The following is a 111,559-nucleotide window of genomic DNA, read 5'->3' on the forward strand; positions in this document are numbered from 1 at the left end:
GTCCAGCACTCTAACCACTACACCACGCTGGCTCTCAGGCCACAGGCCATAGGCTGCAGCTTAGTGGGAGAGCATCAGCTCTGCATGCATCAGGCTCTAGGTTCAATCTTTTGCCTCTCCCAGTAGGGCTGGTAAAGACTCCTGCCTGAAACCCTGGAGAAACTGCTGCCAGTCACTGCAGACAATACTGAGCTAGATCGACCAGTGGTCTGACTCAGTGTAAGGTAACTTCCTATGTTCCTAAATAAACTTTTATAAAAAGTTCATTCCAGGATGGCCAGCATTTCACAGCAGCCGTCGTGGATGTATTCAGACATTCTTGCTCAGATAACAACTATGTACCAGTGTCTTTACACTCAGACAGAAACTCTCTCTTTCTCTTCTCAGAAAGAGATTTAAAATAGTGTGTCCATATTCCAGTCTCATAAAATAAACCACCAGTGTCCTGGGTGGTACCTTTGAGAAGACATTGTCGGACATGTTCTGCTTCATAGCGCAGACCAGTACTGTTGTGGAAGTGCCTTTGCTGAGAGGGGGGTTGGCAAGGGAAACTCTTCAGTCTGTCCATTGACAACCAGCTCCATTGGGCACCAGAAGTGAGATGAAATCTGAAGAGAAAGAAAACCAGTGTGCAAGGGAGGATAGGACCAGGGGGTTCTCCAGTTGGTTATTTCAATTTAAGTACAAATGCCAACAGGAGATGTAATCGGTTGTATAGACAGCACCATCGACTTTTTCATGGATCATCAGCAGATGGTGCTAAGGACTTACATGATGCGCTTTGAACGTCATCTAGACCACCTGTTGCATCTCTCTTTGGAATTTGCACTGAAGTTGGAAAATAACCACTTTGAAAAGAGTGCTCCCAGAACAGGTGCTGGGAACTAAGCCTGAAGAACAGATATATTAATACCTTTTATGACTTTTATTATAGTTGCAATTTTCTTTGTTGTCTTTGAACTAAAAGCAGAATTTAATTGTAAAAAAAATACAACCCATCAACTAGCTGCACCATTTATTAAAACAGCTAATAAAGATTTAAATTATTTCATATTATAAAATTAGGGAGGGGGAGGAGAGAGATGAATGGAAATCAAACAGAAACTACATGTTCCCTTAAAACTCTACATTAAAAAAACAAAACACCAAAGTACACACCAAGCAGTGTCCCTGTAAAAGGGATTCCCAGATGTTGTTGACTACAACTCCCATATTCCCCAGTCAAAGGCCACTGGAACTGGGAATGCTGGGAGTTGTAGTCAACAATATCTGAGAATCCCTCTTACAGGGAACTGACACCAGGTTTTCTCTCGTGTATGTATTTCATATGTAATATTGTAGACCACCACAAGTTGACTTTATGTAGAGTTAGTCAACAGTAATCTTTATAGGCCAAAATGTCCCTTTTCACACAGCATGATTTTATACCATGACATCATATCTCCCACTGAGGGCTCTATTTAAGTTTCTTGCCTAGGTCTGTTCCCCTTCCTGGGTTCTAATCAGTGTTCTCTCTAGTTTTTTTTTCATCCGTGTGTGGAATGAGTTTTGTTTTGGGCTGCAATGCGCGCACACATACATTCAGAGTGGGGCCTTCCTGATTCAACCTGGGCATGGTCAAAAATTAACTGAGCGGACATCAGGAAATGTGTGAGTGCGCACACATGCACACACCTTCGAGGAAACAGTGGTTCTAATGCGTGTGTGTTCATTTCTATGCTATGGATAGAAACCCCTGCTAACTGAGCAAAGAGGCACCTTTCAAAGTGGTGATTCTTTTATATTTAGCAGGGAGAGAGCAACTGACCCTATCCAACCCAGTGCAGCATCCCTCCAGTGGCTGTTTTTGGTGGGTACCTTATGTTTCTACCAGAAACATAACAGAAGTTACCTCAAGCAACAGAATTCAACAGAAGTTACCTCAATCATCCCCTTGGTGCCGTTAATACTTGCTCGGTTGGGCATGCTGGTGGTCATCGTACAGGTGAGGATGGCCTGGCGTTGACTTGAGTAGTTGAGGATGACAGAAACTGTTTTGTCCACTCCTTGTGAGAAAATACACACACACATCCCATCAGCAACGTTACAGACCTGTTCTGCAGCATGTCTCCTCCCACTTTGATATGTTTTGGCAGTCTTCAGAGTTCTGCCCCTCACAGCAGCCTGTGTCCTCTTGGTACACAGGCTGCTACAGGCTTCTATGATATTTCCTAGCATTATCTTAACCTCTATACATATGCCAAGCAAGGACCTCTGGCGATTTTCACAGTGCCACCTGCTGGCCAGTTCTTTCATTCCAAAAATAATAATCAGGTGCGGAGCTGTCGTTGTGGGGGGTGGGTTTCATCAAACTCAGACTGCCTAGTTTGCCCCTCCCTATTTCCTTCATGCTTTCCTTTGCAGGAAATGAAGCACACACCCATCACACACCCAGCCGGCAACAAAGTCCGCTGGGAAATGAACGCAGGGGGGCTGTGCTGGCCACGCCCCCTGTGTGACATCACACGCAGGGGGCATGGCTGGCATGTGTGAGGGCACACATGAGCCCCCTTTCCCCCTAGTTACGTGCTTGTGTTGAACCCCATGTCTGAATAGGGCTTATGTGTCATTGTTGCAAATGAAGAGACAAAAGTCCCACAGTGCTGTAAACCTATCTTTTTTAGCCCAATGCATTTCGGCCGAAGCCTTCTTCAAGGGCAAAATCTTATCCAATGTAATCCTGTTAAAAAAACCTTTCTTCAAAAACAGGAAACAATATCTTGGACTACCAACGTTGATGGAGCACATTTGCTGCTCTCTCTCTTACTCATGTGAGCTTTGCAACTGTATTTGGTTCTTCTCGTTTTTCTTCACCTACTTATGTGTCGTTGGCCACAAAAATGAAGGTTAGCACTGGGTAGCAAAAAGCAAACCAGAAATGCATGGGTGTGCAGCCAGCACAACAGGGCGCAGGTTCCTTTTCTGCCCCACACTTTGGCCCGCAAGGCTCTCAGAAGGAGCAGCTGACATAACACTGAGAAGAAGAACATTTTGTTTAGAAACACTTTTGTGTCCCAGTAACGCCAAAGAAAACCACATGACTCTGTGGTCCCGGTGACCACAGAGCCATGTGGTTTTCTTTGGTAGAATACAGGAGGGGTTTACCATTGCCATCTTCCGTGAAGTGTGAGATGATGCCTTTCAGTATCTTCCTATATCGCTGCTGCCCGATATAGGTGTTTCTCATAGTTTGGGAAACATACCCGCGGGGATTCGAACCGGCAACCTCTTGCTCGCTAGGCAAGTTATTTCCCCGCTGCGCCGTAATGAGACGTATGTGGTGAGAGCCTGCTTTAATTTTGCACACAGTACTGTTGTCATGCTCCCTGCTAACTGAATTCCTTGCAAGGATTTGTGCCAGCCTGTCACATGCACCACTTCAGTACTGCATTGCACTTATGGCAACAAATATCTCGGGCTGTTGGCAGACTCCACTGTAACCTGGAATAACCTCCACACAAGCAGGAGGGAAATGCTTCCTTCCTGCGTCACACTGCCCTGTCAGTTGCTGATAGCACACATTTTGCCTGCTTTAAAGTAGCCAAAAATAATAATTGCTAAGTGCACAGATAACAAATCCCTTCTTTTTAAGAAGAGAGTTTGGGAACATGAGAATTTAAGTGTGTGCCATGGAAGATCAATAGATCCTTTGTTGCTTTTAAAAAAAGAACAAGCGAGAGAGCAAAGTTTCCAGCTTCAGAAATGCGTAAGCAGTGACTAAATGGGTACTATCAGTTCCCCACAGGAATGCGACTGTTGCGTCACCTCACGCTCTGCCATTTGTAGGTATGGCAGCAGGCTGACACCCTGAATGGGCTCTTGTGCCTGGCAGAGATGCTGAGGGCCCAGGATGGTCCCATCGATGACTAGAGCCCCCATAGCTGACCATGGCCACAGGTGCCACTCATGTCAGACAGACAGGCTCTGCAGTCGGAACACTGGAAGCTGCCTTCTACTGAGTCTGACCATTGGTCCCTCTAGTTCAGTATTGTCAACACAGACTGGCAGCGGCTCTCCAAGGTTTCGGGCAGGAGTCTCTCCCAGCCCCACCTGGAGATGCTGCCAGGGATTAAACTGGGGACCTTCTGCACACAAGCCAAATGCTCTTCCACTGAGCTATGGCCCCATCCCCTGAGGGGAATATCTCACAGCAGGCAGGGCTGATATGTGATTCCCCCATCCAAATGCAAACCAGGGCAGGCCCTGCTTAGCAAAGGGGACAATTCATGCTCGCTCCCACAAGACCAGCTCAGGGGCAGTGGTGCTGCAAGTGGGGGTGGCTGGGTAGGCCTCCTGCTGCCAGCCTGGCCTCCTGCTGCCCTTCAGAAGGCCAGGGATGGGAAGAACATGAACATGACTTCCATTGTTGAATGGAACCCCTGAGCAAGTTCATATGGGGGAAAGGCAATTGTCAAGAACCTGGGGAGAAGAGCAACTCAGACTGGTGCAACCATTCTCCTTCCTGGTTCGTTCTTGCTCTTTCTTTCTTATAATTTTATAGTGCATAACAACATTTTTTTTTTTTTAATGAGGACAAGTCATCTGTGTCCCAACCTTCCCTCTGAGACTGTGAAAGAGTGTGCCTTCTTCTAGAGGAGGGGTTCCCAATCCTGGGTCTCCAGATGTTGCAGGACTACAACTACCATCATCCCCAGCCACAGTTGCAGCAGGAGATGATGGGAGTTGTAGCCTAAAAACATCTGGGGACCTAAGGTTGGGGACCTCTCCTCTAGAAGAAGGCACACTCTTTCACAGTCTCAGAGGGAAGGTTGGGACACAGATCCGTATTCCTCTATTATTTTAAGAAGAGCTCAGATTCTTAGGGCAGGGTGCTCACCAACATCTGGATCCTCAGCCAGTTCTGCATAGGAGCCATAGGCCATGGGGATGCCATGGGTCTTGGCATATGCCTGAGCTCTGCTGAGGTCACGAGAAGCAATGGCCACCACCTGGGGGAAAGAGAGGTAGAGGGCAAGAGAGCTTACTCAGGGAGCCATGACTTAGAGTCGTGGAGGACAGGTCTATCCATGGCTACTAGTCTGGTGGCTATAGGCCACCTCCAGCCTCAGAGGCAAGACGCCTTTAAATACCCATTGCAGGGGAGCAGCAGCAGGAGAGAGGACGTGCCCTCACCTCTTGCCTGTGGGCTTCTCAGAGGCATCTGGTGGGCCACTGTGTGAGACAGGATGCTGAACCGGATGGGCCTAGAACCGAAGGGCTGTTCTTATGTTCTTAAGTCTGGTCTGCAGATGCAACCAGTGAGGGGGTCGATGGAATTCTGGGGGTACCACTTCAGGCCAGGAGAGGGATTCCGTTGATGAGTGGTTCCCAATGCAAAGACGCTCCCTGAACATTTACAAAAATATATATTAGCTCATCATTGATGAGGAGCATCACACAGAAGAAGAGCAGACTTGTTCTCTATTGGTCCTGAGGCAGGACTAGGGATGTGCACGGATGGTTCTTCTTCTCCCAAGAAAATCCCCAGGCTTTTAAAAAACTGTTCTAGAAGGAGACTCTTCATAAAAGCAGCTTCTTCTGCTGTGGTGCTTCAAGGGGAGGAGTGGGTGGAATGGGTTCTGCAAAAATCCTCCCTTCTCCATTATTTGCCAAGGACTCGGGGCACGGTTGTGCCAGTGCCCCAACTGCTTTTCATCAGCTTGACCAGAGACCTGGCTCAGAATTCCTCTAGAAATTGTTTGGGCTTTCAGTGGAGCCCAAGGAGAGCTGTTCTTGTGGTAGCAAGCATGAATTGTCCCTTTTGCTAAGCAGGGTCCACCCTGGTTTATGTTTGAATGGGAGAATACATATGTAAGATTTCCCCCTTAGGGGATGGGTCTGCTCTGGGAAGAGCATCTGCATGCTTGTCTCCAGAAGGTTCCAAGTTCCCTCCCTGGCAGAATCTCCAAGATAGGGCTGAGAGAGATTCCTGCCTGCAACCTCGGAGAAGCCACTGCCAGTCTGTGTAGAATGTAGATAATACTGAGCTAGATGGACCAAGGGTCTGACTCGGTAGAGCAGCATCTTATGTTCCTAAGGGAAACTAGAGATGCCACCTATTCTTCTGGCATGGCTCCTATGTCTTAACAACAACTTTATTTGCTGGCCATACAAATTGTTCTCTGCCCAACTCACAAAGTAAAACAATAAAACAATTGAATAACGCATACAATTAAAAGCACATCAATAATAATAATAATAATCCTACAATAAAAGCATTTAAACATCTGCTTCACAGTCTAATTCAGCAGGCTTCCTTGGCATAGTGTTTCTTTGATGCGGAACGCTTCAGCTATTAAATTTCTGCCTGCCTTGCAGACATTAAAATCACAGGAGCCCTGTTGCAAAAAAGCTGGCAACCTTAGGGAAGACTTGTGCTTTGAGAACATGGCACTTAGATCAAATCCCCTTCTTCAGACTTCCAGAGGCCTGACTCTCCTGCTCCAAGCCCACCACGCCCCACTCTATCCTCAGAAGACCAAGAGATACTGCTCCACAGCAGGCTCCTTTCTCATAACTTCCCTTTAAATGAGCCCTCTGCTGTTCTAATTCAATTATCTTTACCAGCTTTTTTCCAGGCAAGACTCCTGTGCCACAAATAGTTGCGTAACAAGAGAGATTTTCCCCGTCGTTGCACCTGATGGATCACTCCTGGTTTTACAAAGCACAGCACCTCCATCTAGAAGACAGATGGCAGTCTAATAATTGGTTTGTTTGTTTGTTTCTTTGTTTAGATTTTTATACCGCCCTTCCAAAATAGCTCAGGACAGTATAATGGACGTGCAAGTCCCTTCTCTAACTAACAGTTTTTCAATGGGAAAGGGGTGGGGGAAACAAGGCACAGTAACATGGGGCAATCGTGAGGGTATATACACCTGGGTATTTGGTCACATTTAAGGTAGTTTAATGGTTATATTTAGAACTGTAAAAAAACAACAACCACCAATGCAAGAAAATGATACTTTATTTCCAAGATTCCTGGCACAGAGGGAAGTTTCCTTATCTGGCAACACCACAACCAAGTGATCACAGGCTGATCAGTTGATTCAAATAAATCAAGGCTTCAGATTCTTCATGCATGTGAAATTTAAGTATTCTCCCTGAGATCTTATTTCTTATGAGAAATCAAATAACTCAGGACAAAGAGGAGTAGATAAAGACAGGGCCCCATCCACAGAGACAGAGTTCTCCCAAAGAGCAGCAACTCAGAATGGGTTGCAACAGCTCCCTCCCTCCCTTCCCCTATCAGACTTTTCCTGCTACCTTGTGATCCTCAGGAGGCAAAGTCTTCAGGGCTACTAGGAAATCATGGGCAATCTTCCCTGCAGAGCAGATTCCCCAGCGGGTGGCCACCATGATGGCAGAGCGGACAAGAGACAGCAGAACCAAGAAGCACAGCTAACGTTTGCTTGACGTGGAAGAAATGAAACTATAGCCAGTTAAGAGTGTTTACCACTTTTGAACTCTGAGGACTCCACCTGGCCAGTTTTGGTGGAAGTGAACCAGCAGAGGGCAGCAAAGGCTCAGAATTCAAAGAGAGGTTCTAGGATTCGCATCTGATAGATGAAATCAGAACATGCCTTGGAACTCTGGAGCATTTCCAGATGGGTCTTTTAGCTCACTTCTCCTCCAGAATGGTGGGTGTGCTTTCACATATCAGCCAGATTAACTCCGAAGTCCCTGCAGGCTATCAGGGAGCACTCTAGACATGATTCAGGTTTTTCATTGTATTAGAATGTAGCCTAATTTATGTCCAGGGTTTTTAAAAATCCACTTTTTGCGCCAGTTTTTTTGGGCAAATTCAGACTTGCATTAAACCCTCTCAGTAAACTCGCGGTAAATCCTGCTGTCTGGAAATGCCCCCGATCTCATTGTTCCCCTCTTGTTTTCAAGCTTTAAAGTCTGCACGACCAAAGTTCATCTGGAGCTTTCCCACACATAGCTTCCAGCTCTTAGGGCAAATGTTGAGCAAAGCCCCTTCAATTTACACTCATGGCCTGAGGGAAGCAGCCCCTCTCCTCTGCTCTCGGGTTTTGTTTTTGTGCAGGTTCACATTGCATATCTCCATGTTTTCCTTCGAGCCAATGGAGAGAGTGAGTGTGAATGTGTGTGTGTGTGTGTGTGTTTTAACCAGCCAAAACCTTAAGCAAGCAGACTAATATTGTTCAAAAAAGTCAACTTGAGCATACACAGAGGTTTTGTAACTAGAACGTTCAAAGAGTTTGGGTCCTGAAAACTGGTTTTTCCACTCTTCACATCTAGGCAAGGCAGTTCTATTTGCATTCCTAAAGAGTGCTTTCCTCTTGTCAGTGCCTCTCCCTGAGGTTTTTCACACATGACTCTATGCCTTGGGGTATCTGAAGAGCGAATCTGCTTTGCAGCAGATTCGACTGGAGGGATTAGATGGACCATCAGCACCTCCTTCGCATCGCCATCAACACCTCCATCAACACCTTGGAGAAAGCAGATGCCCTGGAGGTTTTTTCAAAAGTTGCTGGAAATAGAGGATTTTCTTTACCCTGGAGGCTAAGCGGCAGCCTTCCTTGTTGAAAAACAAAGCCTTGTCTGTCCTGGTCCCTGATAGCCCGCAGGGAGGTCGGGTTAAATCCAGTGAATATGTGGTCTGGCACACTCCAATCAGGAGTGGATTCAGGGGAAAAACCCGTCTGTAAAACCTCCCTGGCATTTGTGGCAGTGTTTTAAGAAATACCTGCTTAAAACCAGGATGTTAAAAACCCAGAAATACATCGAGACAAGCTAGCATTTGGAAAACAAAGCCCGATTTGTGTGTGGGGTGCTTCCAAAGATCTTGATCGATACCTGGGTATAGGTCCCTCAAATGTATTGTACAGATAAGAAGCATATACTGTTGTCCAGGTATTCCACATCACCTCGGAAATGTACATGCTTACACTGTACATGGATTCTACAGGCATTGAACATAACGTGCGCATAGGGCTATTGCGTTGTGGCTGAATGACTGTTATTCAAGAGGTCATTGGTTCAGAGCTAATCTCTACTACAAACTAACCCACTCTTCTGCCATTCCATTTGAGACTAATGCCTACCTTATGGGGGTGTTCAGACCACACAATAATGCATGTAAATCATGGAAAACCAAGTGCATCGCTAGGTACTTAAAAGATCTGGGCCCAAAGACCCCCCCCTTTGGCAATTAAGTCTCAATAATACTCTCCCAAGGAGAATGACGTTTTTAAAAGTCTCTAAAATATTATAATACAGCGCCTATAAAGGCGGAAGCAGCAGTGAGCTGGGTGAGGCTAGGAGGAGCTCTTTCCCCATGCTCTGTGCAGGTGCCTCCACGGCTGCAAAAGTCAGAGGGCACGGAGGAGGGAGGTAGCTGGTGAGATTTGGGGCCCTCTAAGCCACTCATTGGGGGCCCAGGCCCCATGGCCACCCCCTAATGACTCTCCTGCTTTGTGCACTTGAACATGCACAACATGCAATTAAAAGGGAAGGGGAAGGGGGTGAATTCAGAGCAAACCGGAAACCAGGACCATGTAGAAGCTCTTCTGGGAAAGGGAACTGGCTCTCCTGGGATCAGGAGCACATTGGGAGCAGAGGTTGCTGTTCCTGGATCCTCGGCAGAGAAGCCCATGGCTTTAGATCTACGAGACAGAAGTGTAGGGGGGGGATTCCTGGGCGGGGTGGGGGGAACCACAGCCTGCTTTCCAAGTGTGAGAACGAGTGAAATCTGAGCACGGGTCACCTTGTTCCGTCCTGTCTGCACCAAGGGCTGATCTATCGGATGGGAGACTGCAGTGCTGAGCAAAGGGAAATCGGATCTACGTGTGCATCGCTGGGATTAAAAAAAAGGAGGCGATGCAACCGGTATTAGCCCTTAAAAAAAAAAAAAAGCTGCTTGCAGTCTCAGGCCATAGACACAGCTGCAGGACGCGGCTGTCATTTCCTGCAGTGATGATTTACTTTGCCAGTTGTAATGGTGGAGCCCTGGTCACTCACCACCTAATTTTCCTGGGAGGAAATTTCAGCTACAGGCTGGTGTTTCAGCCTCATAAACCAGAGTTCTCAAACTCGCGTCCCCAGATGTCGCTGGACTACTACTCCCATCATCCTCTGCCACAAAGGGGATGATGGGAGTTGTAGTCCGGCAACATCTGGGGGCCCAAGCTTGTGAACCCCTGCATAGACCTTAAATTTGACCTACGAGCAAAGGTCTGTGGCCACAGATGACACTTCCCCACAGTGCCTTGCCTCTAAGTTAGCAGGGAGGATGAAGTGTACCTCCCGGGGACCTCAAGTTGCTAACCCTGAAAGAAGTATGGTTGCCACTCCCCCCCCCCGCCCCCAGCTCTGCTCCTGGGCTTCTCAACAGCAGCCTGGCACACTCAGGCAAAACTTGGCCTCTGCCTATTCCAGTATAAGCTTTCCCTGCTAAAATCCTGCAAGCTGCAGCTGAAGAGACATTAGCAAGGTCAGGAAAAAAGACAGTGCTGTTGGAGGGAAGCCAGGAAGTAGTGGCACAACTGTATATTTTTAGAGTTGGAAGGGACCTTAGAGGTCGTCTAGTCCAGCCCTCTGTTCAGTGCAGGGAACTGCTGCTGCAGGCTGCAGCCTCCCTGATGGATGGCTATCCAGGCTCTGATTGAAAACCTCTAGCGGAGGACAGCCCACCACTGCATGTGGCAGACTGTTCCACTGTCCAACAGCTTTCACAGTCAGGGAATTCTTCCTAATGTCTAGCCTAAATCTGCATCTTTGCAATGTCAGCTCCTGGGTTCTAGTCCTGCCCACAGGCTCTAGTCCTGCCAACAGGTTTGCTCATTCCTCTGTATCTCAGCCTTTCAGATATTTGAAGACAGCTATCATCTCTTCCTTTAGTCTTCTCTTCTCCAGGCTAAACATACCCAGCTCTTTCCACTATTCCTCACAGGGCTTGGTTTCCAGACCTCTCGCCATCTTTTCTGCCCTCCTCTGCTCCTATTCCAATTCATCAACATCTTTATTAAAATGTGGGGCCCATAACTGGACACAATATTCCAAGTAAGGTCTGACCTGCATAGAATGGAATGGAATGATTACTTGTCATGATGTGGACTCTATGCGTCCGTTGATGAAGCCTAAGATTGCATTTGCTTTTTTAACCGCTGCGTCACACTGTGGGGTCATGTTCAACTTCCTGTCCACTAAGACATCTAGGTCCCTTTCACAAGGATCTGACGCCAAGCCAGATCTTCTCCGCTCTGTACTACATGATCTGTGTGTACAGAATATGGATCAACAGTCTATGCATTGTACAGATTGAATTGTACATGTGTGCCATGTAATATGTGAATAGTCCCAAAAGCCCCTTTAACAGAGACCTGCTGGGTAGAGATCAGCAGGTGAAGTTTTCAGGGCAAGGAGCTGAACGTGATTGCCTGCTAACTGCTTTAGATCACATTGCTCTTAAAGGGACATCTGCAGGGGCTTCCTTCAAACTTGTAAATTCTAGGTGCAAGCAGTCACCCCACAAATAGGAAAAGAACTGTGCTTTGTGTCATGTCTTCCTATGGCTGTGGGCCCCTTGGATGTACAGTCGTCCCTCATTAACCGTGAGAGTTCAGTTCCTGGAAACCCTTGCAGTTGGAGACTAGCCCGGGGTGTAGCAAGGTTGGAGTGGGCCCAGAGACAAGATTTTAAAATGCCCCCACACTGAAGCCTCGGGGGGGGGGCAAGGCAGTGGGCCCCCAGACAACTGTCTCCCCTTGCCCTATTATAGTTACAATCCTGAGACTAGCCATTGGTTTCAATGGCAAATAGGTGGTTCGGGGAATCACAGTCGCAAAGCGACTGAAAACAAGATAAAAAATTGAAAGAATCCTCCCGTGACCCCCGGAAATGACTCCCTGACCCCTGGAAATGTCCCCCTGATCCCCAGAAATGACCCCCGAGCCCCCCAAAATCACCCAGACCCCTGAAAATCACCCCAAATTCCCCCAAATCACCCTTGACCCCCTGAGATGACCTTTTGCCCTGGAAATAACTCCTCGACCTCCCAACTCCCCCCAAATTTAAAAAAAACCCACCAAACCGCATATACTCAGGTTGCAGTTGGCGAGGGCAGTCACAAACTTAAATCCACGATTGGCAAAATGACTGTACTTACGAGGGACGACTGTACTTACTTTGTGGATCATCTTATTAGTCTCACTCCACTATAAGTAGAAGTGGCTAAGACACTGGATTGCTGCAACAGACTTCTTTATTTAGCAAGAACAAGCCAGGGTAACTTTGTCCATTTGCAAGAAAAAAGTCCTTTTCAGACATTATGCTGTACCTGCATTCAGGTGTCTGTTCACACGTACATGTTGTGTGAATGACTGTACCTGCCTTCATTTTAAAAGTTGACCCCAGGTATTTGAACCCTTCAAATGCATGGTACAGATGGGAAGTGTGTTGCTGTACCTATGTTCAACATAATGTGAATTTCTGTACCTGTGCACAGATATGTACCTGTTTACACTATACACTAGGCCTATTCACACATTATGTTCAACTAGACATTAAGCCCGTTACATTAACGGGCGCTAGAAGAGTTGTGTAGAACTGTTTGCAGGTTTAACGGGTTACTATGCGGACCTATGACGCAGAGACGGTAACTACGCGCGCACGCAGTTGTGTGCGTAGTTTCCGTTGCTGCGTCCCCGCGCGCCACGCATGCGCAGAACACCTGCCAGAGACACGGACGCAGGTACCTTAGGGTTTTATTATAGATAGGATAGGATAGGATAGGATAGGATAGGATAGGATAGGATAGGATAGGATAGGATAGCCATATAATCTGTGTACAGTATTCACAGGTATACATCTGTACATAGGTAATGTTGTTTACCCATTATTTTGAACATATATTTCCACAAGTAAAAGTGTTAGGGGTTTACTTTTAAAAACAATTAAAAAGGCTGAGGCTCACGTTTGGACTTCTCAAAGTTTGAGATTTCCTAGATTAGATTCTTCAGCATTGGCAGTGGAGTCCTGTGCATGTTTACTCAGAAATAAGTTTCACTGTGTTCAGTGAGCCTTACTACCCAATAAGTACGTTGTTGTTTTGTTTTGGCCATTGGCCATAAATAAAGTATCTATCTATGTTTAGGATTGCAGCCTACAAGGAAATTGTTATAAAATGTTTTCCCACTGGTTTTTAACACCCCACAAACTTGCTAAGATATTTAACAATAGTTCAGAATAATGTTGGAAACGTACTTGGAAAAAAGGAGGTTTCAACCATTGTTGGTGGTTATGTAATGAAGCTTAATGCTTTTGGAAATAGATGGTATATGCTAAGTAAGTTATTAAAAATCAATGTATCATTAAATTCCCCAAGCTGTGCATATTATTGGCTTCTTTAAAACGTAAAGCTTATTGACAAAGAAACTCTCGTAGTTCACATGATTTTGGCAGCTAGATTGTTGCATAATACATATTGGAAAATAAGTAATATTCCATAGTTTTTTTTTTAAATGGCTTATTAAGCTCTGGGACTTTGCTGTACTAAACAAAATTACATGATACATTTGAGCTGAGCCAGGGAAATGTTCCAGAAGGGTAGCTGTGTCGATCAATTGTAACAACAAAGACAATACTCTTGTTAAGAATTTAAGGTGCCACAAACCTCTAGATTCTGTGAAGAATTGAATCATTTGATTTTGGGGGGATGCTAACCAATGTGTTCTGAAGCAGGGGCTCTTAACTTTGGACCCCCAGATGTTGTTGATCATCCCCAGCCACAAAGGCCATTATGGTTGGGATGATGGGATTTGTAGTCCAATATCACCTTTGGATCCAAGTTTGAGAAACCCTGTAAATAAAGGGTTCTGGCATTTCCTTTGTTGTGACTGGATAGCTGGCTTCTGTGGTCTGTGTGACTTTTGTCCGCTGATCTGTTATCTGTGATCAGTAATTCATAATTGATGAATGTTTGACACGTTTTTAATCACTTTTTTTTTTATTAAAAAAAGTAAAACATAGAAGAAAACAGTATCATTTAATTTCCTGAACCACTTTGCCAAATGGGTGGATTAGGGCCTTTCCCAGACAGCAGGCTTTACCACAGGATTAAGAGGGGTGAAATATTCTCAGTTACTGGGCATATCGGATATTTTGAATTGGCCCAAAAACTCGACGCAAAGAGTGGAATGTTTGACCACCAATAATCTGCTGCCTGCGAGGACAGCCTCACCTTGCCTCATGGAAGGGACCTCCTTGCTGGCAGTTCTCCTTTGTGTACTCTAGCTTCCCAGGAGTATACCGTGCAGAACCTTGCTGCTATGAACATCTGTGCAAATGCACACACAAGCAGAAATCTCAGTGACCCTGAAACCGTGGGTGGGGAAAAGATGACAGCCCTGCGCCTGAGCTGCGTCTAAGGAGCTGGGATGAAGGGACACGCCACAGACAGGTTTATCCTGGGCACTTCCTTTTGCTTCTCCGATCTGCCCGCCCTGAACCTCTCCCTCTGCCCTCCCCACCCTAATCCTTGAGCCAACGGTCTATTCCTGGCTTAATCCTGTGGCAGCCGGCCTGCCACGTGCAAACCCAGTGCCCCCACCCAGGCTGGCTGCCTGCAGAGAAGGTTGCCAACTGCTTGGTATGTGGCGGGCGAAACCGTCTGGGCTGGTCCTGTCCTTTAAACAAGAGCCTTGCTGCAGATCAAGCTGCTGGTAGGTAAAGGGACAGTGGCAGCCTTAAAAGCTGGTCGGTGTAGCTACGGATGGCTGAATATGGACCAGCTGTGGCCCATCTTCCTTTGACTTTTGTGTCTTCTTAGCCTTAGGTCTCTCCAGGGAGTTCTCCACACAGCAGGCTTTACCGCAAGTTTACCCTGGATATAAATCAGGCTGCACTCTAACACGCAGTGGAAAACCCGAATTGTGTGTGAACTGCTCCCCTACAGCTCGCAGGGACTTTGGGGTAAATCTGGCCGATGTGTGAATGCACACCCTCTTCCATTCTGGAGGAGATGCACGCTAAAGGGCTTTAAAAGCCCTGTGTGTGAAAAAATATCTGGGGATAATATTCCACCCACTGTCATATTTCCTGATGCCAAATAAACTGAACAAGAAATAATAATTATAATAGGAATATGAAACTCTAAGAACAGCCCTGCTTCATCAGTTCAAAGGTGGGTCCATCTAGCCCACCTTCCTGTTTCCCACAGTGGCCAATCAGAAGCCCAGAAGCAAGGCAAGAAGGCAATAGCCCTCCCTGTCGTTGCTCCCCGGCAACTGGTGTTTAGAGGCAGACTGCTGATGTACATGGAGGTTCTGCATAGTTCTGACTAGTACAATTGATACATTTCTCCTTCATGAATGTGTGCAATTCTCCTTTTAAAGACATCTCAGCTAGTGGCTATCCCCACATCTTCTGGCAGTAAACTCCATAACTGAATGATGCACTAAATGAAAAAGAACTTTATTTTGTCTGTCCTCAATCTGTTCGGAATCCATTTTTCTTTAGCCTTTTAAGGGTCTTTATTTTGGTTTTGTTATTACTCTTTTGAGGACATAACCCATCAATAAGTAATAAAGTTAGTAGTAGTATTTGCAGTATGAGCAAAAGATTGTCAACTTTAGAAATGCCTCCTGTAGTTGTCACTCTATGCTAGCTGTGACAAATTAGCATACAGTATCACAACCATCCCTGTTTTCAGGCGCATGTCCCAGACAAAACACTGTCTCTGGAATTAGGGATGGTTGGAGTGTGTGCACTATATGAAAAAGATGGACAAAATAGTCCATCCTGAATCTATTCTAATCTCTTCTTCTTTTGGAAGATGATGGGAATAGTTATTTAAAATATTGTGCAAGTATTGAGATCTTCTCCCATACTTCTAGATGTTTAATAGCTGTTTGGTGTAAGTCTGTGAGTGGATACATCTTGACTCTAGTGCACATTAATATTAATGCACATGCACATGGGCACAAAACTCCAGTGCAAAATGTTTTGGATTGCTCAAAGAGGGAGAAAAGGGAGAGCACATTAAAATGACCTATGAATGAATGAATTATTGTATGGCCGGATGGGAACATAGGAAAAAAAAATCACTGAGAGGATGAGGGAAATTGTTACTCAAAGTAGTCTATTGAAATTAAAAGGACAAGTTAGCATTGCCTAGCTTGTCTTTTAAATTTCAACAGGACTACTCTGAGTAATTTGCCTCATCATGTCAGCCAGTAGCCCACGCAGGCCTGCTCAACTCAGCCCCCCCACCCCAGCCAGCTGTTTTTGAACTACAACTACCAAAATCCCTGGCCATGGTGGCCAATAGCCAGAGATTATGGGAGTTGTAGGCCAACATCTGCAGGAGGGCCAAAGTTGAGAAGCCCTGGCCTAAAGAGAATGAATGTGTTATGCATGGAGGGAGAGTTCCTGCAAACCTCTTCTTGTTGAGCTTGTACACATGTAGCCTCTGAGTTGGAAGAAAGCACAGAAGTCGTAGTGGGTTTTGTGGGCATGACCCTGATCCCCTGACCTCCTCATCGTTTTCTGTTTACATTGTCATCTGCATGGAGGATGGATGGACGGATGGCGTAGGAAGGGTGGAGGAATCGATTAACTAGTATTCCGGCTTGCAACTGCGGGTTAATTTGATATGGTATTTAAGGATAAGGACCATACCAGATTAAGATAACAGAGAAAAATTGAATTTTATTATGTGTATATCTCACTGGATGGCACCATAACTGTGGTTCCATTAACTTTCTGGAACCGTGATCATAGAGACGGCGTTGCAGACCCGCCTGGGACTGTGCCTGCTCCATGCCTGCGGTGCTTCTTGCTGGCTGCCTCTCCGAGCACTTGCCCCACCCCACCCCCATCGCCGATCCAACAAAGCAGGTGCCTGGCAACAGGGATGCCGCCACATCCCATTCCAAACTTGTCAGCCTGTCAAACAGCAAAATCACATAGGGGCACGCTCTCTTCACACCCTGTCCCTTGCTTTCCCCCCTCCTAGCAATCAAGCTAGATAGGGGACAAGATGGCAAGACAAGCACTACATGCTTTGCTCTGAGAAAATGAAGCGACAAAGATGTATGTTGACAAGCACATGCACTCACAGGAACACAGGAAGCTGCCATATACTGAGTCAGACCCTTGGTCTATCTAGCTCAATATTGTCTACACAGACTGGCAGCGGTTGTTTCTCCAAGGTTGCAAGCAGGAATCTCTCTCAGCCCTATTTTGGAGAAGCCAGGGAGGGAACTTGAAACCTTCTGCTCTTCCCAGAGCGGCCCCATTATCCCCTGAGGGGAATATCTCACAGTGCTCACACATCAAGTCTCCCATTCATATGCAACCAGGGTGGACCCTGCTTAGCTAAGGGGACAAGTCATGCTTGCTACCACAAGACCAGCTCTCGAGTGGCAACATAAGTAGGGAAACCCGATTTGAGCGCTGGGATAGCAACAAATAACAGGGCAGCGATACCTGGTGTTGGGTTTATAAGGCAGCCCTAACTGGGAATTCTTGAATGGCTGAGGTCTATTTTTTCTTGTACAATGTTGGGGAAGGAGGGTCCAGTTTCTTTCCTTTGAAGGAACATGTATGGTCCCTAGCCTTACTCATGAGAAGGGCCGGGCAGCAAGATCAGCATTGCCAACACTGACAGGGGAGATTCCTGCTCTGTGATGATGATGGATGGTGTTACTGAGCGGACTGCTCACTCATGAGCAGTGGCGTATCGGGGGGAAACGGTGCCCAGGGCTGGCCGGCCCTGAAATGGCACCCCCTGCCGCCCCCTCGGCCCCCACATACCTGGCGGTGGCGGCGATTCGGCGGCGTGCGTGCGGCGGCATTGGCGAACGATGTCCTGTAGTGGGCCGAGCGGCGGTGTGGCGGGTCGTCCGCGGCGTTGGTATGGGCTGGCCAGCCTGTAGCGGGCCGAGCGGCGGCGCAGCGGGCGGGCCAAGCGGCGGTGCGGCGGATCACCCACCGAGGACTACTGCAGAGCGGCGCCGAGCCTGCCTGCTGGCCCGGTGCCGCTTCCCAACTCAACTGCGCAGGCCGCCGAGGACTACTGCAGAGCAGCACTGAGCCTGCCTGCTGGCCCGGCGCCGCTTCCCAACTCAACTGTGCAGGCGTTGAGTTGGGAAGCGGCACCGGGCCAGCAGGCAGGCTCGGCGCTGCTCTGCAGTAGTCCTCGGCGGGCGATCCGCCGCGCCGCCGCTCGGCCCGCTACAGGCTGGCCAGCCCATGCCAATGCTGCCGGCGACCCGCCGTGCTGCTGCCTGGCCCGCCATCGCCAAATCGCCGCTGTACGCCCGCTGCCACACTCGGCGGGCGATCCAGGGGGGTGCCAGGGGGAAGCCACTTTTTGGCATCCCCCACGTGACCTGCCGGGGTGGCGCCCAGGGCATGTGCCCCCCCTGCCCCCCTATAGTTACGCCACTGCTCATGAGAGTGTCAGGCCATGGAAGTACCCCTTCACAACTCATGGGAAGAACCGTCTGTGGGGACAGGGGTGTCAAGCCAAATCGCTCATCATGTGCAATGACAGCCCCTTCTCCAATGGACCACTCTCTCACGAGAGTGTCAGGCCATGACAGTCAGACAACAGATGCCATCCAGCCAGGTTGCTCTATACAAGCAAGCCGCAGCAACGGGTACCCTGGCAACAGCCCTCCCTGTCTTAGTGACTGTTGCGAAGAAGCTGTCAAGTCATGCCCTCTGCCAGCCCATTCGCCCATTTGAACATGTCCAACTTTGTTGTTGCCCAGAACGGTGACCCAGTGCTCCTGGGGTTGTTGGAAATCAGGGCTCACCTTTCTTGCAATTCCCAGCGGTGGCAAATCTACTGGCCCGAACCCAGGAAATTTGAACAAGAGTAAAGATCTGTCCCCGGCCACGGTGTTTCCCCCGTCTGCCCACCCAGCTTCGCCCGGAGACATGCAGGGCCAAAATCTCCTTTGGGTGCATGAGAGGCTTCCCTGGGTTGGGTGGGAGGACACTGTGCAAAAGTCCTATCATTAACCAGAGAGAATGGTGTCCCCATGCAATTTGGGCCTCCTTTTTTGGGTTAGCTCAACAAGAGTGCACTGTTTGATGGAAGACTGAAGGTCTTTGCAAGCCTAAGGTCCTCCCCAGCAGACTGGCCCTTTCATGAGAGAGCTAGTCCTCTGGCAGCAAGCCGCCATGGGGGCAGGAGTGTGCTTTGGTCCCCATGAACTACTTTGCAGGGGTGATGAGCACTCGCAAGAGCATCCTTGGTCATAGTGGGCCAGACCACAGGATCCTTTGCCCTCCCTCATATACACGTCCCCTCCTAGGAAGTCATTTCCCCTTCCCTTTCCTGAGTAACAGGAAAATAGTGCCGTGCCACAAGATCCCCCCCCCATCAGAAATTGTGCTTGTGCAAGGCATGGCATTTAAAGGGAATTAAATGCCCTTTTCCCGCCAAAGGTGGGTGGATCATCCTGAAAAGGCATAATTGTCCCTTGGCACACCCCCTTGATACTGTAGCTAATGGCTGCCACCCTGGAGACATGCTGACGCCCTGCCCACAGTCTGCCAATGCCACGGCTATGGGGCTTGCTGGGATGTGGCCTTAGCAGATCAGGAAGAGGAAAGGGCTGCCCTGCCCTGAAAACGGAGTTTGCTGGACTGCAGTTGGACAAACATCTGTGATGCGATTCATGGTCTGAAAAATTAACCACGGGTTTGGCAACCTCCGGTTTCACGTTACATGCGAATGCAGCCATGAACGGATTAGACAGGTGGATCATATACTGAGAGGGGAATTCGGGAAATGGAAAATAGAAAAAATGGGATTGATGGAGATGAGTAACGAAAAGGACACCATTGCTCAATCCTCAGCTCCACACACAAACAAATTTCTTTCCAATTCCCGCAGCCATGTTTGGTTTAATATATAATATTTATATTTATATATTTACACAAGAACAGGGTCTTTATTCCAACTGTTGGGGTTATCCAAGGAGGGAGGTTACACGTACAGAGCAAATGCCAGACAGACCAACCAACCCACAGAGGGAACTATGGGGTGAGGGCAGAGGGGGAGCGCTGAGGAGTTAGAGGGAAGGTGGACTCCCCCCATAGCATGAGAGCTGGACACCACCAGTCTGTTGCTATTGTCAGAGTATGCCTCCCTGGGATTGGGGGGACTGTAACATGGGGCTGCTGGGATAAAGGGGTGCTCTGGAACATTCCAAACAGCTCATATACCCTGATTTTATCAGGCAAGTTGACTTCTTACATAAAACCCATGTGTGTGCATGTGTGTGATGCAGGATGGGAGAATCAGAAACAACCAGTTCTGTTGATTCAAGCATGGCTATGATCCCTATGAATCATCCACAGAACTGTGCAGCAGAATGCCTTACAATCCTATTTCATTCATCCTCACAACAGCCTTGTGAGGTAGGCCACAATTCTCTTTTTGCAAGTGAGAGAACTGAATACATTGAGAGCAATTTACACAAAGGCTCCCAGGTCTCTCATATCCTGGAACAGGACTGCACAACTTCAGCCCCACCCCCAGCTATTGTTGGGCTACAACTCTCATCATCCCCAGCCACAGTGGCCAAGAGTCAGGGGTGATGGGAGCTGTAGTCCAGCATTTGCAGGAGGGCCAACATTTTGCAGCCCTGTCCTAGAACAACATTCTAGGGTCCACTGGTAACACTGGCTCATGTTATGTTGCAGTACTCTAAGCTGTGTTCACACGAGGGCAGTTAAAGCACTTGAAATACATTGTGAAACTTAAAACATCCGTAACTAATTCACATTCATGGCATGTCAATACAACATACTTAAACGGGCTTCCATTCTGTTTAGCTGTCCTGGATCCTAAGCAAAGCTCTCTGGGAATTATAGACTTAACACGGGATCAGCTCCCTCACAAGACTACAGTTCCCAAGCTGCTTTGGAAGAAGCCAGGGCAGTTCGAAATGGTTTCAAACAGCTTTATGTTTGCAGCACAGAGGTGGCCACAGTTTAAAAATGTTTCACAGTCATTCAAAACTGCATTTTAAGCACTCTAGTTTATAGTGTTATAAGCATAGTATGGATATTTAAAATCTTTTAAATAGGAAGTGAGGGCACACATTCCAGGCGCTCTTTGGGCCAATAGGAATGATGCATCCCAGCACATGTGATAGGTAAGGGTCATCCCCTGCAAATCAGGCAAAGAGGGAGCTTTCAAAATGGCGATTCTCTTCTATTTAGCAAGGGGAGAGCAACTGTCCCTATCCAAACCCAGCAGTAGGCCAACACAGCATCTCTCCAGTAGCTGTTGCTGGTGTCTAACTTGTGTTTCTTTCTAGACTGGTAGCCCTTTGGGGGACAGGGAAGCATCGTTTTGTTATTTTTCCCCCTATGTAAACTGCTATGTGAACTTTTTTCACTGAAAAGCAGCATATAAATAATAGTCGTAAGCAAGTAAGTCATGCAGAGAGCGTACCCATCATTACATCAGCGGGGGATGTCCAAGCATGTTCCTGGTGCCGTGCATGCCTTTATCATGGTGGGGGGGGGTTGTTAATCTGAACGGTCCCTCTACACATGCTGCAAATACTATAGGTATTTGGAGTGCATCAGGGGCCATTCAAATGAACAGCTCCCCACACAATAAAGGGACACACCAGGAGTGTATCAGGACGTTCTCCACCGGCATCAGGACAGGCAGAGAACACCAGGATGGCATCACCTGAACCAGCCATATATAGACAAGGATTTCCCCACAACAATGGGGAATTGCCTATATTGTGCAACTATCCATAGCTGCCCCCAAAGTCTCATGTGGAGAAGTCTGCATTCTTAGTTTTGTTTGAAGTAATTTTGAAGCGTTCCAAGTTTAAAAGTGCTATAACAATGAAGTGTGAACACAACCCTGTAAATTTTTGGTACTTTTCTTTGGAATGCGGTCGGGGGGCGGGGGGAGCTCTTGGAAATATTTATACCAGTGGCAAGCATTTTCAGGCAACTGGAAACCGCCACACAGATTGTGGCTTGTCAACTGAGAATGTCAACAAGCCTTTGTGGCTCACAAATTGTCCACACCGAAAAGTACACCTAGTATTTAGAAATATTCTCAAGAATGGCTAGAGCAGTGCTTCTGAGCAGTGATTAGGTGGGCGAAAGCTCAGAAAAATGGAGTGTCTGTTACTCAACGTGGAAGTAGATGCTCAGTTTTAGGACTAGGGTGAGCTCTTCTCTTCTCAGTGTGGGTTGATGATTTTGGTGCATGGTGCTGAAGGCATACAATTAAGGGCAGCCCTTCAATGAGGCAGGGTCAGGCAGTCACCTCAGATGCAGGTTTGACAAGGGGTGGTGGCGGCGGCAGCAAGCACTGTCCCCCGCACACTGATGCACTCACCACAGATGGGGGGAGCATCATATTGTCCTTTGCCTCAGGCAGCAAAGTGCCTCGGACCACTCCTGCGTACAGTTCTGTGACCCTCAGGTAATAAACCACCCCAGATAGTTCCCTGAGGGAAATAAATTGTTTATGTCTAAGAAAAAGCTCGAGTCATTATCTAAGGTGCTGGAACTGTGAGGTGTGAGATGGGGGTTGTCCAGCTAAGGAACGGACCACTGAATGTAGCTCTCTCTCGTTTCCCAGTGGGGAGAAGCCAGAGGGAAAGGTCAAAGGTAAGAAGCTGCCTCACACAGAGTCAGACGTGGTCCCTCAGTGTCAGTGCTGTCTACTCGGACTAGCAGCGACTCTCCAGGACCTCAGGCAGAGGACACCCCAACACTGCATCTTGAGATCCTTTAATTGGAGGTGCCAGGGATTGAACCTGGGGCATGATGCATGCAAAGAGCATGTGCTGCACCACCGAGCCTGTGGCCCTTCTCAACTCTCAGTTGACACAGGCCCACAGTGTTGTGTTTGTCCGAAGCTATTTATCTGGGGGAGGGGGGAAAGAGAGGTGTCATTGAACACCACCTCCTTGTTGTGGGAGCCCTACCAATGCACCACAGCTAGAGGGGTGAGAGCGAATGAGGTGTGAGGTGTGGTTGCTGCCATGGCAACACACTAATGCCTGTGGGAAATGAAGGAGGAGAGTCTGAAGTACACGCCCTTGGGTCATACCAAGGCATAGGAGGCAGCTTGGGGGGGGCAGTTTTCAGTGGGTCCAGACAGTTGTACCAATGCACCAAAACTGATGTGGGGGCGGGGGGGAGGAGGGGAGGACGGTCAAGTGAAGGTGAGGGAGGAGAAGCAACCTAAATGCAGGCCTTTCTCCCTCACTCCAGTGGATTGAACCAACGCCCCAGCATCCCTCAAGGGACGAGGGATGGGGCACCTTTACGATAAGTCCCGCTCTCCCGGTGTGCCGTACATATATGAATCTTTGCCAGGCTCCTGTACGTATTCCTCCTTCTTGTCCCAGTCAGCCGTCCAGCCTCCGTTGGCAAAACTGGTGCTTTTGGTGGCACCGTAGCCCCCGCCTCCCCCGCCCCCTCCTGCCGCCATCCGGGCAGCCTCGTCCTCCTCGTCGGCCAGTTCATCCTCGTTGATAAAGCCACACTTTTCTTCGTTGATTTCTTCAGGCTCGGCCCACGGCTGTTTCTCACCAGAGGCAAAAATCCCATAGAAGATGACACCTCCATAGTGCACCAGCGAGGCAATGAGGAAGACATATTGCCACTCCTCCCGTGTCTGTGGGGAAAGGAAGAGGAAAAAACTGATCAATCAGAAGCTATCTTTAGGACTGGCAGGCAGACAGCAGGCAGCCTCATTCCCCAAGGCTGACTATTGATTTGCACAGTGAGCAAAACGTATTCTAAGAAACAAATATGAAACCGTAACAAAATGTTGCAGTATATCCCTGGTGTGCATGTGTTATCTGAGGCTGTGCATGAGCATGGTGAATGTGTTAGGCAGCTTTCCTCCTCAGAAGCAGAAAGGGTTGTGATTGTCTTGAGGGAGTATTGTTCAAGCTGGGAAATTTCCCACTCTTTTTGTTCAAGCCAGGGGTGTAGCTAGGGGAGACGGGGCCCGTGTTTGCCCCTTTCCCCGGTGGCCCCTCGGAATGAGGAAGATAATGAAGAAAATAGGGAGGGGTGGACCTGGAGGGGTTGGGTTCTTTGAACCCATCCGCTCAATTATAGCTTCATCCTTGGTTCAAGATCTCCTTGCCCTCGCCACTGAGTTCCATTAGCAGCATCCATCTGGTTGTCTGTTAAGTGCTTCTGAGACTGCAAACATTCCATCCCATTAAGTTATAATGAGGCAGTTCTGGAGAGGGTTCCCCCCCCTTTCGGCTCCCCCATCCTTCAGATTCTTGTGGAACCGAAGTATCTCCAAATTATCCCAAGTCTGCTGCTACCTCCCTCTCACCCAAGGTGCTCCAATTATGACATAAGGATAACAACCTTTCCAACTCTTTTGGAATTAGAAATAAGATTTGCGTTGACCATAGTTTGGCCCTCGGTGGAATTTAGTGGAGCTCTTATGTTCTAAGGCTGCCTCTCCCTTCAAATTTCCCCCCCAAAATTTGCTGTGTGACATCCTGACTAGCAGAGCAAGGTGCTTTCCAGATTAGACCCTACAACGGGGTCACAGCATATTTGCTAACTGTGCTTCCACACTTCCTGTGTTGTGACACCGCAGTCCCAATGCTGTCAGCAGGGTGCTGTTCACATTTCGAATTTCTTGTTTCGGATTTTATCGCTGCGATTCAGTGCGATAACACTGTATGTACATCGCAAAAGAGACAGCGTAGTGTAGTAGTAAGAGTGCTGAACTAGGACCGGGGAGGCCCAAGTTCAAATCCCCATTCAGCCATAATACTTGCTGGGTGACTCTGGGCCAGTCACTTCTCTTGCAGCCTAAGCTAATTCACAGGGTTGTTGTGAGGAGAAACTTTAGTATGTAGTACACCCCTCTGGGCTCCTTGGAGGAAGAGCGGGATATAAAATGTAAATAATAATAATAAAACGTTTGCTGTATTTTCCCATTGAAGGATTTTTTTTATTCTGGGCATCGCTGTGAATACGATCCTGCCAAGTCAAAGCATTTTACCAAAGTTGTAGTGGGTAATCTGGAAAGCGCCCAAGAGAAGTTGTGCACACTTAAGACATTTGTGGAGCTGTGCGGTTACAGTGCTCTGTGATGTTGCACAGCTATGGGAGATTTACAAGATAGTGTGACATGTTGTGCAGTAGTGCAACAGCATTACCTGAGTGCAGCACTAGTCTGGATATAGGCCACTGTTTAGTGAGGGTCTCCCTTGTTTTCACATATTTCATGTGGGGATTATAGTATCTCTTATGCATGGTGCGCGGGGAAGCCCCACATAAGACACTCTTGATAAACACAAAGAAGTAGGAATTATGGGGAAATGAAACCACCATTCCACTCCGCTGTTCACAGGGCATCTAGTTCCTACCTTGTGTTTAGTCATGGCTCCAACGATGAGTGGGCACACCATACCCGACAGTGTCCCCACACCATTGGAGATTCCCATCAGGATACTGGCATATCGTGGGGCAATGTCTAAGTGATTAACATTAAAACCTGGAGGTGGAGAGAGAGAGAAGACGTTTAGGGCATATACCCCCTACTTTGGGGGCAAACATAGATCCCAGTCTGTTCCTAACTGTGGATATGCAGTTACTGCTAGAATTACTGCAGTCTGTTTCCCTAATATTGTAATTTGTAAAGTCATAGGATCATAGGAATTTGCTGTTAAATTGCTAACAGAAAGTCCAGCAGTGACTTGCAGCTGCTTCTCTGGGGTTCTTGAAATATCTCATACTTCTGCATTCCTAGGCAGAAACAGAACTGCTGTATGAAAGGTTAGGTGTGAACCTGCATCCCAATTTATATAGAGTTTTCTAATCATTAACTCCTCAAAGAGGTATAATCTTTATTGAAATGCTGAGGGCCATTTGGATTATCATTTCGCTATCCCATGATTCCAAGGCTTTTGTTCTACTACTTCATCTCTACTTTTCATCTGATTTTTAATCTGATTATGCACATGCCCACCTGTTCTTCTAAAACAGAAACAACCACTTCATTTATTTTGTGTGTTTGCTTACACCCACTTTGGAGGTCCTTTCTGTGTTAATGTTTTAATTAATTGCAATTATTTAACTTTCCAATAACAAATAATCATGATCCAATAAAAGATTCATCTAGAGAATTGGCAGTGTGTGTGTGTGGAGGGGGGCAATTATATAAATTAAATTATTTCACACATATTTTCAATAACCAACACATAGACTGGGTAAATTCACATTCAAGTAATGACAAAGAGGCCAAATTTCTAGATACGTTGAACCACTGTGCCCTAGAACAGTTGATTATAGAACCGACCAGAGAGAAATTGACCTTGAACGTTGGTGCCCAGGACCTAGTGCGAGATGTCAGTGTCATGGAACCTTTGGGGAACAGTGACCATAGGGTGATTAAATTCAGCATACATGCAAGACAGAATCACCAAGGAAGTCTAACACAGACACTTTGAACTTCAGAAGAGGAAACTTCTCTAAAATGAGGAGTTTGGTAAAAAGAAAACTGAAAGGGAAAAATCAAGAAAGTCACTTTGCTCCAGAATGCATGGAGTTTATTTAAAACCATAATAATAGAAGCCCAGTTAAAATGTATACAAAAAAGGAGGAAAGGTACTACCAAGTCCAGGAGGATGCCAGCATGTCTAACAAGTAAAGCCAAGGAAACTATAAAGGGAAGAAGTATTCCTTCAGAAATTGGAAGGCCTGCCCAAAGGAAAAGAACAAAAAGGAAAACAAATTCTGGCAAAAGAAATGCAAGAAGACAATAAGGGATGCAAAAAGAGAGTTAGAGGAACATTTAGCTAAAAGCATCAAGGGGAATAACAGAACTTCTTGTGCAAGAGATTATTAAAGAGGATATGGAGATTGCAGAAAAGCTAAACAGGGTTTTTTTTTGCATCTGTCTTCATGGCAAAGGATACAGAGCATATACCTGTGCCTGAACTGAGCTTCTCAGGGACGGAAGCTAAAGAGTGAGTCAGATAGAAGTGACATGAGATGACATTCTAAACTGTATGGAAAAATTAAAAATTAACAAACGATGCTAAAAGCATCAAGGGGAATAACAAAAACTTGTTTAAATACACCAGAAGCAGGAAACCTGCCAGGGAGGTGGTTGGTCCATTACATGAAGAGGGAGTGAACGGGATTATTGAGGATATTAAGATTGCAGAAGAGCGAAATGAGTTATTTGCATCTGTCTTCACAGCAGATACTGAATGTGTACCTGTGCCTAAACTGAGCTTTTCAGGGACAGAGGCAAACTGAGTCAGATAGAAGTTATGAGAGATGACGTTCTAAAAAAACCCTGGAAAAATTAAAAATTAACAGATTGCCAGGGCCAGATGGCATTCACTGAGAGTTCTTAAAGATTCTAGCTGGGTGACTCTGGGCCAGTCACTTCTCTCTCTGCCTAACCTACTTCACAGGGTTGTTGTGAAAGAGAAACTCAAGTATGTAGTACACCACTCTGGGCTCCTTGGAGGAAGAGCAGGATATAAATGTAAATTTTTTAAAAAAGATCTCAAATGTGAAATTACCAACCTCCTTGCAAAAATATGTAAATTATCCCTATAATCAGGCTCTGTACCAGAGGACAGGAAAGTAGCCAATGTAACACTGATTTTCAAAAAGGGATTGAAGAGATGTGGGAAACTACGGCCAGTTGGCTTAATGTCTGTGCCAGGCAAATTGATGGAAAGCATTCCCAAGAAAAAATTGTTAAGCATATAGAAGAACAGGCCCTGCTGATGGCTTCTGCAAAGGTAAATCTTGCCTCCCCAATCTTTTAGAGAGTGTCACCAGGCATGTGGATAAAGGTGATCCAGTTGGCATAGTATATTTGGACTTTCAAAAAGCTTTCAACAATGTTCCTCTCCAAAGATCCTTGAGAAAACGTAGCAATCATTCAGGGGCATAATGAGACCCCCAGGGGCCAGAGGATAAAATATTGGCAGGGGGGCTTCCTACCCCATGAGTGGTGTGCCTCAGCACCCCAAGCCCCGCCCCTTGCGTCTGATGTCAGATGCAAGGGGCAGGGCAGCCAAGATCTCCCCATTGCTACTCCTACCTCCTGTTGGCCGCCTCTGCCGCCACTTCTTATCTTGGCCCCCATGGGAGTGGCGGTGGGCACTGTGGCTGTCGGGCATCTCCAGCCAGCCTGCACACCTCCCCGTCCGAACTGCGCACCTATGCAGTTCAACTATGGACGTTGCATGCCCATGATGTCATGGCCATGTGACGTCCATAGTTGAACTGCACAGGCTACAGTTCGGCCGGAGAGGTGCACTGGCCAGCCAGAGAGGCCCAACATCACAGCACACGCTGCCACCATGAGGGGTGGCCTGCCCCACTCAACTCACCCCCCACCCCTGGGAGGCCAAGATAGGAAGTGGCAGCAGGGCAGTCTTCTTGGGGGCCTCTTGGGGGCCCCCTGACCTTCTGGACCCAGGGACATTTGTCCCTGCTTGTCCAATGGATGCTATGCCCATGCAATCATGGGATAAGAGACCAGGTTGATGTGTGGATTGGTAAGTGGTTGAAGGACAGGAAACAGAGGGTAGATATAAATGGACAGTTCTCTAAATGGAGGGAAGTAAGAAGTGGGTCCTCCAGGGATCTGTATTGGGACCAGTGCTTTTTAATTTATTCATAAATGATCTAGAAGTAGGGGTAAGCAGCGAGGTGGCCAAATCTGCAGATGACACCAAACTATTTAGGGTAGTGAAATCCAAAACAGATTGTGAGGAGCTCCAAAAGGATCTCTCCAAACTGGGGAAGTGGGCAACAAAAGACAGATGCAATTCAATGTTAGCCAATGTAAAGTGATGCATATTGGGGCGAAAAGCCCAGCTTCACATATATGCGGACAGGGTCTGAGCTGTCGGTGACTGACCAGGAGAGAGACCTTGGGGTTGTGGTAGACAGCTCGTTGAAAGTGGCAACACAATGTGAAGCAGCTGTGAAAAAGGCCAGTTCCATGCTTTGAATCATAAGGAAGGGGGTTGAAAATAAAACTGCTAATACCATTAGACCCTTATACAAATCTATGGTGTGTCCAGATTTGGAGTACTGCGTACAGTTCTGGTCACCGTGCCTCAGAAAGGACCTTATAGAACTGAAGAAGTTGTAGAAGAGGGCAAACAAGATGATCAGGAGCCTAGAGCACCTTCCTTACGAGGTAAGACTACAAGACCTGGGGCTTTTTAGTTTAGAAGGAAGACTGAGCGGGCGACATGATAGAGGTCTATAAAATTATGCATGGTGTGGAGAGAGTGCATAGAGAAAAAAATTTCTCCCTAAAGAAATTTGGGACTGACAAAAGGAAGTACTTCTTCATACAATGCATGATTAACCTATGGAATTCTCTGCCACAAGATTTGGTGACAGCCACTAGTCTGGATGTCTTTAAGAAGGGCTTAGATAAATCCATGGAGGACAGGTCTATCAGTGACTACTAGTCTGAAGGCTATAGGCCACCTCCACCCTCAGAGGCAAGATGCCTCTAAATAACAGTTGCAGGGGAGCAACAGTAGGAGAGAGGGCCCGCCTCTTGCTTGTAGGCTTCCTAGAGCCATCTGGTGGGCCATTGTGTGAAACAAGATGCTGGACTAGATGGGCCTTGGGCTTGATCCAGCAGGGCCGTTCTTAGTCTCTTAATGTATATAGGCTTTAATTTCTCAAAATCATTGCCAATTAAAAAGGGGTATTTCAATATTCTGCCATTTAACAACTTCACTCCGTTTTTTCACTTAGCCAATGTACTTGACATTAGTAATCCCTTTTAAGTGAACATTTTCTCACTGACTTTGTCCAGCTCAGCAAAGTTAGCAGGATGTAAAAAGAGAACACAATTGGCTGTGCACAAATGTAGCAATAAAGATATTCATATCAAAGCAAGCCCAGTTTTCCAAGGAGTAAGCATGTTTGTTCTACACAGCATACAATGCACAGAGCCCATCAAGCATCACGCACAAGGGTCTTACTATTTTGTTTAGGCAAATACTATGTTTATGGGTCAAATTAATGGAAAACTGGATTTCTGTTGTGTGAACAAGGAGATTATACAAACTTGGGCAGGCACAAAGCAATGGCAAACCTATTTTAACTCACACATAATGAACCATAATCTGGGGTTGGTTCCATCCTAGGCTATTTCTCTGGAATTGCCATCCTTTGTTCATTCTGTTTTTATGGACCATCCAGATGACATCAACAGCCAAAGTTACATTACAATGTTTTTTGTGTTATCCTCCTGATTTGTGGTGATTTTTTGGCAAAAAAATCCACAAGCGAAGCACCAGCCTATTCAGTGTGAACAGACAAAGCACTGTTGCAGCCCTTAAGGGCCACTGTGCCTTTAATTAAGAATTACCTGTTTGCAGGTTCTGTCAGTTTTATTGCTTCCTGTTCAACGTCTCTAGGGGATTAGTGCAGAATTGCCCGTTAATTGCCCTTTATTTAGCCAGCTTTTATTCCCCACGGAGGAGGTGCTTTATTTACTAGTTTCCTTTATTTGATTTTATTTCTTTTATTGTGATCTACTGTACTGTAGAACTAAAGAGCTCTGGTGTGGAAACAACCAGGTTTGTTGTTCAGTGATCCTTAAATGTAACTCTAGCTACCTTTATTAGGGTGTATTTTCAGCTCCTTTCTTGTAGTCATCTGTTTTTTAGCAATGTGTCTTCGATTGCGTGTTAGAGCCAATAGCTTAAATAAACAAATAATAATTCTTACTAGTAGTACCAATTACTATTCTGTAAATTTATAGGTCACCCTTCAGTAACATGACTCTCTGGGCAACATATGATTTTTTTCTTTAAAAAAACCTAGATATAACAAAATATAAGACAAAACAATGGTGGGGGAGGAAATAAAGTCACCAAGAAAATTTTATAGGAGATATAGCAGCATGGACACAGCTGGGAGGCTTGGGTAGGTGGAGATCAGGGCCATATTATGATGTGCTTAGGTCCTAAGCTATGTCAAAAGGTCCCAGTGTGTGTGTGTGTGTGTGTGTGTGTGTGTATCTAGATCTAGATCTTCATTCTAACAAACCAGGACAGTGAAAATAGAAATAAAGTTTTATTTATTATAAATTTTTAAATCATAAATCTTATAAGTATTATTATATGTTTACATATAATATAAATATTTATTATTTAGAAATAATAAAGCTTTATTTTTACTTGCTAAAGATGCCACAAAAATCTAACAATCTAACAAAAACAGGGATCTTGCAATAAGCCTATTTGCATTAGAAATTCCTTTAAATGAAAATACATGTGAAACTTGAAGTTTAGTCATTAAAAATAAATAAATCAGACCTTATAGGTAGAGGTCCTAAGCTATAGCTTACCTCACTTGTGCCTAAACTGGGTATTGAGTAGGGACGGGAACTGCAAGAAATATGCAGAGAGGATGCAGATGGCACCAGATAACCCACTGGGCCCATTGAAACAGGAAAGCACCCATGTCAGGAGGCTCACAGGAGCACAGGTGGGATAGTTTATCTGCCCTACCACAACGTCCAAAGTTGTACGTCTGGCATTTAAGTCTTTTTAGCTCCACCTTTCCATCCCATCAGTGGGACCCCCAAGATGGCCCAGCTGCCCATGGGCTTACCTGAAATAGCAAAGCCACTGAAACCCACAGCCAGGACGAGGAATGAAATTGCTACACCTTTGCTGTGGGAATAGCCGACCACTAAGAGCAGCGTGGCCTCCATGCCAAACCCTGGTAAGAGAGCAGTGGAGAAAATGAGTGCAGGTGTCCAAATGCTATCCAGTTCTGATTCACCATGATGGCTGCCTCTAATTCATATTTCCAATTGCAATCCAGTTGCACAAGTGTTAGAACAGGGCATACAAAAAGTGTGTGTGTGTGTGTGTAAAATTTTTGCTCATATGGGAAGTGAGCCACAACCTAGCGGAAGCTATAGCTCAGGAGTAGATCAGTCACAGAGCTCATGTTTTGCATGCAAAAGGTCCCAGGATCAATCTCACAGACAGTTCTGGGCTACATGGACCGATGTCGTGACTCTGAATGAGGCAGATTCATGTACACTCATGAATATAGGTGGGTGGGAGAGGGGAGCCTGCAACATTTTTGTAAGGGAGCGGGAGGAGAGATTGCTAAAGGAAGAACACAGGGATACTTGGTGGCAGGACAAAAAGCTCTGATCTGAAGATGTCTGTATGTGGTTGGTGAACTATTAACATTTGGACTGATTAAACGATGTGAAGATTTCTCACACCCAGGAGCATTTTGACAGGGCTTTTAGTTCACTTCTCCTCCGGAATGGAGGGTGTGTGTTCACATATCGGCCAGATTTACGCCGAAGTCCCTACGATCTATCAGGGAGCACTTCACATACAATTCGGGTTTTTCATTGTGCATTAAGGGTGCAGCCCGATTTATGTCTGTGGTTAAAAAATCCACTTTTTGTGTTGGGTTTTTTTGGGGTGGGGGGCAAATTCAGACTCACGGTAAACCCGCAGTAAAGCCTGTGGTCTGGAAATGCTCCAGGCTATTGGAAGCCCCACTCAAACCATAGCAAGCAAAATGCAGCCTCTCATAAAATATTTTGATTGGGGTTCTCGGCCACCATGAGTGCTAGAACTTGCTTGATCAAAACAAAATGCGAAAGCATTCAGAAGCTTCAGATACCATACTCCACATTCTGCAGTGTAGTCATATCATCCCTGGGCAGAGGTCTAAAGCTTATGTGCACTGCCAAGCCAGCCACCAGCCCCTCACCCCAGTCTGATGTCCTTCAATCCCAACCCCTCATCCCTGGGTCCTTGCTCTCGCTTTTTCTCTCACCCCCACAGTTCATCATCTTGCGGACATTTGTGGTAGTCATGATCCTCCGCGTTCGCAGAAAATCGGCGATTTGCCCCCCAATGGGTACGATGATTGTCATGACCAGATGGGGTAAGGCTGAAAGCATACCCACCTGTATAGAAGAGAAGAGGCATTGAGTAGACCAGCCACAGCCATATTGAAAAAGCAGTTCAGGTATCATTTGAATGGCAAGGGACCATGGGGGAGACAGCCATGTGCCCATCTCCTTTTTCTTTTCAACATTATAAAATTATTTTGAAGTATCTAACTTGCTTTTGAAAAATGGATCAAGTTTACTCAATTTAATGTTTGGAATGTTGACACTTGGTTCTGTCCAGGATGAGGGTTTTAAAAATTTATTATTTTCCCATTTAAATGTGCAAAACTTGGTTACTTCTGTCGGCTACTTTGCTGGAACCTTGAGCCTGTTTATTTTCAAAACAGATTTCTGTAAACCTTAACCCAAGTGATTATGCAGTCTGCACATGTCTAGAGGCATATTTCTTTCCTGTCAGATTATGAATGCAAAACAAAACACTCTCTGCTCCTGTACCATATGGACAATTGACCAATTTCCTTGCCCACCCACCCACACACACCACCACCACATTTCTCACCTTACTGATTTCAAAACCAAACACTTCCTCAAAGTAGGCTGGCTGGCTAATTAAGAGCAAATAGAAGGTCCAGCTCCGGCAAAAATTGGCCACAATAATGGCATAGACAGGCATGGATGTGAAGAACTTGCGCCACGGCGTTTTGAATTTCTGCCAAGAGGAAGGAAGAAGCCAGACGTGAGCACTTCAGCAGAGCAACCCCACATTTGCAAGCCTTCCCACAGCAGGTCTCCCAAAGGAGTCCTGAAGTGATGCTACGACAAGGTATGGGAAAGGCTAACTTATGTGTATGATTTCACGTCAGTTAAAGGCTAACAACAGTCTCAGATTTAATGAGGGGGAAATGGTTCTTGGCTTTATGTACTTGACTCAGCTAATGGGAAATACAAAATATCCCACTCAGATTTTGCTCAATATTTTGCTGTATCACTTATTTGCTATGGATTTTATAAACTGAGCCAGCATGTGAGTGCTGGACTAGGGCCAGGGAGACCAGAGTTCAAATCCCCATTCAGCCATGAGACTTGCTGGGTGACTCTGGGCCAGTCACTTCTCTCTCAGCCTAACCTACTTCACAGGGTTGTTGTAAGGAGAAACTTAAGTATGTAGTACACTGCTGTGGGCTCCTTGGAGGAACAGCGGGATATAAAATGTAAAATAAATAATAATAAACGTACCTAAACGAGCCTTTTTCTCATTGTTTTTTCTGTTTATGATAATTCCATATTCTTTCCTTTATTTAATCATTTATATGCTTTGTAATAATCTAAATTATGTCCCACACAAGAGAAATGGTTTTATTTAATTACAAATGTAACAAAAAATCTTCAATAAAGTGTTATTTTTAAGAGGAGCTTCATTCAGGTGTTGTGAGCTTTTCCACTGCAGGGAGATCCTCTCAGTCTGCTCACCTGCTCCATCTCGAGGGCTCAACCTCGAGCCAGATTGGACCTGGTTTGGCTCGAGGTCGAGCCGAGTCCCCCAGGCCAGCTTGGGGCCGGTTCAGGGGTTCTAAATTAAAAAAAAAAAAAAATTTCATGACCCAGGCCACGCAAATGGCCAGGGTGCATGTGTGGCGGCCTCCAAAATGGCCACTGCCACCAGAGAAAGGGCCTGAAAATGAGCTGAAACAGCCCTTAGAAGATCGGGGAGGCTGGCAGGGAGAAAGGGAAACAGCAGGGACCCCCCTGCAACCACACATTCCGAGGCCAATGGTGGTGAGTGTCTAAACATTTGTTTATTCATTTTTTACTTTAGAATCCCCAAACTGGCTTGAATTCGAGCCAAGCCGGGGGGTTTGTTCGGGGGCACAAAACTGAACATGCCTGGTTCGGGAACCGATCTGGGCAAACCAGTTTTGCACACACCCCAAAACTCCACCACCATCAACCATCTAAGTCTCCTGCTCCCTCAGTGACTCTGCCCTTTTCTCCCTGAGGAAGCTGCCTTATACTGAGTCAGGCCCTTGGTCCATGAAGCACAGTACAGTCTACACTGACTGGTACCAGCTTCTCCATTGTTTACACTGACTACTTGTGGCTCTCCAAGGCTGCAGGTGGGGGTCTTCTCCTACCTGGAGATGTCAGGGATCGACATCTCTGGGACCTTCTGCATGCAGAGCAGATGCTCTATCACTGAGCATAGACTGAGCATCTCTATCACTGAGATGCTCTATCACTGAGCTATGGCCCCATCCCTTGCTGCCATTAATTAATTAATTAATCAATCAATCAATCAATCATTTATATTCCGCTCTTCCTCCAAGGAGCCCAGAGCGGCTTAAACAATCCTGTGAAGTAGATTAGGCTGAGAGAGAGGTGACTGGCTCAGAGTTACCCAGCAGGTATCATGGCTGAAAGGGGATTTGAACTCGGGTCTCCCCGGTTCTAGTCCAGCACTCTAACCACTGCACCACGCTTGCTATTCCTGGAACTGCCTCTCAGAACAGCTTCAAATGCCACCAACCTTCAAATTCCTCCTCCAAAATCCATTTCCCCCCTTGTGAAGACTTAGGCATAAGGCTTTAAGCCTCATCCGCTACTGACACAGAGCCTACCCACATGTAACTGAAACAATGGCTGGGTTCCATCCCACCCTCCCCTCCGCCCGCAACACTCCAGTCCAAGTTCGGACCTGTTGCAGTCTCACTGACCTGCAGTCAGCAAGACTGCAAAGAGGTGGAGCTGGCTGTGCAGGCTTCCTTCTTTCCTGAAGGACAGCCTGCACAGCCAATAGGAGCCGGAGTGAAGGAGCAGCTTCCTCTCTCAACTCCGGTTTGAGAGAAAGACTCGGTCCAGATGTAATGGAGGCGCTGCCAAAATGCAGTTATCGGCGGCATAACTCACTACAAACTGCAGTTAACAACTGCAGTTAGGGGAGGGCTACAGCAAGTCTATTTTTTCTTTTAACTGCAGTTCCCTGGGTCTGGACATTCAGCTAGTGAAACCGCTGAACGGTTTCGTTTTTCTTCTGAATCCGGCCAATATCACACTTCCCTTGTTTACCCTCGCTTCCACCTCCCTCTCCTCCCTCTGCTGTCTTCCCTATGTTGAATGCTACGTTGTGAGCTCCTTGCATGCAGGGATGACTTTTGTGGGATGACTCTGTCGCTATGTGTCCGTCCCACAAAGAACACTGGATGGCTCTCTGCCACAAAATAGCAAATAAAAGGCACTGACCATCAGGGGATTCATAAGACTGGCGCTTTCGCCGATGCTTTCTTCTATGTATTTCCTCTCTTCGTCTGTGATGGTCGGGTGCTGTGCAGGACTCTCATAGGAAACCAGCAGCCAGAAGATGTACCAGAAGATGCCAAAGCTGCCTGCCAAGGGACAGAATTGCAGGGTACATTGGATCTTTGTTCTGGTCCAATAGAGGCTGGATAGTGGAGAGCAGGGATGACTCCAAGGGGCAGCAAGCACTAGCGTGCCCTCCATCCCAAAGTATTTCCTGCTCCCCATTTTGCTCCCCCATCCACCAGACTGGAACTATACAGCAAGTGTTGGACAATACAGTCATCGTATATCATGGCCCTATAGCTTGCACTGATTATTTTAAACGGTCTCCATTGTTTAAAGAAGCCTCATTCACACACGACTCTACCCCAGAACAAGCAGCAGAAGCGAGTGCAGCCAAATAGGTAGGAGATTCCTCCAGCCTTCCAGGAGCCAGGCCAAGCCCTTCACTTCCTGTCAGGAACTGGGCTTGGTGAGACCAGGTGTCCAGGGGAGTGGTGGCAGGGTCATTTCCCCTGCAGGTTTCAGCTGGCCTGGTACTGACCTCTCTCCCCACTCACCTCTCTTGCCACATGGTCTTGGACAAGAAGAGAAAACTAGCCGGGAAAGCAGGCTGGAAGTTTTGGGCTAATCCAAAAAGGCAGCATTTTCTAAGAGGAATCTGGCCCACTTCCTGAATAACTTTGAAAATGTCAAGCAAACTTCTTTAATAAGGTGAATAAACTAACAACATTAATTACCTTACCTCTCTAGGTATTTGATGTATAGCAAAATCCCACTCCCCTAATAATGTTCTTTGCCACTTCTTTGCTCCCCCATAATAGCTGTTTCCGGTGGAGAGACCCACTAACAAGTGGTGTTGTTTGTCTACAGTTCTCTTACCGTAGACGTAGAACACGTAGATGTAGACATACGTAGACGTACACGTAGATGTACACGTAGATGTACATACACATAGATGTGACACGTAGATGTGACACGTAGATGTAGACATAGACATAGACATGACACATAGACGTAGACGTGACGTAGATGTGTACATGACACATAGATGTAGACGTACATGTAGACATACATAGATGTACACATAGATGTACACGTATATTACATACACGTAGATGTAGAACATGTAGACGTAGAACACGTAGACATAGAACAGTTCTCTTACCGTAGACATAGAACACAGAGCTCCAACCCGAATACTGGACTAGAATCCCAGCAAGAGGCATAGCCACCACAGCCCCTGCATAGGAGCCTGCAGAAGGATATGAAAGAGGTCAGCCAGGCATACCACACAAGCCAGGACTCCTAGCTGCCATCAGCCTTTGCTTCACTCTAATCCTAAACTGACATGTTCAGCTTGGATTTGGATTTGTTGAGCCAGTTTTGTGAGGACTACAACATGGGTCCTGATTCAACTCGTCTTCCAAGAAACATTTTCAAAATGCGAAGAGTTGTGACCAGTGTCACCATGAGAACCAGTGTTCCTTGTAAGAGGAATTCCTGGATATTGTTGACTATTAATCAATCAATCTTCATTATGGTCTAAGACCAGCACAGGTTATAATATAGTAATTTGTGAGAAAGAATGTTGCATGTATCACTGAGATTGAGATTGATATTACAATAAAAACTAAAGAAAGGAGGATCTAAAAAATAGAAAATATTCAAAATATACTAAAGAGTGCAAACCAAGTAGCTAAAATACATATAGACTAAAAGAAAGCATGGAACATCTAATTGAAATGATATTGTTGACTAGAGCTCCCCTCATTTCTGGCTGCAATGGCCTTTGGCTGGGGATTATGGGAATTGTAGTCAACAACATCTGGGAATCCCTGTTACAGGAAACACTGGCTGCCTGTGACCAGAGTGGGGAGAGGTGAGACAACCAGGCCCACTTCATTGGTCTGGCTGGGGCTAACTGCCATTGGGTGCCTCCCCTCCTCCTCTGTTTTTTCTCCCTCTCTCACAACACTAGAACCAGGGGTTATCCCATGGAACTGACTGCCAGGCAATTTAGGACCAAGACTGACAAAAGGAAGTGCTTTCCCCCACACAGTGCAACATTGATCTATGAAATTCTCTGTCACATGATGTGGTGATGGACATCAGTTGGATGGCTTTAAAAGGGGCTTAGACAAATTAGTGGTGGACAGGTCTATCGAAGGCTACTTTTTCAGAATAAACTACCTCACAGGGTTACTGTGAGGATAAACATAATCATGTGCACCACTCTGGGCTCCTCAGGAGAAGAGTGGGATATAAAGGTAAAAAACGAATCAATAGATCTGGTGGGCTACTGTCAGAAACAGGATACTGGACTAGATAGGCCTTAGGTCTTATGTTCTCCCATATGAACATCAGAAGCTGTATTGTACTGAGTCAGACCATTGATCTATCTAGTTCTGTATCATGTGCACTGACTGGCAGTGGCTCTCCAAGGTTTCAGGCAGAGGTCTTTCCCAGCCCCACCTGCAGATGTCAGGGAGTGGACCCGGGACCTTCTGCATGCAAGCAGACGTTCTACCGTTGAGTTATGGCCCCATCCTCCAAATATCTTACAGCAGAGAGTGCTCACATGTAATCACCCATCTAAATGCAAACCAGGGCAGACCCTGTTTAGCAAAGGGAACAATTAATGCTGGCTACTGCAAGACCAGCTCGCCACCCAGAAATGCCTCTGATGAAGAGGTGAGCTTGCAGGGTCCCTTCCATCCGCCTGGCTGGGACCAAGTCCCATTCGGCTCTTCTCCTCCCACAATTGTCTCACGCAGTGGCCACTGTACCTAAGTCTGCTTGTTTTCTTCTTCCCTCCTTGTCTGCTTTCCCTTTTTCCTTGTGCTTATTAATTTGTACGCCATTATTTTAAATGGCAAACCACCCTTAGGGCCTTGGCAGATTCATAGAAAGGAATTATACAAATAAATAACAAGCAGTTCTGGGAAGAACTAAGTTGCCTATGGCTGCCATCTTGGATCGGGGTGCATGATATCATCACAAACCACACAGTTCAGGTGTCCCTATGCGGCACAACACCTGGACCAAATCTGGTACAAATCGGTGCAGGCATTCTAAAGTTGTTGGAGTGGCGGTGGGGGGACACACAGGGACGGACACACGGACAGTAAAGCAATCTCATAAAGGTACTTTCCATGCAGAAAGCAGGCTAAAAATAATATCCAGAAGCCCACCCAGGACATTCAAAATGGCTGCAAGAGATTTGTCGCTCTGACTTTCCCTTCCAACGGTTTCCTCGCCTGGTGAAAAAGTTGTCTTACCGCAGAAAGCTGTTGTTGCCAGTCGGCTGCGTTCCAAGGGTGGTGCCCATTTGCTCCAGATACCATGACATGCTGGGTAGGTAACCCCCTGGAGGTGGAAGGCACAGAAAGGTCCATAAAGAGCAGCGCTATTCCCCACCCACTGCTGAGGAGGAGGCAGGGTCAGAAACAAGCCATAATGCCGCCCCACTTGAATATTCTACCCTTCCCAAGGAGAGGCTGAGATGGCTGGGCGAGAGGGGTGTTTTGCTAGAAAGAGGGCTGGCACAGATCAGTGTCAATAGTGTCGATGGCGGGGTAGTGAGAAAATGGGAAGACAGGTGTATTGGCCTTACCTCCACCAGCCCTTGCAGGATCCTCACAAAGATAACGCAGCCATAATGGACGCGGGCAGCTGATGGGATTAGCATATTCAGAGTGGACGTTGCCACAATAGCAAAGCCAAACACCCTGGGAGCCAAAGAGTGGATATTATTCACATGGATTGCACAACTTACACTTGTTGGTCTCGTGGTTATTATTTGTTCCAGTTTTATTCCACCACCACCACCCCCGGGCCCCCAAAGTGCTCAGGGTGGTCTTCTACATGGTCTCCCCTCCTCCATTTTATCCTCACAACCACGCTGTGAAGTAAGTTAGACTGAGAGATGGTGACTCTGGCCCAAGGTCATAAGAGACAGAGCAAGTCTGGGCAGCGGAGGATACTTGGATAGCCTGTCATTGTCCTTTCTTTCATACACACAGAGACTCCAAGCCACACCCCACTCTGCTCTTACCTGTTAGCAGCAAATTTCTGTGATATGAACCCCCCTGGGATCTGGGTGACAATGTAACCCCAGAAGAAGGACCCGTGAATCATGCCCACTGTCTCTGGATCCCAGTTGAACTCTGCTTTCTGAAGGGTGGGGTGGGGGAGAGAAGAAACAATAAGAGAAAAGATGGGCAGTCAATCCTCAATCAGAGCCAGCGCCCCCTGGAGGGAAAACCGGGGCTTATTTGAGTCTGGACCAGAACCATGTCCAATGCCAGAGCTCTGGAACGTGTGAACTAATTCATTCATTCATTCGAATTCTATACCGCCCTTCCAAAAATGGCTCAGGGCGGTTTACACAGAGAAATAACAAACAAATAAGATGGATCCCTGTCCCCAAAGGGCTCACAATCTAAAAATAAACATCAGACAGACACCAGCAACAGTCACTGGAGGTACAGTGCTGGGGGTAGATAGGGCCAGTTACTCTCCCCCTGCTAAATAAGAGAATCACCATGTTAAAAGGTGCCTCTTTGCCAAATTAGCAGGAACTAATAATCAAGAAGAGAGTGTCTCTGAGAATGTGGAGAGTGCATTTCTTTTGTAACTCAGTAGAGCCTTTCCCCTTGCTTCTGGGATTAGGGGGAATGACTTTCAGATCAAAAGTGTGATTCCATAAGCAACTTATTTTTTAAAAAAGAAATTAAGCTATGTTGGGAATCGTCTGCATTCCATTCTTCACATGGGCTGTCTTGAGCCAGCTAGCCCTAACTCTTGGTAGTTACCATCTTTATGGGCAGATGCTCTATGACCTAAAGAGGCATGACACTGTAACTGAAGGTCTTTCTTCTCTCCCCCAAACCTGATTATGTATTAAAATTATCAGGAAAGTCCTGCTCTAGGTGCCATCGCATTCAGAAGCTAGGCAGGTGCTGACTGATAACAGGGTCTTCACAGTCATGGCATCTCAAGTGAAGAATGCCCTTCCCTAGCAGTCTCATTACTATTTTTTCAATACCAGGTACTGGTTCTTTTCTTCCCATTGGCTTTTAGTGAAACCTAGCTTTAGATCTGTTTAGGTCTTGTTGTTCATCTGTTCATCATGCTGGTTTTCATTGCTTTGGGTTTATTAATCTCTTTAATTGTTAATTTGTCACACTGTTAAATAAACCTTACTCAAAATCAATTTTCATTGCTTAATTATTGGTTAAATCTGAAAAACCTACATAAACCAAGGCAATAGCTTTGAAGAAAAAAAAATGTATTGTTTAGGAACATAGGAAGCTGCCTTATACAGTCAGAGCATTGGTCCATCTAGCTCAGTATTGTCGGAGGGAATCTGGGACCTTCTGCACGCAAGCATGCAGATGCTCTTCCCAGAGCGGCCCCATCCCATAAGAGGAATATCTTACAGTGCTCACACATGTAGTCTCCCACTCAAATGCAAACCAGGGTGAACTATGCTTAGCAAAAGGAACAATTCATGCTTGCTAGTGCAAGACCAGCTCTCCTCCCATTTGTGTGTGTGTGGATGGTGCATGAATATGTCACAGCAGAAGGAACCACTGCAGAAGAGGCATTCCCATCTTAGAAGAAGCATTCCCTTCTGTCTGACAGAGAAGAGAGAAAGCCTCTTCTAAGATTACATCTGCTGTCTACAGTTTTTATAAACACTTATATTTAAAACATAGTTAATATTTTTGGAAAAAATGTGTTGCCTTATTATTTGGGGATGCCATTTTAATTGATTTTAAAGACTTGTAATAAATTGATCTAACTGAACTATCTATAGCCCTGTAAAGTGATTTGCTTGACTCCTTTATGAACTGCCTTGGGGGCCTTGTGCAGAAAAGCAAGATAAGGCGTATTTCAAATTAACGCAACTTCCACAGGGCGAAAATCCATCACTATTATCTCTGTGCTTCTAAAAGTTTTCACCTGGAACTGATGCAGTTCCATAGCTACTGGAAGTACAGAATCTCTGTCCATAAAAAGCATCCTACCTGGCTTAAGCCAGCATCCCCAGGGGTGGCCAACCTGAGGCTCTCCAGCTGTTGTTGGACTACAACTCCCATCATCCCCAGCCACAATAAATTGTAGCTGGTGGTGAAGGCAGCTGTAGTACAACAATAATTGGAGAGCCACAGATTGACTACCCCTGCCCTAGAAGGAGAAGAGACCTGGCCTCACCTGCACAATGACCTTGTCCCCTTCGTAGACAGTGTTATTGTTGACCATGCTGACGATGGCCACTCCCAGGTTGCACCGGATGCCAAAGCTAATGCAAAAGCCCAGGCCACAGAGGATGGCAATGATGTAGCGGCGTGGGAGGCCACAGCAGGTGCAGTCGACGATGGGCTGGTGCTTCTCAGACACCTCGACCGGCCGGCCCTCTTCGGTCAGCTCAATGGTCTCCCCACCAGGCTGCTTCCGTTCGAGGATCCTGGTAAAAGAGGCAAGAGGAAGAAGACGAATGAAGGGTAGGCCCCAGAGGTGCCAATTGGTCAGGGCCCGGGGAAAGAAAAAAATCCTGGGAATGAGTGGATTCTCTTCTGTGTTGTTCTGGAGGATGACGTTGAGTGAACCCCCGTAAAGAGTGACAGAACAAGATCTGACGACCCCAGACTATGTATCCAGAATGGAAGTGCTCTCAGTCTTGTTTTCAAAGTGGAAATGATATATTTCAGCAAGTGAAGCTACCTGGGAAAAGAGGCATCTTTTAAAGTGGTGGTTCTCTTTATATTAAGCAGAGGGAGACCAACTGCCCTTATTCAGTCCCAGCACCCCTCCAGCAGCTGTTGCTGGTGTCTACAATAGCAGTAGCCATAGTCGTTAGGAGGAAGAGAACCAGTGCAGTGCAGTAGTCAAGGCTGCACAACTTCAACCCTCCTGCAGATGTTGGACTACAACACCCATCATCCCTGACTATTGGCCACTGTGGTTGGGTATGGTGGGAGATGTAATCCAAAAACATCTGGTGGGCCCAAGTTGTGCAGCCCTGGGGGTTAGAGTGTCAGACTAGGGCAGGGATGGGCAAACCTGGCCTTCAACTGTGGTTGAACTACAACTCCCATCATCCCCAGCCACAGTGGCCCATAGTCAGGGATGATAAAGAGTTGTAGTTCAACAACAGCTGGAGAGCCAGGTTTCCCCACCCCTGGACGAGGGTATGAAAGATCCAGGCTCAATCCCTCCAGCCACAAAGTTCTAGGGGAGACCCTGGGCCAGTTGCTATATTTTCAGCCTAACTTGCCTCACAGGGCTGTTGTGAATACAAAGTGGGAATGGGAGGGGGAGACCCATGCATGTTGCCCAGAGCTTTTTGAAGGAAGAACAGGATAAAAATGTAGCAGGACATTATGAAACATTTCTTTGAGGATTCCCTCAAAATTCGTGTTAGATGTGATGGACGGGAAGAAAAGTGGCGATGATTGGAGAAAATTGAAACGTGGTATGATGGTGTGGATGGCTGCATATATAGAGGCAGGGAAGAGAGAAGTGGTAGTGGAGACAATTGTTGGAAAAGATTAATAGATAAACAAAGGGTGTGAAAGAAACGGGGGGGGGGGAACTGATCAAGAAGAGTAACATAATACCTTTATCAGAACTGACTAAAAATCTAGCTAGCTTTCAAGTGTCATAGAACTCTTCCTCCAGCTCAGTGTTAAAGAAAAATTAGAAGGGGTGTAGGAAAAAATAGAGAGAAGGGCCTGCTATACAGAACAGGTTCAGATGACTGATAAAGAAGCAATGACTGCTCTCCTTCTGGAAATATAAATGCCAGAAGTTATTTGGACCTGTCTGTAGCACTTTTGGAACTCACAAGTTGTTTGTAAGGCAGAGACCAAAGGAAAACCAAAACCAAAACAAAACCTGTCTTTATATTAGCAATGCTGAAGGCTAATTTGAAGATGATAGGTATAGAATCGACAGAAGCCAAACTGGATAGTGTTAACTAGGGCTAGTAGAAAGTCTCTCCTTTCAAGAAAGTCCTGTCATTGGAGGCGACTGTCAGCACCATCCTATGCGCATTTACTTGGGAGTAAGTCCCACGGTGTTCCATAGGGCGTACGCTTTAATCAGAGTGTTTAGAGTAGCAGCCTGAGTCAGTTGACTCCATGGAGATCCAACAATCAGCAGGCCAGGTTGTGGGGAAGAAGAGCCCTTCCTGCCAGAGACTCTAGAGGGGCTTGGAGCACCCCCAAGTCCTCGTCCATCACCGCCCCCTTCCTGCTCTTACACACCGTCTCGTCAGCTTGGTGGGGAGGCGGCTGCTGCCCACGCAGAAGCTGTTCCCATCGGAGCTGGTACAGATGGACTCTGAGATCAGACTCGGCACCAGGCCCAAGAACTCCTCTCCCTTTGCAACCACGGCAACGGGGCCTTTCTTTCCCAGCTCAGACTGATCCCCTCCTCTCCTTCTCGTGATTTTCACTCCCCAGTTTGTAAGGTTGCCACCTCCCCTGCGTCACCCTGCCTTTCCTTGCACAAAGTAACCCGTTTCAAAGTAATCACGTTTCAGTTGCTGCAAACCAAGTTGCTTATACTTCAGCATGGAGGAGCTTGGAATGTGCAATGAAAAAACAATAAAAGCTGCTGTCCTAGGTGTCTCAGAGGAGATGGGGCGAAAAGGCAAGATGCAAATATCCTAACTCAATAGCTTCCCCTGGCTTGCACTCAGGACCTTTAGCCTCCCTCCCACCTTTCATGATGGTCTCCTCGGCTATTGTTTTTAGAATGCTATGGGAGGGAGAAAGCCATTGTTGGGCTAAAATGGGTGAGGAAGCCAGAGGTTGGCTCTTGGGGGTTAAATTAGTGGCCTAGTGATTAGAGTTGTGTAGGACTCAGACCATGAACATTCAACCTCTGCTTAGTCACAAAGCCTTACTGAGACCCATGGGCATTGTGAGGGGTGGGGAACAGCTGCTCCCCACCCCCCGAATTGAGCCAGTCCCATTACATTCAATGGGGCTTAGTCCTAGATAAGTGGATATAAGGTTGCAGCCTTTACCCTTGCCCCCTGCAAAAAGTCTTGTAGATAATCATACTGGGACCTTGGGCCAATCAATCACCATCTTTTAGCCTAACCTACCTCACAGGGTGGTTGAGAGGATGAAAGGGGGGAGGATAAAAATCAATTAATCTTACCTAGAGGTTCTTGAACATGGGTTCCAAGGAGTTGTTCAACTACAACTTCTATCATTCATTGCGGTTGGGAATGATGGGAGTTGTAGTCCAACAACATCTGGGGACCCAGGTTTGAGAACTCTGAACTACTGTAATGCTTTGTATATGGATTGCCATTGAAGACTTTTTAGAAGCTTCAGTTGGTTCCAAATGTTACAGCGGGGGCAAGTTATCATTTTATTTATTATTTATCAACCATACTTCTATACCCTCCAAAATGCAGGTCTCTGGGCAGTTTACAACAAAATAATAAAAACAAAAAGGTTAGCATATTACAACAATTTAAAAAGTTAAAATTAGGTGCATTTAACATCAGTCTTGCTTTAACTGGTAAAGTTGTGCTGTAGAGTCGGTGTCGATTCCTGGAGACCAGAGCCATGTGGTTTTCTTTGGTAGAATACAGGGCGCTTTCCAGACTAGACTCTACAACGGGGTCAGGACGAATCTCGGAAGTGTGCCTCCACACTTCCTACGTCATGACACCGCAGTCCCTACGTGGACAGCAGGGTGCTGTTCACATTGCTAATGCCTTGTTGCGAATTTAATTGCTGTGCTATAGAGCAAGGATGTCATATATCCAGTGTGAAAAAGTTGCTGTTTTTTCGGGTTGTTAGTTGCTGCAAGACTGTTCCCCCTGGTGTTTACATTCCGAATGAGATTTACCGAATGGAGGCATTTTGCTGCTGCTGAGCAGCTAAACTGGAAAGCACTCAGGAAGGGTTTACCATTGCCTCCTCCCACACAGTATGAGATGATGCCTTTCAGCATCTTCTTATATTACTGCTGCCCGATATAGGTGTTTCCCATAGTCTGCAAACTGCTTGTCAATTTGTTTCCAGGCCTAATTCAAAGAAAGTGCTTATTTTGGCCTTTAAAGCTCTTTGCGACCTGGGACCAACTTACCTAATGAGATTCCTACACCCTAATTAACTTGCCTGGCCTTTGAGATGCACCCCTGAGGCCCTATGCTCTGGCTCATCATTAGCTGAAGTTTTTCGACAAGTACCAGGGACAGGGCCTTTAGCATGGTGGCCCACACAATCTGGAATTCTCTTTGCAGCAAGAGCAGTGAACCTGAGGCTCTCCAGCAGTTGTTCAACTGTAACTCCTATAATCACCAGCTGCAATAATTTGCAGTTGGGGGTGATGGGAATTGTAGTCTAACTGCTGGAATGCAGTTGGCCATCCTACTACGGAGAAATTAAACAGGGTTGCCTGGAAGTTCTTCACACCTGGCTTTTAGTTCGCATCTCCTCCGGAATGGTGAGTGTGTGTTCAAATTCAGCCAAATTTACCCCAAAGTCCCTGCAAGCTATCGGGAAGCACTTCACACACAATTCGGGTTTTTCATCGTGCATTAGAGCGAAGACTGATTTATATCCAGAGTTTTTAAAAAACACTTTTTACGTTGGTTTTTTTGGGCAACTTTGAACTTGCAGTAAAGCCTCGCAGAAAACACATGGTAAAGTCTGCTCTCTGGGAAAACTCCTGCTAATGGTTGCAGATCAAACTGCTGATAAACAACAACAGAGTCTGTTGACAGCAACAGGGGTTGATTCAGTCAGTTGGCAATTGTATCCAATTTCCATCTGTGAAATGTGGGAAGGTATGTCTCTGTTGGGCCTTCCTGCTGGCCATGGGCGGCCAATGAGGAGCAGTCTTACCCCTTTCTCTGACAGCTGGTAGAGGAAAAGGGTGACAATTAACCCCCTCACCAGCACTTCAGAGGCCACTTCCACAGCCTATGAACAGGATCAAAGGAAGGGAGGCATCTGGATACTGTGATCCTAAGCCAGTGCATGATAGGGATGTGCACGGAACCACGCTGGGTGGCTCGATGGCGCGGGTGGTGGTGTTGCACTTTAAGGGCAGGGGAGGGTGAAATTACCCCTCCCTCTGCTCCCACCATCCCTCCAACCCAGCGCCTGGTATTTCTCAAGTCCTATGGTGAGGCAGCGTACTTCCCTGACGGCCCTGTTTGCAATTTGGCTGGAAGCGGTCGGAAGTGGTTGGGCGGGTGCGTTGGTGCTTACGATGTGCACACACTCGTGCCCGCTGGACACATGGACGTGCGCCAGCTACTTCCGGCCACTTCCAGCCAAAGAGTGAACGGGGCAACAGGAAAGTACGCTGCTGCCCTGTAGGACTTGAGAAATACCAGCTGCCGGGGAGGGAAAAGCGGAGGGAGGGGTAAGCGCACCCTCCCCTGCCCTTAAAGTGTGACCCCCCTCCCTTTGAACTGCCCGGTTCTCGAACCTGTTCGGAGGCCCGTAAAATGGCCTCCAAATAGGTTCACGCACATCCCTAGTGCGTGACAGCCTCCTCTATGCCCACAAACCCCAAGTCCCCATACCCTACTAAAATCAAGCACAAGCAAACATAGTTAAAATAAATTCACATTATTCCCCTATTTTACCGTGCCTCCATTTCACCCCCCTCACTCATTTTCTCCCCTATGTTGAATTGCAGATGAACCTGCCTTATACAATTGGTCCACCTAGGTCAATATTGTCTGCTGTAACTACAGTGGCTCTCTGACTGAGGTGCAATGAACAAAGAAGACTGTGGCCGTATTTGCATGTAACGCGGAATCACGGGTCCAATGGACCAGCAGTTCCACTTCCTACCCCCCACCCCTGCTCTTCTGTCCGAATTCGGATATAACAGAGAGCAGTGTCTCTGAAGTCGGAGAGACTGCAGAGGGGAGGGGGAACTGACTGTGCGGGCTTCCTTCTTGCATGAAGGACAGCCCACACAGCCAATAACAGCCAGAGAGAGAGAGGGAGGAGCTTCCTCCTACAACTCTGGTTTCAGGGGACGCAGCCTGCAGTTCAGAATTTGGATGTAATGCAGGCTGTGTTAAATCTCCATTTGGGGTGGCGAAACTCACTACAACCCAAGGGTTCAAACTGGAGTTTGGAGAGCAGAACCTTGGGTTGCTCTCCGCGAGGAACCGGAGTTCGGAGGGGCTGACCTGGATTCAGATGTTCAGTTTGACAATGTCTGGCCCCTGCAACTCTGGTGAGAATGCATCCTATGTATTTTGGGGTACAGAACTGCCGGCCCTTTGAGGAGCAGGGGGCAGTATTACATATTTCATTCTTACACCATTGTATAGTACTTCAGGGGTGCAATACAAAGGGGAGAGAGAAAATAACTGGCAGTACTATATTCTAGCACCTTTTATGTGTCCCCTCCCCCAAGAACTGGAGCCTTAGGAGACTACCGAGTCACTAGGGCACCAGTTCTTGCGGGGAGCATAAACAGGTCTATCTAGTGGATGAACTGTCCCTTCTTGTTAATGTTAAATAGTTTACATTATTTTTTTAAAAATACACACAATTGAGCCAGTCAGAAGCCAGCCAAGTACCATCTCTACTAGCAAATCCAATGAGTAATACCAAACAGTTCCCACCAAGGAAGAGCACCCTCTACAGGTTGGGTCCTTCATCCTGCTCTTTGCAATACAGCACCCCACACACATTCCATTCTGCATCTTCCTCGACTTTGCATATGATCCCTTTTGCTGACGTCAGCTCACGGCAGCAGCACCAGCAGCTTAGGAGGGGAGGTTTTAAATATCCCCGTCTAAGCTGCCCACCGCCAGCAGGTTTGCGGTGACCTTGGGCAGGGCCATAAGCTTATCAGGCTCCGATTTCTAGCCTGGCTTCACCTTCACATCACCAAACTTAGACACTAACCACTGGAAGAGCAAACTGAAACAAGAACCTAGAGCCCAAGTACTATGACAAAGAAAGGTGCAGCTCAGACATGAACAGCCTAATATTAAGTTTGCTTACTCAGAAGTAAATCCCACTGTTCTCAGTAGGGCTCCCAAGTAAGTGTTCATAGGAAGTCAGTCAAATAGTTTGTTCCTATGCAGCGTTAGGCACACCTAAGCCAATTGAAATCAATGGGTTTAAAAGTATGCACTCTGCATAGGATTCAGCTGAAGGTTAGCTCACATTTCTATCATGTGGTATGTTTGCTGATCCAGTGGGTCACTGCATACTAATTACATAGACAGCCACCTCCCCAATTACAGGCTCCAAAGATAAAATCTCTTGATTATGGATAGTCAATAGATATGCTACTTCAACCAGGGTAGTCCTTCCATGAGGCAGGGTGGGAGGGTCGCCGTAGGCATTGGCACAAGGAGGGGCGTGGGAAGCAGCAAGCACCCCACAACCACATGTGCCAACCCACAGGCCTCCGTGCTGCCTGCTGTCCCTGCCCTTCCTCCCCTCACTGGGGCATGCTGTTCATTCCCCCCTCCTCACCCTTCTGGGATATGTCGCTTCTTTCTCCTCACCATAAGCTAGGAATGCCCCTGCTGCCCTACCTGGCATGGTGGCCCAGGCTGAGAGTGCCCTTGTGCCATTCCCGCTGCCTTTTCAGCATAGCCTTTTCAGCATAGCAGAATGCTGAGCACCCATTCGCAGATAGCAGGGGCATCATGTTGTCCTTTGCCTCTGTTAGCACCATGTCTCTGTCCTCTGAGGCGGGCTGACATGCCAAGTCCAAAGTGGAGGGCTGGTCTACCTGCTGATCCTAATTATTAGACTAGCTCCCCCCACCCCCGAAAAAATGCCATTTTGAGGCCCATTCCCCCAGCAAAACAGGACTCAAAATGGCGTTCGAATTGCCCAGATTGATTCCGCTAGAATCAGAGGTGATTCTCCTCGACCCTAAATCGGGCCCTCTATCTTGAGGGTGTTTCGATTCGGGATTGAATTTGTGAATCATCTCCAATTCAACCCAAATCAATTCGAGAGCGAATAGAATTGCACACCCCTACTTCCCTACCTCTTTCCTGCCCTCCCTCATCAGCAAAGAGTGACATAATTAGCCTGCGCATTGCCTTTTTGCCATCAGTGGCAAAGACTAATGATGTCACTCTCTAACATGTCAGGCAGCAACATCATTAGCCCATGTGCCGGCTCTTTGCTGCCACCAGCAATGATGAGAAAGGTAGGCTGCTGCAGAGGGAGGGAGAGAGGCAGGCAAGCAATGGAGGCTAGAAGTAGTGATGGTGGTGGCGGTGGTGGTGTCAGGAGCCGCCAAAAAATTGAGCCGCGGGCCGCTGCCCACATCACTACACTAGTGCCTAGTACAGTAGATACCAATGACTTGCTTGCTACTAAATTAATAATGTACTGACATTTTCACAGGTAGCCAGATCTTAGTTTGAGAATTGTGCCCAGGATCCCGAGATGCTTCAGAAAGTGCTGAGGCACGCCTCTCCTCATATGAATGGCAGTGCTGGAAATGCTGATCACCGAGGTGGCACCTTGGTTAGTCCTTCTAAACTGAGTGTTCTGGGGAGCAGTTCCAAGCATATGGGATAGCAATTCATATAAAACAGGAGATGTGGGGGCAGGGTTAAAGTACAACATAGGGGCGCTTTTCAGACTAGACCCTACAATGGGGTCAAGACGAATCTCGCAAGTGTGCTTCCACACTTCCTGTATCGTAACACCGCAGTCCCTACGTGGACAGAAGGGTGCTGTTCACATTTCCAATGCCTTGTTGCGAATTTAATCACTGCGATAAAGCAAGGACGTTGCATATCCGGTGTGAAAAGGTTGCTGTTTTTTCAGGTTGTTAGTTGCTGCGAGACTGCTCCCCCTGCTGTTTACGGCCAGAATGCGACTTGCCCAAATGGAGGCATTTTTCTGCTAATGAGCAGCTAGTCTGGAAAGCGCTGGAGTCTTTCCTGGCAGTAATAAATTGTGGGATATTCAGAGCTTTCGTACAAGTTCTTATATTACCCCATACACATGCTGCCGTAGGCTTCCATTCTTAGCACAACCTTATATCTTCTGTATACAAGCTGAGCAGGGACCTGCTCCACCTGCTGGCCAGCTTTTGAATTCCAAGAAGAACCCACCCTTTTCCATTACTACTCTTATGGAGCCTGGGGGAAAGGGTGGGTTCTTCATGGATTGCAAGAGCTGGCCAGCAGGTAGCACGGCGAAAATCACCCAAGATCCATGCTCAGTATGTGCACAGAGGGTAAGATTACACTAAGGAGTAGCACAGAAGACTGTAGCCCCGTGTGTACAGGGAGTCAGATTACACTTGGAACTTGCACTAAAGCTTTGAACATCCCACAGTTTAATGCTGCCTAAAAAGATCCATAGACAGGTGAGAGACAGAGCTGAACACTTTGCCTGCTCATGCTTTTTGCCCCATAACTACTGCCCCCCACTTGTTTCACTGCCTCCTGTTAGGAGAACAGCGGGGGTGCAGCAGTTTGAACACAATAAGTATAAGTGGAGAATATGCAGCCCCTCCTCCAGCTCATTCATTTTGTATTTTCACTCAGACCTATCCCAACCCTAGTTTTATATCAATCCAGCAGGACCACCTTTAGGCCTAATTCGTTTGTTTAGCGAAAATACTTCTATCTCACTCTTCCACCTGACCTGGGCCTTTAGAGCAGCCCTATTCTGACATTATGTTGTACACATGTACATTTGTACACGCATACAGCTTTATGTCTGAATAGGGCAGCTAGTAGTGTACATGTTTTTGTGTGAATGACTGTACCTGCGTTCATTTAAAAAGTGAAACAGGCAGGGGTGTATCAAGGTTAGAGTGGACCCTGGGATAAAAGGTGAAGATGGGCCCCTGTCCTCACACCATCTTTCTGGGAGAGGCAGGGGGGAAAGTGAAGAGTAACCTGTTGCTCAACCAGCAGACCGCCCCCCCTTGTCTCCCTCAGAGGCCCAGGAACATTTATGTCCCGCCTCCCCGTTCAATTATAGCTATGTCCCTGGAAACTAGGTACAGGCCCCTCAAACAGATAGGAAGTGTCATCCTGTATCAAGGTTGAACAACATAATGTGTGAACAATCAAACCTGTGTACAGATCTGTACCTGTGTACACTGTACACTTGTATAGTGCTAAAAATAATGTGAGAATAGTCCTAGGCCGGGTATCCAGCAAACAATACAAAACCCACCATCAATACAGCAGTGACAGCATTAGAAAACCTTGACAGTAGCAAAACATCACTGAAAAGGTGCACTGAGAGAGTTGTTTTATGCCACCTCTCACTCAAAGACTCCAAGGTGGTTTAGAGACTATTTATCATCTATCTATCTATCTATCTATCTATCTATCTATCTATCTATCTATCTATCTATCATATTTCTATACCATCTGAGATACAAATACATCATAAAACATAATAAAAACATAAAGACAGCAGGTGGAGGTGGTGATGAGATCACCCTTCACTTCGCTGGCTTTTTATCCAGAAACGTTCAGAAGGACCCAGGAGGATGAGCAGACCACATGAGGGAACTGGAGGAAACAGTCTCAGTTTTGCAGCAGAAGCCCGTGTGAGTGGTTGGGCCTGTAGGATTTATTCAGAAGCCTGAACTGTCTTTGGCCCAAATGGACTAGAAACGAGTGAGAGCCGGTCAGATAAACTGTGCTTCCCACCCCCCCTCCACCCACCCCATCTACATTTTATGCACCGAGTTTTCCCAATGAGTTGTTAGTAAGAAATAGCTAAGTTACTAGAAAAAGTCTGCTATGTGCTGCTGTTCTCACATATCCAGTAGGGGCAAAGCATCAGAAAAAAGGGAAAGTTGAAGCATATGACATTGCAGGGACACCCAGAAAGGCCAGAGGCAGCATGAGAGAATTTCAGTCTCAAGTTGACCGCCCCACCTTCTCCAGGCTAAGAGACCCTCTGAGGGTGCTTTGCACAAACACCCATATAATCCTTCAGGGTACATTGCAATGTGTGCTCTCAGTTCATATTGGGCAGGGTGTCCCAAAGAGTGACGCTTGTGATCTGCAGAGTGCACTGAAGAACTGACAACAGACCCCAGGGTGAGGACAATCTCCATATCTCTGTGTTGGGTGAAATCAAGCAGGCAGGCACGGGTGGTCCTTTCATGAGGCGAGGTGAGGCAGTCATCTCAAGCTGAAGATTGGGGCACCAGCAGGGCAGCAAGACACACATTCACACCCCACTTTCAGAGCAGCTCTATCTGACCCGAGCAAGCTTTGCAAGGAGTGCCTTTCACATTCCTTGCAAAGGTTACAAGAAACACAAGGGCGCTTTCCAGATTACACCCTGTAATGGGGTCAGGATGTATCTCAGAAGTGTGCTTCCATACTTCCTGCATCATGACACTGCAGTCCCTACATGGACAGCAGGGTACCGTTCACATTTCCAATGCCTTGTTTCGAATATAATCACTGCGATATAGAGCTAGGACATCATATATCTGGCGGGAAAAAGTTGCTGGGTTTTTGGGTTGTTAGTTGGTGTGAGCTGCTCCCCCTGCTGTTTACGTTTCGAATGCGACTTGCCCGAACAGAGGCATTTTGCTGCTGATGAGCAGCTGGTCTGGAAAGCGCCCTGTACTTTACTTTCAGTTTCAATTTAGGGGGACATATGCTTCAGCTATCAGAAGTTGAGGGACACTGGCCTAACCAGGGGTGGCCTTTCCATGAGGAAAGGTGAGGCAGTCGCCTCAGGTGACCGAGTGTTGGGCCAGCAGGACAGCAAGATGCCCCCCGCCATTATGGAGGAGAGCTGGTCTTGTGGTAGCAAGCATGACATTTCCTCTTAGCTAAGCAGAGTCCACCCTGGTTGCATATGAAAGGGAGACTAGAAGTGTGAGCACTGTAAGAAATTCCCCTCAGGGGATGGAGCCACTCTGGGAAGAGCAGAAGGTTTCAAGTTCGCTCCCTGGCTGCTCCAAGATAGGGCTGAGAAAGACTCCTACCTGCAACCTTGGAGAAGCCGCTGCCAGTCTGTGAAGACAATACTGAGCTACATGGACCAATGGTCTGACTCAGTATATGGCAGCTTCCTATGTTCCTATGTTCCATTGCCACTGGAACAGCTCTTTGGAACAACCTGACTCTTGCTATTGTTGCAAGGAGTGCCTCTCCTCACGCTCCTTGCAAAGCTTGCAAGAAACACAAGGAGAGAAGAGGAGGCGGCAGGCAAGCTTCCCTTCTCCCTGCTCCTCATGCACTTTCAAAGCTTGCAAGGGTTGGTGTTGGAAGGGGCCTGGCTCCCACCAGGGGTGTGCCACAAGGCAGCATTCTGCGTCTCACCTCAGGAGCTCCCTGCCCCAGGCCTAATCCCTGTTGAGTCACATCCACAATGGAAGAGATCTAATCCCTTCCACAAAGCGGTGACAAAGATACGCACACTCTCTGCGTTACTGTCTTAAGCACAGGGTTGGTTTTTTAAAAAATTTAAATTAAATTTATTATCAAAAAAAGAGAAAGAAAAACACACATGACACCTCACAGTTATCTAATTCATCAACTTGGATTCTATTTCCCCATCATGTCTCCTCTTATCATTTCATTCTAACTCACTGGTTTTTTGTCCTCTCTTCCCTTCTTCTGCAGCGTTAAAGAAACAGGTGCCAAAGATGGCACCTTGTCAGTTTTCGCACATAAAATGTTCCAAAATAGAACGCGGAGATAAGCAATTGCAAAAGAGGAAGGTGAATCTTTTCTTTTTCTTCTTCTTTCCCCTTGCAACCCGGCGCCCCCTACTGAACTCCTTGTGTCCTGCTCCTTACGGGACAGAACCTTTAGACATTTTAGCAGCCGAGACAAAACATAGGGCCTGATGCACTGCCGATCACGGCACAGGGTGTGCGATATCACTGGCATCGGATAACAAGACAGTGGGGAACATATGGAGGTAGCTTTAAAGCACAGCACTTCTGTACGGCGGCCAAAACCTCCACCCCTCCTTTCCTCCCCTCCTTCGTCACCTTGCTCATGAAATATGCAGCAAGGAAGCCGAGGAGAAAACGTGGATACACGCGCATGCAAACACACACAGCTCCCCCACCCCACCCCGAATGGCTCACAAGCTGTCACTGGCAGACATTTTACTCTCTCTCTCTCTCTCTCTCTCTCTCTCTCTCTCTCTCTCTCACACACACACACACACACACTCACTCTCAAAAACTTGGGCAAAATCTCTTATTTGTAGCTTTGGTCTCTCTCTCTCTCTCTCTCTCTCTCTCTCTCTCTCTCTCTCTCTCTCTCTCTCTCTCTGTGATGAGCAAGCAACCCCCCCCCCAAAAAAAACCCAAGAGAATAAACCAGTGCAGTATACTGAGCAAAATCAGAGCTGCTTAGGAATGTGCCTGTGCAGGGACATAGTGGTTTCCTCCATGCCAATTTGGATCCCCACCTCTGTCTCATAAGATTGCTTTCTTACTTATCAGTGAAATTGCCAGCCTGGCCCCTCTGCCTCTAACAATAGCTTAAATGAAGCTGGTGAAGTTTTCCCACATTACATTAGATTCCTAAAAGGAAGCACTTCACCTGTTCCATTTCTGTCCAGTTGGCTGCTGTTAAAAGGCACAGGAACGAGGTCACTAAAAAACTTGGCAATCCTCTCTCCACCACTCATAAATAGCAGCAGTTGGCTGCCAGATTGGTCAGAGGTGTTCAATGGCTGCAAAGGCTCCCAGCATGGCACAGAAGGTGGAATTTCCCACATGTGGGTTTTCTTATCCATGGGCTGCTGAAAATATGGAGCATTTCTGTATTGTAAGCCCCTTGGGGAAGGGTCTTCTCACTGTTTGTATAGCACCAGGTACATGGACAGCACGAATGATATACAGAGCCTTCTTCAAGCCCTATTCAGACATGTTATACGTGAGCTCAGTTATCTGTACACATGTTCCTGGGTACAGGACAGGTCCCTCAAATGCAGAGTACAGATGTGCAGACAATTATTGCACATGTGTACAGATCTGTACGTGCATGCACTGTACACAGATTGTACGTGCGTTGAGCATAATGTGTGAACAAGTCTACAGTCCTCCCAGACTAGAGGAAATGGCTATTGCTTTTAACTGGTTCTCCCCCTACTACTGCCTCCCAAACACAACATTATCAGTCTTTGTCAAGAAGTACTTCTCATATAGGACATATTCCTTTATTCTGAGCTCTGCTGCTCAGTACCATAGGCCCAGACCACTTTCCTGTAGCTAGTGGAGGACAGGCGTGTCACCCATCCCTTCAGGATTAGGCTAAGGGCTGCCATTTTCTTGCCAAGTGTGACTGGCATGTGAGAGGGATACTTTGGCCTGGGGACTCAAGCCTGGGTGCTTTCCAGACTAGACCCTACAACGGGGTCAGGAAGTATCTTGGAAGTGTGCTTCCACACTTCCTGCGCTGTGACACAGCAGTCCCTACGCCGACAGCAGGGTGCCATTCACAATTCCAATGGCTTGTTTCGAATTTAATTGCTGTGATATAGAGCAAGGACGTCATATATCTGGCATTAAAAGTTGCTGTTTTTTCCGGGTAGTTAGTTGCTGCGAGACTGTTCCCCCTGCTGATGAGCAACTAGTCTGGAAAGCACCCAGGTGTCAGCATTGCTGAGCACCTGCCAAGGCCCACGCACCAGAAGGGAGCTGACTGCTGAGCAGAGTCCCGAATTCGACCTCTGACTCTAGCTCTGATAAGGTGAATCAGTCAGTTTTAAAGTGGGCTGGTTATGCCCAGAGTGGCCTAAAGGTGGCACTGCTGAGCATATTCAGCCCCTGGGCTGCTTCCTGGTCTCCTTTTTGGCCTTCTTAGGTCACCCCGGGCTGTTGCCGTGGAGACAGCCCAGACATTATGGCTCAGAGTCAGCAGGTCACCAAAATACCATGCCTGAGGGCAAAGGTTGATGGCTAGGGTAGGGGTGGGGGGGGGCTACAAAAACCAGGAGCCAGGCTTTCCTGGGGTCCAGTATATACTTGTTTCTTTTTCTTCCAGCAATTGAGCACAGAAAGGGTTGCCAACCAATAAGAAAAATCCCAGCCTGACATGCTCCTGTGCCTTTAACAGAAATATAATTTGTAAATTGCCCAGAGATTTTATATAGGGCAGTATATAAATGCAATAAATAAATAAGTAAATGTGAAGTGCAGAAATCAACAGGTGAATCTTTTCATAGCATGGATAAGCTGTATCACCTGCTAATGACTGTATTCAGTTGCTGTTAAAGCCACAGCTACAGAGGTCAGCTGAAAAGCTGGCAACCCTGTGAGTGTATTCAGTACTAAAAATTATAGAAACCACCAAACAACTTAATAATCAAAATTCTGCAACCTTTATCAATGTTGAACATAATTTTTAGATAAAGTATAGTTGCTTATTTGGCATATTCTGTTCTGCTTCTGCCAATCAAAGAGGAGGGGATATGGCTGATGTTGATGTAAGGTAAAGTGTGCCGTCAGGTTGATTTCGACCCATGGTGACGTAGTCCTCCCCATGAATACTAGAAGATCCTATTAAGCTCTGTCTTGACTTTCAGGATTACAGCAGACAGTTTGACTTTACTGCTGCAGTCATAAGGACTAGCGGCCTGTTTTAAAACAAAAAACCCTGATATTGAATTATACGCCAATACAGTATTCTGTATTTTATCTTTGCTTTGGGTGGAATAGCAAAATATATACAGTTCACACTTTCATGCACAGGTCCAGGAATCTTCATCACTGTGCAAACCTGTTTCATTTGGTCCTGCATATTTCACAGCTTCCTGAATCATCATATCCTCCAACATTTCACAGATGAAAACAGGGACATACTTGCAAGTTCAACACCCCAGTTCTCTGCAAAGATCAGTTTGTGCACACCCCACACTTCCACTATTACAAACAGTTAAGAGCTCGATGTTGTATTCGTTTGCTGAGCAATTGTCCATCCTGCACTGATTTCAAAAAGTCATAAGGGCATTTGCTCCTTTGGGTAAAGGCATATGAGGAAAATACAAGTATATTAAGCATACTATCAGCAGTAAAATATGCCTCTGCAGCTGCAGTATATGAGATGCTTTAGGGATCCTGTGCATGCGTTTATAAGCATGCACACTAGTGACAAAATGCACTCATTACAAGATGCACTTGGTCAAGGACTAAATTTCTAAAAGGTGTTGAGGAGAAGGAGCTAAACCTTCACACAAAGAATGACAATCCTAGCACAGCACAACAACATTTTAACTAGGCACCCCCGGAAGCCAAAAGCAGGGACAGTGATTTACACAGGGCTAGAAATCACTGAGGGTGGGGATAAAGGAGCTACAGGTGTGACTCGTTCCCACTCACCTCTCCCTGCCCTGGCTGCCTTGTTTTGCTTCGCCTCCCCTGCTTCCATGTTAACCCCAGATATGTGGGCTTCTCGTTCACCTGGGTTGGGGAACCAGGTGGATGAACATTCCACATTCCTGAGGTTAACATGGTGGAGGGAGTGGTGAGGCAAAACGAGGCAGGAGAGGCAGGGAGAGGCGAGTGAGGTGCAGCTTGTTTACCACCCTACCCCTCATTCTGCCTGTATTGGCCTCTACTGGATAGGAAGTGTACGTGTGTTATGTGTGAATAACTGTATGTGAGTAAAAGTCTGTATGTACGAAGATTGTACATACACTGTATACAGATTGCATCAGCACTGAACATAATGTCTGAATGGGATGTGTTTCCTATCTATAATGAGGGAAGAAGAATTCTCAGTGGGATATGAGAGGGCAAGGGGTTGGGGTTACTAATGCAGTCCTTGTGGAAACGTCTGGTATTAAATTGAACATCTTGCTGCTATTTTGTCAATGCAAGGCTTATATAGGACTTTTACCACAAAGATCGTGGGGAAAGAGCTATGCCATAGAGATAGTTAAGTGGCCAATCACCCCTTTCAATTTAAAACCAGAAGTTCGAACTGTGTGTGACTAGTCTTTTTCTATTTCTACGGGAGAAAGGGGGCAAAGGGATTTGTAGCCAGCGGCAACCTGAACCTGCATTGGAGGATTAGCTGCTGTTTAATTCCTGCCATGGAAGGTCACAGCACAGCAAGAAAGAGACCTAGAATACAAGGAGGCACAATGGTGCATGGATCTCCTGGGGACTTAGGCCTCACTATGGGGAAGGAGTAAGACTTCAGATTCAACAAGTGGGAATGCAGATGTGCGGGAAGGAGGAGGGAGAGGAAGAATGAGTACAAATGGTAGAGGAAAATCATAGGTATTTCATAGGGAGCCAGCATGGTGTAGTGGTCAGAGTGCTGGGCCGGGGAGTGCCGGGGAGACCTGAGTTCAAATCCCCATTCAGCCATGAGACTTGCTGGGTGACTCTGGGCCAGTCACTCAGCCTAACCTACTTCACAGGGTTGTTGTGAGGAGAAACTCAAGTATGTAGCACACCGCTCTGGGCTCCTTGGAGGAAGAGCAGGATATAAACATAAAAATAAATAGGCCACAGGCCAGTCTTTTTTGGCAGGGCTTCTGTGCCCTTAGCAGCCGTGACAGGCAGAAATCTAGCAGGTGAAGCTTGTGCCCCCATGATGGGGGGGGCGGTTGTACCACCTACTGAATTTTTGCCAGCCCATGCAGCTGTTAAAAAGTACAAAGCACTGCCAGGAATTTATTTATTTTTTAAGTTGCCAACCCTTAGCAGAGATGGCTGTTTGACTGTGAACTATATGATAGGATATCCAAAAGTCACATTTTGCTTTTCACACAGCCTTTTCTCCCAGACAGATTTTTATATATGATATGCTCTAAGCTATATATACACATGTGTGAATCTCTCTCTCTCTATTTCTCTCTCTTGTGATAGGACATAAAAACGGTTTAAAATAAAAACACTAAAGAGCACAAGGGCCAGGTGTGGCCAACAGCATGCACTTCCACACTCTCTTGAATCAATACCATGAGCCCTCTAAATAAAAATGGCCCCAGCATTGAGAAAACTGGGTATGTTTTGAACAAAAAGTGGCAAAAACCTGTCAAACACATTTTTTGATGAGCTGTATGTCAAGGGCCCATAACTCAGTCATTTTCAGTCTCTTTCATCTGATATTTCACAAAGTTAATCTTCAAGCAGTTCTGCCTGAATGTGGGAAGTTCCAAGACAATCTGGTCCTTCCTTCAGAAAATATTTGCTGAATAAAGTAATGCCTCCCTGCATCCTGTTTATAATGGTGGAATGCAATCTCTGTAACATGCCCTTAACAATTGAGGGCCAACAGGCATGAAGGAGAGCTGGTCTTGTGGTTAGGTTAGGTTGTGTGGTCTTGTGGTAGAAAGCATGAACTGTCCCCTTTGCTAAGCAGGGTCCGCCCTGGTTGCATCTGAATGGGAGACATGTGAGCACTGTAAGAAATTCCCCTTAGGGGATGGGGCTACTCAAGGAAGAGCATTTGCATGTAAAATGTTCCAAGTTCCCTGCCTAGCATCTCCAGGATAGGGCTGAGGGAGAATCCTACCTGCAGCCTTGGAGATTCCACTGCCAGTCTGGGTAGACAATATTGAGCAAGATGGACAAATGGTCTGACTTGGTATAAGGCAGCTGAGCTTCCAATGTTCCTATGGAAATCCCAGGTTGGATTTTGAATTTTCTGTTATTCTTAATGTTCATGTTTTTATAGTTGTGATCCCTTAATAGATAGGGCTATCTTCCATGTTAAAGAAACCCAGAGATTCCCCCTGTACCTTGACATGTGCTCTGTCACTGAGCTATTATCCTATCTCCTGGTCCATCATTCAATTCAGCTTCCATTCATCAGGAGCCCTCCTGCTTCTGTTCCATCTTCCTGCAAATTACACCCAATTCCTCCTGTCCCTAGACCCTGCGTGAGGCTTTCCACTCCCTCCCAACTCAACCTTTTATTTCCCTCACCAGAGCTGGTTGTCAACATGCTATTATTGACAGTTTTCCCAAGAGCTGTAAGCATGTGCCTGAACATTCCATGACATCACATCAGGTCAACCAATGGCTGAAGTCATGAATGGCTGGCAGGTAACAGTGAGTTTATATATATACAAATACAGCAAATATTTATATACCACTTTTCAACAAAAGTTTCCCAGAGCGGTTTACATAGAAATAAATAAAGTAAATAAAGTAAGTAAGTAAATAAATAAAATTGCTAAAATGGCTCCCTGTCCCCAAAGGGCTCACAGTCTAAAAAAGAAACATAAGATACACACCAGCAACAGCCACAGGAGGGATGCCGTGCCGGGGATGGATAGGGCCATATATATCACCAATATTTTTTCAGGGTGAGTTTGAAGCATCAAGATTCTAGTCAAGGTGCACTGACCCAGTGTTAGAGATGCAGCAGTCTTGTCTTGCAACCTTTCCTGTCACGCTGAGCAGCAAAGGTGGCCAGGGACCGCAGGAATGCTCACGCAGGATGCCTTTTAAACCTGCTCCAGGCCTTCTTGAATAATTCATCTCCCTCTAGCACTAAATGCTTCCTCCTTCATCTATATTTCATGTAATTAAACTTTGCTTGTGCTTTATTCTCTTGCTTCTTTTTTAAAAAAATGGCAATGTGTTTAAGTCTCTTGGGTTCTTTTGGGAAAGGGCATGGGGGACGAGCATCTTGGAGTCCCTGGAGAAAGGACAAGAACAGAGGCTATTTCCATCACACCCTGTTTATGAACTTGCCAGGGGCACCTGGATGACCACTCCCAGGAACAGAGTCCTTGACTTGATACAGTGTTAGTGTGATCCATCAAAGCCATTCATTTTTACAAAGAGAAGCTTGCGAAATGGAGAAACATAAAATAAGCATTAGTGGCATTGATCGGAGTTACTTGTCAGAACTTTGCTTACAAAGATGAGCTTATCAAGAGGTCAGTCGCAAGTCAAGAACTGAGATGAGATATTTCCAACAGACCAGAAAAAGAATAATTTAAAATCAGCTACAGAGAGCAGGAAAGAGGTGTGCCCAGGTATGGAATTGAGAGGGGTGCCAGGTGGAACTGACACCCCTAAAGCCAGTTCCCCAGACAAGTAGCCACACTTCCAACTCATCTTTATTTCCACATGGCTGTCCCTAAATCCTGCAATATCCCCTCAATGCTGTTGTCAGGACTTTAAAAGTACAACTTTTAGAAGACTTATTTCACACATTGAGGGCCATTCAATACATTGAGGGCCAATCAACATGAAAAAAGCTGGGAAATGCTATTCGCTGTCTGAGCACCCCACAACTGTGACAGTAGTCAAGTTGCTACAAACTGCCATCTGGAAAACGGTTCTTCTTCTTCTTCTTCTTCAATGGCAATATAAAATGTGCTCATGTTTTTACTCTTAAAATATGCTCAGGAGTGTGAGCAGAATTATGCAGAAGTTTGGTCAATATAACTGGGCACAAAAAACCCGGAGGAAGCTGAAAGAAGTTTCCAAAGTTCCAATACTGAAGTGGTAGAATGGTCTGAAATACTTCAGACTGTAGTGGTTTTTGAATGCATTTTTTAATACTCACATTTTTAATGTTCCCTTGCATTTAGAACTCTATTGGCATGTCTATACTATGGATACAAATATGAATTTGGCAGATATTTATATACTGCTTTTCAACAAAAGTTCTCAAAGTGGTTTACATAGATATAAATAAATAAATAAATAAATAAAATGGCTCCCTGTCCCCAAAGGGCTCACAATCTAAAAAAGAAACCTAAGACAGACACCAGCAACCGCCCCTTGGGAGGGATGCTGTGCCAGGAAGATACGGCCAGTGGCTTTCCCCCTGTTAAATAAAGAGAATCCACTTTTAAAAGATGCCTTTTTGCTCAGTTTGGCAGAGGACTACAAACCTAAACTGACAGTAACAGTAATTCCCTCTCTTCCAGGGAACCCTGTCAGGCTGAAACATTCTTAGCACCCTTCTGATGCTGCCTGACACTCCTCCTCCTCCCCTCCAAAAGCCAAAACGGAGCTAAAAAGATCTTCAATTAAAGGATCCTGGAGACCCTTTTAAAATCCTACCCTCATTAAAAAAGAAGGGAGGGAAAGAAGCAGAAGGCAGCAGCCCATCTTCACCTTTTGTCCAGGGACCACTCCAGCATTGCTACGCCCATTCAAACAGTCTGTGTTAACAGTGTACACAGGTACAGCTATTCATACGTTATGTTAAATACAGGTATAGCAGTTCACTTCCTAATTGTATCTTGCATTGGTCTATGGCAAAATCCCAACATCCAGGTTCCCTGTTTAAAATGAACAGGTACAGTCATTCACACAAAAACATATATGTGTGTACAGACACCTGAATGAAGGTATAACTGTAACACAATGTTTGAACAGGGCTCTAGTCTTAACATATTTCTACAGTTGAAGCAGAGAAGTATTAATGCTGGGTTAAACTTCATGACTGGAGGTTTCAGTTGACCACTCCCTCATGTAGTCATAGTTATCACATGGGAAGCATTTAAGATGCTCCCGCATGGCTGTCAATAGCCTCAGTCCACCTACTGAGTGCATTTTGCATAGTGCAGAAGAATGACAATGAGAACACAAAGACATATATCCTGATGGCGAGAGAGCTAAACGTGAGTATCAAACACCACTGGGATAAGAATCAAAGCATGAACACTGCACAATTGCTGTTGCACTGCACCTGGATACGACACAGAACCAATTCCATGCAGTATGAGAAATCACTCATCATCGCATCTTTGGGGCAATATGTCTGTGCCCCAGCAGCAACCCAATAAAGGAGGCTGTTGACCCAGCAAAGGCTAACCCCAACGGGAGGGTTTCTATACCAGCCAAAAGCCTTGACCCTTCCTGGATCTCAGACCTTCCCCTCTTTTCAAGTAGCCCCATTGGGAGGGGGGCCCCAGACTGCCAAGCGAGCATTCTGCCTCTGCAGCTGAAGCTCGGTCCTGCCATGCCATTGCTTCTGCTCCTGGGGTCGCAAGAATGATGGAGGGGGTTCTAGGCATAGGACACGAGCCTCACTGGGGAACACCAGAGGTGACAAGCTCAGGCTGCCTGTGGACGGATGGGTTTAGGAGTCTTTCATCAGGGTTGGGGAACTCAGTCAGGATATTCTGTTCCTCCTCCAAGAGGGTTTCCTCTGGGTGGGTCCTGATACAACGGGGCAATTCTCATGATCGCCAAGAGTCAACAGGGTGTGTGTGTGTGGGGGGGGGAGGATGCTTTTAACTCACTTTCCCCCACAGATGACTGAGTTCTTTGTTGGGAGTATGTGGACTGTGCTCCCAGACAAGCAGCGCTGCATGCCTACAGCAGTGAGCTCCAGAGGCCAGGATGATGTGTCCCAGCCCCTGTAGATCATAAGAACATAAGAACAGCCCTGCTGGATCAGGCCCAAGGCCCATCTAGTCCAGCATCCTGTTTCGCACAGTGGCCCACCAGATGCCTTTGGGTAGACAACAGGCAAGAGGAATGTGCATGCCCTCTCTCCTGCTGTTGCTCCCTGCAACTGGTCTTGAGAGGCATCCATCGTGCCTCTGAGGCTGGAGGTAGCCTATAGTCATTGGACTAGTAGCCACTGATAGAGCTGTCCTCCATGAATCTGTCTAAGCCCCTTTTAAAGCCACCCAAGCTGGTGGCCATCATCACATCACATGGCAAGGAATTCCAAAGATCCCCCAATGCACCGTGCAAGTGTGCAGCGCACTGTGGGGACCCCCCCCCCAACGACGGCTGGGAGCCTGTTCCTGTGACAGCACTGTGCCTGCCTGGGCTTTGCTGCCTTCGCCCAGTCTTAGCTGCTCGTGAGAACAGACTCAAGGTTGGATTAGGGAAGAGTGGCTTGAGGCCTGAGTGGAAATGAACTGCTCACACTGTGACAAGCCCTGCCAAACCAAAGACTGCTCTTTGTCTGTTGGCATGGCCAGCCTTACCTGAATCTGTTGGCATGGCCAGGCTTACCTGAATCTACAGGATCCCAAGCCACTGAGGTTGGTCGCTTTTGCTGGCAGCACAGCAGGGAGAAGGTAGCACTCCATTGCCCAGGCAAGGGCAGAAGGCCATGCTCCTAGTATTTATACCAGGCTTGGCCAATCTGGAGACTTTATACTGCATTCCAAATTGTGAGGGCTGTTGTTGCACATCCCCATTCTGTTCTCTGCCTGTAGCATTCACAGTCCCCGACAATTCACTAAGCTAGGTTGCACTTTCAGTGTTTTTACTAGTTTAAGCCCCGATTCTCTGATAGCTGAGTTACCTGTGTCGCAATAGTCAGGCTTGTGGGAAGACTAGGCCGGTAACTAACTGCTTCGAAGGTAAAGGTAAAGTGTGCCATCGAGTCGATGTCGACTCCTGGCAACCACAGAGCCCTGTGGTTGTCTTTGGTAGAATACAGGAGGGGTTGACCATTGCCATCTCCCGCGCAGTATGAGATGATGCCTTTCAGCATCATCCTATATTGCTGCTGCCCGATATAGGTGTTTCAGTGGGGATTCGAACTGGCAACCTCTGGCTTGCTAATCAAGTCATTTTCCCCGCTGCACCATTAGGTGACCGCGCTGGAAGGTGGGCCTCTACCAATAATCCCAGGAGATTCATTTCCGTGTGGCCCAATCCAGAGTGAGGGGCAGGGATTACTGGGCAACAACCTATAGAGAATTAGGGGAGGGGTGTGTTAGAGTTCAGTTCTTCCCTGGAGGCCTCTGAAGGAGATCTGATTAGCAACTACTGTAGAGAAAGGGGAGATGAACAACCTTGGGCTGGGGATAATCTGGGAGTTCCTTACCTGGAAGTAAGTAGGAAGGATAGAGACCAGTTTAGCTAGATGCATCAGGGAATGTATTTTTGTTTAAGTGCTTGGATCTGACTGCATGGTTCTTGTAGTTCCTGGGGGTTTTATTTGAATGGCAGCAGTGATGTTGATGCCTCTATAGTTTTCCTTATCATTCAATTATTAATAAATCCTTCTTGTTGTTGTTACAGAGTGTCACTCCTTATTGGGTCCTGTCCTAGTCACACGCTCCTGAAGGCCCAAGACTGCTCAAGCCTTTCTTGTAGGGAGGGGTTTTCCACTTTACTCTCCCAGCATGTTCCCTTGGAAGGGTGAATCTGCTCCTATAAAAAGTGGATGGTGGCAGCCTACTCGGGACTCCTCACAGCTAGAGGAGGGATTTTTGTATCTCCCCCTCCACCCCACCCCCTTTGATCATTACAACTTGCTAGACGGAAGTCCTGACGGTTATCTCTGACTGGCACAGTTTCAGGGGGTGGGGAGACTCACCATCTGATGGTTCTACATCTCTGGATGGTAGACTTGATATTTTGTCTGATCTGTCTCCCTACAATTTATCAACCTCATCCTCTACTAGAGAGCCAGTGTGGTGTAGTGGTTAGAGTGCTGGACTAGGACCGGGGAGACCTGAGTTCAAATCCCCATTCAGCCATGAGACTTGCTGGCTGACTGTGGGCCAGTCACTTCTCTCTCAGCCTAACCTACTTCACAGGGTTGTTGTGAGGAGAAACTTAAGTATGCAGTACACCGCTCTGGGCTCCTTGGAAGAAGAGTGGAATATAAAATGTAGATAATAAATCATCATGATAATACTATCCACTTTGCTTTTGCTGTGTCTGAAGTTAATCTAGGGCAGGGCCTCCCAGCCTTAGATCTTTAGATGTCGCAGTACCATCATCCCCAGCCACAGTGGCCACTGTGGGTCTCTAGATGTCGGACTACAACTCCCATCATCTCCAATCACAATTGTTGGCACTGAGTCCAAAAACATCTGGGGACACAGGCTTTGCAACTCCTGGTTTGGGTTCTACACTTTCATTTTTAAAGGTCTTAAATTACATTTTTCTTGGATCAAATAACCCCTGCTAACTGAGCAAAGGGAGAGTTAGCGGTGATTATCTTATACTTAGGAAAGGGAGAGCAACTGGCCCTATCCAGCCCCAGCACAGCATCCCTCCAGTAGTTGTTGTTGGTGTCTTCCTTATGTTTCTTTTTAGATTGTGAGCCTTTGGGGGATAGGGGACCATCGTATTTATGCATTATTTATTTTATTATGTTACCAGCTTTGAGAAACTTTTTACCAGCTTTGAGAAACTTTGGTTGAAACAGCGGTATGAAAATATCCGTAGCAGTAGTAGTAATAGATAGGTTTTGCAAAAGCTGAGCTGTGAAGGCCAAACAAAACCCTCTCTGCAAGATCCACTAGGACAGGCAAGATACGGATGGTAATGGAGCTGCCAGATCCTACCACCACTCTTTGAGAAAATCTCCCTCTTAAGATAAGCTTTGCAAGAGCTTAGCTGTGAGACCACATCAGAGCATCTCTGCAAATTAATTAGGGGTAGATGAGGCTGGCAAGAGCTGAGCTGCTACATAAATCCACTACCCTTTCAACAGCTTCACGGCAAGTTAATTAAAATAAGCATACGCTTGGCAAGCAGCCAGTTACATGTCAGTTAAGATGAAGAGTCATGAACAGAGAGAAACAAAAGCAGCCTTAAATCTACTGGAAGGCATCAACAGATGGCAATATGATGTGTTAATAATTTTGTTTTTGTCAGGTACCTTTAAGAATGTGCTGTGCTAATACTAAAAGACCTGCACTAATTTTATTGGTTTGGTTGGCTCTCTGGCTGAATTAAGGGGTGTGGGTAGGGTTTCTGATGAGTAGTTCACAGGACAACAAATTCATTCAATCAATTAGAATCTAATTTGTCCACCAGCCGTTTACATAGCAGAAGAAACACAGAAAACAAATTCTAAAGCTCAGATGGTGAAATGCTACAGTCGGGGGCAGCCAGGGGCGGAGCCACCATTGGGCAAACAGGTTCAAAGAACCCGGTCTGCCACCAATCAGGGGCCGTGAGCATGGTTCCAGACACGCCCCCCCCGCGTCTGACATCAGATGCGGGGGTGTTATTTCAGTCCCAAACAGGGCTGCGCGGTCTCATTTGGAGCCAAAGTGGGCTGATCTCCCTTCCAAACGGAGCCACGCGGCAGAGTTGCCAGAACCTAAGGGGTATACTCGTGGGTCAAATGGGCCATAAGCCAGAATTTGGCCTTTTAAAAGCCAAATCTGGCCACCTAGCCACGCAGCCCTGTTTGGGAGGGAGACCACATCCCCCGCGCCTGATGTCAGACGTGGGGGGCGAGGCCAGGGGGCTGCGAAGGCCACACACACAGGCTGCCGCCAGCCTCCCTACACTCTTGGGGGCAGCACAAGGTACTGTGACACTAGAGGCAAGGCATCAAATACTGCTTTGCTCCACACCCCTGGTGGGGCCAGCCCCCTTTCCAAACCAACTCTTGTGAGCTTTGAAAGTGGGGAGAGGGGAGGAAGGAGGGAAAGTCACAGGGAGCCTCCTCGTCTCTCCTTGTACTTCTTGTAAGCTTTGCAAGGAGTGTGAGGAGAGGCACCTTTTGCAAAGTTTGCGAGGGTCAGCTTGGTTCCAAAGAGCTGCTCCGATGGCGGTGGGGTGGGCTGGGCATCTTGCTGCCCTGCTGGTGCCCCAATAATCTGTAGGCCTGTAGTCCACCTAAACATTTAGTGGGAAGCACTAAATAGGGGAGCAGGTTTTACCAGCTTAGTTTATTTCCATTAAATGACAACATAGCAATTTAAAATTTGTTTATAGAAACTTTAGGGGAGCAGAGAAAAATCTAGGGAGGCTGGGCCCACCCTAGTCCTGCCCCCCAGCTATGGGTCCAATAATCTGCAGCCTAAGGTGAGTGCCTCACCTTGCCTCATGAAAGGGCTGTCCTGGGTATGGCATACCTCAGACTTGCTTACATAAGACAATGGAATAATCAGGATGAATCCAGACCAGGCCTGCTCAACTTAGGCCCCCCCCATCTGTTTTTGGACTACAACTCCCATAATCCTCTGCCACAGTGACCAATAGCCAGGAATTATAGAAGTTGTAGGCCAGCATCTGCAGAAGGGCTGAAGTTGAGTAGCCCTGATCCAGACTCTGCATAGGTGAGAGTTTTAAGGTTGCAGTGAAACAATAGCAGTATAGGTGAGGCTTTCCCCTTAGTGTGGCATTAGCCTGACCCAGCACAGCTGAATAAAAGGGAAATCTATGAGATGAGAGCCTTGCTGTTGAAGGTACAACAGGATGGAAGCCTGTTTCCTTGTATCCTAATTCAGTTCGTCACTCCTTCCCCAACACAAATCAATGAATTGTTTGCAAAGAAAGTTGATTGGGTCTAAGTGACTGAGGTCTATAAAATCAGGCATGGTGTGGAGAAAGTTGATAAAGAGAAAATTCCCCCCTCGCATATTAATACTAGAACCAGGGGTCATCCTATAAAACTGATTGCCAAGAAATTTAGGACTGACAAAAGGAAGTACTTTTTCACACAATGTATAATCAACCTATGGAATTCTCTGCCACAAGATGTGGTGACACAGCCAACAGCCTGGATGGCTTTAAGAGCGGTTTAAATACATTCATAGAGGACAGGTCTATTAATGGCTACTAGTCTGAAGGTCATAGGCCTCCTCCCAATCTCAGAGGCAAGATGCCTCTAAAGACCAGTTGCAGAGGAGCAACAGCAGGAGAGAGGGCATGCCCTCAGCTCTTGTCTGTGGGCTTCCCAGAGGCATCTGGTGGGTCACTGTGTGAAGCAGGATGCTGGACTAGAAAGGCCTTGGCCCTGATCCAGCAGGACATGTCTTATGTTCTTACCATTAAAATCAACGGAGACAAGTTAGTTGAGACTAATTTAAGCACCACTAATGTCAATGGGACTTAGTCACAACTCACTCCCTTCGGATACTGTTGTATTCTCTATAGCAATCTTTTATGATTTGTTAATTAGACGTTTGTTCTTGTGGGGATCCTGTAGAGAGTCTGGGGAGGTGGAGTCAGAAAGGAAAGGGAGGGAAAGGAGGAGGAGGAGAAAATGGGGTTGCTTCTGAGTAAAGCTTAGATGAACAAACACAAGATTGCTTCATGTTTGCAAGGGAAACAGCTATAAAACAAATACTGTGGATGCAGCCCAACATGGAGATGTGTAAAATGGCTTTATAGATCTTGAGCAGCTTCTGGGAGAGTCAATTTCACTCCCAAGGCAGGAAGTTAACCGTGCTGAGGAGGGGCAAAAAGTCTAGGATAATTTAATTAATTAATTAATTAATTAATGTCTATTTAACATATTTATACCCCGCCCTTCCAGTGCACTGCTGCTTGGGGTGGCTTACAACGTTAAGAAAATAGATACAATATAGAATAAAATAATAAAATAATAAAAAATTAAAAGGCTAGGCTAAAACCATAATTGAAATGACAATTTAAAAAAAAGAAATGAAGAGTTATCCATAAAAGCTAAACACTAAGAAACCTACAAGATATAAGCCGTGGATAAAGTATTATTTTAATACTAGCCGACCCCTCACAGAGCACCTGTGCGCTCTTTAGGGCTGGCAGTTACCTCTTCCCCCACCTTCTGCCCCAGTCTCCACTTCCAGGCCCAGCCGCCTCTCCTCCCTGCCACCACTTCTGCCCCCCCTCTCCCCCCCCGGGCCTTGCCTCTGCGCCTGGGCCAGGCCCGCCACTGCCTCTGGCTTCCGTGGCCAGGCTGCCACCACCACGGCAACCAATCCTCCTGGGTGCGCCTCAGCCAATCAGGCGTGTCAGCCGCCCAGCCAATCAGCTGGGCTCTGGGACACACATTCCAAGGCACACCCAGGAGAATTAATATAATAGATTTTAAAAGATGGAATGGAAGGTACCACTGACTCAGGTGACCCCATGCCACTGGGAACCCCCATGCTGGTGATGAGCCTGAAAAACCCCAACCAGACCCAATGACACAGCCCACCAACACCCTCTGATTTGGAGGAAGCTTTTGAGGACCTCCTGGCCATGGAGGAGATCCCCCACAGCGCCACCAGAGCAAGCACCTACAAAATCAGGCAAGACCCTTTTAAAAAACCAAAGCTTGCTCAGGAAAAGGGTGAAGGCAACCAACCCTGCCTGCAGGCAACAAAGGCAACAAACAGCAGGCAACAAAGCCCTGCAGTTCACCGAGAGACACAGCTGGAGCAATGTTCGCTTCTGCTATGCAGCATTCTCCTGATCAGCTCTGACCTTGGTCCTGACCTGTTGCCCAGGGAGCTGTCCAGGGTCTGGGGCATCCCATGTCCTTGTCTTGGAAGAGACCATGGCAGCGCCTGCAGCAAGATAGGGAGTGAGAGGTAGCTCTGCTATGCCTCTTCCTCTTCCTTTTTTCTTTGGTGGTTCTCCATTGCTCCTCAAAAAGTATCAACACACAGCTGCTGAAAATTGCTTTCATCTCAAATGCACAATGCCTTTGTTAATCACTAAGGGGTGGAAATCCAGTACAAGAAAGAGCACCTAACAGCTGTGAAAATCTAACTTGTTGGAACAGTGGATGCTTCCTCAGTCCTATCCTGTTGACTGAGTAAAGCCCATAGCAACCTACCTGAGCCCTAAGTCTATACCTGAGCATTATGGACCCTGCTCTCAGACCCACCACTAACCCAGAATCAATTAACAGGTACCAGAAACAGAGCTTCTTGGTTGTAGCACCACAGCTGCAGAATTGTCTCCCAAGTTCTGCCAAATCCCCATGCCTTCTGCTTTTAAATGGGCCTGATTAGCATTCTTGTTCTGTAAGGCTTTTAATAATTGATTTTTGTGGGATTGGTTTCTATGGCCTTGTTGCTTTAATGCAGTTTTAGGTAGTGTAATGCATTTTATTGTTTGAATACTGCACTGTAATTTTGTGTATGTGGATGATTCCTAGTTTTAAATGTAACACACCTTGTGAAATTATATTTTAAACATGGGATGTACATTAAACCCCTGCTAACTGGGCAAAGAGTCACATTTCAAAGCAGTGATTCTCTTTATATCAGGGGTTCTGAAACTTGGGCCACCAGATATTGATGGACTACAACTCCTATCATCCCCAGCCCCAATGATAGGCCATTGGGGCTGGGGATGATGGGAGTTGCAGTCCAGCAACATCTGGGGTCCAAGTATGAAAGCCTCTGTTTTATATTACAGCCTCTGCCTTTCTTCTTTAAGAACTCAAAGGCAGCAAAAAGGTATACAGAACTGACAGCTCGGTCTCCCAGTCCTAGCCTGACACTCTTCAGCATCATGCTGGTTCTAGCCAGTGACTGGGTACGAGCCACTAACTTGGGGTGGGCCAAGGTATTGTGGTGCCTGAGGCGAAACCTGCCATGCTCCACAACCCCAGTAAGTCCCCTTTCAAAACACAGAGGCTACTCACACCCGTGTGCAAAAATGGGCTAAGGGAGCCCAGCCCGGTTCTGCACATGAAAGTAAACTATCCAGGCCTGATCCCAGTGGCACCATGGCAGCAAACCTGCCCACAGAGCCACCCTTTAATATTTTTTTTAACTAGAATGTTTTAATTTTCTTGAATTAAGGAATGAATAAAGGAAAGATACCTCAAAAATGTCCAAAATACAAGAGACATCTAACATTACAAATTGTTATCAACATTGGGAAAAGGAGAAAAACAGCAACCTCTTCTCTCACTTATCGCCACACATAATTTGACAACTAAATAAAGAAGCAACCTTACATTTCATAAGTACAGATAAAATTAAGAGAGAACCATTTCTATTAAAAATTGCGTAGTTAACAAGAGAAAAGTAAAAGTAAGTCCTGTATATTTATATTTAAAAGAGCTTTCAAAAATACCACCCTTTAAAATGAGGTTACGGGGCATTATTCGAGCCCCGGAGGGCAGGGCGGCGCAAGGTGGCATGTCCTGGCACCCTGACCCTCACGAGCTACAGGCAGCAGCTGGCGGAACAATCGTCTGCTGGGAGGTCAGTGCTTTTGGGCTTCCTCCCTGCAAACCAGGTAGCCCTTTCTCAATGCTGAGCCTTGCAGACTTGAAAGTGGCATGGGGAACAGGCTGCAGCTCTCCTCTTCCCTCCCCACACTCTTTGCAAAGCCTGCAAGGGTCAGATCAGTCCCAAAGAGATGCTCTGATGGTAGTGGTGGGAAGGATCTTGCCACCCTGCTGCCCCCCCCCATAATCCGCTGCCTACCTTGCCTCATGAAAGGGCCGCCCCTGCCCTCTAGTTCAGAGGCAGGAATCAAATGGGCTGCTGCAGCATCTCCCTCCCCATCTCCCATTGCCCCTCTGCTCATCTGTCTCTAGCACCTGCTGTGGGGCAGCAAACTGTGTCCTGCTACACTACACTACACTTGATCTTAGCCAAAAGTCCGGGAAGCGATGTGTCCTGCTTCCCTCAGCAGGTGGAGAGCCAATGGGAGTTGAGGCTACAATCTGAACTGGAAGATGAAGGCTGGAGGAAGTGGGCGGGGGGTGGGGGGTTGGGGGCATTTCATGAAATTCAACAGCAGGCCAGGAATAGGAGTGGGAAAGCTGGTCTTGCGGTAGCAAGCATGGATTGTCCCCTTTGCTAAGCAGGGTCTGCCCTGGTTTGCATTTGGATGGGTTACTATATGTGCACAATGTACGATACTCCCCTTAGGGAAATATCTAGCTGTTCAGGATAGCTCAATGGCAGAGTGTCTGCTTGCATGCAGAAGACTGCTTGCATGGCATCTCCTGGTGGGGCTAGGAGAGATTCCCTTCTTAAATCTTGGAGAGCCGATGATAGTCAGTGTAGACAATACTGAGCTAGATAGACCAGTGGTCTGACTCAGTATAAGGCTGAGTCGAGCCAGAGGATCAAGCCAGAGGATACACCAGTTGCATGATGGGAGCCTAATCACAGGGGTTCCCCAACCTGGATTGTGGCAGAGAGAAGGGAAGCTCTAACCCTGACCAGCATTGTGTCGGCTGCTGCAGAGGTTTGGATGAGACATATATGAACAATCTTATGTACTGAATCAGACCAGTACAGCATTTGTTGTTTAATTACAACTCCCATCATTCCCCGCCTTTGTGGCAGGGGATGATGAATGTTTATAGTCCAACAACATCTGCAGACCCAAGCTTGAGAACCCCTGGTTTACTCTGACTAGGAGCAGCGATCAAAAGTCTTAGCTAAGTTCTTTCCCATCACCTGCTAAGCAGATTGATCTTTTTTAGCAGGAGATTCTAGGAACAGAATCTGGGACCTTCTACATGTAAAGCCAGTACTGTACCACTGAGCTGTCATCATGTCCCAAAAGGACACTCATATGCAGTGGTGTGAAAATCCAGCTGCTTTTAGCACCTTTAAAGGCTGGGCCTGGTGGGGCAACATGCTAGCCCACAGTTCAGTGGTTTTTTTTTAAAAAAAGTTCCAAGCAGTTTCCCCTACAGGCAAGTTGGGAAAGAAGGTACAAACGATGGAAAATAATTATCCTCATTAAATGAAGAGCTTCCATTTCCACAGATTCTGCCAGGAGTGAGCCATGATTGACGCCTTTCTCACATAAGAAACAAAGCACTGTGTGGACTGCACCCCCCTCAACTCTAATATTATTGTTGGCTGTTGTTATATAGTGTCATCAATAGAAGAGTTCTCTGCCCCAAGGAACTTACAATCTAAAATAGACAATAAACAGGACATAGGGACACAGGAAACTAGGGACATAGGAAACTGCCTTATACTGAGTCAGACTATTGGTCCATCTAGCTCAGTATTGTCTACCCAGACTGGCAGTGGCTTCTCCAAGGTTGCAGGCAGGAATCTCTCTCAGCCCTATCTTGGAGATGCCAGGGAGGGAACTTGGAACCTAGATGCTCTTCCCAGAGCGGCTCCATCCCTTAAGGGGAATATCTTACAGTGCGCACAATTCTGATCTCCCATTCATATGCAACCAGGGTAGATCCTGCTTAGCTAAGGGGACAAGTCATGCTTGCTACCACAAGACAAGCTCTCCTCTCTGTCTTATGCCAAGCCAGACTATTGGTCCAACTAGCTCAGTATTGTCTACACTGACTGGCAGAGGCTCTCCAAGGTTTCAGGAGGTCAAGAATTTCTCCCAGCCCTAACAGGAGATGCTGGGGATTGAACTTAAGACCTTCTACATGCAAAACAGATGCTCTATCACTGCACGATGGCCCCACCCCTATAAGGGACCAGGGGAAAAGATAAATATAGGACACATCCTCAATAAACATTCAAACTGATTTGAGGCAGGTTTTAAATGGGGCAAAGCAGTCATGACCTCCTCCAAAGAACCTTCAGAACTGTACTTCTGGAAAGGAGATCTACATACTTAGATCCCTAGGTCCTTAATAGAAGGATAGTTCCCAGGGTTCCTTGGTGGCAGCCATGACAGTTATGCGGTCCTGAAACAAGTTTAAGTTTATCACGTAGCCTTGTCACTAGGAATGTGCGAACCGGTTCAAGGTCGAGCCAGTTCATCATCGAACCGGACCTATTTGATGGCTTGCCCTCGAGCCAAACAGGTCCCAGTTCAGTTCGATTAGGCTCGACTTCGAGCCGAACCCCCAGGCTGGCTTGGGGGTTTGAGAAGTTTGGGGGAAAAGGTTTTAAAAAACTTACCGCCCAGTCACAACCCAGGCATGCAAATGGCCAGTGCACACGTGTGGCGGCCTTCAAAATGGCCACTGTGAGCTGGCAGAGGGCCAGAAAGGCCCGTAAATGGGCCAAACCAGCCCTAAAAAAGACTGGGGGAAGGCCAGCAGGGGAAGTGGTGATTGTTGAAGACACACACCCCCCCGTGGCCGTGGCAGCGTCCCCTGGAGGCCGCCGGACTGGGCGGTATTTTCCCCCCATTTACTTCTAGAAACACACACACACACCCGAGCTGGGCCCAAACAGGTTCGGCCTCAAGCCAAACTGGGGCCCTGCTCAACATGCATGGAACCGAACCAGGCCTGGTTAGGGTTAGGGTTCGGTCTGAGTCTGATTCTATTGATACTGGGCTTCCCAGTTCCATGCACACCCCTACCTGTCACATATTCAACAAGCAAGGAAGTGGTTCTTTCTGTACAGATAAGGGATTATCACAATATAACATCCTGAGAGCAAGAATTAGGGGACCCCCAGGCCCCACGTAACTACAATCATGTAATTTGTCTTAGAAAGACTAAGTGTCTGGGCCTACAAATCTGAGGACACAGAACTTTCCCACATGCTAAAGTTTCTCATGAGTGAGAACTTGACAAGTTAAGCTTCCACACATTTTCCCGAGGAATTAAAATTTCCACACATTTTCCTGAGGAATTAAAAACAACACCCTTTTCTTTCAAGTATAGTGCTGGCAAATTGAACCTGTATCCATTGAACACAAAACCAGATACATGCACGCACGCACAGAGCCACATTATATAAGGGTTAGGGTATTGGGGGCGGGAAAGCCAAACAACATCTATGAAAAGATTTTATGCCGGATGCTAGGCGGAGGATTAGCTCTGAGGCCAGCTGTCTTATTCTCTGCAACCGTGATCAAAATGTTTCTGCCGCCAGCAGGCTTGAGAGCTCGGAGGATATTCTGGCTGCTAGCAAATGAGTGATCCATACTCAGACCTGTGCATACAAGTACTGAAGGTGCCGAGATAAATTTGGTTGAGGTTTGCAGTCAACTTTAGAGCTACTTTGGCCCCTAACGGAGGCAGAACTATGAAGTGGTTGGGAAGGGAGAAGAGGAGGCAATATTAATAGGTGGATGGATTCATAAGAATGTAAGCCCTGCTGGATCAGCCCACAGCCTATCTAGTCCAGCATCCTGTTTCACACAGTGGCCCACCAGATGCCTCCGGGAAGCCCCCAGGCAAGAGGTGAGGGCATGCCCTCTCTCCTGCTGTTGCTCCCCTGCAACTGGTATTAGAAGCATCTTGCCTCTGAGGAGGGGGCCTGTAGCCCTCAGACTAGTAGCCATTGATAGACCTGCCCTCCATGAATTTACCTAAACCCCTCCAGGCTGCTGGCAGTCACCACATCCTGTGGCAGAGAATTCCACAAGTTGGAAGAGATTGAAGAATTATCAGCATCTAGCTAAAATGACACTTCCCAGGGGTCTTTGGAGGAAGCCATGATTTCTAATGGTAGGAGAAGTTCTGATACTACCTGGGTGCAGTGGCGGCCCTTTTCAGGAGGCAAGGTATTCCGCCTCAGGAGGCAGATTATTGGGGCGCCAGCGTTGTGGAAGGATATCTCCCGCCACTGCCATCAGAGCAGCTCTTCAGCAGGGCTGCCCTGTCCACTGAGCAGACCTAGATGCCCACCTAGGGCCCCCATTCTTGGGGGAGGGGGCACACAAACAACGCCAGAATATAGCATTGGCACGTTTTCTTTCCTTCCTCGAAATACTGCACAGTGGTGCAAGAATGTAATATGTAATACTGCCCCCATGCTCCCCAAAGGACCTGCACATTCTGTACCCCAAAATACACAGTCTTCTTTGCTCATTGCACTATGGAGTCATTGCAAAGAAATTTTATTTTTATTATGTTATTTTTAAATTTTATTATTTTATTTTCATTTATGAATTTTATTTATTTATTTTTTATTCCTATGAATTTTTTATGTATTTAAATTATTTATTTATTTCTATTTATTTATTTATTTATTTTTATGAATTTTATTATTTATTGCAAAGAAGACTGTGTATTCTTTGCTATGACACTATGGACACTGCGGAGACATTGCAAAGAAGACTGTGTATTCTATGCATAGATGCTGTGTATTCTTTTCTTAGAGTTGCCTTGCCATGTCCCCCGGAATTTAGGGTAGCCCCCAGATTTTGGCTCCTCCACCAGGCTGCTAAATTCTGCCCGGAATTACACAGATTTCAAATGCGCTGCCCGGATTGCCTGGATTTTACTATGGATCTGATCACTTGGGAGGGCAGAGAAGGAGGGGAAAGTATACAAATCGGTCAAATAAATAAATTAGTTGCCACATAATTTGCATACTATGCAAATTAGGCCTCCCGGATTTGGGAAGCTTGAATATGGCAACCCTAGCTTAGAGACACTAAGACAGCTGAGCCCCTCACAAACTCCTAGACTCACAAGCTGTACTCTCTCTCTTGAGGATGAATTGCCTGCCTCGGCATTCATTTCCAAAGGGAAACGGTCTCAGACTGGATTTCCAAATTAACAGCAGCATCTTTTCATCTCTGAATTATTATTAGATTTTGCCCTGATGATAAGCTGAGATGTAGCCTCAAGCCAGCGTGGGCTAATCATTCACTGGTCATTCAACCTCACAACGGGCTGTGGCTCAAGTTATAGCTAGGGCTCTGCACAGCTCAGCTGGTGGTGCGCCAAAATCAAACTTTGCCTAGGGAGCCTCATTCCCGAGGGCCAGCCCTGCTCTTCAGGTCCCTTGCAAACTTTGCAAGAAGTGCCTCTCCTCACACTCCTTGCAAAGCTTACAATGAGTGAGGAGGAGGCTGCAGGCAACCTTCCCTGCTCCCCATGCATTTCCAAAGCTTGCATGTTTTGAGAGGGGCATTCTGTGCCTCAGTTTGATACCTTGAGCCTCCCCTGCCCAGGTGTTTTGGAATGTTAAGATACTGGGGAAAGTGTTCAGTGGAGGAGTGTAAAGATGGAAGGAATGAGCTGGAAAGAAGTCCAGGCTAGGACCAGAGTAGATGCTTCCCTAGAGGAACAGGAGTGGACGTTAGTAACGGGAACAGGAGTGGATGTTAGTAAATGGGAAAGAGGATGAGGTGGGAGCTTTAACACCTTGGCTCCAAGCCAGAGTAAGTCACGCACCTGCCTAAGTGCTGCTGGAATCAGTGGGACAAATTAATCACAACTGCCTTAAGGCCCATTGGCCGACATCTAGGCGAACACTGCGCTCATTCAACAAAGCAAAGGTGCAGCCACACAAGGTCACGTAGCTGAGCCAACCCTCAACGTCTGGCAATCTCCTGTGGTCTCAGTCTTCTTGAACAAGCATTGCATTTGCACAAGGATAGCGGATAGCTTTGCATTGTTCTCTACAAAACAGGTGGACTGAGGAAGAAGTTTCACAGCTGGAGACACACCCAGTTGCACCAGCACAATACTAGTCTGGAACGCAAGCATCTGATTTAATGAAACTAGCAAATGCAACATCCTTGTGTTAGATATGCTGTGGTGGATTAACGGAGAGGCAGAGTAGAGGAGCAGCAAATTTGCCCCTCCTCAAATTTTGCCAGCCCTCTCTGTGGGCAGTGGCAGCTGCAGGAAGGGTGGCGTGGGCAAGGAGAAAGTACACCCCCCCCCATTTACCTTAGTTTTAAAAAAAGGCAAAACATTTTTGTTTAAGGTAAAAGGGTGGCAAAAGCCCTTTTGCCTATGGGTGGCAAAAAGCTTAATCCGCCCCTGTAGATATGTTGATTTTTTTTTTAGAGGATCTGCAATTAGGTTTCACTCTGTACTGAAGTATGTTGAATCTGCCAAGCTGTTGTATCTGCTAGCTTTACTTTGTGCATTTGTTGCTCAATGAAAATGCTTTGTTATGACTTGAAAACATATTTGCTGCACTTTCTGGAGGAAAACAGTTCAGCAAGACTGACATATCGCAATATACTTGCACCTTGAACTAGTGTAATATGTTTGCATGACTGCAGCGTTAGTCTCCAGGGGCAGCCCTTCCATGAGGCTGAGTGAGGCAGTCACCACAGGCGGTAGATTATTGGGGCAGTTTGTGGTGACATCCAGATCAGGCAAACTCTGGTTACTGCTATTCAAAGTTTGCTTCCAAACCACAACTGGGCGGTAACAGATGTGTTTCCAATCTGGTTTGGAGGCAAATTAGGGTCAGGAAAGAGGGAAGAAGGCTGGGGAGATATTTGAACAAATGGGTGGGGAAATGGGAAAAGATATTATGGCTATGAAGACTCAGACACAGACACCATAAAAGAGATTGTGGCGACTCAGGCACAGGGGTCTGAATTTATGGGCAAACAGACTGTGAGTGTGGAAGGGTTACAGGGAGAATGTTAGGATTAGGAAAAGTAGCCCTATTCAGACACTAGGCCAGGGCTGCACAACTTTGGCCTTCCTGCAGATGCTGGACTACAACTCCCATACTTCCTGACTATTGGCCACTGTGGTTGGGAATGATAGGAGCTGTGGTTCAAAAACAGCTGGACGGCTGAAGTTGTGCAGCCTTGCACTAGGCTCCTTTACACAACAACTGGCAAGGAAGGAGAGACAGGTGAGCTCCCAGTGTGTGGCTGTGAGCTTGCAAACATTAAGATAGGAAGCAGGGAACATGATCGTGTGCAAGGCAGCAGCTGGGAGCATGATCGTGTGCAAGGCGGCAGCTTTTCCTACCTTGGCAAAAGGCTGGGGACAGAATCTGAGTAGTGCACGCTCATCCTCCCACCCAGCTGCCACCTTGCACACAATAATTCTCCCCGCCTCCTACTTTATTGTTTGCAAGCACATAACTGAAAATCGGGAGCGTGTCCAGTTCCCCTACCCAGGCTAGGTGCTTCTCCTGCCCTGCTGGAAGTCGTGTGAATGAGTCTATTATGCTGTACCTGTGGTCAGATGTCTGTACACATGTAAAAAGTTTTGTGTGAATGCTGAACATGTGTTCATTTTGAAAGAGTACTTCAGTACAGGTCCTCTGAAATGCAGGATATCACTAGGAAGTGTACGGCTGTATCTACATTCAGCATAATGTGTGAATAACTGAACCTGTGTACAGGTCTATACCTGTGTACACTTGACACAGATTGTACGAGTGTTGAGAATAATGTGTGAATAGGGCTGCACAGAGACAGCAAGATGTGTGTGTCGGGGGCGGAGAGTAAACATTTCAATGCTGCCTTGCTTCAGACATTCCAACTGATGACCAAAAGTTGCAGCCAAAGCACTGAGGAATCAGGTAGCCAGAAAATGAACGCTTTCCTGCTCCCCGCAACCCCCACCCACCGCCTTGCAGGCTGTGCAGATTGGACTGTCTAGGGACACTCATTTCATACACAATCTTTGTCTCCCTGCCTTGTTAGCTTTCGTTCACAGTCTGCTTAGTCAGGAGCGGCTGGTACAAGAAGAGGCTGCACGAAACCTGAACCCAGGAATTTCCTTGCTGGCTCAGCCCATGGGTCCATCTATCATGCTGTCTCTACATGTAGCTGAGCCTGGTGTATCAGGGTCAGTAGAAGCCATTTGCTCCTTTCCCATTCTTCAGCGGCATGTGACTAACAGCGGTATTTGCTGGGATAACCAGAAAGGAAACATCCATGTTTAGGATGGGTTCTACCTCTCTGAGTTGGGATGCACATGGTGGAAGGGGTGTGCAATGCCCACGGTGAGATGACAACATCACTTGTGAAGTGTGTGAAGTGCCAACACCCGACTATGCAGAAGCCATATTCACATGAGCTATTATCTGTAGAATGAATCCAAGGGAAAGAGTTGTGGTATACAAGGACAAGAAGGCAGTGGAATGGAATCAGGAAGATTAATAGTTTAGTGAAGTAGATATTATATACAGAAGCACGTGAAGACTGTTTTTCAGCGGTCTTGTGGCTGGCTGTTTGTTAGCCCCGCCTCTATTCCATGGCTGGAATACAAGCCCCATTCAAAAGCTGGCCTGGATCAAGGAATGGGTTAACCCAAAACACTACATTATCCTCTTTCATTTTTCAGAGAGTAAAGCACTCACTGGGTGACTCTGAGCCACACCTCTCTCAGCCTAACCTACCTCACAGGGTTGTTGTGAGGATAAGCATAACCATGTACACTGCTCTGGGCTCCTTGGAGGAAAAGCAGTATATAAATATAAAATTAAATTAATGAATGAATAAACAAAACAAAACAAAACAGACTGAGCCTCCTTTAGACCAGGCATTCACATGGGGAGGAGCCTCAGCCCCTTCTCCACAAAACAAACCCCACTACCTGCCCATGGGTATATGAACTGGGTCAGGTAGATTCTTGCTATACCTCCATTCCTATGCACGTTGTTCCTCCTCCAGCTTTCCTTTCCCCACCAAGTGGCAGCAGCAAGGGTTGCCACTTGATTTTGTATGCATTCTCTCACCACCCCCACCCAGCTCTCATCTTGGATCTCTTTGTAGTAGAAATAGCTGCCACTGTGTGCTGCACACACCCCTTCCACCCCCTCCCTTGCACACTGTTGGACTGATTATTAAAAGGGGGAGGAAGAGGAATTCGTAATCAGCCCAGCAGTGCATGACGGAGGAGGTGGAGGAGGGCGTGCACGCACCACGCTGAGGCAGGTGGCAATGGCGAAGAGGAGTAGGAGATCAGTATTACACCACAATCCAAGGAAATTTTTTTGGGGGGGGGGATCAAAGCTTTATTGCTTAAGAACAACCCACTGGCTCAGGCCCATCTAGTCCAGCATCCTGTTTCACACAGTGACCCACCAGGTGCCTCTGGGAAGCCCACAGGCAAGAACTGAGGATATGCCCTCTTTCCTGGTGTTGCTCCCCTGCAACTGGTATTAGAAGCATCTTGCCTCTGAGGCTGGAAGTGGCCTATAGCCCTCAGACTAGTAGCCATTGATAGACCTGCCCTCCTTGAATGTATCTAAAACCTTCTTAAAGATATCCAGGCTGTTGGCTGTTACCACATCTTTTGGCAGAGAATTCCAGAGGTTAATTATGTGTTGTGTGAAAAAGTGCTTTCTTTTTGTCGGTCCTAAATTTCTTGGTAATCAGTTTCATGAGATGACCCTGGTTTTACTGTTATGAGAGGAGAAAAAATTGTCTCTGTCAACTTTCTCCACATCATGTATGATTTTATAGACCTCTGTCATGTCTCCCCTCAGTCGTCTTTTTTTCTGAACTAAAAACCCCAGGTGTTGTAGCCTTGCCTCATAAGGAAGGTGCTCCAGGCCCCTGATAATCTTGGTTGCCTTCTTCTGCACCTTTTCCAGTTCTACAATGTCCTTCTTAAGGTATGGTGACCAGAACTGTACTCAATACTGTACACCAAATGTGGCCGCACCATAGTTTTGTATCAGGGCATTATAATATTAGCAGTTTTATTTTCAAACCCCTTCCTAATGATTCCTAATGAAGCATGGAATTGGCCATTTTCACAGCTAACGCACATTGAGTCGACACTTTCAACGAGCTGTCCTCAAGATCCCTCTCCTGGTCAGTCACCGACAGGTCAGATCCTATCAGCGTATATGTGAAGTTGGTGGGGTTTTTTGCCCCAATATGCATCAGTTTAAATTTGCTAAAATTGAACCGCATTTGCTATTTTGTTGCCCACTCTCCCAGTTTGGAGAAATCCTTTTGGAGCTCCTCACAATCTGTTGTGGATTTGACTACCCTAAATAGTTTAGTGTCATCTGCAAATTTGGCCACCTCACTGCTTACCCCAAGTTCTAGATAATTTATGAATAAATTAAAAATCACCTGTCCTCCCAGTATAGATCCCTGGGGGATCCTGCTTCTTACTTCCTTCCATTTAGAGAAATGTCAATTTATTCCTACCCTCTGTTTCCTGTCCTTCAACCAGTTACCAATCTACACATGAACCTGTCCCCTTATGTCATGATTGCTAAGTCTACTCAAGAGCCTTTGGTGGGGAACTTTGTCAAAAGCTTTTTGAAAGTCCAAGTATACTATGTCAGCTGGATTACCTTTATCCACATGCCTGTTGACACTCTCTAAGAACTCCAAAAAGTTGTAGAGGCAAGACCTGCCCTTGCAAAAGCCATGCTGGTTCTCCTTCAGCAGGGCATGTTCTTCTGTACGCTTAACAATTTTAATCTTGAGGATGCTTTCCATAAATTTTCCCAGAACAGATGTTAAGCTAACCGATCTGTAATTTCCCAGATCCCCCCTGGATCCCTTTTTGAAAATCGCTGTTACATTGGCTACTTTCCAGTCTTGGTGCAGAGCCTGATTGTAGGGATAACAGGAGCGTAACTACTATTAGGCAAGGAGAGGCGGCTGCCTGGGGGCCACCATGCCTAGAGGGGGCCCCCAGAGGCAAGTCACATGACTATATATTGTGAAGTGTGTGTATCAGCGAGGGGCCCATTTTAAAATTTTGTCTCTGGGCCCACTCCAGCCTTGTTACACCCCGGAGGGATAAGTTACATATTTTTGTAAGGAGGCTGGCAATTTCACATTTGAGTTCTTTAAGGACTCTCGGGGTGGATGCCGCCTGGCTCTGGCGATTTCTTAATTTTTAATTTTTCCAGACAGGTTAGAACATCATCTCTCTTCACATCTATCTGACTCAATTCTTTAGCCTCTCCCTGAGAAGCTCGGTTCAAGCACAGGTATATGCTCAGTAACCTCTGCCATGAAGAGGGATGCAAAGAACTCTTCAGGGGCGTAACTACTATTAGGCAAGCGGAGGCAGCTGCCTGGGGGCCCCCACGCCTCAAGGCCCCCCCCCCGAGGCAAGTCACATGACTATATATTGTGAAGTGTGTGTATCAGCAAGGGGCCCATTTTAAAATTTTGTCTCTGGGCCCACTCCAGCCTTGTTACGCCCCTGGAACTCTTCTAGCTTCTCTGCAATCTCCACATCCTCCTTAATAATCCCTATCACTGCCTCATCATCTAACTGCCTCCCTGGCCGGTTTCCTGCTGCTGCTGTATTTAAACAAGTTTTTGTTATTCCCCTTGATGTTTTAGATAAATGTTCCTCAAACTCTCTTTTTGCATCCCTTATGTTCTCCTTGCATTTTGTCTGCCAGAGTTTGTGTTCCTTTCTGTTCTCTTCATTTGGGCAGGGCTTCCAATTTCTGAAGGAATTCTTCTTCTCCTTTATAGCTTCCTTGACTTACTTGTTAGCCATCCTCGCCGACTTGGTTGTACCTTTCCTTCTTTTTGATATACATTCTAACTGGGCTTCTATTATTGTGGTTTTAAATAAACTCCATGCATTCTGGAGCAAAGTGATTCTCCTGGTTTTCCGTTTCAGTTTTTTTTTCACCAAACCCCTCATTTTAGAGATGTTTTCTCTTCTGAAGTTCAAAGTGTCTGTGTTAGACTTCCTTGGTGATTCTGTCTTGCATGTATGCTGAATTTGATCACACTATGGTCACTGTTCCCCAAAGCTTCCATGACACTGACGTCACACACCAGGTCCTGGGCACCAAGGTCCAAGGTCGCCTTCTCTCTGGTCGGTTCATGACCAATTGTTCTAGGGCACAGTCATTCAGTGTATCTAGAAATTTGGCCTCTTTGTCATTACCTGAATGTGTGGGCAAGTCACCCATTATTACAGTTCTGTCTCTCTTTGATGCCTCTCTGATTTCCTTCTGCAACTCCCAATCACTGTCAGCATTTTGGTCAGGAGGATGATAGCACATCCCTAGTAACACATTTCCTTTCAGGCCTTGTATTGTCACCCTCAGAGTTTCTGTGGATGGCTTTGGTCAAAAAGATTTCCGCAGAAGAAGACAGCTTGTAATGAATGATAATATTACTATTGTTAAAATTAATAAAAATTGAATTTGAGGGGGGAAAAAGAGTTTCTGTGGATGGCAGGTCTTCCTAGGTTTTCTAGCTTGTTAGATCTTATCCCTTCTTTAACATACAGTGCTACTCCACCCACAATTCACCCTTCCCTGGTGCTTTCCAGACTAGCTGCTCATCATCAGCAAAATGCCTCCATTCGGGCAAGTCGCATTCAAAACATAGACAGCAGGGGGAGCAGTCTCGCAGCAACTAACAACCCCCCAAAACAGCAACTTTTCTACACTGGATAGACGACATCCTAGCTCTATATTGCAGTGATTAAATTCAAAACAAGGCATTGGAAAGGCATTGGAAATGTGAACGGTACCCTGCTGTCCACGTAAGGACTGCGGTGTGATGATGCAGGGAATGTGGAAGCACACTTCTGAGATACGTCCTGAACCCGTTGTAGGGTGTAGTCTGGCAAAAGCACCCCTGTCCTTTCTATAGAGTTTATATCCAGAAATAACAGTGTCCTACTTCTTCTCACTGTTCCGCCACGTTTCCGTTTTGGCCACTATGTCTATGTTTTCATTAGCAACCAAGCACTCTAGCTCACCCATCTTGGCTCAGAAGATTCCGACATTGGCATATAGGAAGCTATACACTGAATCTCTTACCTGGTGTGTGCTATCTTTCTTAGGGCCATTTGATCTCTTTGACCAGTCAGCACATCCTTCTGTCTGCTCTTTATCTGTTCTACTCTGTCCCCTTCTAGTTTATCTGATGCATTTACACCCTCACACTAAGGGATGGCATTTTCTGAACCGGATAGTGCCCAGCTCCTGTCAGCTATCCCCCAGGTGCCATTTTAAAAGCAGGTCAGTGACCTTTTTGATTTTAACTTAAGCACCAGCAGGCTGGTTCCATCTTGATTCAAATGGAGCCCGCCTCTTTTGAATCGGCTTTGCTTGCCCCAAAATGTATCCCAATGCCTAGCAAATCTAAACCCCTCCTCCTAGCACCACCATCTCATCCATGCATTGACCCCATGCATTGCTTGCTACTTTCTCAGTTCTGCTTCTCCTCTTCCCAGAGCAGGCTTCAAACAGAGGCAAACAGGCTCAACAGGAATGTGGCCCCTCCCACCAGGTGTGGCTCACCCTGAGCCCCAGCTTGCTCCTCCCACTGTTTCTCTCCAGGCAAGAGAGAAACTGAAACTGAAAGCCACACAGCCACAAAAACAAGCCCTGGCAAAAACCAGACACAGACACGCACACTGGGACTTTCCCCCTAAAGAGATACCAGTCCCTCAAAATCTCCCCCTCCTCCTGTTTGTTTGTTTGTTTGTTTGAAGAAGAAGAAGAAGAAGTTTTTAAAAAGAAAAGCTTGCTACTTTCTCAGGTCTGCTTCTCCTCTTCCCAGAGTAGGCTTCAAACTGAGTAGTTCACACTGAGTTGCTTCACAGCTCAGCAGAGACTTTGACAGCCTGGTTGCCCTCTGTCTAGGCCAACTCTAAAACTATTCTAGCGTCCCCCCTTCCCAGGAGTGTAGCTAAAATTGAGCAGATGGGTTCAAAGAACCTGGGACCCCCAGCTCCACCCCTCCGTATTTTCATCATTATACGAGGGGCTGCCGGGGAGAGAGGCAAACACGGCCCCCCTCTCCCCTAGCTACACCCCTGCCCTGCCCCCCACTCCCTTCAATACCAGGAAAAGCCTTAACTAGACTGGATTACATTTCAATTCCTTTTATATGGGCAGGAGGAAGAGGAGGAGATTAAGAGCTGTTCCTGTGGCGGGGATGGCAGAGGAAGGCAGGTGAGGTGATGGAGAGCAGTGGGAGAAATCTTGCTGCCCCGTTGGTGCCCCAGTAATCTGAGGCAACCACCTCAGCTTGCCTCATGGAAGGGCCACCCCTGTGGGACAGAGGTACCCCAGGCCCCAGTGTTGTTCCCTTACAGTTTTTAGGAGGCTACAGGGGCATGATTTGGCTAGAATAAGGGAATGGGCTTCAAGATTTCATTTAGGGCCCCTATATTTTCCCCCACCATCTTAAGTGGTGCTGCGAGGAAATGCCTGACTAACAATGCCTGAAATGCCTGACTAACAAGCAGAAGGTTGCTGGTTCGAATCCCCACTGGTATGTTTCCCAGACAAAGGGAAACACCTATATCGTGCAGCAGCAGATGATGCTGAAAGGCATCATCTCATACTGCACAGGAGATGGCAATGGTAAACTCCTCCTGTATTCTACCAAAGACCTCCGCAGGGCTCTGTGGTTGCCAGGAGTCAATATCAACTCGATGGCACACTTTACCTTTTACTTTATATTCCCTCCAAAAAAAACTTGTTCACTGGAGCCCTGCTGGGTCAGAGACCATTTAAGTTCCAACAGTAGTTAGCCAGAGGCATCCAGGAAGCCCTCTAGCATTTCTGGCTACCACCACTAATAAAATAAAAAGTTGTGCCATCAAGTCAGTGTCAACTTCTGGCGACCACAGACCCCTGTGGTTGTCTTTGGTAGAATACAGGAAGGGTTTACCATTGCCTCCTCCTGCGCAGTATGAGATTATGCCTTTCAGCATCTTCCTATATCACTGCTACCCGATATAGGTGTTTCCCATAGTCTGGGAAACATACCAGTGGGGATTCGAACCAGCAACCTCTGGCTTGCTAGTCAAGTCATTTCCCATTGTGTCATTAGGTATCCACCTCCTAAATATGCAGCTTATATATACAACAGGCTTAAACTGGTTTAACAGTCATTTCCTCTCTGCAAGGAACCCTGGGAACTGTAGTTCTGTGAGGGGGAAAGGACTAGGGACGTCACAGAGGATTCATTAGCACCTGCTTTAAACTATGGTGCCCAGGATTCTCTGGGGGAAACCATGACTGTTTAATGAGTACAAAAACAAGAAATGTCTATTTTATGTATACTTCAGAATACCCCACTTTTCACTCAAAATCACCAGGAGTGTTTTCAGTCAGCAGGCTTAACCGCAGGTTTACTGCGAGGCTTTACTGTGAGTTCAAAGTTGTCCCCCTGCAAAAAACAGACACAAAAAGTGGATTCCCACCCTCCAGATATAAATTGGGCAATGAAAACCTCAAATCATGTGTGAAGTGCTCCCTGATAGCTCGCAGGGACTTTGTGGTAAATCTGGCTGATATGTGAACGCACACCCTTCATTCTGGAGGGAGATGTGAGCTAAAGGCCCTGTGTTATAAACGCCAAGCTGGCTTACAAAAAAACCCACACACAAATAAAACAATATAAAACCACTACTAAAACAATATTAAATATGTACAAAACCACAAAGATCTTTCTGCAGCAAAGAATGAAACATGTGTCTGTGTGTCATATATATCAAAGCAGCTGACCTGGCACAGAGCATCTGTGCCCCTTGTTCTCCCTGTCTCTCCCCCCACCATCCCTTCAGCCATTCTCCCTCCCCCTCCCTTCAGCCACAGTTCATTCTCTCCCCTCTCCCTTCAGCCCTACTTCATTCTTTCCCCCTCCCTTCAGCCCCAGTTTGTTGTCCCCACCCAGCGGGTGGCCAACCTAGCTCTGCTTCCTCTTGCCGCCCAGCATCTGGCCTGGCCGCCGCTTTCTCTCACTGGCCACTCACCTTCCTCTCCCCACTCCGCTCGCTTGCGAAATCTCGCGAGAGCTGCCACGCATGGGATTAGCAACGGGTATGTATGTATGTGTGTGTGTGTGTGTGTGTGTGTATATATATATGTGTGTGTGTGTGTGTGTGTGTGTGTGTGTGTGTGTATAGAGAGAGAGAGAAAGAGAGAGTAACTGAACCAAAAGGGATTCATGGATCATCTTCTGCCAGTAGTTCAGGTCCGACCCAAACAAGGCCAGCTCCAAATCTGTGGCAGGCCACAGCACACTGCTTTCAGTGGGCCCCCTCCTAACTGGGTATCCCCCTCCTCACTTAAGGTTCATGGTAGAGATTATCTTGGTGGATGGGATGGTGGGGAGGAGGCGACAACAGAGCACCATTCTTGGCTGAAGTCATTCTTGGGTCAGTTGTCAGTTCCTCCAGGCGACCCCTGCCTCCACACCAGCAAATGAGAGCTTCCCTAAGAGGGCCCTGCTATGCAATTGCAGAGACCTCTGGAGGAAAGCTCTTATTTGTGCATAGGATGGGAAAGAGGAGGCATAGACAGAGCAGCTCTCTGGCTGGGAGAGTCACTCTGTCACCACAAGTAAACGCCATTGTGCCTGGGGATGATGGGAGTTGCAGCTCAACAATATCCAGGGACCCTGATGGGTAGGGAAGGGGCCACTCTGCTCCCCAGATCCTAATCTGAGGGCTGGAACAATCTAGTTTTCTCATGGGTGGTCTGAATCTCTAGTGAAGTTGGTATCACCTAGCCAGCTCACTCCCTCTCTCCCTCTCCCTCCCTTCCCTCCCTTTCCTTTTCCAAAAAATTAATAGCAGATCCACAAGGCAGCTTACAAGACATGTAAACAATAGTCCTTTTCAGACATTACAGCTGTTCTCACAACGCAAAACAGGCTCAGAGGAGCACCCAGCCAGGGTTTGGAGAGCAATGCGGGCTCCCAATCAACGGTCATGTGTTTGCAGAGGTCGAGGCAGGAGGAGGGGATAGTGACTGTGCGGGAGCCAGGAGCTGGGCAGGACAACTTTTCATCCACCCTCAATAGAATGCTGGGACGGAATGTGTGTTGGCCATAAGAACATAAGAACAGCCCTGCTGGATCAGGCCCAAGGCCCATCTAGTCCAGCATCCTGTTTCACACAGTGGCCCACCAGATGCTGTTGGAAGCCTACAGGCAGGAGTTGAGGGCATGCCCTCTCTCCTGCTGTTACTCCCATGCAACTGGTATTCAGAGGCATCCTCCCTCTGAGGCTGGAGGTGGCCTGTAGCTCTCAGACTAGTAGCCGTTGATAGACCTCTCCTCCATGAAGTTATCCAAACTCCTCTTAAAGCCATCCAAACTAGTAGCCAACACCACATCTTGTGGCAGAGAATTCCACAAGTTGATTATGCATTGTGTGAAAAAGAACTTCCATTTGTTGAACCTAAATTTCTTGGCAATCAATTTCATGGAATGACCCCTGATTCTAGTGTTATGTGTGTGTGAGAGAAATTTCTCTGTATCATTGCACATGCCTGTCCTGCTCAGCTCCCGGCTCCCACACGATCACTCTCCCCTTCTCCTACTTTGATCTTGGCAAACACATGACTGCTGATCGAGAGCATGCTCATCTCTCCTACCCTGGTTCTAACCCTGTTCCAGACCATGAGAACAGCCCCATTATGTTGTACAAGTATACAGATGAGTGTACAGTCACACATGTTTTTGTGTGAGCGACTGTTCATTTTAACAGTCCCCTCAAGTGCATGGTAAAGATCAGAAGTGTACTGTACGTGTGTTCACCATAACATGCGAATAACCGTACCTGTGTACGCTGTATGAGTTTTGAACAGAATGTGTGAATAGGGCTAATGAAACCTCCACTAAACAGCAAATGCAAAACATACCAATGAAAAGCAGCAGAGAACAACATTATTCATCAAAAGCTCAGGCAAATTATTTATTAAAATATTTATACCCCGCCCCGCTAGTACACTACTGATCAGGGCATCTCACAACATTTATAAAATAGAATTAATGTAAAATATGACTGATAAAATTAACCAAATTAAGTTAAACAAGTTAAAAATCCAAGCTAAAACCACAATCAGAATTGCAGTTGTTTTTAAAGTTTCAAATCAAACGTTATTTAAAAAGCTAAAAAATGAGAATTGTTTAGCAAATAACATTATTTTTTAGCTGTTACCTGAAGGCCAAAAGAGAAAGCACTAAGCAAATGTTTCTGGAGAAGTGGAGCATCACAGAAAATCAGGGGGATGCCACAGAGAGGGCCCTGTCCCCAGTCACTACCCACCAAACCTCTAGAAGCAGAGAAACCTGAAGCAAGGCTTCAGAAGATGGTCTTAATGTAGCATGAAGTCCACATGTGAGAAGCTATGTAAAATATCTAAATTGTAAGCCCCTCGGGGCAGGGACCTGTCTTCTAATTCTTTGTAAAACAGCATGTACATTTATTTATTTTATTTTTACATTTAAATCCTACTTTCCCTCCAAGTAGCCCTGGGAAGTTTTTATGTTTATTTTTATCCTCACAAAAACCCTGTGAGGTAGGTTAGATTGTAAGTTAAATGGCTGGCTTAAAGTCATCCAGTGCACTTCATGGCTGAACAGGAATTTGAACCCAAGTCTCCCTGGTCCACATGTGTGGAGAGCACAGGCTTGAGTGCTAGGAGGTAATAACTGGGGAAATTGCGAATTGATATTCCCAAAAGTTCCCCTCAAGAGGCGGATTGTTGGACAGGCTCTTGTCTCTTCCAAGACTGGGAGGAGGAGAGCTGGTCTTATGTTAGCAAGCATGAATTGTGCCCTTTGCTAAGCAGGATCTGCCCTGGTTCACATTTGAATGGGAGACTTAATTAATTGATTAATTACATTTTATACCCTGCTCTTCTTCCAAGGAGCCACAACTACCCTGTGAAGTTGGTTAGGCTGAGAGAGAAGTGACTGGCCCAGAGTCACCCAGCAAGTCTCATGGCTGAATGGGGATTTGAACTCGGGTCTCCCTGGTCCTAGTCCAGCACTCTAACCACTACTATAAGATATCCCCCTTAGGGGATGTAGCCGCTCTGGGAAGAGCGTTTGTATGCTTGCTGGCAGAAGGTTTCAAATTCCCTCCTTGCATTCTCCAAGATAGGGCTGAGAAAGACTCCTGCCTGGAACCTTGGAGAAGCCGCTGCCAGTCTGAGAAGACAATAGTGAGCTAGATGGACCGATCGTCTGACTTGGTATAAGGCAGCTTCCTATGTCCCTGTGTACCTATGGTTTCCATGAAATAGCACTAACATAACACTTTCATGAAATATGTATGTATTTGTTTAATTTACATTTATATCCCACTCTTCCTCAAAGGGGCCTAGAGCCCTGTGCATATGGTTATGTTTCTTCTCACAACAACCCTGTGAGGTAGGCTAGATTGAGATATAAGTTACTGGTCCAGAGCCACCCAGTGAATTTCATGGCTGAATGGAGATTTGAACTCGGATCTCCCTGGTCCTAGTCCAGCCCACTACACCACACAGACAATCTCATTGCATCTTTTCCTTGCAAGTGAAACTAAGCAAAATCCTCAGTTTTACAGTTTACCACACCTCACTTTTACAGTTTGGCAGGGCCACCAGCAGGTCAGTTGAAGCTTCATCAGGGACTGGATCCATCCCATTGGCTGCCAGTTGACCTCCTCTAATCCAGTTACTCCTCCTACCTCATGGATCAAACCCTCTCAAAACAATCCAGCCAAAATGTCAGCACAGCCTTCTCTCTCAAAGACCTCCAACAGAGAAGGTGCCCATATATACACCCCTGCTAGCTTGGCAAAGAGGCACCCTTTTAATGTGGTGATTCTCTTTATTTAATAGGGGGAGAGTAACTGGCCCTATCCACCCCCAGCACAGTACCTCCAGTGACTGTTGCTGGTGTCTATCTTGTGTTTGTTTTTAGATTGCGAGCCCTTTAAGGACAGGGATCCATTTTATTTATGCATTATTTCTCTGTGTAAACTGCCCTGAGCAATTTTTGGAAGGGTGGTATAGAAATCAAATTAATAATAATAATAACAACAACATGACAAGGTAGCAGGGATGATCCACTGGAACATCTGCAAAAAATACAAGCTACCTGTAGCCAAAAATTGGCGGGAACATAAAATTGAAAAGGTTGTAGAAAATGAAGATGCAAAAATATTATGGGGTTTCCGACTACAAACAGACAAACATCTTCCACACAATACACCAGATATAACTGTAGTCGAGAAGAAAGAAAAACAAGTCAAAATAATCGACATAGCAATACCAGGTGATAGCAGAATAGAAGAAAAAGAAATAGAAAAAATCACAAAATACAAAGCTCTACAAATTGAAATCGAAAGGCTGTGGCAGAAGAAGACCAAAATAATCCCAGTAGTAATTGGTGCCCTAGGTACAATTCCAAAACACCTTGAAGAGCACCTCAACACCATAGGGGCCACAGAAATCACCATCAGCCAAATACAAAAAGCAGCTTTACTGGGAACAGCCTATATTCTGCGACAATATCTATAATAATAACAGCAAGAACATTGATAATAAAATTCAGCCATCCCAGGTCCTTGGGAAGGACTCGATGTCTGGATAAAACAAACCAGTCAATAGCACCTGTCTGACTGTGTAAACAAAAATAATATAATATCCCTAGACAAAATTTTCCATTGTAAAACCAGCCTTTATCTTAGGAAGGTTCATCTCTGATCCTTATACATTTGTACAAAAATACCATAGGAACATAGGAAACTGCCTTATACCAAGTCAGACCATTGATCCATCTAATTCAGTATTGTCTACACAGACTGGCAACGGCTTCTTTAAGGTTGCAGGCAGGAGTCTCTCTCAGCCTTATATTAGAGATGCCAGGGAGGGAACTTGGAACCTTCTCAATGCAAGCAGGCAGATGCTCTTCCCAGAGCAGCCCCATCCCTTGAGGGGAATATCTTACAGTACTCTCATGTAGCCACCTAATGGCGCAGCAGGGAAATGACTTGACTAGCAAGCCAGAGTTTGCCGGTTCGAATCCCCGCTGGTATGTTTGCCAGACTATGGGAAACACCTATATCGGGCAGCAGCAATATAGGAAGATGCTGAAAGGCATCATCTCATACTGCGCGGGAGGAGGCAATGGTAAACCCCTCCTGTATCCGACCAAAGACAACCCAAGGGCTCTGTGGTTGCCAGGAGTCGACACCGACTCGACAGCACACTTTACTCACACGTAGTCTCCCATTCAAATGCAAACCAGGGTAGACCCTGCTTAGCAAAGGGGACAGTTCATGCTTGCTACCACAAGACCAGGTCTCCTCCCCTTGAAGACCACTGCATCATTCCGTGACAGTGACCTTCACAGCTTAAATGTTCATTGGACAACTAAAGTTGCAATTCTAGTAAGCCCCACTGAAGACTTCCAGACAAACATACATGGGATCAGGCTGCAGATCATCTCCTTAAATCTCCTGCCAATCTGCCTCATTAGAGGGCTCCCAGCTATCCAAGACTGGTATGGAAAACAATAACGACTGGGACCGGTGCTGTAGACTCAGAATAGCAGGCATCCTGAATTGCTACATGATATCAGTGACACACCACAGGCTTTGACATTGTGCCCCATCCTAAACACTTATTTGCTCCTGTGATGGCTCATAGGATTAGGCTGTGAATGACTATTTATAAGTGGTGTGTGTGTGTGTGTGTGTGTGTGTGTGTGTGTGTGTGTGTCCTGCACTGAAAAACATCCAATGCCAACTCAAGTTCTGCATGAAGAAAAATGAGATTCTGCAACCTGAATAAATTATGAAAAACCTTCATATTTGCATGGACGCCTATTTTGCATAATTTATTCTGCCTCTGCTAGTTGAAGGGGAAAGGAAAGATGCCTACAACTGAAGTCTTACCCTCCAGCTAACTGAAATCCTGCTCAGCTCTCTGGCCCATTGCTCAGTTGGTCTCTGGGTCATCTCGGAGAGAAACATATTACTCCTGTATTGAAAGATCTACACTGGCTGCCGCTAAGTTTCCAGGCAAAATACAAGGTGCTGGCTATAACCTATAAATCCCTAAACAGCTTGGGCCCTGGGTATTTAAGAGAACTGTTCTTTGTCCCCACCACCCACTGAGATCATCAGGAGAGGTCTGTCTACTGTTGCCATTGGCTACTCGGGGATGGGCCTTCTGTGCTGATGCCCCAAAGCTTTGGAACACGTTCCCTGCCAAAATAAGGGCCTCCCCATCTCTGACAACTTTTAAAAAGTATTTAAAGACACATCTATTCACCCAGGCTTTTAATTAAATATTGTTTTAAGAGTTTTAACATTGTTTTAAAATGTTGTTTTAAAATTTAAATTGTTGAAATGTTTTAATTTTTACTGTATCCTTTATTTTCTATTAACTAATATTTTGAGTTTTCTGTTGTCATTTATTTTAACTAATGTTTTAATTTTTTCTGTTTTGTTTGCTTGCTTTATTGTTAACCGCCCAGAGACGTGATTTTTGGGTGTTATAAAAATATGTTAATTAAATAAATAAAATAAAATAATAGACATTTTGCAGGGAGCAGGGAGAGGGCAAATGAGATGGGGAATTATTGCAGAATTGCCAGAACGATAAATACAGGTAATCTAATATGTTTACATACATTGAATGGTATTTGTTAGTGAGCAGTTGAACAGGGCCCAGAGACAAGATTTTAAAATGCCCCCCCTCACTGAAGCTCAGCTCATAAAATAAAGAAATCTTAAATGAGGCTGAATAGTGGAAACAAAAAGCATCTATCTATCTATCTATCTATCTATCTATCTATCTATCTATCTATCTATCTATCTATGTGCCACAATAGAACACCATCCTAAATTATTTTTAAAAGGTTTTGTAAATTGTGGACGATACAAGTCATTTAATGGTACTAGAGAAAGACATGCTGTTCTGGTAGCTCCAGGTCTTCACACTCACATCAGTTTTGGAGGATGAATACAACTGAAGGAAGCCCGGGTAGGTGCGTGGCTGGGGGAGTCAGTCATGTGACTTGTCTCTAGGGGGGCCCCAAGGCAATGGGCCCCCAGACAACTGTCTCCCCTTGCCCTATTATAGTTACACCCCTGCAGCCCCCTCAACCTTGTCAGCCACACTCGGACCTGAGATTTCACCAGGCACCATTCATGCATTTTCAAGGTTCTGTTCTACAGCTAAAAGGTTTAGAAACTTGATTTTGGCTGCATCCACACAATCACAGCAATCCTGGTTAAAGAGTTAATCACAGTCGCTGAGCCTGTACAGTTGATGGTGAGAACCCCAGATATCCCAGGCAACCGTGATCAAACCACTGTGGTTAAACCACATTTAACCAGGATAGGTAACCAGGATCAGATCCTGGGTTAAATGTGGTTTAACCACAGTGGCTTGACCAAGCTTGTCTGGAAATTCTGGGTTCTTACAATCAGCTACACAGAACCCAGTGATACTGGTTAACTCTTTAACCAGGATTGCTGTGATTGTGTGAACTCAGCCTTCAATTTTGAAAAAAAAGAAAAGAAGAGATTTTCAGTATGTTGAATTTTCTCACTCTCGATAAAGAGGCTATTCTCAGTCACAGGCAAAACTGGGCTAAGGAAGCCCAGCCCGGTTTTGCCTGTGCGCAAAAATTGCTGGGAGCCACGCATCTCTGGCAGCGGTATGGTGGCAAACCCGCCTCCAGAGCCCGCCTTCAAATTTAGGTTAAGGGAGCAAGCGCAAGCAAGCAAGCCCAAGTTTTCCTGATCATTGGCCAGCTGGGAGACTGTGCAACTCCTGGCCAGCATCAAGTGGAGGGGGGGTGGATCTCCATAATGCACTGTGCGTTTGTGTGGTGCATTATGGGAGTTCCAGGGGCCGGGATGGCGTGTTCCGGCTCCTGACTCTCCATGTTGCCCAAGCTGCACGTCAGGGTGTGCGATCTCCACACCCAGACGAGGAGTAAGTCTCATCTGTGGGGCGGTACTCCGTGTTGCCTCTAACAGGAGTTCCCAGATGTTGTTGACTACAACTCCCAGAATCCCCAGCCAAAGGGCACTGCAGCTAGGGATGCTGGGAGTTGTAGTCAACAACATCTGGAAATCCCTGTTAGAGGGAACAGTGGAGGTAATCTTTCCAGGGCTTTCCTCTCTGCTTGCCGTCAAGCCCTTTCTCACCGATCATGACAAAGGGCTCAGTTTCTGCTGCCCTTGTACAGGGTGATTGCAGAAGCAGTGTGGGCCTGCTTTCATATAGGCGTGTCTCTGTGTGTCTCTGTCTATCTAAACTCCACCCACCCCCCACACACACTTCACAGTCGAGGCTTCTCTAATCCTCATACTCTCCTATTGGAGGTATGCTGCCTTCTAAACCTTCCTGGTGTGTTGTTGTCCCCAGGCAGCCATATTGTAGAAGGGAGGGGTCCTCCACAGCCATCCGTCTCAGCCACCTACCTCAAAAGTTGCAAACAATCGACATACACCCGTGTGGCTATAAATACAGAGAGAGAGCGGGGAGAGAACGCGCGAGAGAGCTCTCAGGGTAGCCACTTATAACTCTGGTGAATATTTTATGAAGTTCTGCTATGACGGTGCATATTTCAAATGGGAATTCATGCCAGTTATGTAAAGCAATTTTGCCACGGCCGCCAAACACCCACCCCCGCCTCCAAGTGGGCGAGGTTTGTATGGTTTCTTCCTTTGCTTGGGCTTTTAAAAAAAAGAAGAAGAAGAAGAAAAGCAACGGTGCTCTCGCCGCATGAACTAGCCTTGTGTGACCTCTCTGAGCTCAGAGAGCCTTGGCTTGACTGTGTGGTTGGGGGGAGATATGGGATGTTGCCAAAGCAAGGAGAAAGAATTTCTCTGGCCTACATGCCCCCAACTCCAGGGGCTCTAGTGGTCTCCTTGCGGCTTTAATGCCAAGTGGTGTTTTGTACATGTGCTGAGAGGCTGACCCCTTGGGTTGCAGCACCTATGCCAGAAACGTGGACCTCTCAATTCTTAATACAGCCATATTGGATCATGGAAAATCTGGCCCTCAAAGCCTTGCCCCCACATCCCTCATCTTCTCTAAGGTTTCCCATCCACTCTTCTTTCCATAGCTTGGTGGAATCTCCAGTAAGGTGTGAGAAAAACACATTCCTGCCTGAGGCCCTGAGCTAGATGGACCAATGATCTGACTCAGGAGATGACAGCTTCCTATGTCCCACTCTTCTTCCTTCTACAGGAGCCTTGAGTTTGGGGCTTCAGCTCAGTGGTTGGGCATCTGCTTTGCATGCAGAAGGCCCCAGGTTCAATCTCTAGGAAAGACTCTAGCCTGAAACTATGGAGAGCTACTGCCGGTCAGTGTAGACCAGGGATGTCAAACGGTGGCCCTTCTGCAGATGTTGGCCTACAACTCCCATCATCCCTGGCTATTGGCCACTGTGGCTGGGGATTATGGGAGTTGTAGTCCAAAAACAGCTGGAGGGCCACAGTTTGACATCCCTGGTGTAGACAACACTGCACTAGATGGACAAGTGGCCTGACTCAGTAAAAGGCAGATGCCTATGTTCACCAGCTAAATCTCCTACTCTGAGAATTGGTGACCTCAGCACCCAACCCCTTGCTCTGCAAGCTTAAGGAGATAATATGAGTTTGTTAAATTCATCGTTCATAATCTTCATCCTAGCTCCCGCCCACATCCTATCTGACTGGTTTTTAAGCCCATTAAGGGACTTGCCTTTACTGGAGCACTTTTATTTTTTTCCTGAACTGGTGGATGAGATCACATTTAATCACGGGAAAGAAAATGAAATATTCCCCAGGCCAAAAAAATTAAATAAATCTATATATACTGTGTGTGTGTGTGAGTGTGTGTTGTGGGGGAGAGATTACAGTGTGGGAGGAGGGGATAGATGAATGGATGAAGGTTAAAAATAGAAATATTTCCCTGGTTTTGTTCTTATCATGTTCACCTCTCTCTACCCCTTCTGTGATGACCCAATACGTAAGTGCTGTGCTGATATGATTAAAGTCAAAAGTAAGAAGGAGAGGGCAGGGGAGGGATATGCTTTAATTCAATATCTAAGGCTGAAAAAGAAAGAAGAGGAAAAAAAGAAAAGAAAATAATTTTGCACACGTGAGCAAACAATCAGAACATGATGATACAGAATACACCCAAGTGTCCAGGTTTCAGCGGAGAGACCCCATCTGGCTAAAAGCAAGGAATGGAAGAGTTTTAAAAATAAACTGGATGGAAGGTGTATTCAAAAGAGGGAGAGGGAGGGGGCTGTGGTACATGGAGGATAAAACCTAAAGGGAAGGAAGGAAGGAAGGAAGGAAGGAAGGAAGGAAGGAAGGAAGGAAGGCGATTTTGAGTATATGTGTGGAAGAGTGTTTGCAAATGTGCATACTGAATTTCTACAAATGTGTATGGCTCTGAATATTTAAACACACATCAATATTGCATTGTATTATTTATTTACTTATTACATTTTTATCCTATCCATCTTTCAAAGAGCACAGGCTGGTACAGACAGCCTCCCTGTCCTCCATTTTTTTCTCACAATACCCTTGTGAGGTAGGTTAGGCTAAGAGATCATGGCCGGCCCAAGATCACCCAGTGACCCTCATGGCTGAGCGAGGGATTTGAACCCAAGTCTCTCTGGTCTAAATGCAGAACTCACATTGGCTCTCACAACGGAGAAGGAATAAGATACCATTAGGTCAAATTTGTGAGACTGGACATGTTTAGGTGAGTTGTGGATGATTACAAGTGATCACAAGAAAATGGCTCTCATGCCACTCAAAGCTGGTACTGAGATTTAGTGTGGCATACTCCTGAGTGTGCCACCGTGAATGTGTGTGCCAATGCAGGTGTGAGCACGTAGGCGCAATATTGGAGTGTGTGCACGGCTGCGTGTGAGTGAGCAGCAGAACATGAACGTGTTAAAAACTGAACATTTCCCCTCTGCAAATGTAAGCCAGGACATCCTCAATTCCTCTCACAGAAATGTCCCCTCCAGTTCAGAGAAAATTTATTGTGCGCACAAACAAAAACACACAGAATATTGCTGGTTATGGAAACCAACCTGGTAACCCTGCCCTGAAGCTTCTCCCCGGACTTTGGCCAACCTCACAAGGGACTTCATTCTGGCAGAGAACACACATGCCTCCATCCTTACCTGTTAAGCTGTCCTAAGGTCCTCCCGACTAACTTCTTCAGCTCTTCGGTTCGGATCTCCATGGCTCCTTGCTTCTTTGGCTGAAAGAAAGAGGCAGCAGGGTCCCCTGGATTCTGTCCCAGTCAAACCTTTGGAGACAGGAAGGTTAACAATTAAAGACTTCCATCACGAAGGCGTCTTTGGAGAGTTGCTTGACGTGCTGATATCCTCGACGGCAAATACAAATCTTGTGGATTTCCCCCCCTGCCCCCCTCCTTTTCTTTCTCTGGCTTCTTTCTCCTGTTCTTCCTTTCCTCTTTTCCTCTTCTTCCTCCTCCTCCTCCTCCCCTTTCCTACTTTCTTCTCGTGCTCAGTCCTTTCTATGGCACCAAGATCTCAACTTGAGGAGCCGTGCGTGGGGATGCGCTGCCTGCCTGGCCCCGTGCCCGTTCCACCGACAGGGGCAGAAGCGTCATTGGGGCAGCTCTGCCGACACGCACTAATGCCAGTGCCCTGCGTGGGACGCTGCAGGGACATCCAGTTCGACTCCCCCCGCCTCCCCTCGCAGCCACCTTCCCGCAGCCTGTGCAGGCGGGTTGGGGCGGGGGTCTCTAGAGGAAGGGGCCACGAGTCGCGATGGGCTCGGCGTCGCCGGCAGAGAACTTTGAGCGTCCCGAAGAAGAGGGGGGGCCCCGCCCAGCGCTGGGATTCAGCACCGCGGAGAGCGACACGGGGGCCGTCCACAGTATCCCGGCTCGGGATTAAGGGAATCTATGTGTGTGAGTGAGAGGGCGGGGTGCGGGGGGAAGAAATGTGTGCAGAGGATAGAAGGGAGATTAGAGAGGTGTGGGGGATGGATAGATGGGGAGATAAAGAGTGCCGGGATTTGTCGGTAGGAAGCGAGAGCTTGGCGGGGCAAGGAGCGGGGAAATGGGGGCTGGATACGACGACGGAGAGAAGAAGGAAGGCAAGAAGAAGACTATGGAGAGATGGGATGGAGAGGGATGCGTGTTTCCTTGCAGCCGCGGAGAAAAAGAAACTGTATGAATGAGGCGGGATGGGCAGCCGCTTGCCGGGAAAATAAAACAGGGTTCCTCGTCGCCCGAGAAAGAGAAGTGTAGGGCCAGACCGCGAGTGAGTTTCCTGCAAGTCGCGGCGGTGTCCCAAGAGGAGGGCCCACAGCTCCGTCATTAATCTTTCAGAAGTACTTAACTAAGCAGAGACAGGAGGGAGCAGGAAAGGGCTCAGGAGGGGCGGAGGAAGCGGCTGCAAGCCCCGCAGCAGGGCAGAGAGGAAGAAGAGCGCAGAGAGCGGCAGGGTCCGGGAGGAGGCGAAGGGCGGCTCAGACTCTCCAGGGTTAGCGGAGGTGGGAGTTCCGAGGGCAGACGGCCCCAGGGAAGCTGCAGGAGATACACCTGCAGGCCTAGCAGGGAGGGAGGGACGCAGAAGATGGGAGCCCCCGCCCAGGACGCACCAAATACCTGCTTTCTCTGGCCGTTGGGCGTGCGGTGTAACGTGGGGATGCTCACTCACGTGCTTTGGCTCCCCCCCCCCCGCAGCAGATCATCTCTTCTTGCACCCAGCTGAGGCTTCCTCCAACATTACAATTGGTCCTCGTCACTGGGGTGCAGACAGAGAGGTGAGGAAAGGAAGGCACTCAATTTCGGTGGCAGGGGGAGAGGAAAGGCATTTTTTGTTGGCGGGTGGAATACGTTTTGGCGTCTAAAGATATGGGTTGTTAGGTTGGGCAGGGGAGTTTAATTTCATTGAATTTTCAAAGGAATTTTCAGTTTAATGTCAATTGTCCCTATAATTTCAATAGGATTTATTAAAAGGGGATTCAACAAATTCATGGAGGACAGGTCTGTCAGCGGCTACTAATTTTGATGGCTTTAAGCTACCTCCAGGCTCAGGGTAGCATGCCTTCATCTCCGGGTTGTGGGCTCCCCAGAAGCATCTGGTGGGCCACTGTGGAAACAGGATGCTGGACTAGGTAGGCCTTGGGCCTGATCCAGCAGGGCTGTTCTTATGTTCTTAACTCCTCAAAATCTTAAGAGGGGATCTGCTTTCCTGCTCCTCATGAGGTACCTTTCTGCAGTAATGTTACAAACACCTTCACATCACTTTTCCAGAGATGATCTGCAGAACATAGGAACATAGGAAGCTGCCATATACTGAGTCAGACCATTGGTCCATCTAGCTCAGTATTGTCTTCACAGACTGGCAGCAGCTTCTCCAAGGTTGCAGGCAGGAATCTCTCTCAGCCCTATCTCGGAGAAGCCAGGGAGGGAGCTTGGAACCTTCTGATGCCCTTCCCAGAGTGGTGGCTCCATCCCCTGAGGGGAATATCTTCCAGTGCTCACACTTCTAGTCTCCCTTTCATATACAACCAGGGTGGACCCTGCTTAGCTAAGGGGACAAGTTATGCTTGCTACCACAAGACCAATATCAAGGGGATCAAGAATTCTGTTCATGGAAACTTTCCTGGGGAAACTGCAAAACTAACCCATTCTGACACATCTTTCCTGTAGATACACACTCACAGGATCACTCAGAAAAATGCTGAGTAGGTGCTAAATATTATATCAGAACTAGCCTTGGTTTGCCTATTCATATATACAGTAAGCATTTTGAGGCCACCTTGCAGAAAACATGACATTGGTACTTGACTGATGCTTAACTTTGTGCTCCAGGGAATGTGTCTGGGAAGATCATCTGGTCCTCACACACATCAGCAGGTTGATGATTGATGATGATGATGATGTTATTTAGAATATTTATGTATTGCTTTCCTGCAACAAAAAAAAAAATCACAAAACAATTTGTATGGCAAAAGACATGAGGAAAGAGAAAATAAATGGGAAACATTCTTTGTAAGGCAAACACTTGAGATTATTTTATTAAGTGATGGGTCACATTTTTAATCCTAAAAATCCACTGAGAAACTCAGAACGGCATACATGAGAGTTATATTGTAACTATTTTATAAATGTTGTGAGCTGCCCCAAGCAGTAGTGTACTGGAGGGGCGGGGTATAAATATTTTAAATAAACAAATGATTAAATGATTTGATTTGCAGAAGGGCCCTGTGAACATAAGAACAGCCTTGCTGGATCAGGCCCAAGGCCCATCCTGTCCAGCATCCTGCTTCACACAGTGGCCCACCAGATTGTAGGCTAGGCTGATCTAGCAACCGATACTCGGCCAGTTACATGGCTGAGCAGTCAAAGTCAAACTTTCCCAATCCCTATTCAAAGTCTGACACTCTATTCAACATACCACATTGGGTCCGGGGCCATAGCTCAGTGGTAGAGCATCTGCTTTGCATACAGAAGGTCCCAGGTTCAATCCTTGCCAGGTAGGGCTGGGAAAGACTCCTGCACCAGAAAACGACTGGTTTTTAAAATAGGTGTTTCCCCCAGAAAATAAAAAGAACCAGACTCCGCGTTCAATAAGAGAAGCACTAACTGCCTTTCTGGATCACACTACACTCACACCTTGCATAGCATCCTGTTGCTGACAATGGACAGCTACAATTTCTTTTTGGATTGTGAGCCCTTTGGGGACAGGGGACCATCTTCTTGATGTATTATTTGTTTTGCTGTGTAAATCGCTTTGAGAACTTTGGTTGACGAGCAGTATATAAATATTATAGTAGTAGTACAATGTGCAGCTACATGTAACTACTTCCTCCAATAAATAACAAAGAGCTTTACACACACACACACACACACACACACACACACACACACACACTTCTATCTCCCCCAATAAAGAACAAACAGCCTTTTGGTGGGGTGGAGTGGTGATGGGGAAGCACACTGGCCCACATCCTGATTAATGCTGCACTTGTACAATGAACAAAGTTGTGTTAATGCAAGAAGATTGCGTAGTTGTGTTAAACTATGAGGATTTTCAGAATTGCACTGGTGTGCAAAAGTTCCCTGAAAGACAAATGAGGTGTGCCACAGGTTATGCACCTTCTTGCGCATGCACAACCATGTTTCACACTAGCTCAGCTTTAGTCTGGGGAAGCAAGCTCCAGACTCAATACAACGAGATAGCACAACAGCAGTAAGCTCAGCATTGGTCAGGATATCGGCCACTGTATAGCATCCCATTCCCAGAGCTAGTATAGGAAAGAACTATATTATAGCAAAATAATTTACTTTATGTTTGTGCTTCATTTCTTAGGGTCAAGATACCTGAACGACTGCCCACTCACATGTAGTTCTGCCTCACCTGATCATGCTGGGATGTGCTTTCATGAGCGTTCCCAACATCATCTGAAGCAGAATTGTTGTTGAATGGGCGAGCCTTCCCAGTGGTGGCCCCAGCTCTCTGGAACTCCCTGCCCCTTGATTTTAGGCTCATCCCCTCCCTGTTTGATTTTAAATGAAAGCTGAAGACTTTTTTTTTCAATTCCAGCAGGCTTTCCCTTAACTCTATACATGGCTCTGTGGCTGCCCTTTTAAAATGGTTGCCTTATCCTGCATGTGATGTCTGTGATTCTAGAGGTTGTGTTTTACTGTGTTTTGAATTCTGTTTTACGCCACCGTGAATTCATTTATGAAGAATGGTGGCATATGAATCTTTTAAATAAATAAATTTCAAGTGTGTAAAACTTCCAGGATAATCCACACATTCCCAGTGCTTATTTCCATATGAGAAGAGACATGCTTTTAAAAAGTCTAGCTTAAGCACACCACAAAAGCCAGCCAACAAGGGGAACCAGCAGTGGCTCAAGAGATCTTTGAACACCTGAGGCAGGGTGCCAGATTCAGCCAGCCACATCTCATGAGCACCTCCTCTCCCACTCCTTCCCTTTTTTAAAAGTAGAGGGCAGGAGGGTATCTTAACAATCAATAATCCGGTGTCCGAGGCAAATGCCTCATCTTGCCTCATGGAAGGGCCGCCCCGAGGGGAACCTGTTCTGCCTGCAACTGTTGGATGCACAGGTATGTCCAGAGGCAAACCGTAAGGTGGACCATCTCTGTTGTGGGAATGCCTGCCCTTGCTACCTGTGCCACCAAGCCTAACCAAGCAGGAAATAGAAATTTTGAGCAAAGGACCCCAAAGCCAGGAGTTGTGCCTTTCCGGGAAGGGAAGGAGGAAACAGCCTGAGGTGAGATCTCTTGAGTGTTTTGGGGTCTGCTGGGATTATGCAGGGGGAGAGCTGAGAGTCAAGAGCTCTTTAATTCCCTAGAACGGAAGCTTCTGTCCATTCCCTGTCTCACACAAAAGCAGCTAAAAACAGTGGTGTTCAAGGACTTCGTAATGAGATTTGCTCATAATTCCAATCGCGGGTGGTGGCAGAGGGTGGACTTCGGCCAAGTACAGGGAGCAGCAGGGGAAGAGGCAAGGAGAGCTTGACACAGCAAAATATCAAGAATTAAACCTGCAAGTGCCCCGCTCTCCAGGTTGTATGATGACTCACTGGAACTTCTCTCCTGAAGAGCAGAGGAAGCCTGGTTGCCTGTCCATCTGCACTTAACCACTTACATCCAAATCCTCTCTCAGAGATCTCCAGAGTTATCTATCTATCTATCTATCTATCTATCTATCTATCTATCTATCTATCGGAACATAGGAAGCTGTCATATACTGAGTCAGACCATTGGTCTATCTAGCTCAGTATTGTCTTCACAGACTGGCAGCAGCTTCTCCAAGGTTGCAGGCGGGAATCTCTCTCAGCCCTATCTTGGAGATGCCAGGGAGGGAACTTGGAACCTTCTACTCTTCCCAGAGCAGCTCCATCCCCGGAGGGGAATATCTTACAGTGCTCACATTTCTAGTCTCCCATTCATATGCAACCAAGGCAGACCCTGCTTAGCTAAGGGGACCAGTCCATGCTTGCTGCCACAAGACCAGCTCTCCACCAGTTCTGTCTATCTATCTATCTATCTATCTATCTATCTATCTATCTATCTATCTATCTATCTATCTATCTATCTACCTATCTATCTACCTATCTATCTACCTATCTATCTATCTATCTATCTATCTATCTATCTATCTATCTATCTATCTATCTATCTATCATAGACTGCCCCAAACTTCCATCTCTGGGCAGTTTACAATAACATAAAACAGATTTAAAATGAAACCTTAAAACAATTTTAAACTATAGTCCAGTTAAAAAGCTTGAGTGAAAAGATAAGTTTTTAGAGGCTTTTAAAAAGTTGTCAGAGATGGGGAGCTCTTATTTCAGCAGGGAGCACATTCTAGAGTCTTGGGGCAGCAACAGAGAAGGCCTGTTCCTGTGTAGCCACCAAAGGAACTGGTGGCAACTGCAGATGAACTTCTCCACATGATCTCAATGGGTGGTGGGGCTCGTGGCGAAGAAGACGTTCTCTTAAATACCCAGGGCCTAAGCTGTTTAGGGCTTTATAGGTTATCACCAGTGCCTTGTATTTTGCCTGGAAACTTAGCAACAGACAATGTAGCTCTTTCAGTACAGGAGTAATATGGTCTCTCCAAGATGACTTGGAGATCAACCTGGCTGCCACATTTTTAACCAACTGCAGTTTCTGAGCAGCCCCACATAGGCAGCCCCACATAGAGCACATTGCAGTAGTCAAGTCTGGAGGTTACCAGCATATGTACCACTGTTCTGAGGTTGTTTATCTCAAGAAACAGACACAGCTGGAGTATCAACTGAAGCTGATAGAAAGCACCTCTCTCTGGCCATCACCTCAACCTGGACACCAGGGAGAGGTTTGGATCAAGAAGCACCACCAGACTGCTCCTTCTGGGAAAGTGTGAACCCATCCAGAACATACAGGTCAAAATTGTCTCCCGAGTTCCGACCCCGCACAATAAGTGCCTCTGTCTTATCTTGATTAAGAGTCAGTTCATTTCCCTTCACCCAGCCCAGCCATTACTGCCTCCAGGCAGGCATTTAGGGAGATTATGCCTTCTCCCGATGGTGTTGACATGGAGAAAAAGATTTGGGTGTCATCAGCATACTGATAACAAGCTGCACTGAATCCCCTGGTGATCTCTCTCAGTGGTTTCATGTAAATGTTAAAAAGCATTGGAGACAATATGGAGCCCTGAGGGGCACCATATAAAAGTTCAAATTTTGATGAACAGTTTCCAAGGGACACCATCTGGAAACTGCCCGAGAGGTAGGAGCGGAACCCCTGCACCACTGATGTTTACCCTGCTCAGGGCACTATAGGTGGTTTCCCCAGTTGTCAGATAGGTCTGGAACCGATATGTGGCCCAGTTCTATACCCAACAGTTAAATGAGGGCATAAAGGTAAACAACAAAAAATAAACCCACATTTCCCTTTGAATGCTTAATTTATGTTATTGTATGTTTTCCAGAAAATATGGGGGAGGATCTGCAAAAAAATAAATTTCAAAAAACCAACAGTATTTTTTTTTGGGGGGGGGAGTCTGTCATACTTCTATCAGGTGCCTTAAAAGAGCATCCTCACAGAGGATTTGCAATAAAATTAATCAGTTAAAAGCTAGACCAATCAAAGACCTTAAAAAAAAAAGAAGCTTTAATCCAGGAATTTGCCAGCTCGGATCCCCAGATGTTGGACTACAACGCCCATCATCCCCTGACACAATTCTGTAATTGTATCAGGGGGGATGGAAGACATTGTCCAACAATATTGTGGGAGGGGATGATGGGAGTTGTAGTCCAGCGACATCTGGGGACCTGAGTTAAAGAACCCCTGCTTAAACCCGTTGACATGCTGAAACCAATCCGATGCATGTTTACTTGTTCAAATGAGACTTACTCTCAGGTAAGTGTACATATGGGTTGCAGCTTGTGCTAATCTGGGCTCCAAAGAAGCCTGGGGTGGGGGAAATTCTATCTTCCTCACTAGCAGGGAGGAAATTCTGTTTCAGACTTGGAGCATGACACAAACATGCAGGCCAAGGTAGCAGAGGCAGAAAGCGTGCTGGGATCATCCCCGACTTGCTCAGCTCCTTGCCTCTGCTGGCCTCTTGGGACGGGCCAGCTGTCAGCTGAGTCACAGACGGTCAGGGAGTTGGCTGCTCTGTATGAGGAGTGTGACTTTGGAAGGGAAGGGGGACCCAGTGGGACACAGATGGTGCAGCGCAGGGAAGGAGAGAGGACTGACGTGTAGGCAGAAGAGATCAGCACCAAAGGCAACGTGGAGGTGAGCAAAGCAGGCTGGACGGGGTCAGAGGACTCTCAGATTCTGCGAAAGAGACATGATGCTTGTAGAGCTACCTCTGTACTCTCAGGGCATGGGGATGTGAACGTTTCTCTCTCTCTCTCTCTCTCTCTCTCTCTCTCTCTGCGTTTATTTAAAATGCTTTTATTCCATACCTCCAGCACACTGCTGCTCAGAGCAGTTTATAACAACACTTAATAAAACACAGTAAAACAATACAAGCACTGCCCAGAGCCTTTGGATGGGGTGGCATAGAAATCCAATCAATCAATCAATCAATCAATCATCATAAAACAAAACAGAAACACAAAACCAGCAGACAAAATAGCAGACAAGGTAACACAGCCAGGACTAAGAACGAATTAGAACTGGCAATCCATTTTTTAAAAGCTTCTTTTAAAAGGAAGGTTCTTTTTAAAAACTAAGCAATGAGGGACTGATGAATTAGCTCTGGGAGGGCTTTTCCGAGGCAGGGGGCCACTACTGAGAAGGCCCTGCCCCTGATCTCTGCCACCTGGACCTGTGTCAGTGGAGGGACCGAATGCAGAGCCTGAGATGACAATCAGGGGACTCTGGCAGATCCATAGGAAGTTACTTAATTCTGAGTCAGACCTATGATCCATCTAGGTTGGTGCTGTCTGCTCTGATTGGCAGAAGCTCTTCAGGCTTCCAAACAGGGGTCATTCTCAGCGCTCCCTGGAGATTGAACCTGGACCTTTCTGGATGCGAAGTGAGTGTTTTGCCACTAAGCGATGGCCCCATGCCCAGTGGCCACTCAAATCCACTTACTTTGCAAACCTAAAGAATCAGGGGCGTAACTATAATAGGGCAAGGGGAGACAGTTGTCTGGGGGCCCACTACCTTGGGGAGGCCCCCCAGAGGCAAGTCACATGACTGACTCCCCCAGCCGCGCACCTGCCCGGGCTCCCTTCAGTTGTATTCATCCTCCAAAATTGATATGAGTGTTCAGACCTGGAGCTACCAGAACAGCATGTCTTTCTCTAGTACCATTAAATGACTTGCATCATCCACAATTTTGCTTTTTGTTACCACTATTCAGCCTCATTTAAGATTTCTTTACTCCATGAGCTGAGCTTCAGTGGGGAGGTGCATTTTAAAATCTTGTCTCTGGGCCCACTCCAACCTTACTATGCCCCTGTAAAGAATGTAGGATACAAGAGATGGCTGGCACAAGCATCCAATGAGGGCGGACAGATTTGCAGAGCCCATAAACATTTGCAGGTTTCTCCAAAAGAAGACCCAGGCCTGACATGATCCTTAGCCAGGTCTCACTGCTTCTCTCCTAGTTCTTGAGACCAGCAGGAAGGGTGGATGAAGGATCATGGAAGTGTTGTTGTTGTTGGGGTACAACAGTGTGAGCAGTGTGATGTCTCTGGGAGAGAAAATGCTGGTATCAGTCAATGGCTGTACAAAGTAAAGCAGTGATGTACTTGAACAAATTGACAACACCCTGCTGTCCTTGAGCGGGGGGATGCTGGGGGTGGTGTCTATGCGCTGAGAATATTTAAGAGACTATTTTCGCCACACTAGAGTTCCTTCACTCATTACTCTGATTTTTCCCAGATATGCTTTATCTGTGGTGTAACATCACACTACATTTTAATTTTAAAAGTGTGTGCGTAATTCTATATTTATTTTAGGGCTGAGCTGAAATGATTGGATTACGTTTTCAGTAATGCCAAAAAAAAACTTCCCTTTTGGGCAATTTTTCAACACTCTCTGTGAAAATGCATTGCCCTCACTTGCCCTCAGTGGCCGACATCTTTACTAACACTGTGTTCATGCAAGGCTGTGGTGCTAGCTAGTTGCACTGAGTCTGGAGTATTACCTTCCCTTTGGGGCAATTTTTCAACACTCCCTGTGAAAATGCATTGCCCTCACTTGCCTTCAGTGGCCAACATCTTTACTAACACTGTGTTCATGCAAGGCTGTGGTGCTAGCTAGTTGCACTAAATCTGGAACTTGCGTTCCAGACTAGCATTGCGCTAGTGTAAACATATTTGCACTTGTGCATTAAGGTGCACAACCTATGGCACACCTCATATGTTTTGCAGGAACTTTTGTACAGTCTCAAAAAGCCCTGTGACACAGCACAGCTTTGCAGTCTCCTTCCACTAGTGCAACTGTGCTCATGGCACGAGACGTTACTGTTGGCCAGCAATGACATCATCATGTAGCTGAGTTCTGTTGGCTGTGTCAACCCACATTTTACTTCCTGATCGCTGGTGGCAGTATTCCGTCAGATGTAACATTGTGGCATCAGTCCATTCATGACCTCACCCTTGATTGATGGGATCACCCATGTGATGGATTCAAGGAGAAATAAGCAGACATGGCACCAAAGAAGCAGCCTCCAAGTGAAAAAATGGTGCCAAAAATATCTTTAAATGGGGCTATGCACACAATCTAATAAGTGTGTTTTGCCTCTTTTCTTGCCATTCCCGGCTTAGGACCTAACAGGTAGTAGGTGCTCTTCCACTGAGTTACAGCCTCTGGCAAGAGACGAGCAACACAAGGCAGGGCTGGTTCAGGGGTCAGCACTGTTGGGTAGCCACTGAGGGCTCCAGGCCCTCGGAAAGGCCCGCTGCTGGACCCAAGGCCACCTTTGTGCCCATAGTCGTCATGTGGTGGTGGCAAAATCACTCGCTCAGGGCCTGCTCAGACAGGAAGGGGCTGTCATGACTGCTGCCCTGAGCCGTAGCACAGAGTGGGGGAGCAGCTGAGCTGGGGGAGCCTGCTCTGGACACTGGCCCCACCCCATGCCCAGCCTGGCAGCCAAGACTGGCAGCTGGGAGACCCCAGAACCAGCACTAAGCCTGAGCTGAAGCCCCCCAATGAACTTGCTTCTTCCATGCCAAGTACCTCCCCCAGACCTGAGCAGAAGTTCTAGACTTCAGGCCATGAGACTGCCCTTTTAAATCTCCCTGCTGTCCAGGCGGGGGTGTTTGGAGCCTGAGATGGGGTAGTCTGGTGGTACTGAAGACTTGATTCCACCACTGGCCCTGGTGGGACTAAGTTGCTCACAGGGCGCTCTCCAGGGTGCTGCATACACCCTGCCCTGTGGGTTCCTGACTGTGGGACAAGACAGGACCCCAGGGAGGGC

General features: G+C 46.7%; 1 protein-coding gene and 1 pseudogene across 1 annotated transcript; both read right to left on the bottom strand.

Annotated features, from left to right (window-relative positions):
- LOC128331776 (trans-1,2-dihydrobenzene-1,2-diol dehydrogenase-like) overlaps nt 1-2,269 on the bottom strand; it is a 5,065-nt pseudogene extending 2,796 nt beyond the window's left edge.
- A 17,634-nt stretch (nt 2,270-19,903) lies between these two features.
- SLC17A7 (solute carrier family 17 member 7) lies at nt 19,904-101,871 on the bottom strand. The gene is made up of 13 exons (XM_053263474.1): nt 101,755-101,871; nt 100,295-100,422; nt 42,467-42,719; nt 40,302-40,420; nt 39,861-39,975; nt 39,526-39,613; nt 37,413-37,499; nt 36,188-36,330; nt 33,510-33,659; nt 32,872-33,004; nt 31,672-31,782; nt 25,419-25,546; nt 19,904-23,686 (listed from the first exon to the last, which is right to left on the bottom strand). Exons 2-13 carry the CDS (start codon nt 100,354-100,356, stop codon nt 23,333-23,335), a joined length of 1,743 nt encoding a protein of 580 aa, XP_053119449.1. The 5' UTR covers nt 100,357-100,422; nt 101,755-101,871; the 3' UTR covers nt 19,904-23,332.
- Between the last annotated feature and the right edge of the window lie 9,688 nt (nt 101,872-111,559).

This window comes from Hemicordylus capensis, chromosome 6 (assembly GCF_027244095.1).
Source record: "Hemicordylus capensis ecotype Gifberg chromosome 6, rHemCap1.1.pri, whole genome shotgun sequence".
NCBI classification, from domain to species: Eukaryota; Metazoa; Chordata; class Lepidosauria; order Squamata; family Cordylidae; genus Hemicordylus; species Hemicordylus capensis.

Coding starts and splice junctions, on each gene's coding strand:
- SLC17A7 (XM_053263474.1), bottom strand. CDS start 100,356: ATGGAGATCCGAACCGAAGAGCTGAAGAAGTTAGTCGGGAGGACCTTA. Junction 37,500..39,525: donor GGCAACAACAGCTTTCTGCG/GTAAGACAACTT, acceptor ATCCTTCTGCAG/GCTCCTATGCAGGGGCTGTG. Junction 25,547..31,671: donor CAGTGGCTTTGCTATTTCAG/GTAAGCCCATGG, acceptor CTCCACCTCCAG/GTTTTAATGTTAATCACTTA.